This window comes from Telopea speciosissima, chromosome 4 (genome assembly GCF_018873765.1).
Source record: "Telopea speciosissima isolate NSW1024214 ecotype Mountain lineage chromosome 4, Tspe_v1, whole genome shotgun sequence".
NCBI classification, from domain to species: Eukaryota; Viridiplantae; Streptophyta; class Magnoliopsida; order Proteales; family Proteaceae; genus Telopea; species Telopea speciosissima.
The window spans coordinates 29,690,839-29,807,804 of record NC_057919.1 but is presented as its reverse complement, the minus strand read 5'-3'; the positions used below and the strand labels follow the sequence as shown (position 1 = coordinate 29,807,804).

General features: G+C 38.4%; 3 protein-coding genes, 1 long non-coding RNA gene and 2 pseudogenes across 7 annotated transcripts; 2 read left to right on the top strand and 4 right to left on the bottom strand.

Moving 5' to 3' along the window:
• Positions 1-6,708: 6,708 nt before the first annotated feature.
• Positions 6,709-7,419, bottom strand: LOC122659172. Its single transcript, XM_043854314.1, has one exon. The coding sequence runs from the start codon at positions 7,417-7,419 to the stop codon at positions 6,709-6,711; it is 711 nt and encodes a 236-aa protein (XP_043710249.1).
• Positions 7,420-19,253: 11,834 nt separating this feature from the next.
• On the top strand, positions 19,254-48,771 carry LOC122660596. Of its 4 annotated transcripts, none has more exons than XM_043855971.1 (8): positions 19,256-20,032; positions 20,158-20,234; positions 20,432-20,499; positions 20,578-20,718; positions 23,337-23,378; positions 43,812-43,948; positions 48,375-48,476; positions 48,572-48,771. In XM_043855971.1, the coding sequence occupies exons 2-8, from the start codon at positions 20,158-20,160 to the stop codon at positions 48,704-48,706; spliced, it is 702 nt and encodes a 233-aa protein (XP_043711906.1). In that variant the 5' UTR covers positions 19,256-20,032; the 3' UTR covers positions 48,707-48,771. The 4 variants fall into 4 exon arrangements, with proteins under 4 accessions (XP_043711909.1, XP_043711907.1, XP_043711906.1 ...); XM_043855970.1 differs by having other exon boundaries at positions 20,143-20,234; XM_043855974.1 differs by lacking the exon at positions 20,578-20,718 and having other exon boundaries at positions 19,254-20,032; positions 20,143-20,234; positions 23,334-23,378.
• Positions 46,431-46,856, bottom strand: LOC122660597 (annotated as a pseudogene).
• Positions 48,772-57,980: 9,209 nt separating the features above from the next.
• On the bottom strand, positions 57,981-59,098 carry LOC122660446 (U11/U12 small nuclear ribonucleoprotein 31 kDa protein). Its single transcript, XM_043855755.1, has 2 exons — positions 58,132-59,098; positions 57,981-58,054 (listed from the first exon to the last, which is right to left on the bottom strand). Exon 1 carries the CDS (start codon positions 58,957-58,959, stop codon positions 58,192-58,194), a length of 768 nt encoding a protein of 255 aa, XP_043711690.1. The 5' UTR covers positions 58,960-59,098; the 3' UTR covers positions 57,981-58,054; positions 58,132-58,191.
• A 1,824-nt stretch (positions 59,099-60,922) lies between these two features.
• LOC122660447 lies at positions 60,923-79,142 on the top strand. Its single transcript, XR_006332691.1, has 3 exons — positions 60,923-60,936; positions 68,251-68,253; positions 79,076-79,142. It is a non-coding gene; the product is annotated as an uncharacterized LOC122660447 (long non-coding RNA).
• A 35,394-nt stretch (positions 79,143-114,536) lies between these two features.
• On the bottom strand, positions 114,537-115,909 carry LOC122659171 (annotated as a pseudogene).
• Between the last annotated feature and the right edge of the window lie 1,057 nt (positions 115,910-116,966).

The following is a 116,966-nucleotide window of genomic DNA, read 5'->3' as shown; positions in this document are numbered from 1 at the left end:
AATCACCTGATATGGCCAATACTTCACGGTTTTGAAGGTGATCGATACCGATATTGTATCAGTGAAACAGTATGAACAACAGGTAAAATAGTTTAAAAAAAATCCTTTTTTTTTAAGGAAAATCAGGGTAAAGTTGTCTGATACGGTATCGGTATCATCCGGGTTTTGAAGGTAACCGATATTCGATCCGATATTGTGCACTAAAACCATGGCCAATACTGATACCGATACCGATTACTTAAATCCTGTTCCTCATAGGAGATGGCATCGTGAAGATGTTTTAGAAAAATACTAAGGCTTGTGAACCCAAAGACGGTGTGGTGACTATTCCAACCTAAGAGTGTCAATCGGTTCGGTTTCGGCTCGGGTTAAGAAATAAAATGTAGAAATCAAAACTGAACCAAGAATAGAAATACATTTTCAAATCCAAAATCGAATTGACGTGGTTCGGTTTGCTTCGCTTTTTATTCGGTTATGTATTAAACTTCTTAGTGGGTTTTAATTTGATGTCATATTCCATTTATGTCTTATTTTAAATGTATGGTTGGGTCAATTTTTTTGCATCCTCACCAATAAAAAAAAACTTTATTTGTTAGGATTATAGTTCATCAGACTTTTCTCATACACTAAAATGAAAAAGAATTTATCATCCAAAATTGATTAAAAATAAAAAAAGAATATAATTTTGTATAGTTCCTTGTTTAGTTGGAAAATAGGTAATTCGATTTGATTTAAAGATTTTAGGCATGAAACTAAAATCGAACCGAATCTAGAAAAGATTCAAACTTTGACAATCGAAAACAAACGATTAACTTCAGTTCGATTTTAAATATATGATTTGCGATTTTAAATTGACACCCTTGATTCAACCCAGTAGAGATATACTTTATCAATTTTTTAATGTTATTATCTTGGGTGGTGGAAGTTTTAAATCAGGTGGAGGGGATGTTTTCATGTTTGTCAGTTTTTGATTTATTAAAAAGTGGAAAACTGACCCTTGCACAGTTAGACTTTTTTTTTTTTTTATATTAAAGGCAACACAGTTAGACTATCTGTGTCATGGGTCCTCTTACACACTCTTTCCTCCCAGACCTTTACACCCTTAGGTGCATGGTACATTTGATAGTCTACATGCACTTGGGTAGTGTTTTAAAACAAAAGCACTTTAAGGTGCACCAAGCACCTTTTTGATGCACTTGTGGTGTATTAGACTTGAGGTGATAATTTTTCCCTCTCTCTCCTCTCTGACGTGTGGATCCCTTATTGGCGAGGTGATGGCATGTCATTTTCAAAATGCTGTAATGTGTGAAAGATTTCTTCAAATTAATTTTTTTTGGGTAGAATAATTTCTTCAAGCCTCATTTAAAGATTGTTGATAAATTCTCTCTTATTTCATTTTATTTTTTATTTTTTATGTTTTGGTTGGTCAGTTGGTGGAAAAACTTAAGATTGTACCCTTCTCTCATAGCTGTTTTAGACAATGTATTAAAAATTAATTTCAATTAAATGGGATTAGCTACAAGATGTTAACAACAAAAATAACTAAGTTTAAATTAAATCATAAGAGTCAAATCAATTAGAAAATTGCATTGATCTGCATTATATAACTAAGACCTACCCATGGCATCTAGTGAGGGTGGGACTTGATACAACGGTAAGGTTGCTCCATTACGATTTAGTGGTCGTGAATTCGAGTCAAGAAACAGTTTCTCTGCAAAACAGAGGTAAGGAACAATGTAGCAATTGTGTTTATCAAGGATTTAGGGATTGGAGCTCATGATTAGGTTTTTTGTAATTAGTATCGGCTAAGATCGGTCTCGACCGATACCGATCCGATACCAATTTGGATTGGTCTGTATCAGTCTGGATCTAACAGATTTACCCCCTATTTTTTTAAAAAAAAAATGAACCTTTTTTTATATTTATACCTTTGATACATATCAAGCCATTGATATGGGATCGATCATAAATCAATATCGGTCTCTATTCCTCAAATCATGCTCACGACTGGATAAGTCGTAATTGGTCCCAATTTTTTTTTATAGTAGGTTGGTCCCAATTTAACTCAACCGATAAAGCTGTTACTTGTCTATTTATGGAGAGGACGTGATATCAACTATACCAGTCCTGGTTGGGCCTAAACAAGAAACTAAAATAGTCCACTTTTGAAAGTATCACGTAACATGACTGAGTCTCTAATTCCAAATCTTTCTAAATTTAACTATTAAATTTTTGGCTTTATTTTGTAACCAAATCTCTTAGATTTGTTATTCATGTAACAAGGGTAGGTTATGTTTGGAAAAATAACAAAATAGTAAAAAGACCAATAAACAATAGCAATTGACCATTGAAGCATCAATTACGAGGGACAAATTAGACATTTCATCTTCTTCTACTAAAATCTCATAATAATGTTATAAATTGATATTTAAAATGGTAATTCTGTCAATGGTAATTTTGTCATTTCATCATATTCCCTGCCTTACCCATTCTCTCGTTTCTCAGGCGTTGTTTCTGCAAGCTATAACAGGGACCGAGCTCTCCTTGAAGTCACCCTCTCCGGTGCATAGATAGATTAGGAAGAAGCCTACTACTGTTCCATAACAGTAGGCCTGGAATGTAAGTCCATCAACAGTTTAAATAAAGTCTTTCACAGGGTTGGAAGCAGGTTAAATAACCAGAAATTTAACAATCACTAGAAATAACAAATAGGTTGTTAGGATGGAACTGATGTTCCAGCTGAAGGTTGGATACTGAGATATCAAAGGCAAGGTTCAATGAGGATATTATACTACAAAACCTGACTAGATCAAGAGTTACAGCCACTTGAAAATCTCTACAGAATTCTTCAATAACAGGGAACCGCAAGGATGAATATCTGATTGTCAAGTCTTCTTATGGAACTCGATGGCCAGATCTTCAAGGGTCTGAATAGCAAGTCCAACAATACTTCCAGGATTTCGAATTTTACTCAGTAACCGATTTTCCTCAGTACAATAAAATAGAAGATGAATAATAAAACATAAAATAGAGATGAAGGGGATAGATGGTTTGAGTCTCTCACTCGCACCTAGGCCTCTCACAGCAACCATGGCTAACAACTAAGTTTTTTTTTTTTTTTTTTTTTTAATTCATTAATTATCTTATTTCATACTGTCTTGTCTGAGGTGGCGTTTCGTGTGTTGAGGTTTGCCCCACCCGCTTTAGATCTCGGTAACAAGCTAGCAGAGAGAATGCGGAGCAAGGAGCCATAAAGAGAGTGGAGGATTTTAAGAGAGTAGATTTTGGAAGAAAACTGAAATGCAGAGCAGACCATTTGATCTACATACCTTGTGGAGGATGAGGGGTTTTATAGAGACTGGAGGATTTTAAGAGATTAGATAATAGGGTTCTAAGTATCTCCCTAAATTTTGAATTTAATACACTAGTCTTCTTTGCTCAGTGCGTTCTCACTTCTCAGAGACTTAGTTCCAAGTTTTCAATTCTCAAGGAAAGAGATGATTCGCCGGACAACTACCTAGAAGGCTTAGAATATTGCTGTGACGTTCTTTGTAGTATATGTAGTCACTTGGAGGGACCTTTAGCTTTGCCGGAAACAAGTGAGAGAGGTTGTGTTGTTCATGGGGTTTTTTTTTTGTTTTTTTGGGTACTCAGATTGTTCATGGTTGAAGACGAAAGATATTGGGTAGCATGGAAGATGAGATGGTGTCCGGTGGGTTGTGTTCAATTACGTTTTAACACTTCGTTAAAAAAATTTAGTTAAAGTTACTTGGCTGTGTTTATTTGTTTTTAAATTTTAGTAGTAAATGCGAATTTACTCAATTATCCTTATAAATATTTTTAATCATGTCCTCAATTGTAGTTTGAAGAGGGTAATGATGTTTTGTTATGTTTGGATAAATAACAGACCATTGTTACATTAATAATTCCCCATATAATTATTATATGTTTTTAAAATTTTAAATAGAATATATAATCATGTTAGTGATAATCACAAAACTTATCAATTTCCTATTTTTTTAAACCCACTTTACTTTTAATGTCACTTTCCTTACCCTTCTCTTCTCTTCGCTTCTTTTCCATTTACTTGCAACTTGATAGAGCCGATATGGATACCTCAAGGCTCAATCTATGGTTTAAATTAGATTGATGATTTAAATCCGTATTGAACATTATAAAAAACCCATAAAAAAATATTAGAGAAAATAATTTTGTCTGGAAGTGGGGTCTACGTCAGCACTCTCATGAGTCAATCTTTCTCTTTCCTATATAACAAGACACATCTGTCCCCTTATTTTGAGAAGAAAAGAGATAGACAAGAGCCACGTACACTCCCGAAAAAATATTTCACACAAATCTCTTAACATGAATTTTGAAAATAGATTATTGATCAACTTGCACAAATTTTGTTTTCTTAGGGTAGAAACCTGATTCGTCTCTCAAAGTATATAGACAAAGATAAACTAATGAGGGGACTTCAAAACGTCCAAGACTCCAAGATAGATCTCACAAAAGGGCGTCACCAGTCAACACTTGTTTGAAGGCTGAGATATATTATTCTTTATTCCTTACAGTGATGGCACCAATAGATCCATACTTGCACTTTTGGTTGAGTGGTTTTGGAGCCTCATGCGTGTAATGGTTTCAAGCATGACACGCTGTCTTTCCCAGCATTTTTTATATTCTCTGTTTTTAAAGTGATGGGGGTAGATATGGACCCAAACCGTACCCAGCCCACTTTACCCATTTTATTTATGCTTACCTTCTAACCTACCCACATTATGCAGTGTAACCGTCTTGCACCCAACAAAATTAATAACCAAAGACAAGAAGAGAGTAACCTGGTGGTTGCATCATGTGTGTATTTAATATTTATGGATGGGAGATTTGAGATTGCATTACCTACCAACAACCTCTTTTCTTTTTCTCCCCCCCCCCCCCTCCCATTTCATCCTTTCAAATGTGGTATACTGTCCAGTGCATCTTTAAAGTAGTCATTACACTTGGGAGGATTAAAATCCAATGCACAAGTGAGGTGCACTGTCTGATGAACATTTTAAAGGTGCATTGATCAGTGCATCACCTGTACCACACTTGAGAATCTAACAGTAAAAACATGGGCAATGGCGTCTTTTCATCTTCTCAAGTGTAGGATAGATTGTTGGATTCTCAACTATGGTACACTGGGCATTGCATCGCATTTGAGAGGATAAAAATCCCCCCACCTTTAACGCTCAATACCTATCAACCAATAACTTAACATGGATTGTTAAATTTTACTGCATTTTCAATCAAATTCCTAACTCTGTTTGTTTCGACGTAAAATTTTACTTGAAATTTTTTATTTCAAAAAATTTGACATGTAAAATTTTACGTGTTGAAAAGTATTCCAATGCCTTATCCAAAATATAAATATATTTATAATGTTTGTTTTTTTATGGAAAAAAACATTGGAAAATTTTTCAACATTTAAAATTTTACATTTATGAAGTAAAATTTACCATGGAAAATTTTCCGAGTAAAATTTTATGCCGAAACAAACGGAGCCTAAAGGAAAATAAAGGTTCGAATTGAAAAGTTAGATTACCCATCTGGACTTTGATGGTATCATACAAAGATTTATATACATTGGAGGTTTCAAAGTTTCCACTTGAGAAACTTGAATACCAAAGATGGGCTTGGGCTACTCCAAACCTGAACTGGATTTGCTCAAAGCCTGATTTGTTACATAAGTCCACGATTTATTACAGCACATACAAAGCTGCTAGCTCCAAATGGACCAAATCTTAAATCTAATACTCTTCAGGTTCCACAATTAAGCTCATGTGGAGCCACCAATGTGATCATTAATATAACAGTAATGCCACACTTACTACTCACAACAACTCAACAAAGACTTTTCCATTCTCAACTACTTCTTGTTGGCTTATAGTAATGGTATTAGTAGTAGTTGTGTATTTTTTCTTTTTGTAAACATGATAAATTGGTTTCTCATACACATTGCGTGTGGAGTTCTTGTATATTTATAAGTGGTATAAATTGGTTACAAATGGATAGAAAGAGTTACAAGAGATAAGATTTGAAGTGAGTTTTACACGAGATGAGATTGGAACTATTAGGATTGTTTCTTGACTGAGTCTTCTTGATTGAGTCTTTGGTTATCTCTTGGAGTTGCATTGAATCACTTGATGACTTAGCTTGATGACATGTTCTATCACAACTAGGGGTGTAAATGAATAGCCGAAATCCGTTTCCGTATCCGTGTCCGCATCCGTTTAGCACTATCCGAATCCGTCCGAAAGTTAAACAGATGCGGATACGGATAGACTATAGCTATCCTAAAAGCTATATTTACATGTAATAAAAGTCTAATCTTCTAATATCTTCACTGCCTACCCTCCTCACTTTGAACTCCTTTCTTTTCCTTTTCTCCTCCTTGGCTTTCCTTTGTGCTTCAGTCTTGGCTTGTATATTATCATAAGTGATGGTAGAAGAAGCTTGAGATCTGATCATTCTTTGAGAGGTATTGACATCACATTTGCTCCTACTTCCCTTCTTTCCCTATACAAGCATGCAATCAGTATTAGTATCATTGTAATTATCACAATAGCATAAAATAAGTATAAGTACTTAGGATAAAATCTTATGATTATACCTTTACTTCCTTCCCTTTAACTAGAGCTCTTTCGCATTTCCTTGAGTTATGGCCTACCTCCTACATCTGACACTTCCAAATCTTTTTCTAAACTCTCTAAATGCTCCTTCATCAGGTTCCTTCCTCCTATTGATATGTGGTATTCCTGGTAACCTCTTCAAGGGTGGAGGCTGAACAGTACCCAGGTGATGCTCAGCTTTTAACTGCTCCAAACCAGGTAATGGGTGGATTATATCCTTGTAAGCCTCCAAGTATCTTTTTACACTATAGTAATCATCACAATAGCTTTCCAATGTGTGCCTCTTGTAAAGAATACAACAGGTTGCATGCTTACAAGTTATTCCTGTACTTTCCCACACTCTACAACCACAAGTGTGGTTTTTCAAATTAACCTCATGACTGCCACCCCTATCTGAGACTTTATACTCATCTAATCCAGTAGGATGGAGAATACACCCTCTAAATTCTTCACTGAGCAAATTCAACTTTTTCTTGATTTTTAGTGTGACTATTCCCTTAAAGGTGCAATCCAATTCATACCTTTTATACATTGTTGACATCAATTGTTTCCTTATCTCATTAATTACAATCAGAATGGGCTTGTTCCTAACAGGGTTAATCCACTGGTTAAATGATTCACTCATATTATTTGTTATATGGTCACTCTTGCATCTGAAATCGAATGCATGTCTAGCCCACATGTTGGGAGGATTTTTACTCAACCAATCATATGCTTCTTTGTTCATGTCTTTAATGTCATTCATTACTTTCTCAAAAAAAAAAAATGAATTAGATGCATTAGATGCTGACCAAAAAAATCTTCTTATTAACACACCTGGAAACCTTTTGTTGAAGTTTTGATACAGATGCCTACTGCAACATCTATGGTGATGGCTTGCAAATGTCTCATTGATGGCCTCATGTAGCCCCTACACAACATAAACAAGCAAAAATTGAGTTAATAAAGTGTATTTGTTGTATAGTTTAATTTCTAAAATACAAAACAGAAGATGGGCAAAGAAAATACATACTTTTTGTTTATCAGACATAAATGAGATGGTCATATCATCCATATAAATGTATAGAGCGGCATATAAATTTGTTAAGAAAAACTATCAACTTCTCTACCTTCACTTTCAACCACATCATATGCAATGGGGAACAATCCTTTGTTTCCATCAACAGCTATAGCAGCTAGTAGAACCCCTCCATACACACCCTTGATATGGCAACCTTCAAGACCTATAAATGGTCCATAACCCATCACAAAATCATTTATGCAAGCTTTGAAACAAAGAAACACTCTCTTAAAAACTGGAGGCTCTATGAATACCTGCCTTGATGAAAATTGAGCCTAAAAAGACTACCTGGATTTCTGTCTCTCATCACTTCACCATAATGATTTAATTTGCCAAATGACTCTGCATGACTACCTTCATTGGCTAGACGAGCTTTCTTTTTTGCTCTGTACAATGAAACATAAGGGACTGTTACATTATACTTTTTCATAATATAAGTAGCCATTGCCTTGGTCTTCATTTCAGGATCCATCTTCAACTGATAGGTAAGTTCTTCAGTAATCCAACTAGATGTAATAGACTTATTTGTGTACTTTCTGGCACAACTATGCTCATTACAATATGACTTAATCATGTATGTGACTCCATCACTACTAGGTGAAGCATGCACTCTCCATGTACACCCCGGTGCCTTACACACAACAATAACTCTTGCCTTTTCATTCTTCATAAGCAGTCTCTCAAAACCTTGTTGAATAACATAACTGATAAATACATGCCTAAAATGATCAACATTATCAAAAAGCATCCCAGTCTCTAAACTTATTTTTTCATCATAAAATTTATCATTATCAAAGAAATGCCCATAATAGTCATCAGACTCATAACTAGATAATACATCATTATCATCACGTTTCTCAATGTTTTCCTTCTCAGACTTCTCCATTCCCACATCACCCCCAAGGTCATCACATGACATGTTTTCCTCATCAAGATCCACATCCGTATCACTCTCTTCCAAACTATTCTTATCATCAGTTGAGCATTTCCATTCATCATCCATATCACTGCCACTTGGTTCATGAATCACAACATGATTCTTATTAGTTGCCCTGGTCTCTGTATCAGTCTTACCACCCCCTGTGTTAGTGGCATAACTACTAGCTGCCTGGGTCCCTGGATCACTCATGTCACAGTCTCTATTAGTGGCTTTACTGCTAGATGCCTTGGTCCCTGTAATACTCTTATCACAATCTCTGTTAGTGACATCACTACTGGATGCCCTGAAAGTAGCACCACCCCTTCTGATTCGGTGCTTTATCCTACTACCAAATCTACACTGATTTTGTTGGATGCCACTACAAATCTATACTGATTTTGCTGAATGCCACTACCAAATCCATATTGATTTTGTGGAATGCCACTACCAACCCCACACTGACTTTGCTGGATGTCACCTTGTTATTTCCTTCCCATATTTGGTTGATTCTCTCGAATGACTAGTGCACCAGGGAAGCCATTGATTGTATAAGTGTAGGTCAATTGATCATCAACATTAAGATCATAAACATACAAACTAATGATATCCATTTTTTCATTCAATGTAAACAACTGATATGCATAAGCCTCATCAACCACTTCCAAATCCTGGTTGGTAGGGAGTATACACTTGATTTTGAATGTCACAGTATGACCTACCGGAACATGCCTAATGACTATATTGTATATGTCACATACCATGTCCCGGTAGCCATACTGGTCTGGGTCTACCAGGATAAGTGTCGAGGTATTCATGTCATAATGATAACAGATAGTTGCCCTAATCTCCATTGTTTCAGAAATTAAATGACCCTATAATGTTTTAATGCGTGGAAAAGAGTAAAAAAACAACTGAAATCAAATTCTTACAATTTATGGGGAAAAAAAAGAAAGAGAAAAAGCAAGATGGAACATGTACAATCTGTAGACCACAAGTATTCCTAGCTAGACATCATTCATGAATTCAATTGAGAATGGAGAAAGAGAACAGATATGCAAAGTTATCTAAGGAATAGTTTGGACTAATCATGCATTCCAGTTTGTTATTGATTTAATTTTACACTAGTTTACAATATTTTACAGCTAACTAATTGAATGAGAGTGGTAAATGACTTGAATAAACACCAACCACTTTGCCAACACCCAAGAGATCCTTGAAGGTATCAATAATCAGTCCAGTATTAGTCAAAATATTGAAACGAGTTATCTTTTATTGTGTCCTTACAGACCCATAAATCAATTGTTTGTGGTTAGTCAAAAGTCTAGAATCCCTTTTATTGAGGTTGTATATTAAGAGGGAATCTGGTTTTCTCCTTACCCTATCATCTACTTGTAAAGGAATACTGTTCCTTTGCCAAACATGCTAGTAACCAGCTCTAGTCATACCTTGTTCTTTTTAAAATGACATGTCATTTACTCATTGATTAATTGATGTCTGTGTACTACAGTGAGATTATTCAAAATCAAGAATTGGATCAGCAAGGGAAAGCCCAGTCACTCCATCGTGTGGGTGTGTCTGAGTGAGAAAATCTTATGGCCTTAAAAAGCCTCTCACCAGCCTTAGGTGATGGATTTTTAGAAGCCTACAGTAGTATTAGGTTAAGAAAATCATTCAAAAAAACATAACGGCTATAATGTCCAGAAGAATACAAGATCAAGCTTCAGTGTAACCTCAAAGGTTGCAAAGATTACAGTTTGAATTGAAAGTTCTTACCTAACCATGTGTAGCAGCAAGAGATTTTTTTACATTTGAAGTAGAGGATGCAGAAATTTCACTCTGAATTGAAACAACAAAATCTCCAAAAAATAGGGTTACTCGATGGGCTTTAAAAAATCCTATGAAACATCTAAAACAAAAATAGAGAAAACCTTACCTTCAACAACTTGGTGGTAGAAGAATAGCGCCGGAGTGTTCGACCGATACGAAGAAGAAGCTCTCTGGTTCCGCCGGAGTGTTCAACGAGAGGAAAAAGAGAATAACTGAACTTCTTGAAGTTCTCTAGTTCCGCCGAAGTGTTTGAACGAAAGAAATAAGATTCGAAATCTTTGATATCATCGAAGTGGTCGAACAAAATGAAGAATATCTTCGCTGGTTCCACCGGAGAGTTCGAATGAAAGGGAGACTTTCGCTAGAATGTTCGAACGAAATGAAGAAGAAGAAGAGATTTTAGGTTATTTTGTCAATTGTTATTAGGGGGTATTATTGGTATATCACAAGGGGTATTATTGGTATATCACAATAATAAGGGCATTTTGGGGTTTAAATGAAAATATTTTGGGTGATGTCATCACTTAACAACCCTTTTTAATAGAACGGGTACGGTTGATAGAATCTTGGGAATGCAGGGGAGGGGAGAGTCATTACTCAAAACCCAGGGGAGGGGTTTGCCATTAGAACATAATCGAGGGGAGGGGGGAGTAATTTACTCTTCTTTTTTTGTTTGGCCATACTCAAACTTATTACTAACTACGCCCACAAATTGTATTCTGTCTTAGTAAACTTGTCTTGTCTTATATTATGATATTTTAGCTTCTAATTTGCATTCTGATTCTTCTTTATCAGTTCTACATATGAGTTTGGTAATTTTCTTTTCAAGTGTTATAGCTGTCCTTATTTTTTGTGGTTGGTTGGTATTGTGGATGTTCATTTTCTCATATCTGATATATACGTTATGATTACTCATGAGATGCATGATGTGATTAGTATTTAATTATTATATTTATGTTTATTTCAGTTGGGAGACTTCCTTTTGATAAATTAGTATTCTAGATGCTATTATTGTATTTGTTGAATGATGTACATGTCGATTGCTTATTAAGATAATGCTTGTATTTTTGCTCCTGAGTTTTTAAATGGGGAGTGTGTTAAACATGTACCATATTGTAAATGTGTCCTTTTTTTACGGTGAATTTTTAAAAGTACTATTAAAGTCCAGACCCGTTTTATACCCATAAATATTCATACCCATTTTTTTTTTCCATAGCTGTATTTACTAACTATGACTAAGAGTCCCTTCTCCCCTGAATGGCCTATCTCTTTCTTCCCCAAGTGCATAGTTTTGGTGATACAAGTTTCTCTCTCGCTGGCGGTAGAACAAGTCAACCCCAGCCCTTAATCTTTCTCTCTCTCTTAGGCCCCATTTGTTTAGTGGTCATAGTTTGCAAGGGGTGGGAAAGTTGTGGTAAAATGCTAACATAGCATTGCAACAATCCCACTCCAGGCTATTTGCAAGGGGGTGGGAATGTTGAGATAATGGAGGAAACATAATCATTGCCATTGTCTGCTAACATGGTATTGTAAATCCCATAATTTTCCCCTCGTGGTTTTACAAAGTCCTACCTAAGGGTGTCAATTTGGGATCAGAATCGGGAACCGTCCTAGAATCGTCCCACTAAAACCCAGTACCGAACAGTTCCATTAATAAATGGGATGGTATTGGGATTTGGTTTTGGTACTGAATAATAAATGGGACAGGATTTCCAATGGTACCAGTACCGAAATACCGGTTAGGTCCCGGAACTATAAGTACCTTTTCAAAGGGTATATATCATGTTCTTGTGTTGAAGTTTATAGCTGTAGTTTAATGGACCTTTAGTTCTATTTCTATAAACTTGTTTTGTGATGGCACTAAAACCATATATGGGTTTGTTTATTTCGTCCTCATTAATTCTTTGACGTGGTTTTGAGAAGCTCACATATGATCTTAAGGAGTTTGAAGAAGTAAATCCTTGAAATTTATCTTGGTTTCGTATTCTAAGTTGCTTTCTAATAATAGAACAATCTCGAAACCATTAAAATTCTTTTCCCATTTTTTATCCGGCCTCGATCTGTTTAGGAACCGGTACCGTCTCATCCCGTTAATAATCAGGACTGAGACATAGGTTTGGTCCTATTTACCAAATGGGACGGTACTGGGATTCACACCTTTGGTATCGGTATTGGTACGGACCCGTCCCAAATACCGGGAATCATCCCAATTGATACCCTTAGTCCTACCAATTACGTGGATTTTGCAACTTTCCCATGGAATGCTACAGTAATTAATTACTTTTTCAAACACATGGGACCCACCCGACAGTAATCCCACAACTCTCTCAACCCATAAACCCCTCTAAACAAACGGGGCCTTAGGGGTTGGGTTACATGAGCCCACCTTCTAATGTAGTCCTAGGTTGGTAGGAGACCAATTAGGAGCCGGTACAACAAGATTTGATTTGAATTGATAGTCCGATTGGGGCATAATGTGGTTTTAGGTCAAAATTAAGGTTATGACTTGATCAATGTCATAGTAGCCAAGCCGTTGAGGCAGTTTTTTATAGGTTGGGCGGTTGACTGCTTTGGGTGCCTTGGGACGCCTCAGGTCTCTGGGTGTCGTTTATCATGTTTTTTTTTAAAAAAAAAAATTATTTCAATTTGATTCTATTTTTAATGTTTTTATTAGATGGTGTATATGGTTTCAATATATTTACCAAAAAAATATATATATATATATGGTTTCAATTTTATTTTTTTTGGGTAGAAATATGGTTTCAATACACTACACAATACACATGCATTTAATTATATCCTACATTTGTATTAAAAAATGATATCCTTTCTATCATTTGAATTGGATTGTATACTATATTAAGATATACCACAGACCACTGAATCATATCGTACAACATAGAATATCGAAGAGAAAGTCTTAAGTAAAGGTTTTAGAAAAGAAAAAAAAGAAAGTCGAAAGAGCTCTCTGCCGTATCTGGAAGAAAAAGTTGACGAAGCTCGCTGCTGCCGCTGTTTGCAGCAAATAGGTAAGTTCTTATATGTTTCTTGTTTTCTTTCTCCTCTTCTTCTTCTGGCTTCTTTTTTTCTTCTATTTCTTCCGTTCTCCTGCTTCTGTCTTCTTTTTGTTTGTCCTCCCTGAAACCCTCTTTCTGTCCTATTAAATTTTTTTTGGGCTTTTTCTTTCTTCTTTTTATTTGTTTCATTTTTTTTCCTTCTCCTCTACCTTCTATTGGTTGCTTTGACTGCTGCCGCTGTGGCTGCTAGTCCTCCCTTAAACCCTCCTTTTCCCTGCATTTTTTTTTTTAATTATTCTCATTCTTCCTGTTCCGTTGTCTGCTATTCCTCCCTAAAACCCTCTTTTTTCCCTGCATTTTTTTTTTCTTCTCATTCTTCTTCCCTTGTTTTCTCCTCCTCCTCTACCTTCTTCTATGGTTGTGGCAGTAGTGGTGGCTCACTGGCTGGCTTCTGCTAGTGTTGGCCGGTGGCTCTAGCTGTTACCACGACTGCTGCTACTACCGTAATTTCATGATTCAAAGTTCTATGATAGCTAAAAGTCTATGATTTAAAGTAAATTGTTAGTAAATTTGTATTAGTTATGCAATGCATCTGTTTGTATATGTTATGCAATTATGTGATTGTATGACTGTGATTCACTTATTTTGTAATTATGTGATTATGTGATTTTGCAATTCCTTGATTACGTAGTTCCATTGTGCAATATAACCCTGAACATCAACATCTAGGTTTAACCCACTCATACACGCCTAGGCCATGTAGGCGGGTGCCTTGTGATGCAAATTCATCACCCAAATGGGCTTATTTTATTAGGAATAAGTTTAGAGTTGGATTATATATATGTTGGGCATTTGATCCCATGGGTTTTCTATGTAATAGGCCACTTTAATAGGCCTAAAATATAGGTATATAGGTTGCATATGGGATTAGCCCTATACTTGATTTTATTTTCATGTTTTTAATGTTTTAAATTGAACCGGTCCAAAGCTGGTTTAAACCAATGGTTCAATTTAAGTGATTTTATTAGTTTTTTTTTTAGTTGTTTAGTTGGGCTGGATAAGAACTCTATTTTGAGTCTATTTCAGTTTCCTAGTCAATTTAAGTTAGCTAATAGGTTAAGGATTGAGTTAGGCTTTTCCTTTTTAGTGTTTAGGTCTATTTTTTAGTCTTCTATATAAGTTTGTAAGGGAGGGCAGCATTGGAAACGAATTTTGATTAATAAAAACTCAGTTTTATGCTTGCTGCCTTTGATGCTGTTGTTGCTCCTTGAGAGTGTTGCATCCTTATGGGTTTATCAAGGTGGAAAGGGTGGGTGGACTCCTACGACTCCTTACATCGTGAAGATCGAGAGGTTGTCTCACAATTGCTCAAGCTACTGTTGTTGGGGATCTCTTCAAACTAGTAAGCTATTTTAATTTCAATTATTCCCTTCTACTTCTCATCCTCTAACCTAAACCTACCTTCCCCATCGATCCAATTTAGATCATCAAACCAGCATCCTTATTCCCTCCATCAATCATCATCAAACTTCATCCACAGCCTTCATACTTTACTCGACAACAATCCTAATTTCAATTCTCCATTGCAACTTTATAATCCCTTAAACCCTAATTAAGCCGTACAACCCTAACTTCAACCTAGACTTAACCACCCATCAAAATCTGATCCTTTTATTTTCATCTCACTCCCCATAGTGTCATTGACACTTGACCAACTCACTTTTCCTAGATTCCATCTCTAAACCCTAGATTTTAAAAACATCCAATTTTTACAAGGCCTCTTACCTGAAACCCTAGATTTCAAACTTCATCCAAATCAAACCAAACTTACATTAATAGACTCCTAAAAACCTGCACATCATTACCAAATATAACCCTATCTCAAAACCCTAACCCTAACCCTAATTCTGCCCTAGTTTATCTATTCTGTCCCATTTGGCCAGCATAGTTAAAAACTCTGATTTACCTGGCTCCTAGTAGGTTTCCTACCTATCTAGGACTATATTACCTTGTCGACTAAGCGCTTAGGCAACCCTCCATTGCCTTGGATTGCCTTGACACCGTGACAACTATGGTCAGGGTTAGGGATTGAGGTGTTGGTTATGCTAGGCAGGTGTAGGGGAGTCTATCAGTGAAGGTCTTGAGATGTATTGATGGTTGGCAGTGAGTAAACTTGAATGGGCAGCAAGTTAGGGTTAGGGTTTCAGGTTTTGGAAAAGAGAAAAAGATGGATTTCTAGGGTTTGGCTGGACAGAAGTTAACCAAACTTGAATGATTTTCTTAGGAGGGTATGAGGGATAATCGGTTAGATTTGTAGACTATTTTGACAGTTGATTTGGGTTGGACAGAATTTAGGGATTTGAAAAAATGAAAGCAAAAAGGGGAAATGTTAGGGTTTAGTGGCTTAGAGGATTAGAAGAAGAAAGGTTAGGGTTGGGATGAATGTTATTGCAGAATTTCCTTGGCAGTAGCTTGTTTGATTGAGAAACTTGAATAAAAATTGAATCTTTAACTAGAACTTGAAGGAGATCTTCAAATAACTTGAAGGAGAGCTTCAAAAGAACCACCTGGGCTTCACACCGCAAGGTGTCAATTGGACCAAACACCAATCCCATCAACTAACCACCCAGGCTTCCCACTGCAAGGTGTCAATCGAATCAAACACCGATCCCACCAGCCTTGATCAAACACAAGACAAAAATCTTCAATGGAGAAGAAGAGCAGCAAAAGCTTTTCATTAATATCAAAATTCGAGTTTCATGTTTGTCCACCTTACAACCTTATATAAAAAGCTTAAAAATAGACTCCTGCACTAAAAAGGAAAGGCCTAACAATCCTTAACCTATTAGGTAACCTAAACTGACTAGGAAATTGAAATACTAAAGTAAATTAAGGGTGTCAATCGGTGCGGTTCTAGTTATTCGGTTCGGTTGCGGTGCGGTTTACATTTTGATAAGGTGAAATCAAAACCGAACCGGATAGGAATCAACTAAAATCATAATCGTTTTGCATATGGTCCGGTTTTACCGGTTTCTATTTGGTTTTCATTATCCGGTTCACAACCGGTTTACATGCGATTTGTGTAGTGTCATTTTGAGAACTAGCAATGAAGGCATCCTTAGTTTTCAAGGCCTTTATATTCTCGTGTTTCCCCATTCTCTCCCGGTCATCCTCACTCATCATATTTCCCATGCCTATGTGATAAAAAAAAAAATTTTCCATCCTTAACCGTCGTTCTATTCCTTTCCTATTCTTTGTTTTTCCATTTTTTTTCTTCTCCACTCTCACATGATAAACAAACTATTTATTTTATTAGAAAATAGGATTTAATTAATCCATTTTAACATCATACATCATTTTCAATTCATACTTGAACAAATATAATATATAGTTAACTCATTACATTTTACTTATTTTATGTTTCAAGAGTGATACAATAATGATGTTTATTAAATTAATTATTATGTTATTAATTAATCCAATTGATGCATGTGCTAGTATTCGAGTAAGAGGTACCAGTTTCTATTCGATTTCTTATTCGGTTTAGAACCGCGGTTTTGAGGTGCAAATCAAAACCGAACCGGGAAGAGAACCTATAAAATAAAAATCGGATCATTTTTCTACGGTGCGGTTCAGTTCGATCGTAAATGGTCGGTTCCGATTCCGATTTCGATATTCGATTCCAGTTTTATTTTGACACCCTTAAAGTAAATAGACTCAAAACATGGCTGGACTTATAGAGTCCTAATCCATATGAACTTACATAACACAATTAAATAGTCACGTGACCATTTAACCAAGTCACATGATCACATTATGTGATCACATGACCACTAACCAAATTAAAAGAATTAATCCCCTATGTAACCTTAGTACTCATATTTTAGGTCTTTAAAAGTGGTATATTACATAGAAAATCCATAGGATAAAAACCAAACATGTATATAACCCAACCCTAGACTTTCTTAATAAAATACCTTGAAACTTAAAGACTTTTAGACAATGATCATTATCCATTTTGTAATGGTTTTAATTTGGGTAAATTATAGATCAACCCCTAGTTTGCAATCGAAACTCAGATCACCTTTTGATTTAAAAAAAAACTCAAATGTCCCCCTCTATGGTAACGATGTTAGTCTGCTGTTAGTTATTGGTGTGAAATGACTATTTTACCCTTGTACTAAAATATTAGAATTAAATTTATAATATTACCCTTCCTTGATCTTCAACATTGGTCGAGGGTAGTTTAGGATTTAAATTTATTTAAGTGGCTGACATCATCACTTAACAACATAAAACTAACATCAGGGACTAATTTGTCATTTTGGGGTCTAAACTAGGGGGTGATTTGAGTTTTTTCAAAAACTAGGGGGTGATCTGAGTTTTGATTGAAAACTAGGGGGTAATCTGTAATTTATCCTTTTAATTTTTATATGAAGCATGAATTATCAGCATAGTTGTAATGGTTTTAATTCTTCCTTTATTCTGTCTCTTTACTTTTTATTTGTTGATGTACAAGTATTTCGTGTATTGCTGCTACATGGGATCATACAAAATTCTGAAATCCCTAAATGCTAAACGAAGTCTTAGAGTCTGCGACTGATGTGCAAACGAAGGCGGCAAAGCTTCTTCCTATTTCCTATCTTTCCGTCTCCGGCAAGGTAAGTAGTTTGTAGCCCCTACTCCATAGTCGTCTTCATCTTCAATCGTCTTCTTCTTCTTCTCTGTTTTTTTTCTTCTTTTTTTTTGCTATCGCCTGCTGCTGCTTCTCTTTTTTCTTTTTTGCTTGGATAGCTTCTCTGCTTCTTCTGCTTCTCCTTCTCTTTAACGCACTAACCTGCTGCTGCTTCTCTGGTTTTTTTTTTGCTTGAATGCTTGGTTAACTGCTCTTCTTCTCTGTAGTTTGTAACTCATGCTGCTGCTGCCTGCTACTTCTCTTTTTCTTTTTTGGTTGGATAGCTGCTCTGCTTCTTCTTCTCTTTAACTCACTAACCTGCTGCTGCTTCTCTGTTTTTTTTTGCTTGCATGCTTGATTTACTGCTGCCTGCTTCTTCTCTGTAACGCACTAAACTGCTGCTTCTTCTCTGTTCTTTTTTTTTTTTGCTTGGTTAATGACTTAATGCTGCCTGCTTCTTCTCTGTAACGGACTAAACTGCTGCTTCTTCTCTGTTTTTTTTTTTAAACTTCTTCTTCTTTGCTTGCTGCTGCTGCTGCTTCTTCTCCGTTTTATTTGTAATGGAATAATGGTGAATCAGTGAATGAATCACTGAATTATGATCACTAATGGGATTATACATCTACATCTGTAAATTTTTTTTTTTTGGGGGTAATGAAATTCTTTATAGTTTATTAGTTTATGTACATTATGATGTCTGATTATTCTGAATTTTTATGTATGATGGATTTTTCATTTTGATGACTTGAGGTGGCTTAAATTTAATTTTTAATGATATAAGTTATGATACTATGATGCATCATGCCATCAGGTATTAAGTGTTTGGGGGGGGGGGGGGGAGGGGGAAAACTAACACTAGACGGCCTTTACCGCTTAAGCTCCGCTTAGGCGGCCGCTTTACCGCCTAAGCGCTGAGACAGGCCTCCACCGCCTTGGACCGCCATGCCGCCGTGACAACTATGATTATCAGACCTGACATTGGTCAGGACTAAACACAATTGCTTGCCTAGTTGCTTGAATCAGTCATTACAATGTATTGAATTGACTTGTTTACGCCTCCATGTTTTTCACTAATTGCTTGAATCTTCTTTATATTTCTATTGGTTTTTGTTGTTCAATTTTTTATTTTTTTTATGGGAGAGTTGGTCCTAGCGATGAGAGAAGTATATTGGTTACCTTGTAAACTTGCGGGTGGTTTAACTTAGTTGACAATTTCACATGCAACACCATTTAATTTTCTTTGCATCTCTTTGCACCCCATTTTCAATCAAGCATTCTTGAGGAAGAGATCACTGATAAGTGACAAGTACATATTCCAAATTTCTGGTCCTGAATTTTTGAACATAAATTTACACACAAACATATCCCGTTCTGGCCTTATTACTGTTTATGGTTTTTTTAACCAATTTCTTACATTTTTCAAGCTGAGTTGGACACAAACTTATCTGGTAAAGTATTTTGCCTCTCCTGAACTTGCTAGCAATGACCTGGAGTTTAGCATGTTTCTCTGGATAATGGTCTTATGGAAAGTCAACCTGAGAACCCAACTTGGGTTAGGTTGGGCTTGGGCTACCCCAACCTTCCTCACCTGCCCAATGCCCTCTACAATGAAAAACTGAGCGCAACTCTCTCTCTCTCAGTCGAAGTTCCCTCTTTGTGCTGTAGTATCACTTTATCCCTTCCTTTTACAGCCTCTCTTTGTTTATATCTGTTTTGATTTGTACAGCGTGGTTGTTCTAATGCTTTAGTTGTTTCAGGCCATTAATCAAAGTGTTGATGATAGGGGTGAGCTTGATTGCAGCCAGAGGTCAGCTTGGAATCCATTCCAGTGAATACTAGTAATCATCGTCATCTGCATTGGTAAGTGAAAAACGAATTGTCTGTTTGAAATAATGGATAGTACTACATTAATCAATTTTGGAGTTCTTAATAACTTGGGAACCGATCAGATCCTGCACTTTTTTTTCCAGCTGTGGTAATCTCAGATGGATAATAAAGGGAAAAAAGTGTTATGGGAGTTGGAGGATAAAGCATCGTCCATTTTGTCAGAGTTTATGCTGCGGTATGTTGAATGTGCGTTGTTTAATTATTCAGATCAGTGTTTGCCTCAACTTGTAATTCTTGTTTCCTTGGAGGTTTTGAAAAAAAACTCCGTTACACATTCAATATCTTGCTGACATTGTCTAATCCAATCTCTAGAATTTGACACATTTTTCATGTGTATCATGATGCTCCAATAATGTTGTTCTTTGTGCACAGAGTCACAAAGTTTGAGGAGCTTGTATCAGTGGGAAGTAAGTTCCTTGTCGGGTTTCATGAAGCTGTAGGTGAGAACTTCATGTTATGGTTTGCACTTGCTATAGTGCGGTTATGAGGTCCATCATGTGTCCTTTTGTCTGGAACAGAGTTGCTTCACAGGCCTGCAGTACACAAGACATCTGAAGTGGCAGATGGTATCATAAAAGCTAATGAAACTCAGAGGGTGAAAGCATATGTCCAAGCGGGATGTGTAAATGGTCATGATGGTGTGCAAAACATAAGCAAGTGTAAGGATCTCAATCATTTTAAGATTTAATGATTTGCTGCTTAGAATTGAGGTATATCACACTACAGTGGGTTGGTGGGTGGTATTGATGGATTGGACTTAAACTAATCTTGAAGTAATTAAAATATTGATGATTTCAGTGCTTTTTCCTTAGCAAAATCACTGAAGTTTTGGAACTTAAAAACTGGTGAATTTAATTTAATATCATGTCATATCTATTAACAAATTTCACTTACTAAGTGTATTGTCAAGCTTGCGAGTATCATTATACGGTAGGTTGATTAGAAACTACATTAGCAGTGGTATTCATTACTAAATAACACAACAAAATTATGGTGGTTCATGTGCTTTTTTTTTGGCTTTCCCCTTCTCCCTGAATATTAGCTAGACTCTCTGCAAGTGTATTCTTTTTCCTTTTTTGTTTTTTTGGGAAATTATAAGGCGCCACCCCTTGCGCTATCTGGATAAATTAATGCAGCCTACTAAGAGAAAAAATTTCAATTTTGACCCAAAAACTAATGGGGTTAGCATTTTAACCGTTAATTAGTGATGTCAGCATGTTAGTATTTTTGTAAAGACATTTTTACCCTTCCCATTACAATAATTGAACCTATCTTCTTCTTCCTCAGTCGAACAAAGAAGAACACTTCCTATAAGATCACCAGCTATTTCAACGGGAACGAAGAGTTTCATGGCTCTTACGATTTCTGCTGCTTCAAAAATCAATTCATTATCGAGAAAGAAAGTGTTAACGGAGAGAAATGAAGTTGTGAGAACTTCATTTTCTGCTGGAAAATCTCCTTTCAAGGCTATTAATCCCTCTGATATAACCGAAGAGGTCAGTTTGAAGTCAGAAACGATTTTCGATTTTAAAGCTCCCACAGAAGGCCCCAAAAACTCAAATGCGACTTTGGTCTCTCCTGCTCCTGACGTTTTGAAGAGCGCTGCAAACCCTAAAGGCGATAGGTCTTCAATTGTAGGTGCCTTTGTCAATTCTGAGGTACCACAGAAACCCCTGACCTCTTATTAGTTATTACTTTCTCCAGAACCTAGAACTGCGGACTCCAGATGCAATAACGCGGATCTGGGGGCTGAGGTTAAGGGTTCTCTTTCACCATCCCCTGTTTTAGCTCCTTTGGAAGTTTATCCGTCTCTTCCTCCTTACGGCCCAAGAACTAACTACCTCTCCCCACGGCCTCAGTTCCTTCATTACAAACCCAATCCAAAAAATTGATGTCTAACTCAACAAAGAACAAGGGTTTGATACAGGAGAGGGAAAGCAACTTTTAGAACGCTTCTCCTTAGAGAGTAGTTCAGAAACTGAAAACATTGAAGAATCCCAATCTCTCTTAGCCCTCAAACCTCTGAAATTGTATCTGAGAAGAGAATAAGAACCGTTTTTCTGAGTCAGAACTGAACACAAATCAACACCATAACTATCCCTCTTCTTTTGATTCTTGTGGTTGCATGCTTATGCTTTCCAATAATTGATACTCCCATGAACTACCCCTCCCTGTTTAAAAGTCAGACCTTCTCTAGATTTGACTCCTCTGCGAAAATCACTGAACTGGCAAAAGCAAAGCTTGATGTGTTATCCTGTGATATAATGCTTTGGTCACTCAACTCTGTATCATATCTGTCCAAGCTGATATCCATTCCAAACTGAGTGGAACAAATTGGTCCTCTGGAATTCGTTAATTCCACATCTCCGCATGAGGAATATTTGGCTGACCTGTATGGAACAGTAGATTATGGTGACAATGAAACAGAAAAAAGGCAAGATGTTGAAACAATGGAGAATGTGGAAGAAGAAATTGCAGAGACACAAACTAATGTGGAGTTTAGAGAACAGTCGCAGCTAATTGTACGGGCTTCAGATATAAAGCCTGAAAATCCAGAAACACCAACCAATGCTGAGGTTGCAGAGAAATGTAGCAACACAGAGATTGAAGAACAATCACCTCTACTTCCACAGGTTTTGGATGTGGAATCTGAATGGGTAGTTTAGTCATTTTAATTGCACTCAGTTAACCCTCAGTTAACCCCTTTAGTTTTTGGGTCAAAATTGAAATTTTTTCTCTTAGTGGGGTTGCATTAATTTAATGCGATAGCGCAGGGGGTGGTGTTGATAATTTCCCTTTTTTTTTTTTAAGGTGGCTTTGGGGGATGGTGGGGGGGAGCAGGGGCTAGGAGCCTTGTGGAGAAGTGATGCTGTGGGAAAACTATCACCCACTCCCCCCACCCAATGCACTAGTTTATGCATGTGTACATGCATAAATGGCTATGAATGGGTATTTTCTAAGCTTTCTCTGTTTTTTATGATTTATTCGTTGCTTAATTGTATGTCAATTTCTAAAAATACTACATGGATTACAACAAAGTAGTTTCTTGTGTTGTTTCCCGTGAAGTTTGAATTTGATGTTACTCCCTGTCCCTCCACCCCTACTTTCATCATCATATTGATATCTCTGCAAATTTTTTTTTGGGGGGACTATTACCTCGTTGAAGGACTTCTGACCTTTCTGACCTGTTTTACTGTATGGACTGTTTTTTTAGGGGATAAATGGTGTTATTATTGCTTTTGTACTTATACATTTTCCTGGGACATGCATACAGAAGTACGTGATTGCCAACGAGGACTTCAAGATTATTTAGCTGAAGGTATTGTTGTTTACCATCTTCACTGTATTATGCTCCTTTCCTAGCAAGTACATATGGCATCATATTAAAGGCGGTATACCAAGCATTGGGGCAATCCGTAGCCAAGACATTGTCCTAGGAGATACAAGATGAGGAACCCTACTTTATTAAATTAAAATTAAATTGAATGATGAAAGAGTTGGAAAACAATCAGAATGTGTTGTAACATCTATTCAGATTTGAAATTGAAGAGGGAAAGAGTGAAGGTTTTAGGGTCTATCCTTTGTTTTAAAATACTTCAATCATGGGGTTTAGGTATCTATCTGTATTCAGCTATGCATACTGATATATATTCATTTTCAACTACCTATATGATTCTAGAATAAAAGTGATGCATACAGATTCTATGGCAAGCATTATGCTAGCCGCAAGAACCACAAAAGGGTTGGTCCATCTCACCAATTGGTGGACCAACCCAACCAGCCTAGCTGGGCCAGCCCACATGGTCTGGGAGTTTTGGGTCTCTAAAACCCAAATCATGGGGGGCGATTTTGTCCAATCTTCATGACTTCTCAGCTGCCCGGTGGAGACACTTAAAAGAGTGGGGACCACAAGCTCTATGGATCGACTGATGCTCTTGAAAACTCTAGAAGATTGAAGATTAAATTAGTTTCCTTTTTGGAATTGACCTAGTTTCTATTTTGCTGATTATTTGTTTCTAAAATTAGAGTTTCTATTTTAGAAGCCTAGCTGAGTTAGAATTTCTATTCTAGATACTTCTAACTCAAGTCTCAACTCTTATAAGAGACTTTCTATTTTATTTGCTTCTATTTTGGGCTCAACACTTGAGCCTATTTATTGTACTGCCCTAAGGGGCCTCCCCCATAATTTATTGATGAATGAAGACTTGCTTTGGGCAATTTATTGTCCTGGTGAGGGATCATTATCTGCTCTATTTCGCCAAGTTCCTCTAATAGGGGTGTGTGTGTGTGTGGAAATGACCATCCTAGCCGCTGCCCGAACATACTGCTGGGTGGGTTCCACCCCCTATTAGAGGGACTTGGGGAAATGGACCGGGCAGGAAATGGCTCAGATAATTTTCCCCTGGCGAGAGGATGAGAGGCTGAAAGAGCCGACCCCTATCCCCTACCTATCTATCCCTCCTATCTTTTCTTCAATCGATCTCCCTTCTCTCCCTCTTTCTATTTTGATTCCCTGCCTGCAACACTGCAACCGTGGCCCCTTTATTGAGTTCTTAGATCAGTCTGAAGACCATCTTCAACCCTAGTTGCTGCTGGAGATTACCTGCTGGTTGTGGAGACCCTGCAGACCTGCGGATAGGCTACTTTCAATTTTCTGAGCCTGCTTGTTTGTTCCAATTTATCTCAGCAACCTGAGGCCCTATTGTGCTAATATTTTGAGGTTCAGTTAACCTCCCTTAGGGCTTCATTCGATTGCTATATTGGCCCTGATTTGGCCTTGCTGTTCAAGCACTCAGAAGTCATCTATTTCCCCTGTTCTGTGCTATCGGCTGGACTATCTGAAGTCTTCTGCTGCTGCAACTTGAAGGAATCATAGCCTTGCAACTACTGGTCAGGATCAGCTAAGTTTTGGAGGGTTACTTCCTGTCAATGAGGCCTACTTTCGATCCAAGTTTGGAGCCATTCCTACTGCTGGTTTGCTAGTTACAGCTTACTTTCAAACTCGGTGACCAGCCTTCACCTCCTAATCTAACCATCAGAATTAGTTCCAATTTGGAGGGTTAGTCCACCTTGCCTAGACCTACACTTGACCTTAGTTTCAGGTTCATCAAAAGGCTGGACATTGGGATTCTGCTATTCCCTCAATTACTGGTGACTAAACCTAGAACTGCCCTGCGGCTAAGGATTTGATTGCTGCTCGTAGGGTTGCAACAGGGTCGGGTTGGGCCGGGCCTTTTAAAATCCCAGCCCAACCCAGAGTCCCCTTAGCTAGGCCCAGGCCCAATCCGGCCCTAACTCGTGGCCAGAAAAATCCAACTCTGACCCTTCCTCAAGGTCGGGCCGTGCCGGGCTGACCCTGATTGGCCCTCACCGTGGGGGGAAGGGAGATGCATGGGCTGGCCAGGTTGGAAAGAAGAAGGAGGAGAAGAAGAAGAACATGAAGAGGACAGGGTCCCTCAACCCTGACCCAGCCCGGCTTTGACTCAGGGCCGGAAATTCCCAACCCTGACCTGCCCTCAGGGCCAAGGTATCTCAACCCAGGCCCTGTTCGGGCTCAGGGCGGGGGCCAGGGCGAGATCGGACCGTCAGGGCCAAACTTACACCCCTAGCTGCTCAAGTTATATTTTATCATGGGTATCTTGGGGTTAGGTTACCTATAATCTAGCCTTACATTAAGAAGCCTAGTGTTCCTTTTGAACAATAACAACAACGCAGCCTTATCCCAACTAAATGGGGTCGGCTACATGGATCCTTGTCCTCTAATCAGCTCTATTCGAGGCCATGCTTGATCCAAGGCCTAGTGTTCCTTTAGAATATAACCAAATGTATTTGTTGTATCAATATGGATAGGTTGTAATGTGAATAAAATTTTGGGGATGGGGGTATTTTATCGTGGGAGTTCGCTGTATGAGTATTATACCGCTGTTGTTGTTGTTGATCTTATATTTGTATTCTCTATGCTATACTTCTTCAGTTTCTTTTAATAAATTTTTCTCATCCAAAAATTATTCATATGAATTCAACATGACTATGGCATCTAATTGAGGTTCTTGAGAACCATTTATTTGAGTCTTTCATACTCCCTTGCCTTCTCCTTTAATTCTATTCCTTTTGTATTATGTACTTAATAAGAAAATACATGGAGAAAACCAAGGTTCGAGAACTCGGGTCTCGGTGGCATCTCGGCTAGGCCGTAAACCGAGTCGAGCGAGATCTCGCCGAGATCTCGCGAGTTGGTGCAATTTTTTTTTGACTCGGACCCCAACTCGGTGGGTTGTACACATATTTTGGTCCGAAACTTGGTATCCAGCCTATTTCGGGCCATTTAAACACAATGGCATGCCCATTTGCAAAAAACAAGTCCAAATATGAGTTTCACTTTGGACCATAGGTTGGTAGGCGACGAGTCGTACTAAAAGTCTAAAACAACATAATCTATATATAATTTAGTAAAACATAGCAAATTAGCAATCAAAACATTCTAATTAGCACACATCAATCAAAACATTCAAATAAAATGTACATTACATCAATGTTCACTTAATTTGTTACATAAAATGAGATTGAACAAGAAATTCATCCCTATATCGATCCACATATAATTCCCATGTCATGGAATTGCTATAGTGTTCAAATAGTGTAAAGAGATAAATTATAATTCATAAATGTAATATCATGCCACCTACCAGGGTCGACTTTTGTCTACCCTCCACTATAGCCTAGTCGACCAAACTTGCCGAGGCCTCTCTAAGTATTTGATCTATTTTCAATATGAGGCATTAGTATTTCCTATTTAGTAATTACATTCATAAAACCAAAGTGCCAAAGTCCCATACTCTCACCTCATCGTTGCAAGCAACTTGTGTCTTTGGATGGGGCTCCAACTTCACAGTAACGCTTAGAACGCCTCTAACAATTCTATGTCTAGCCCAAGATCATGGGAGTAGTGATACTTTGGATTCAAATAGTATCTTTGGTAAAGTAAACACCACAAATATGATTTGTTAGTGACTTAATCGCTTTAATGCCTTTAGGGTTTTGAATATGTAAATGTAAAAAAGTTATAACATTTAAAGTATAAAGTATGTTGAACTCACCAAATTTATGCAATGGATGACTCAAGTGCTTCTCCCACCGCTCATTAATGATGTTAGTGTAGGACTTTGCACTTCGAGGTATAGCGCTCTAACCATTTCCTTCATTTTTGGATGGCAGCATAAATGTGGCCTAAAGTAGGCTTCTTCTCTGTATCAACCATCCTCGATCGCCACCACCGGCTCTAATATGCCAACCACTTTCCCCAAGTCCTTCCAAAATCCATCATTTGCAATGGTCTCGTTGTGCTACCTTTGCTTCTTCCGACTTAGAACCTTGCCAACCAAACCATTCATGACTTGCAAACATACACCTTAGACCTATCGTCTTACTCTAAGCTCTTGATGCAATGTAATTGGTGGCAAATCGAGTGACACCAGGCCTCACTAAATCTCCATTGCATTTCTCCCTCATCAAGGCTAAAGCATAAGAATGGTTGTACACAAAGTTGTCACTTGTCTTGCCCTATTTACCACACCCGCCACCAAAGTCTTTTTTCCCCATGTCCTTCAAGATTAAATCAATAGAATGGGCTGCACATGGGGTCCAAAAGAGCCGGATCCTCTTACTCTTCTTATTCATCAACTTCTCTCCAGCCTTTTTATAGTTGGAACCGTTATCCGTCACAATTTGGATAACGCTCCTTGGTCCTACCTCCTCCACCACTGCTTCAACTCCTTATACAAGTATGATGCATCCTTTATATGCTTTGATGCATCGATAGACTTCAAGAATATAGTCTTTCCATTGCAACTCACCATGAAATTTATGATGGACAGCCTAGTAGGTCCATCCAACCATCAGCCATAAGAGTAACCCCATATGTCTCCCACATTGGCTTCAAACCATCAATGTATTCTTTTAGCTCCTCTACCTCCCGAGGCAAATACACATTGTATAATTCAAATGGTGAAGGTCCCTTCCATCCTGCACTGCCCTCCTGCGACATCAAGGAATGCATCATAGTATGTTCCTTGTGCTACATTGGCTGGAATGCCATGGTAAAGCATGAATTTGTCAAGGCTTTTCGTGCTTTCTCTTGTTTACCACCAAATACTTGTGGGATGGTTGGCGTAGGCATCTTGTTGCCTAAAAGTGGTGGGATCCGCTCAAAAATGGGTTCTGACCTTGTACTCGTGGTCGGGTTTGGGGTCGTGGTATATTTCTTGTCCCAGGCTTCTTCTCCTCTCATCTTCTTGCATGGTGCAGCTGAGCCGAGATCCACCAGCTCCTCTTGCTTGCTCATATGCTCTTATATTATCAAAATGAAAACTTTGTCTACTCTCCCAAAGTCTGTGTAAATTCTCCATTCAGCCTTTGATTGAAACTCACCAAGTGGAGGCCCAATGTCGATTATCATCTTCGCCACAAACCTCTGCACCAGCCCTCTCTAGTATTGCCTCATTAAACTCTTGTTGCATTCTTTCCCTCTCGATTTTTTAATCTTCCTCCTTTCAAATGTTGTGTCATTGCCACTTTCACTTGGATAGGAACATTTGGGCATGATGAAACATCCTTGCACATGCATAAGTGTTGCTTTAACCGGTGGCTCCTCCGGATAGCAACTTCCCACAATAATTGCATTTGGACTTCTTTTTGTCTCGCGGACATGGGAACTCCATGTTGCCATGCTATATCGGACATTGAATACAAAATGTCTTATGTTTGACATACATAAAAAAGCATGTATTAATAACCATGGATCACTTAAAGTAAGGTATTCAAGACTTAAAGTATGCTATTCATAACTCTTAAACGTAATGTCAAGCTACTAGAACTATGAAATAACTATATCTTATTTATCCCCAACCCAAGTATTTATTTGTTAATTAAAAATAATATTTTGAATTTTTTTAAAACTATTTATACCTTAAAGTATAAGAAAAATATAATGTAATGATGAATTTGACACCATTTGAAGTTGAATATTATGTACATATGTTGTACATAATTTTCCATAACCAATAAGTATTTTTCCTTAATATTATATATATTTTTAATTTTTATAATATATTTATTAAATCTGAAAAATAAAATAATTTTTTTAATGGGTGAAAATAAAAAATTAATCCATGGGGCTGTAGAGCATCCCAAGTAGTTTAACATATATCAAAATCATTTTCAAACAATCACTATTCATCCTATTTTTTTCATTTTCTTTTTCAAATAAATCATTTATTTTTCCAGAAATTATAATAAATAATTTATTAACTGAAAAAAATCCGACTCCATGAAGTGATAGATCGGGCAAAGATGTTCAACATATATTAAAACCACATGAATCTAACAAGGATTACAAAATTTTTTTGGAAAAAATAGATTTGGGAAAGAAATAGAAAACACCTTTGAAATCTTGCAAATAGGTGATGATGCTCCAAATTGGCACTTGAATCTTCACTTTGGCACTTCAATCTAACTCCAAACGATGCATTCCATCCAACAATCGAAAGAAAGAAGAAGAAATTTGAAGGAGAGGTTTTCCCCTTGGTTTAGAGCCTAAGAACTTGTTCCTGCTCTCTTTATGTTGGAAATGGTTTTTGGGTGAAAATTGGGCTAAATACAACTAACTAGCATCTTTGGGCCCAGCCGAGATCTCGCGAGATCTCTGCGAGATATTGGTTTTTGTACTAAAAAAACCATGATTTTCACCTTCGAGATATCACCGAGATCTCGGCGAGATCTCGAGATCTCGGCGAGATCTCGGTCGAGAAATTGTAGTTTTGTACCGACTAGGAACTCGACTGGTTTTGCCCAAAACCGAGAAACTCGGCGAGATCTCGGCGAGATCTCGCAGTTCTCGAACCTTGGAGAAAACATGATTTGGCATTATGATGGTTGAAATTATCTTGTGCAAATAGATATATTAACATGATTGCTTGAAGTCTTATGATATCCTGTGACTGATCTGATTTGTTGATCAAAACTCTGATATGCTTTGGATGCTGGCCTTTTGCCTTTCCCTGACAAGGCAGAAGAATGTAGTTTGATGGTTGTGATCAACTAAACAGGTCAATTGTGGTCTAGATCTCTTATAATTTTAGGTTTTTTTTTTCCTTAAATGATTATAAGTTAATGTTTGGAGGGCGGGCCTTGGTGCAACAGTTAAGGTTGCTCCATTGTGACCAAGAGGTCACGAGTTTGAGTCTGGAAACAGCCTCTCTGCGGAAGCAGTGGCGGGAGCCTTGTGCACTGGGTACGCCCCTTTTTATTATAAGTTAATGTTTGGCAATCTTCTGCTCAATCACAGATAGAGGAAAGCTAAAGGGAGTGGCTTTGGTATTGTCTTCACATTTTCCCTTGCCCACTATCTTGTCCTTTTAGGTCCTCACATAAACATGTATCCCACCTGCAGTGGGCCTTATGGAATATGATTTTATGAAATATTATTAGGATAAGGGTAAAAAATACTGGAAGTTAATATGCTTATTATAGTCTATGAGCTGTGCATTTTATATAATGGATTTCTTATTGGTTTTCCTTGCAAAGCTTTTTATCTTATATTGACATTAGGTTTTCACACAACACTTCTATTATTTCTGGATTTGCGTTTGGATTTTTCCTCCATTCTTTGGTCTTGCTGCAATTGATCAATCCGTCAAGCCTTTTCCCAGCACCTTGGTATTTTGCTTCTTGGGAGATGTTGTACTCTATAGCATAGTTGTCAAGGCGTCTCCTAGGCATCCTGGCTCTTTATTGGGTTCAAGGCGGCAACACGCTTTGTTGACAATTCACGAGTTTACATTGATTGCTGTTTATTGTTTTGTTTTTCGATGACCATGTTTATATTATATCCTATAGAAGAGTTTTAGAGAAGAAGAGAAGAGAGTTTAGAGAATAGAATGACTTGTCGAGATTATAGAGGCCACCACTTTATTTATGAGATCTTTACAAATATGGAATGATTGATTCAATCCTTATCAAGCATAATTAACACAATTAACATGTGCAAAATGAACCTAGACACTACAATGTATCTAGTTACAGAGAATAACTAGAACCAAACCTACAAGTGAACCAAACCGGGTTATGAACCGGACCAATATTCAACACTCCCCTCAAGTTGATGCATGGATATCACGCATGCCCAACTTGGAAATGATATGATGGAAGGACTTACTAGATAGGCCCTTAGTAAAGACATCTGCCAGCTGGTTCTCTGTAGTAACGAAAGGAGTGTAGATCAGGCCACCTTCGATCTTCTCTTTGATGAAGTGTCGATCAATTTCAACATGCTTGGTCCTGTCATGTTGAATAGGGTTATGAGCTATACTGATTGTAGAAGATCCCCTTGTTAGATCGGGCCGCTTCGATTCCCAAGAAATATTTTAGGTGTCTTAAATCCTTAGTCTCAAACTCACTAACCAGCTGAGTTCTTAGGAGAGAGATTTGTGCCTCATCATCGCCGGTTATCACGATATCATCTACATAGACAATAAGGGTTGTAACCTTGCCTTCCTTATGTTTGACAAATAGGTTGTGATCTGCATTACTTTGTTTGGACCCAAACTTCAAACATGGCTCTCTGAAATCTGCAAAAACTAGGCATGAGGAGACTTTCAAGCCATAAAATGATTTCCAGAGTTTGCACACCTTGCCAGTAGTGGTAGATGATTCAAAGCCAAGAGGAATATCCACGTAGACCTCTTCCTCAAGGTCACCATTCAGAAAGGCGTTCTTTACATCTCACTATTGAAGGTTCCACCCAAGGTTGGCTGCACTTGATAATAGAGCTCGGATAGAATTCATCTCAACAACTGGGGCAAAGGTTTCTTGGTAGTCGATGCTATAGGTTTGAGTAAATCCTTTGGCAACCAGCCTTGTCTTATAGCGAGAAACGGTTCCATTTGCATTTTGTTTTACTGTGAACACCTACTTGCATTCTACTGGTTTCTTTCCTTTGGGATAAGGAACTAGTTCCCAAGTATCACTTTTCGTCAGGTCTTGCATTTCCTCTGCCATAGTAGTCTTACATTTAGGGTCAGTTATCGCTTCTTTCCAACCCTGTGGGATAGACACAGAAGATAAAGAGGACATTCACTGACAAAAAAAAGATAAAGAGGAAACAAAGGCACAATCGGTGGGAGACAAAGATTGATAGGAAACAAAGTTAGAAATGGGATGTTGGGTGCAAGATCTAGTTCCTTTCCTAATAGCAATGGGACGATCATCATGAGAGGAAGAGGAAGGAGCATTATTACCTTCTGTGTGCTCATGAGCTGGAGTTGGTTCAGGAGGCGCTGGTGGAAATGTTAAGGTAGGAGCTTTCTCTTGACGAAAAGAATAATTTATGAGCTCTTTCTCACCAGTCAAAAGTCCCTGAAGAGAAGTGGTATCAATAATAAAAGGACTTGGAAAACCTGTATTTTTTTTTGAAATAAAAAAGATGAATAGATAGGGCCATGATACATTCGGGAATATTGTAAAGGTAAATAGACTCTTTTCGTCCTGCCCGCATGAGGACCTATGTGAATGTTTTGGAATGGGGATGTTCGCTTTTTGTAACAAGTAGACCCATGATACAGACTAATAGATGTTCCTACTGTTACCCGTAAGTAAGATCTATTCATAGTTGGTCAGTCCCCCACGGCACGGCTTATCGCTTTTCATGAATGTGTTTGAAGACATTTCTTCCTCAAAATAATTCTCCCTCTGAAGAAATCACGGATAGAAGGGTTCATCCTCATGGAAAGTAACATCCATTGTGACAAACAGTTTTCGAGTGGGAGGGGGATAACATCGGTACCCCTTCTGTGATGTGGAGTACCCGAGAAAAATACACCGAAGGCGCGAGGATCCAGTTTGGGGAACGGTGAGGAAAGGAGTTGTGGACAATGCAAACACACCAAAAAGTTCTAGGAGGGAGATGAGAGGCAATAACAGAGTTGGGGAGTTTGTTGACTGGAGTTTTGAAGTCTAGAATAGCAGAGGGTACCTTGTTAATAAGGAAGGTAGTGGCAAGAACAACATCCCCCCAGTAAAATTTGGGAACAGTAGTGGTAAACATAAGAGACTTGACAACATTGAGGAGGTGTTGATTTTTCTTCTCAGGAATACCATTTTGTTCAGGAGAATGAACAGAGGAAGTCTGGGAAAGAATACCATGGTCATCAAGATACTTGAGAAAAGGACCATCGGGATATTCAGTTCCATTATCACTTCACAAAGCGCTCGAACCTGAGCACCAAACTGGGCCTGAACCATCTTATGGAATGATTGAAAAAAAAGAACAAGCTTCAGATTTAGTAGGAAGGAGATAAACCCAAGTTAGGCGAGTGTAGTTATCAATAAAAGGAATAAACCAATGGTACCCACCCCTAGCAATAACATGAGAAGGGTCCATAAATCAAGTGAATAATAGAAAATGGAACAGTACTTTTATTATCACTAGGGTAGTAAGAAGAACGTGTGCGTTTTGCAAGTTCACACACGTCACAAGAAAAGTGTCCTTGGGGACAATTTTTTATTGAATCGGGAAACAAGCGGTTTAAGATAGGAAAAGAGGGGTGTCCCAAACGACGGTGCCATTAATGGAGTTATTGAAGGTGACTATCAGCCCGAAGAGTATGAGCAAGAGACCGGAGGAGATATTGCAGAAGGTTCCGGATCCAGGTAGTAGACCCCATCTCACACCTTACCATATCCAATCGCTGCCCCTGTCATCAGATCCTGAAAGGCATAATGAGAGGCAAAGAAATGAACACAACAGTTAAGGTCAACAGTAAAGCGATAAACGGAAAGTAAATTAGCACAGTGGTTAGGAACATGAAGAACAGTCTAAAGAGAAATGGAGGGAGAGATGGTAGTATTGCCTTTACCAAAGATTGTTGAAAGAGACCCATCGGCTAGTCGGACTTTGTTCTTGTAGAACAAGGTGTATAGGTACTAAAAGTATCCGAGGAGCTGGTCATATGATTAGAAGCTCTAGAATCCAAAAGCCAGGAGGGACTGGGCAAAATGAGAAGTAGTGGAAGGTGTTGATGTTGCAGGAGTAGCAAAACCCATCTGAGCCAGCATATGTTGGAGAGCAGCAGAACCCATCTAAGCTAGCATACGTTGGAGAGCTACGATCGGTTCTGAAGAGAAGGATGCAGTGGGTGCCGTAGTAGGACTATCAACCGTATCAGTCACATGGGCCTGTGAGCGGGAACCACCCTGTTTCCCACCACGTCCTTTCCCTTTAGGACGGTCGTGAAGTTTCCAATAAGTATCTTTGGTGTGTCGAGGGCGACCACAACAGTCACACTTAACCGGTTCTTTACCATGAACAACCGGTTTAGTGGAGTCGACCTGAGGATTAGAGAGAAGGGCCGAGCGAGCAAGAGTAACAATAGGCATCATAAGGGATCGTCGACGTTCTTCGTGCTGAATCAAGTTTTATGCCTCAAGTAAAATGGGAAATTTATTACGGCTGAGAACTTGAACATGAATCTGATAATACTCTGGGTTCAACCTTGTAAGGAAATCATATACACGCTCCATCTCATGCTCAGTTTGAAAAATCTTGGCATCAGTGGGATCAACCATGGATACTGGGTGATAGAAGTCCAACTGTTGCCATAAGTTGTTCAAGGCAGAGTAGTAGGCAGGGAGTGATAACTCCTTTTGCATGGTTTCCCGAACTTGTCGGCGCAACTCATAAATTTGAGCATAATTGTTAGACTGCGCATATGTGTGCTTCACAGCCTCCCACAACTCCTTGGCTGAGTTCAACAGAACAAAACTAGGGCTGATGGTGGGTTCCATAAAATTCTGCAAAAAGGACATGACATGGGCGTCATTCACCGACCAAGTATTAGCAGCCACAATATCCGAGGGTTTGGGAGCGTTATCAGTCACAATTCCCAAGAGATCATGGGCACGTATGGTGAGCATACAAGTCCGAGACCAAGTCAGGTAGTTGGCCCCATTCAACTTAGTAGGTCCAAGTAGGTGAGTAGGGTTATGGCCATAGGTTCCAAGACGACCCACCACACTACCCTCAAATTCCCCCTGTAGATGCAGTTGTACTGTCTTCCATTTAGAGAGAAGAGATAATAACAGATGGGGCCAAACAGTACTCACAAACTAGTAGAGAGCGATCAACACATAGAAAGTAGCATAGAAGTACAATAATCAATCAACGAGTAGAGAAAAAGAACCTGACAAGAAGGAGATCCAACAGTAACTATAAGGGAGCCCCAGAGTCGGGGGTAGAGCAGGGAGCAAGAGGGCCCAGGTGTAGCGAGAGGAGGGGGCGGAAGCCCCTAGCAGGGCTTGACGGCGACGGAACAAGGGGTGGAGACCGTTGGCAGAACCTGGCGGTGTCGAAACAGGGGTAGAGACCCCTAGCAGCATCGGAGCGAAGGGGCAAAGGCCCTGGCGGGATCAGGTGAGGCTAGAACAGGGCGCGAAGTAATGTAGAAGGGGTTTAGCTAAGAACCACTCTACAGTAGTATTGACCAATATAGCCGTTCTCACTCTTGGAACGTGCTATATTGGTTCCTACCATGTATTGTGCATTCCATTTATATTCCCTACTATGTATTGTATTGATTTGTGTATATTTCCTACCTTGTATATCCACATGTGATATGGACTGTTTCCTATTATCACATGTGTGATCTTGACCTATTGGGGATTCTCTAATCCTCTATTTATACTCCTTGTAAACCAATTGATAAGATTGAGAATAATATCCTACTTACCTTGTCCAACATGGTATCAAGAGCCTAGTTGCTCAAACGAGCCTTCTTACCTATCTTCTTCTTTTTTTTTTTCCCAATCTCCATGGCTGGAGAAAACGATCAAGCAAACACCACTCCAACCGTGGACAGCAGCGCCCTCACCACTCTTCTCTCATCCGGATCCCCATCTCTGCATCATGCTCACCATTATCTCTCGGTGAAGCGTACCTCTAAAAACTATTTGTTTTGGCAAACCGAGATTGAACCTTTTCTCGATGGCTAGGGTCTGTTTGGTCATCTAGATGGTACTACACCTTGCCTAACCAATCCTACTTCTGCAACCACTTGGCGACGTCAGGACTCTTTGCTGCGTGGCCTACTCCTCTCTTCTCTCTCTGAGGAGGTTTTTCCATTAGTTCTTGGCAAACGAACAAGCCAGGAAATATGGGACACACTCCACACTGCCTTTTCATCACCTCCTGAGAGTCGCATCATGTCACTGACCATGGCTCTATAAGATCTGGAACAAAAACCAGATGAATCGGTCTCCCTTTTTCTTCAACGTGCAAAGACCATATCTGAAGAACTCAGTGCTGCTGGACACCCACTGCGCCAGAGCGCCTTCAATCTCCACATCTTCAGGGGATTGAAGTCTGATTTTAATGACATAGTTTCTACGCTCCTGACTCGCACTACTCCGCTGCCTTATGATGACTTGCATGCGATGCTCCTCAACCATGAATTTTTGCAAGGATCTAAGCTATTGAAACTTGCTCTGAATGATGGTGGTGCCTCCAGCACTCCTCCCTCTGCCAATCAAGTTCAAAAGACACAATCTCAGCCAGACAGCCGCCCTCCCTCTTCTGGCCGTGGAGGTGGCTCCTGGCGTGGTTGTGGTAGCCGTGGTAGGAGAGGTCGTGGCCGATCTCAAGGAACAAGGTTGTGGTGCCATTGGTGCAATAGGGACACCCATGACACCCTGCACTGCTACAGTAAACCGAAACCACTAGCCAAATTTTCCTTCCCATCTTGCCCACCTTCCCAGTTTCAATATCAACCACATACCACACCCGCAGCTCACTACACAAACTACCATGTCCAATCGGCCCCACCACTCCTCCCTACTCCTACCTACACACCCACCCAGCTGTTTCCATGGTACCCGGATACAGGTGCCACCCATCATGTGACACCCGATCTCCATGCCTTATCCTCCTATGACCCTTACACTGGTTCAGATTCTTTGCAGGTCGGCAATGGTAAGGGTATTCCAATTTCTAATATTGGTACAACGTCCATTCCTTCTACTTCGTCATCTCGTAATTTTATTTTGTCTGATGTTTTGCATGTCCCTTCCATCTCCAAACCTCTCCTTTCTGTCAATTGTTTTGCTACTGACAATGATGTCTTTTTTGCATTTCATCTGTCTTGTTTTTTTGTGAAGGATCAGAGAACCAAAACTACAATTCTGTCTGGTCCAAGTGATGGCGGTCTTTGCACCATTCCATCGTCCATGGGAACCTCTCCTTCGACTCACCTCACCTGTCTCACTTCTCTCGATGGCTGGCATTGCCGCCTTGGCCATCCTCATGCCCAGCTCGTTCGTCATGTCGTCAACCACAATAATTGACCTTTTTCTAAGTCTTCTTTAAATAATTTATGTACTGCCTGTCAGTTGGGTAAAGCTTGTCGCCAATCTTTAGGCGAAACTTTTCTATTTATATCCTTTGAATTAATTTTGTGATGTTGGGCTTTTCCTCCTCTGACACGCTTATATCCTTTTATGTTCTAATTAAAAATCTGAAGTTTTGGGATTTTTATTGCATTCCAAAAAATGGTTGAGAGGCAATTTGATAGAAAAATAAAATTTGTCCAAACCGATTGGGGTGGGGAATTTCGGACCTTACCAAAGTTTTTCATTGATGTTGGGATCCCCCACCATCTCTCTGCTCCCCACACCCATGAGCAGTGGAACGCCACCATCGGCATATTGTAGAAACAGGCCTATCCTTATTGGCCCACGCAGTAGTTCCTCCAACTTATTGGGTCTTTGCTTTTGAGACTGCGGTTTTTCTCATTAACCGCCTACCGTCACGGGTCTCTTCAGGGGTGTCTCCCTACCAACTTCTCTTCCATCGTGTTCCCAACTACTCATTCTTACGCGCCTTTGGATGTCTATGCTTCCCTCTTCTTCGTCCATACAATGCCCATAAAATGGATTACAGGTCCGCCCCATATGTATTTTTGGGTTACAGTCCGTCTCATCTAGCATATAGGTGCCTGGATCGGTCTAGTGGTCGCATCCAAATTTTTTGACATGTTTTATTCTTTGAAAATGTTTTTCCTTTTGCATCTCTCTCACCTGCAACACCGCCATCACCTCAGGTTCTATTACTTTGGGCCGCTGTACCCACAACCCTTGTGCCATTGCCGTACCCCACCATCCCACCTCTAACCGTGACCACACCAACACAAACCGCATTGCCTCACCAGCCTGCATCACCGTTCTCAACTCCACATGGGCATCCAAGCCCCGTGTCCAGCCCTCCATCCCCACCCCAATGTACTAGAACCGTTGTGGATCTCTACCAGGATCCACTGCCACCTACACATAACCCACTACCACCACCATCTCGTCATACAATGCGCTTACGTTCTCACAAGGCGGCGCTTCACTCCCTTCCTACCCCACCAACCCAACCCATTGAACCAACATGTTTTTCGCAGGCTGTCAAGGTACCCGAATGGCGCATTGCCATGGTTGAAGAATTTAATGCCCTCATTAGAAATGGCACATGGAGCTTAGTACCACCATCACCAAGTCAGAATTTGGTAGGCTACAAGTGGGTCTTCCGTATCAAACGGAAGGCTGATGGGTCAATTGAACGGTACAAGGTCCGTTTGGTGGCTAAAGGTTTTCATCAGCAACAGGGGGTGGACTATGGTGAAACCTTTAGCCCTGTGGTGAAGCAACCCACCATTCACACAGTGATCTCATTAGCAGTTTCTCTGGGATGGCCCATCAGGCAGCTTAATGTACAGAATGCTTTCCTTCACGGTGAGTTGGCTGAGGAGGTTTACATGGTCCAACCACCTGGTTTTGAAGACAAGTCACATCCGGCCCATGTGTGCAGGCTGCATCAGTCCCTTTGTGGCCTTAAACAGGCCCCTCGGGCCTGGTTCCAAAGACTGTCCAGGTTTCTTTTATCCACTGGTTTCACTGCATCTAAGACTGACACATCCTTGTTCATTTCCCGACAGGGCGGCTCGGTTCTTTATGTGTTGATATATGTTGATGATATCCTAGTTACAGGTGACTCACAGACCAATATCTCGGCCCTGCTGGCTAGCCTGGCCAAGGAATTTTCAATTAAAGATTTGGGATCGTTGCACTACTTTTTGGGCATTGAAGCCTCATACGGTCGTGGGGGGCTGGTTCTCTCTCAGCAGCGCTACATATCTGATCTCCTTGATTGTGCAGGCATGAAGGACTGCAAACCCATATCTACACCGATGTCCACTTCTTCTAAGCCATCGGATTCAGGGAGTGCATCTTATTCGGATCCTAGTCACTACAGATCTATAGTGGGTGCTCTTCAGTATGTCATCCTCACTCGGCCAGATGTGGCCTTTGCGGTGAACCGCGTCTACCAATTTATGCACTCTCCAAAGAATGATGACTGGAGCTTAGTCAAAAGGATTCTCAGATATCTTAAGGGCACTATGTCACATGGGCTTCTGTTTCAAAAGTCACCGTCGATGACTCTTCAGGCCTATACAGATGCGGACTGGGCAGGCAGTCCTACTGATCGGCGATCCACAGGTGCTTATGCTATATTTTTGGGACCCAATCTCATTTCATGGAACTCACGGAAACAGAAAACTGTATCCCGTTCATCCACTGAAGTCGAGTATAAAGCCCTTATTGATGCAGCGGCTGAGCTGATCTGGTTGTAGGCCCTATTCAAAGAACTTGGGATTCCACAGTCAACTGCACCAATTCTCTGGTGCGACAATATCGGGGCCACATATCTTTCGGAGAACCCAGTTTTCAACGCTCGCACCAAGCACGTGGAAATTGACTTCCATTTTGTTCGTGAACGGGTTGCGGCCAAGTCTTTGCAAGTTCAGCTCATATCGACCCATGACCAAATAGCGGACATTTTGACCAAGGCGCTGCCCACCACACGTTTTCAGTTTATGAGAGACAAGCTAAAGATCCGCCCCACCGGATCTTCATCTTGAGGGGGTGTATTGACCAATATAGCCGTTCTCACTCTTGGAACGTGCTATATTGGTTCCTGCCATGTATTGTGCATTGCATTTATATTCCCTACCATGTATTGTATTGATTTGTGTATATTTCCTACCTTGTATATCCACATGTGATATGGATTGTTTCCTATTATCACATGTGTGATCTTGACCTATTGGGGATTCTCTAATCCTCTATTTATACTCCTTGTAAACCAATTGATAAGATTGAGAATAATATCCTACTTACCTTGTCCAACAAGTAGGATCGATAAAAGTTGTAGCAGATCATCAATATTAGAAGCAAATCAGAATTAGTAGGTAAACACCAAAATAGAAGGTACCAAATACTAGGCAAACCAGCAGTGAGAATGGGCTCTAAGGCTGATCGAGTGGAGTAGGCAATGAGGAGAATCTTTGCTGAAAATTTCAGCCAATTCCAATGGCTAACTTGTGAGATATGAACAAGATCCCAAAATAGAAGGTTAGGGCAGATCTCCCAAACCAGAGGAATTTAGAACACCAAACTTTGGATCGAGTGTAGCCCTTGATTGTGTGATTCTGCTTTCCAAACCTCTGCTGAATATGAGTCTCCGTTGTAGAGATATTAGTACTTGAAATTTGCTAGAAATTCTGGGCAGAATTGGAATCGCAGGAGAGTCTCTGGCCTTCCTTGTGTTGAAACAATAGCAGAAGAACTTTAACTTAATAGATGGATTGAATAAAGTCTTCAAGAGGATCTCCAACAGTTGGAAACAATCGCAGGCACAACAACACAATTGGGAATCGATTGGGATAAGAAGAAAAGATAGGAGAAGAAAAGAAAAGGGGATAAGGAGATTCGGCTCTCTCAGCCCTAGGGGTTTTGGCTCTCACCAGCCAGGCTCCCTGCCCTTCATCCTCACAACAGGATTATCAAAACATGCACAAAGCCATCTAAGCAACTTCATTAATTCATAAAATCATGCAGTGCCTCTATGGGAAGGTTACAATATATGAAGGCCCAAGGATTGAGTTCCAAAATAGAAACTAAAAATTAGAAAGTCCCTTATAAAGCTGAGACTTGGGTTACAAGTAATGAAACTAAAATAGAAACTCTAAGTTGCAAGGTTCAAAATAGAAACTATAAAATAGAGACCAAGTCTAATTAAAAATAGAAACTTAAGCCTACTTTCTAAATTTGAAATAGAAACTAAACTAAACTTATAAATCCCCACGCATAAAGCACCATGCAATCTGATTTTGGACCCCACATAATCTTCTAATAATATTCTCACTAAGGTAAAACAAGGGGCTATGACATTGTTCACTTGAACAGTGGTTTGGCCTCTTTTTCTTCATATTTAGATCTACATCAACTCTGCCCCTCTAATGATCCAATACTTGTAATTATGCAACACTTAGCTCTATGGACCCTCCTTGGAAAACAATCTTTTTGTACCAAAACAATTTAATTTTAATATATTTTCTAGTTTCACCAAAAAAAAAAAAAAAAAAAACTCTGCCCCTCTTAGAAAAAAATTCAACCTCGAATTTTGAAAAATAGAAGAATCAACTTTGTGTGATGAAAATCCGTCTTCAAACCATAACAGTACTCGAGCAGCTTGTGGATGTTAGGAATGTAGTCTTCAGGGCATGGAACCTTCTCTTCAAAGAACTTTGTTGGCATGACGAAATTGACTTTGAAATGAACAGTCATGTCCATGGGGTCTTCTAAAATTGTGTCTTCCACATTCTCTGCTTTAAACTCTTCAATGTACGCCTCGACATTCGAAACATCAAGGACCGACTCTTCCATGACAGAAATTGCTGGAGTTTCAACATTAACTTCATAGATGTTATTGTTATTATCCTGGGTGTCTTCACACTCTTCTCCTTCAAGGGCAGCATTAACAGCCCAATCATCATCAAGCTGTGGTTCACACACCAACATCTCCGGAATGGATCCAATAGTTGTGATCATTGAGTCTGCCTTCTCTTGTTGCTCTTCCATCTTCAAAATTTCAATGACTTCCATGGTAGCATCTGTTGGAGGTGGAGGGTGATGAGAACCAAATGTGGTTTTAAATGTTTGCTCAAAAGAGGCCATTTGGTCCATTAGTTGCTTCACACTCTCTTCAAGTGTAAGCGGCTTTTGGGGGTAATCTTGTCGAAGGGAGAGCTTTCTTCGCATGTGTTCCGGAAGGTACTTGTTCTTTAACTCGTACTTCGTCTCTTACCAAGTCTTAGGTTCACGTCCCCTAGCTATGAGGCTCTCTTTGTGGAGTTTCCACCATTTTCTAGCATAACCAGTCAATTAGGAGTAAACAAACCTAAGCTGCCGCTCCTTTGTAGGGTTGTACCAGTCAAAATATTCCTCTAGAGAATCCAACCAATGAAAGAAGAAGACTAGACCCCTCTGTATAGAAAAGGAACGAACTTCTGACTTCATCTTCCTATTAACATCAACCCTAGGGGTGATAGGCTCTGGTACCAAATAATGTAAGACTAGAATACTAGTCCCAAATAAAACCCACAAATCCAAAATAGCAGCTAGGGCAGAAATTAGAAAGTTAAGGTTTCAAGTAATAAAACTAAAATAGAAACTCTTAGTTGCAAGGTTCAAAATAGAAACTAAGTCTAATTAAAATAGAAACTTAAGCCTACTTTGTAAATCTGAAATTAGAAACTAAACTAAACTTCTAAATCCCCATGCATAAAAGCACCATGCAATCTGATCTTGGGCCCCACAGAATCTTCTAATAATATTCTCACCAAGGCAAAATAGGGGCTGTGACACTGTTCATGTGAACAGTGACGTGAAACAACAGTGTTTTGGCCTCTTTATTCATGATTCGATCTACATCACGGAGGCCCTGGTGGGGGCTTGTGGAGCCAGAACAAGAGGGCGGAGGCCCTGGTGGGGTCAGACGGCGGAAAGCCCTAGTGGGGCCTGGCAGCGTCAAAACGAAGGGGCAGAGGCCCTTGGCAATACTGGCGGGATAGATTAGGGGGGCTGAGGGCCCTTCGTTTTATGGCCGGTAAGCCCTAATGGTGGTGGCGGCAGCGGCGGACTTGGTTATGATGGTGTTAATGGTCAGCGAAGAAGGCGGCATGACATTTAGGTAACTTTGCTCAGCCTTGGGAGGCTGAAGCCTTTGCTGTTGTGGGGCTGACCTTCGCAAGAGATCGAAAAAAAAAATCCCAAAAAGAATTGTTCTCTGATACAATGAAGAGTTTTAGAGAAGAAGAGAAGAAAGTTGGGAGAATAGAATAACTTGTCGAGATGACCACCTTATTTATAATATGAGATCATTACAAATATGGAACGATTGACTCGATCCTTATCTTACACAATTAACATGTGCAAAATGAACCTAGACACTACAATGTATCTAGTTACAGAGTTAAACTAGAACCAAACCTACAAGTGAACTGAACTGGTTATGAACCGGACCAATATTCAACACTATGCTTTGTTTGTTATGTTGGTTTTCTCATAATAGGTCGTTACTAGGAAATTATATCCTATTTCATTGATATGGCTTCTATATTGCATATAAGCATAATTATATAAAATTATCATTGCTATATTACATAAAGTCATATATGATATATTGCATGCCTAAGGCGCCTTGTCGCCTAGGTGCCCCTCCAATGACTTGGGACGCCTAGTCGCCGTGACAATTATAGCTTTTTGTTAGCATTTGTTTTGTTTGGACTTGAGATAATTGGTGTTAAATTGTTTTTCTGTGTGACAGCGAAAGGTCTGCTCAATGAACTTAATTGCTTCATAGATGATATAGTTATTGTATTGCGAACTTCAAATGAAATTGCATCAGACGTTTCGGGTCATTTTGGTGATGGGCTGGTACTTCAAGGCACATCTCTTGAAAAGGTTAGTGTTCTCATTCTTTGCTTACCAGTTCACTTACCTATATTTTCCTGTGCCTCTTGTCCTAATTTACCGCAAGAATTTATCATTTATTTGTTTGTAGACCTTTTCTGGGTATTTGAAACTTATCAAGGAAATGGTGCACCCACAGTAATAGAGCATCCTTTGCTTTGCTTGAGGCATGAGCGTTCAAGTGTGTACAGTTTAAAAAATATATTAACAATGACAAATGCAGACAACAAAATAAAGCTGCCTTTGTTTGTATGGTGCATACCATTTATTCCAGTTGGAAACTCATAGATTGGACAGAGAATCACTTGAGTACGTAATGTGAACTGATCATATCACCGTAGGCTGCTTATGTCCATTGAGAGAGAGAGAGATTTCTTGGGTGTTTGAAACATAGTAAGGAAAAGGTACACCCAAGGTAATAGATCCTCCTTCGTTTTGCTTGAGGGCTTGAGACATGAGCGTTCAAATGTGTACAATTTAAAAAATATATTAACAATGATGAAAGGGCAGTAAATGACCGCTTTTACACGGGACCCAGATCTGCCACGTGGCAGATTGGATGGGGCCCAAATTCTGACATCACCCCTAGGTCCTTTGCTCACATGTCAAGTTTCAGCCCAAACTGAGTTTGCTAAGTGACAAAATAGGTCTTCGAAAAATCCGGTACATTGGAGAGTGCAAAGTACTGGTCAATGTATGGTACACGTGCTTGGACTTACGTGGGATGCATGCCAATAAACGAGGTATATGGTTGAATTTGAGTCAGAAATTTGGCATGTGGCTTTGTGGCCTATCCAAACCGTCCCATCTATCCCAACAGTTCAAAATTTCCACATCATTCCACCACATGGCAGACTTGGGGGTCCCATGGAGAGAAGCGTCTCTAACAGTGTAAAGGCAAAAAATGGCATGATGAAATGCAAACACAAAAAGGCTGCTTTTTTTTTTTTTGTACATTTTTTTCTTGTGTATGCTAGTACCATTTTCACGTGGAAACTCATGGATTGGACAGAGAAAGGGAGCTGTCATTGTCATAGCATGTTTCACGTGAACAGATCATGTCTCCATTGGCTGCTTGCATCCACTGGGAAGGGGGGGGGGTGAGAGAAAGGGAAGGTGCACAATCTGAATTAAGAAGAAAAATGTACACAATCCATCTTCATTCTATTGTGCATTTTTTTCTCCCGCCTTTTTTTGGTGTGTGTGTGGGGGGGGGGGGGAATTGGAGGACATTCAAATTATTCTCTTCCGAATACTGTTCCTGTACTACTTAGAAATAGTCCAATTAGTTGGACGTAATCATCCAATCTATTGCACTACTTTTGACTTGCAGAATTCAGAGTTTAGGTGAATATCAAATGATGCAGAAGCATTGTTCATGCACATGGTCATTAGGTTATGATTCATCTGATTGGAATCATTTTTAAATTCAAAGATTTCATGGCTGGCATAGTTGTCAAGGCATTGCCTAGGCGGCAAATCACCCAGACCAATTTTAGTCCAAAAAAAAGGGTCAAAACAAGGAGGAAAGGGGGTTAAAATGGGAAATACAAAGGGAGAGAGGGAAAAAGGGGGAAATAAGAAAAAAATAAATGCCCTAAATCTGAAATTAGCATAAGGAATGGGGCATATTGTCCTGAAGTATGGCACTCAGCTAGGTTTCCCTGGACTTGCCTAGGTGTTGCGTAGGCACCTGGCTACCACCATGGCTTGCTTTGGTGGCATGGTGCCATTACAACTATGCTAGACTGAACTGTTAAGTGAGCTATGTGTTCTATGTTAGGATAGCCATTTCATGTATAAGAAAAACATAACAAGTTTCGTACAATTGGTGCAACCAAAAACATGGACTCTCTTTTCTCTAAATATACCTTCCCTCTCACCCCCCCCCCCCAACGCCCAAAACAAAACAAAAAAAAAAAAGGCTAAAAGTTTCATACACAGTCGTGTATAAGAGGAATCTTTTACACTGGATTTTAGTAACCGTCAGATCGAATTGTTTTAATCTGAACTGTCCAAGACAAGAATAAACTAATGATATATATTTCTCTTATATGGTTACTTTTCGGTTACTCTTTCAAATATGTCTCTACAAGACTTTATATTTATCAACAAATAAATAAAAAAAAGGAACAAGAACGATTAGAGAAAAAAGGGGAAACAATTTGATCTCTTTCTCTTCTCTTTCTCTTCTCCGTTCCTCTTCTCTTTCTCATCGATCTCTTTCTACTTCCTCCAACCCTGCTGTCACCATTACAGCAACTCTTCAAACTGTGATCTTCAGTCACCTCTGCAATTCCCTGTTCTTTGGTTTGAAGGTTTGAGGTTGTTACTAATGTTTCTAATTCACTGGTTGACTGGTTCTGCCAATGCCCTATTCCTGAGCTGTTTCATATCAACAATCTTTTTGCATTCGCTATCACTCGATTCAGATGAAGAACTAGAAGATGATTTTTTTTTTTCTTTTTCAAAAGCCATTATAAAATTGAACTAACCCTCTTGTTCAAAATATTCCGCAACAAAGAGACAAACAACAATCGCAACAAAATCTGGTTCAGGGACTCGTTAGAGTTCCCAATTAATTAACGAACGAATTACAATAAACAGTAACTTGCCATTCTCATGCAAGACCTACAACTCTAATTTGACCCAGAAAGGGGGCAGCTCGCAACCCCTTAAAACCCTAGCTTTGTGCGGCGCCAGTGCCTACGCTTTGCATTGTACCTGATGGTGTTATCGGTCCTCATGCGGATCCAATGAGGGATGGGCCTGTTCTGCCTCATCTTCTTCGCGAGCTTCTTCTTGATTTTTCAAGGTTTTATGCGACGGCATCTTGGCTTCTGATGCGAAGCTCGGGGACGAGGGTGAGGAAATCAGAACAGAAGCAAGAGAACCCTCTGAGGAACTAGAAGATGATTCATTGTCATCTCAATGAATCATCTCTGGCTTTCATTAATGTAGCTTTCAGTTTAGCTTTCTCTTCTTTCCACCTCTTTTTTAGTTCTTTTTATTGAAGCTCTTCAGAGGTTCTTAACATTCGTCAAGTCCTAGGAAAAAATTTTCTAGACTGTCTGAAAAGATACCTTCAAACACAGATGAATATTGACAATTTGACATGCTTTGAGTTGAATCTGCTATTTATCTCAACTTTTCGTAGGGATGCTTGTCTATTAGCCTACTTGTATGTCAATTGCAGAGGGGACAAATCTCAAATTAGTTGGGCCATGACTACTAGAGTACATTGTTGGATGCTTGTCTATTTGAAATCAAATAAGCAATAGAGACTGCTTGGTTTAAGAAATTGGCCCATTCTGTGCTTCTATTTTTTGTTAAAAATTTTATATGTACAAGCTTCCATGTTCCCATGTGCACTGCCCGTTAAAGCCTTATCTTCTCCATCCCTCGGCTTGGGCCAGGTGCCAAGACGACTTCAAAAAGCTCACAGCAAATCAGGCGGAGGAAAAATTTAGCAGCGGGAAGGCTCTGCCACCGGAGGTGAAAGATGCACTTGCTATTGGAATTTGGAACTGAAGTTGATTGAATCAGGAGTCGACCGCTGCTATTTCCGGAAGGGCTACTGCCATGAGATTTATGCGGGAAGCCATTGAATTGGGAATATGAGAATGTAACCAAAACGAACAAGAAGAAGAAGAGTTGCCGCGGCCGGGGAGCTTGGCTGACGGCATTATGTTGCTGCTGCTACGTTTTCAGTCTCTTGCGGTGGCGGAAGTGGTTTCCAGAAGGGTGAAGTGGAGAGAAGAAAACGAACCCAACATGCGTGAGCTCCGGAGCTGCGGAGCGAGGTCGCGACAGCTGAAAGAGTGAAATCCCTACTTTTTTCCCCCTCTCTCTCTCTCTTCCTCAGGAATGTTATCGTCTACTCGAAGCCTCAGTTTTTGCATTTTTGACGGAGCGAGAAAATTACGTCTTTCCCGGCAAGGCGATTTCAAAATTTAGACTTCAAAACTCCTTCAGACTTCAACGATTCTTTCCTATTATTTTTCGATGTGGGGATAATTTGCAGAAATCGCACAATGGGAAGACGAAAGGCCGAAGAGAAAGAGATCGAATTGTTTTCGTCCTTGTCACTTTTTTTTAATTTATTTGTTGATAAATACAAAGTCTTGTAGAGACGTATTTGAAAGGGTAACCAAAAGGTAACCGTATAGGAGAAGTATATATCATTAATTTATTCTTGAACGGTTCATATTAAAACAATTTGATCTGAGGGTTACTAAAATCCAGTGTAAAAGATTCCTCTTATACACGACCGTGCTTGAAAACTGCCCCCAAAAATGCAAATTATCTGATTTTCTCTCAGTTTTCTCTTCCTGTAACTGATGGGAAAACAAATAAACACAGCCTTTGTTTCTGGTTTAATATAACCCAATAAGTTCATTTTGCCCTATTTTTTCAGGAGGCTATGGAATTGCGAAGTATCCAAAAACCTGAAGTTTCAGATTGTGCTTCTATAATGGGGACTATTTGCAGTATGGTGAAACAAGATTATACAATGCAGGTAATTGTAGCCCCACCTCTGGATTGTCTCCACCCTTTCATTACATTGTTAACAAGAAGAAGAATTCCAGGCTGATAATCAATTTTCTGTTGCAGGAAAAGATCATTTGTTCTCTAAGTCTTAAGTCATCATCAGCAGAACTGCAGAGCTACTGCCTCATGTGGTCTTTGCGGCCTTTCATAAATGATGACATTATGCATCATGCATGGAAATTAATTCCACAGTTGTAAACCCTAGTCATGTCCAAATTGATCATTTAGCAAGTTGACAAATGAAAATCCACATTTTTTGACCTTGCATGCAATCCCAAGTCTTTGAACCAGATTTTTTTGTGCGTTAGTTTTGGATGGTACACATAAGTTCCTGTAATAGAGGGGGGGATGACCACCCTACCCCTACCCGAACATACTGTCCTGGATTGTCCTGGTAACATCCTCAAGTTCATGTAACTCAGAAACTATTTCGGTGGTCTAAATGTCACCACAATTGTCATTTCCTTCCACTGATTCTTCCTTGAAACTCACCCATATCATTGCAGTCGGAAGAGTATAACCACTATTAACATTCTTAATCGCTGAATGCTGTTATTAAATTTTTTCTTAATGGGAAAAGAAAATATATTAAACTGTATTGTTCAAGATCAGTATGTGCTCTTTGTTACTAGATACATAATTTGCCAAAACAGTTAAGAAGGTGAATAGCAAAACATTCGATGTATGAAGAACTGAATTTGAGGCCTTGTTGGCTTTGAGAAGTGAAAGAAGAGGCCAGTGTGGAACAGTAGCTTCTGGATTCTTTATCGTCTCCACAATGTTTTTGTTACCACACAACACTTCCTTGATTTTGTATCCCTCCTTTGTAGCATAATCCAGACCTTGATTAATGCCAAACAGTTCTTGTCTTCAAAAAATTGTTAGTACCCAAAAAATCTGCAACTAGTATTTAAACTCTCCTTGCAACAAAATAATAAATACCCACCAACCAGATCTGTTTATATTGGGGACGGCTGTTCCTGTGCATACAAGAATAGGATATGGAAATACCGGCAAGTCTAAATAAGATAAGAGAGGAATGTCACTAGCATAAGATGAGGAAAAATCACAACCGTTATGGGTGCCGGGGGGCAACTATAAAGATCACACAACCATTTATTAGTGATGTTCATAATCCACATTGATTATTATGTGCATGAGACGGTTGAAGATGTAAGTAAGATTTCGGAGTTATCAAAAGTGAAAACTGACTCAGTTTCTTCGATTACATTAATAGAATTTCCATAATATAAAGAAGAACGGTAGGAATCAGAAGGTGTAGTATAACCTATTCCTATTGCACATAGAAGAGAAGATTTAAACAAACAGCATGTAGCTATCGGAGGTACATATTTAGATTTAACTCATATATTATACAAAAATTATGAGAGAATAATAGATGACTCGGCTCAATCCTTAACTATAACTATAGTTGTCACTACCTATAGAACCACGTGGACCAAATTTTTTTTTTTTGGACTACATCGTCGGAACAATACAAGGAGATGTCCTACAATACCTTAGAAAATGGGAAGATTCCGAAATAGGAAACACTGAAAAACATCTTTACTTAGTAATGATTTAAGTTGTGAAAGAATGCTTCAACAATTAACTGATACTATAAAAAAAGAAATTTGTGGACAAACTTCACAATCTGCTTTTCTACATGATATAAATTACATACTCACAAAATTAAAACTGTGATATGAGTAAATTTGATTGCTTTGTAAAAATATTTCAATGGAATTATCATCTACTTGACTCAAAACAATCAAAATTTCGGCTTGAACAAATTTTTTATAAATTAATTCTTCCTTGGGACGAAATCTGTCATACAAATTATGCTAAGTAATGTACTGACACAATTAGTACAGACACTTTAGAAAATAGAATAAACTATGTCCATAGATAGCTACTCACACACTATTTAGAAGCTAAAGCAATCAAATAGGTCAAAACGACTATAGGATCATCCCTATGTAATAAACTTTTACAAAATGAATGGGAATTTGGCTGTAAACCTATGAGACAAAAAACGTCTCATAATAGACATAAAAAATACTCTAAAAAATCTAGATGGAAAAAGTATAATAATAATATACCTTTTTCCAAAAAACATAGGTTTGTTCGCAAAAAGCGACAATTTTAAAAATACAAAATCTACTAAACCAAGTTGTAAATGTTACATTTGTCAAGAAACAGGTCATTTCGTCAATACCTGTCCTAATTATAAAGGTGCTAGAAAGGTGATAAAATTTCTAGACGAAAACGATCTAGAAGTTTGTTTCGGTGAAAATATCACTGAAAAGGAAGATATATTATATATTATTTACAATGAAAGTGAAACAAATTCTAATTCAGACTCAAAACTTGTTTTTATGGTAAATACTTTAGTAACTGGCAATCAAGAACCTCTTGAAAAATTTGCTTCTGTCCTAGATCAGGAACAGGATATAGTACCTTTATCAAACCTTATCCATGAAGATTTAAATTTTGATATGTCTATTTTTAAAAAGCAAAAGGAGCTCAAAAAAGAAGATATATACAAATTTTGGTCAAAAAGATATATTGAACAAGCTCGTGGAAATACCACTACTCAAGCAACAGATAATGCTAGTATAGAAATCCCTATATTTAGTAAAGAAAAAATTCAGAGGTTTTGTGAAAAACATCCTCAACTACAATACAACCATATTGGGGTAATCCAGGTTGAAATAATTGCTCTGTTTAGACAAGGGATTGATTCTCCTATAATTGTTGTAGTTTTGGATAAGCGATTTATGGATAATCTCATTTCTACCATAATAGGAGGAATGGAATCAAATCTGGTTTCTGGAGTCTTTTGGTTTAAATTAAAATCAAATTATTTCATTTCTGTTACTGATCCTAACATACAGGATTCAGTTGTACTAAAAATCAAGACACAAGGAATTGGATTAAACTTAACCAGTCATAATTTAGCCATAAGCTGGAAATCCTAGCATGAGCTTACAAATGTTACTCAAACATCTATACATCCAATAGATAAAAAAATTGTAGAGATTTTCGAACCAAAACCGTTTGAAACAGAAATTCAACCTAGATTAGTTAATTGGACTGATCTCAGTATACCAAAACAGTGGTTAATAATTGAAATAACTCCAAGGAAATCCCTAGAATACCCTGCGATAGACATACAAGCTTCAGGTAATAGCTTATATTTTAATAGACGAGATAAAAGGCCAATAACAAAACAACTATCACTACCAAGACATATCGCACCAAAATTACCCCCAGAAGATTATGTAGGTTATAAGAATGTACAAATTCCTTTATGGCCTGCTGAATCAAGTAAGCAAAATTCTGAAAAATCAGAATTAGAACGGGAACAAATTAAGTCTTTAATTATGTTTCTTCAGATAATGATTGATAATGATGAAATAATTTTTTTATCCAACCAAGGAAAGAAAAAACATACTTATGTTACGACAAATTTTAATTTTCCGAAGTACAAACCATACAACATAGATGTACTTGTTGACACAGGAGCAACAACTAGTTGTTGTCGATGGAATGCTTTACCTATAGAGTATTGGGTCAAAATGCAACAACCCATCAATATTTTAGGTATTTCAGGCACTCCTATACAAGTTAATTATCGTGCCTGCAACATATCTATTATTCTTAATAAACAAGAATTTAAAATTCCAAAAATTCTTTGTTTTCCTTTTATGCACGAAGATTTTATATTAGGAAATAACTTTTTACAAATTTTTTTTCTTCTAACAATAGATGAGAAATCCGTATCTCTAACCATAAAAAGCACTACGGTTAATATACCTTTGCAATTTAATCATAAATATAGGTGTGAAATAGGATTTACTCCTATACCTAATGTTCATCAGATAAAGGAAAGCAACCATGGATACAATCTAGAAAACCTAAAGAGGGTCAATTATCGATGGTTCCATCCAATTTTACCAAAGGGATTGTAATCAATGATTCTGCTCCGCAAAATGTTTGAATAGGTAATCAACTTGTTAACACATTCGGGCAACAATCAAATTGCTCACACTCCCCTCTCTTAAATCCAGTTCACTCAAAACCCTTGGCCGAATTACTGGCACGAAATTCCCTATATTGAAGCCTTACAAATCCAAAATAACTTAAAGTCTTCAAAGATAGGGAGCTAAAACTCCAAACACACCTCCTTTCATTGAAATTCAACTAGTTTCAGACTTCTATAATCCAAATCTCCCTGGAGAAATCTACCAAGAAATCAATGGAGTTTGGAAAGCACATGTTACTGAATAGAAAAAATTGTTTCGAAAACATCTGGATCAATTTTTTACAAAATTGGCAGATCATTTCAAAAAAGATCTAGCTTTTCAAAACCTTATTTTCATAATTGTTAAACAAACAAATTGGGATGATGATTTTTCTTTTGAAGAAAGAAACAATTTTCTTGAGATTCTTGAATTTCTCGATGAAAGCATATTTTCAAAAAATCGTGAATTTTATCGAATTAAACGGATTTGTCTGAACGAAAAATGTAAGCAACTTTTTTCAAAAATATCGCATTATTGCGAACAAGAGTAATATTTTAAATATAAAAATATTTTTACACAATATTTTAAAAACATATTTGAAAATCAATTCAATCATCTATGTCTTATATTTTATATACAAGAAAATGAACCTTGGAATATTAATGCTATTAAATGGGGATTAGTCGGTAGAATTGTTATCCTTCCCAATTCACATCTTCTGCATGAATTTCCTATGATGATCAAAATCATGATCTACCATTGTACCAAAAACTGACGTATTCAGAATCATATTGTCATCGATATTTTTGGAACACTTGGATGGAGACAACGTGACAAGTTTTTTCAACCATATCAGTTTTGGATTTTTAGACGAGTCAATGAAAACGACTTTGTTGGTCCTCCCAAGATTGAAGACGACATAGCTCTACAATCAGCTAGACAACTGTGTCCTGAGTCGTTATACTGAGGATCACTCGTTGAGCTATACAAAGCTGCAAAAATTTGGTGCAATTCTACAACTAGAATCACTGATGGTAGACGAATTTTTTGTACAGATTTTGAAGTTGATTATATGTTTACTGAAGAACAAAAATAGCAAACTGATACTCTCATCACCAATTGGCTAAAACTTGATCAATTGGATGTACCATATGATCTGTTAATCGAGGCCGAAGACCTCGTGGAAGCTGATCGAATCCTTCTTGAAGAACAACAAGGGACTGATACATACTCCACCGACAACGAAGATAGTGTTACTCAGCATAATATTGATAATATGGCTGAAGGATGACAGGTGGGGATAAATAAAAACATATGTTTTTAAAAAAGAAAAGCATAGCTTTAATAAAGAAAAAATTTGGAAGCGACTGCAAAGATAGGATTCGATCTTCTCTTCCAGCACACGAAGCAGACAAATGACAATTGACACAACGGTCACTATTTACTTCACTTTTACTACAGTAGTAAAGTGACAAGGCATATTGCTATTCATCAAATAGTAATTCCGGATTTCAAACTCTTTCAAATTCATGGCCTATAAATAGAAGCTGAAACAAATTGAGAAGGCACTTGGCACTCGGCATTTGACAACTATTTTCTCTTTAGTTCTAGTTTTGCTCTACTTCTCTCTACTTCTCTACAACTATTTGCTCTGATACCAAACTAAAACAAGCAAAAGAAAGAAAGAAGTAGAGCAAATAGTTGTCAAATACCAAGTGCGAAGTGTCTTCTCAATCTGCTTCAACTTCTATTTATAGGCCACGGATTTGAAAGAGTTTGAAATCCAGAATTACTATTTGATGAATAGAAATATGCCTTGTTACTTTAATATTGTAGTAAAAGTGAAGTAAATAGTGACCTCTGTGTCGATGGTTATTTGTTTGCTTTGTGTGTTGGAGGATAAGATCGAATGTTATCTTTGCAGTCGCTTCCAGACTTTTTTTTTATTAAAGCTATATTTTTATTTTTTAAAGCAGATGTTTTTATTTGTCCCCACCTGTTATCCTTCAGCCATATTATCAATATTGTACTGAGTAACACTATCTCCGATGTTGGTGGAGTAAGTGTCAGTCCCTTGTTATTCTTTAAGAAAGAATTGATCAGCTTCCATGAGTTCTTCGGTCTCGATTAATAGCTCATATGGTACATCCAAATGATCAAGTTTTAGACAATTGATGATGAGAATATCAGTTTGCTATTTTTGTTCTTCAGTAAACATATAATCAACTTCAAAATCTGTACAAAAAATTCATCGACCATCAGTGATTCCAGTTGTAGAATTGCACCAAATTGTTGCCGTTTTGTATAGCTCAATGAGTGATCCTCGGTATAACGACTCAGGACACGGTTGTCTAGCTGATTGTAGAGCTATGTCGTCTTCAATCTTGGGAGGGCCAACAAAGTTGTTTTCACTGACTTGTTTAAAAATAAAAAACGGATATGATTAGAAAAACTTATCATGTTGTCTCCATCTAAGTATTCCAAAACTGTCGATGACAATATGATTCTGAATACGCCAGTTTTTTTGTACAATGGTAGATCATGGTTTTAATCATCATAGGAAATTCATACAGAAGATGTGAATTGGGAAGGATAACAATTCTCCCAACTAATCTCCATTCAATAGCATTAATTTTCCAATGTTCAATTTTTGTATATAAAATATAAGACGTAGTTGATTGAATTGATTTTCAAATATGTTTTTAAAATATTGTGTAAAAGCATTTTTATATTTAAAATATTGCTCTTGTTCACAATAATGAGATATTTTTGAACAAAGTTCTGACAGAAAAAGTTTCTTATACTTTTCGTATAGAAAAATCCATTTAATTTGATAAAATTTACGATTTTTTGAAAATGTGCTTTCATTGAGAAATTCGGAAATCTCAAGAAAATTGTTTATTTTTTCAAAAGAAAAATCATCCCAATTTGTTTGTTTAACAATTTTGAGAATAAGGTTTTGAAAAGCTAGATCTTTTTTGAAAAATGATCTACCAATTTTGTGGAAAGTTGCCTGAGATATTTTCGAAACAGTTTTTTCTATTCAGTAACATGTACTTTCCAAGTCTCATTGATTTCTTGGTAGATTTCTCTAGGAAGATTTGGATTATAGAAGTCTGAAATTGGCTGAATTTCAGTGAAAGGAGGTGTGTTTGGAGTTTTGGCTCCCTGTATTTGAAGACTTAAGTTGTTTTGGATTTGTAAGGCTTCAATATAGGGAATTTCGTGCCAGTAATTCGACCAAGGGTTTTGAGCGAACTGGATTTGAGAAAGGGGAGTGTGAGCAATTGATTGTTGCCTGAATGTATTAACAAGTTGACTACCTATTGAAACATTTTGCGGAGCAAAATCGTTGATTACAATCCCTTTGGTAGAATTGGGTGGAACCATCGGTAATTGACCCTTTTTAGATTTCCGAGGTTATATCTATGGTTGCTTTCCTTTATCTAGTGGTTGTCCTACCATGGCTGTTTTTAGCCTTTTTCTCTACTAAGATAATCAACAAGAACATTGTTAGTTCCCTTAATAAACTCTATCTCAAAAGTAAACTGACAGAGATAATTTTATAAATTTTCGAGCATTTTCTTCTTGTCTCAATTTGGCTTTGAGAAAATCTTTTACTGCTTGATTATCTGTTCTGATAAAAAATTTGTCTGATGCAAAATAGATTTTAAATCTATCTATGCCCTTTTTTTATGACAAGTAACTCTTTTTAAAAAATAATCCATTTTAATTCATTGGGTTTGAATTTCTTGAATTGTAACCATATACTTCTTGTTTTTCGAAGAGATCATCTTCTTTGATGTATCTCTGTTTCCAATAATCCATTATTTCTTTTAACGGATCAAATTCGGAGTTGTCAAAAGTGAAAATTGATTCAGTTTCTTCGATTACATTAATATAATTTTCTTAATATAAAGAAGAACGGTAAGAATCAGAAGGTATAGTATAACCTTCTAGAAAGACAGATAGTTGCTCTTTTAGGTCTATATCTACTATAGTACTGAGAGTTTTTACCTCAATGTCTAGTTTATCGATTTTCTTAAAACAAGTAGTAGTTATATCTATTAACATATTTATTGCATCACTAACAGAATGAATATTTTTGTTGTTTTTTGTTATATGGGCACAATGATCATATAAAGACCTATTGTTCCTCTTGAAGATGCTAAACAATCTACTAAATCCATTTAGTTTGTTATTCTTCAATAATAGAGTTGGTACTTAAGACCGTCTTTGATTATGAAGGAAAATTGTCCCGACTGCCAATCTATGGATTTACTTGGACATCAACTTCCCAAAAATATATGGGTTTAACTCAAAGTGCTCAGAAAAAACATACTATCCAGATAAGTAGATTGTGTAGTGTAGTAGAAATCAAGGATAATCTCAATTCGACCGAAGAGTTTCGATTCTTTGTTCAATGAGTGTTTTCCTTTCTTGCAACTGAGCTAACCGTTGATTAAAATAGAAGGAGGTGTAAGAGAACGAATTTGCAAATAACTTATCATATATTCAAGATGATGTATATCTTGTTCGACATCATATAGATCTTGTTCTACGTTAAGCAGAATAAAAGAAAGATAACGAATTGTACGAACTATACGTTGCATAAAGAAAAATACCTAAGATACTTCTTTGTTGAAGTTCTTTGGAAAAACTTACAAGCGTTCTCTAAAAAGATAGGTCAGACGACAGTGTAACACTGATCCTCTGAACTCTCTAGATAGATAAGCTATTATAAACTAGGAGCAGGAAATGTTTATCCTTGCTATTAAGTAGTTAAGAAGTTATTAGTAATTGGGATAGTTACGGTGGTGATGGGAGAAATTATTAGGTGTTGAGTAAATCATGGGTTTATGTTGTTGTTCGGTTAGATTGTACTACTTATTTAAAGAAATCCAACTTAATAGAAGATAGGGATTGAAACTTAAATTATTTCTTAAATTATCTTGAGAAGAGGACTGACGGCCTCCCAATTGTGCCAAGATGTCGTGATTTGTCTGTAAAGCCGAACTCCTATTTTCTCTCTCCTTCTCTCTCTTCTTTTTCTTATTTTATTTTTGTAGATTATCTTGCATGTATCAACATTGGATCTGGTTTAGCTGCCAGATGTAGGACCCTATTCCTATGGTGCTAGATAAAATAACAGGTTATAATGAAGACCGAAAAGAACCATTTAGCCATAGCCCTATATCTGAATTTGCTATGTACAAGGGATTCACACAGTTTGATGAGAGTGGGGTGGGAAAGATGTTCCGATCTCAGACCTAGCGGGCCTGCCGCCCAAAGGTGCTTAGTTTGTTACATGAAATGAGTTAGATCACATTAAATGGTGTAATTATTTTGTAACGGCTAGAATGAATGGATGATGGAAGGTCGATCGTAAATCAAACCATGCTTTGGTGCTTTATACCATACTACCCTACCATAAACTATTCTAAGTTGAAAGAATGAATGCTTCGAGAACTCAACCAGAAACCAATTTACATCCAAAGACGAAAAAAAAAAAAACACAAAGGATGCATTATCAAATTAAGATGGTCACTTACTCTTGAATTACTCAAATGAGAATTCACAAGGAAACAAAGAGAGAAATATGGTTCTTCTATTAACATCTTGTCAATATAAATTTACATAGAAACAGAAACCAAATTAGTCATCCTCATCACTCTCGTCACTAAAATAACTTGATTTCTTCTCCTTCTTCATCTTCTTCTCTACAATACCCTCAGTTTCTTTCATCATCCTCTCATTGGCCCCTCTAGTGTCAACCACAGATGCCCAATTATCATCCTCAAAGCCCTCTGCACCATCTGACTCATCACCACCATCATCATCATCATCATCACCGCCTGTTAGCCATAGCCTTGCTCCCTTCCCTGTCTGAGCTGTCCTTACCTTCTTTGGCACAGGCCTCTCCCGTGGTCCAAGCTGATTACGAGGACACTCATAAGACAAATGGCCACCCTCACCACACTCGTAGCACCTAGTTTTGTCCTTGTATACCCTTCTCCGTATGAACTCGGGGGCTCGGCCATTGTCAGTGGCGATTGAGACACTGATAGTTCTTTTGTTCAAGATCTTTCCATGCATCTCTTGAACAGCTTTGCGAGCATCATCTTGTGAGACAAAGAGGACAAAGGCAACACCACGACTTTGGCGGGTGACACGGTCTTTGAGGACAGTGACCTTTGCAACCTTGCCAAAGGTAGAAAAGATGGTGAAAAGATCGGAGTTAGTAAGGCTGTAGTCTAGATTGCTTACGTAAACCGTTGATTTTGATGGTGCTAGCCCGCCGCTGCCACCAGATTTCTTTGTGGTCTTGGAGGGGTGATGTTCTGCTCCTGAGGAAGAGGGAGTAGCAGAAGAGTAGCGGTAGTAAAACGTCTCATCTTCATCACTGTCACTATTATGTACCATCTCTCTTACGATTTGCTTTCCCTTCAACTGCAGTCCTCCATCACTTTCTTTCTGTCAAGTTAAGAAGTCATTGGAAGTTAAGCAACCACAAGGAAATGAGATCACAGTTTGTTCTCCATTGGACTTGAATGCACTAATTCCTAAATAAACATTAGAGTGGCTAGAATAATGAAAATAAACAAATCACACATCACTTTTGAAATGTCCAGTGTCCCAATTCCCAAAGATTAAATCCACAAAGAACCATCATATTATCTTGGGCACCATTTTACAAGTCTCATATAAAGATGATTGAGAACCATTAGCCAATAGGTCCCAGCACAAAGATTGCATGGGCCGGAAATTAACCTGATGGTGTGATCAAAGCACAGTACATTTTACAGTATTGTAAGATGGAAGAAAAGAGTTCAATAAATAAAAAATAAACTGTAGATCAGCTGTGGGGGGGGGGGGAATGGGGGATTGTTTGGTTATATCCATATAAAAGAAATGCCTGGTTATTACTGTTTTTTGGCCAAGGAATCTAGCGGCACCTGTCTAATGCGATGTGTAAAGATAAGGTGTAATTTAGTCATTTTTTGTTTATTCTTTTTTGTCTATATTGCTTTACTGTTTTTTTTTTTCTCTTCAGTATCAGGGTATTTTTGTACATATACTTTATACAATTACATATAAATAGATCTTCATTTAGATCAATGGGAAGAAGGAATTCACCCTTCAAAACCTTGTCTCATGATTTAGGTTTTCTGCAAGACGATTTTCAGCCAATTGACCTGATGGACCCTAGGACCTGTAAAGAGAAAGACGTCACAGACATGTATGCTCCAGTTCCAGTTTTCATAATGTCTTAAAGCAAGAGGAAAACAGAATAGATTGACTGCAATTTTAGTGAAAACAGCAAGAGAAAAAACATAAGAAGTCACCATTGATGACAATGAAATACCCTCAAACAACCATTTCTACAATATGGAAGGGAAACTCAAAGCAACCCATTAAAAAATGGGACAATTGTGTAGATCTACTAGACAGAAAAAAAAGATTTACAAAACGAGTGTACTTCCAATTTTATTTTACACCTACCAATTTTAATTTAGAAAACATTTACTAAATCCCCATGTTGCGTTAGGGGTGTCAATTGGTTCAGTTCCGGCACTAAGTTGTCAAGACCAGAACCGGACCAATAAACTTACCGGCTCCAAATCTGAGATCCAGGACCGTTAACTAATGGGTGGTCCAATTCCGGTTCCTAATTGACTCCAAACATTATTGAACCCAAAACAAGGTTGAGCGGAATTTGAAAAGGAAAATCAAAAGCTAGAGACCCAAGAGTCAGAAGAGAAGAATGGAAAACAATGAAGTACGCAAATTCAACAAAAGGGCTTGAATTAATCCAATACAAAAAGTACTTTGATAAAAAGATGACAGGATCTAGCAGAAGGGTTTGTTAAATTTGCAAGAATATGTAGAACATAAGTCTAAAACAGAACTAGGAACAGACATGAAACTAAGAGGGAGAGATGGCAAAGGATTGATAATTTTTGCATAAAACCAGAAGGTACTACCGACAAGGATTCAGCAAAAGGACTTGAAAGTTGAAAGAAACTACAAACACAGTCATGGATAATAATGTAAAAGAGTATGAAAATAAGGAGACCCAAGTCATAGAAACAAAACAATCAGAAAACTAAGATGTCTAAAGCAAAATTCTGCAGAAATGGAAAGAATCAAAGACAACTACAGGCTTTAACCACTATAAAATTCAAAAAATATAAAAAGAAAATGAAACTCAGTCTACAGAAAAATTCTGGAATAAATCCAAGGAATCAAAACCAAATACTGAGTAGTGAGTACCCAGTTGAAGGAAAATTATCAATCTCATTACCAACCACCAACGAAGTACTAATTATCAGCAGCAGAGAAACAGAGCATATGAATTTTAAGTATGAATAAAGATTTCTGACCTGTGAATGGATAGCTGTGCCTGATTTTTACTTAGTTGCAGTATTATAGTAACCGAAACAGTAGTAGAATAAGAAATAAAACAGAAAAGAAACTAGATAGTTTTGTTCAGATCAGTAGCAGGAAATGGAAGCCGAAAGCCAAGCATAAATAACAAAATAATGTGAGACCTAGAAGAGAGGGGAAAAAAAATTCAAAACAGAGAAGAATAAGGGAAATCGATGGGAAGTATAGAGGAGATCAGGGGAGGTAACTTCAGTTACAAATAACTGATCCTGTAGCGTTAGGACTCGTCGACCGTCGCTATGTGCTTCCAGCCTTCAACTCTTACCGAATGGCGGAATGGGTTTCTTTCTCCACAAGACCATAACCCTAGAAACTTGTCTTGAGTTGAACGGAATCACCTCTTGGTCTCCTCTATTCTTATTTCTCAAGGATTATTTATATGTACTAGGGTTTAAAGCATATAGGGATTTCAGATTCTCATTTGATTTACTTACATATTAACCGGTTCCAACAGTTCCGGTGCTACCTGGGTCCTTAATGGACTATCGGTTCTGGAACCGTTAGGAGAACTGAACCAGGATCGACCCGGATCACTAGTACACCAGTAGGACCAGCTCCGTCCCAATAAGCTATTGGATGGTCCGGTTCCGGTTCCTGTTAGTACGGATCGGTTCTGGTCCAAAATTGACACCCCTATGTTGCATACAACCCATTAAAAATAATTGAATAAATGACTTGAAATGCCCCTAACATTTTGTTATTGATTTCCATCAAAGGACAGTAACCGTACCTGCCACTGAAACCTGCAACCCCCTCACCCAGCCCAGCCCATCCCATCCCCTACTCTTTGCCGCACCCCTACCCCTGACCACCCTCCCTCTCCCTTACCCCTCCCTCCCCCAACTCCACCGGCCCTCCCGGCCCCCACCCAGCAGCGAACAGTGCAGATGCTTATTGACTCTTATCTCAAATTGCAGCTCCAGCTTTAAGATTATGTCCCACAGAGACAAAACTGCGGCCACCCAGAAGCCATACTAACTAGACTGCTCTAGAAAAATAACCCAAATAAAATTGATGTCTGATTTGATGTGTGTCGTGAGTGGAGAAGTTGAAAAGTAATACAGAAACTAACCTGATCAAGGTTTCTGAAGGGATCAAGACAATTGGTATTTGGAACAGGCAGTGATTAAGTGAAAAGATTGTTAAGCATTGCACCCTTGCCCAAACATCTCCATATAATTATACTGTCATGGCATTAGAAATAAGGGACAAACCCAACAATCTGAAAATGAATCCGCGGCTGCTACCTGCAACCCCTTACCCTGCCCCACCCCATTCCCTGTTTTTTGCCACACCCCCACCCTGACCATCCTCCCTCTTCCCTAGCCTTCCCTCCCCAACTCCACCTCCTATTCCACCATGCCTTCCCACCCCCTTTCTTCCCTGCAACCCTGCCCCCACCCAGACCTGTCCCCGCCACTGTTGCATGATTCTACGAAGAAGAGGGCGGTGATTCTACGAAGAACAAATGGGTGTAGGATGTTGGGCACATTTTAGGTTGTTCTTCTAGTTTTTTTTACTCTTGCCGTACAAAGTTGGGTGAAAGCACACAAATCAAAATCCTTATGAAAATTATTAAACCAAGCTGTGTACAGTCTGTATATGACCCTGATAAGACCTAAGATTCAGAATTAAGAATCAAGCAAGGGCACAGCCCAAGATGACACATCCGAAGCCATGTCACATCTCAGACAATTAGATGGTTCACGTTTGATTTAAGATTGGGATCAAATTGAATATGTTAAGCTTAATCTTAAACCAGAACCAAGCTAAACACTAATGCATGGATTTAAACTCCTTATTTCATAACTAGTCAAGTCTAAACTGTAATCCAAATAATTCACAACAGGTACTACTATGAGATAATAATGATTGCATCGATCTTTAAAGAGACGATTCAAAATGAATAGTCTCATTCCAATGGACAGCAAAGTTCAACAAGAACTAGATAATCCCTATGAATATCCCTGATGATTAAAAATAGGATAAAGAAACATGTTTCGTATGAACAAATAGCATGGATCACACCAAAAAAGAATTTATTCATATATGCCACAATACAGGAGTTATTGGTTCAGCATAGCACAGAAAAGAAACTTGCATAGTTGGTTCAGCACAGGAGTTATTCACATATACCACAGCATAGGAACACAGCAAATAAAGATTACACATCCGAATCAGAAATATATCAAAGACAGGATCCAGACAGGAGGAGAAGAGTATGAATCAGATCTCCTTATTCCATCATAGTAGAACAAAAATTAAATGAGAAGCTAAAAGAGAATAGGAGACTATCATAAAGGCTATTGCAGCAATGATTACAAGACAACTAATTTCAGATCTTCATTCTTGAACAAACAGAGCTTAAGCAAAATGAATTTGAAGTGATTCAGGTTCTTTCAGCTATTTTAATAGTTCATCAGCAAATAAAGGAAAGAAGCTTGTACAATGGACCATGGTTTGAAAACTCATCTCGACTAGGTCAAGATTCTCGAGATCTCAGCGAGATAGTGCATTCTTTTATTTGATTTCGAAATGATGTTTCGGTGAGCAGATGGCCATAGTTGGCTCGGAAACTTTAAGGGAACTTTGTTTTAGGCTTAAAAAACATATTTAAATCTTCAAATTGAAATTTTTTTTTTTGGGTGTTTTGGATTTGCACCCTTGGTTGGCAGTAAAGGCCGAACCCTTAATGTAATATTGCCTATTCTACACAATGTTTGAATGATATGAGACATAATTGGCAAGTAAAACAAGTAAATTATGCAATAATGGATGAAGACACATAATATTGAATAATTATTAAAGTAATAGTTAAAACACTTACAGTTTATACTACAAACCACAAGATACAGTGAAGTGTGCACAATGCATATTACATAGACAACCAACCCAAGTACAATGAATAATGCATAAGTCATAGACACCTTACTACCCTAGTCTTCCACATCTCAACTCCCAAGTCCCAACAATACAATATTATGAGTACTAAGGAGATCGAGATTCTCAAAATATTCGAGATTTCTCCGAGATTCTCGCAATATTCGAAACTTAGGTCGAGTTATTCGAAATTGTGCATAATTTGTGTCTCGTATGTCATCTCGTTTCGACAAGCTCAAGATTCTCGAGATATTCGAGATCTCGCCGAGGTTTTGAACTATGCAGTGGACTCTATAAAACCTTGATTCTCAAATAAAAATACACATCCGAATCAGAAATGTATTGAAGACAGAGATCAGACATGAGAAATAAAAATAAAATAAGAGATTGCATGAATCAATCTCCTCTATTCAATCACTCTAACAGAGATCAAAGATCGTGAAAAAAAAGCTTCATTCTATCATAAATAAAAGTAAAAGAGTATGATAAGAAACCATGAATTTTATCTAATTGGAAAATGAGAACGAACCATTGGAGACATGCACCATGAGTTAAAGCCAAGAAATGATAAGATCTAACAAGGAGTCACAAATTAGTCAAATCAGGAAACGAAACAGATAAAGGGATTTACCTTGCCGATGAATACCGATTGTGTTCTAAAAGGCCAATCAAATAAGCAATCAACACTGCTAGAAACTCTCCGCCCTGATGGTTTCAGCATGGGGTTCTTCTTTTCTTGCTGGGACATCATCAGTGTCGATCTCATCCAAGCCATCAAGAGCTTCTTCTTCAACCCTCGGCAGATCCAAAGCATCATACTTTTCTCTGTCTTATCCCCAAGAAATCGGGTGCCTCTTCCATGGCCCACTTCAGGCCCATTTCCCTTTGTAACATCCTGTACAAATTCATAGCCAAAAACCTTGCTAACCGCCTCTGACTTGTCATAGATTCCCTAGTTGGTGCAAACCAATCCGCCTTCATCTCTGGGCGCAGCATTTCTGATAACATCATTCTTTGCCAAGAAATTGTCCGTGGCTTCGACTGCAAATCCCATTCTCCGTCCACCCTCATGAAAATAGACATTCACAAAGCTTTTGACTCCATCCATTGGGACTTCATCTCCCAAGTCCACTCCTCAAAATGGCTTTCCCCTCCATATTTGTCAACTGGATCCATTCTTGTATCTCCTCCCCCCGCTTCTCTGTTCTTGTGAATGGTAGCCCGGCTGGATACTTCTCCTCTTCGGTCAGCATCTATCAAGGATGCTCTCTCTTCCCCTTCCTCTTTTGCCTCTCCCTGGAGATGCTCTCTTGTAGCCTCCAAACCAAAACTGACCTCCACCTCATCTCTCCCATCCCCAAGTGTAAGCCCATAAGCCTAGCTCACCTTGCTTTTGCTGATGACCTCATGATCTTCTCCAAGGCCGACCCGCTCTCCATAGAGTCTATTGTGTCCTCCATTCGCCTTTTCCAAAGCCTTTCCGGCCTCCGTATCAACCTCCTCAAATCCCACATCTTCCTTGCCGGGGTCCCTGAAACCACCAAAACCCTTCACTCCTCCATCACCGGTTTCTCCATTGGTTCCCCCCCTGTCCGCTACCTAGGCCTTCCCCTCATCCCAGCCAGACTTACCACTCATCATTGTTCCCCCATTTTAGACCTCCTCCGCAAGAGGCTGCAGCTATGGAAAGCCCAGCTTCTCTCATATGCTGGTAGATTGGAGCTCATCAGATCAGTGCTTCAATCTTGTTACATCTACTGGATGGTATCTTTGGCCTCCCCAAGGCTACTATCAAGGCGGCAGAATCCATCATGTGCTCCTTTCTTTGGAAAGGTGTAGACTCTGCTAGATTTCTTCACCCTAGGAGTTGGGCTTCGCTCTGGCTCCCTAAATCTGAAGGGGGCCTTGGTTTCAAAACGATAAAAGATATCAATCTTGCAGGTTTTCTCAAGCTTATTTGGAAACTCCTCACCAACAAAGGCAGCATTTGGTCCTCTTGGGTCTATGCTGGGCCTCTCAGGGGAGACTCCATTTGGTTAGTTAGTCTCGATTCTGATTCCTCTTGGGTATGGCGTAGAATTCTTCAAGTTCGACACATTGCTCTGGATGCTATCACCTGCAAGATTGCCGATGGCCTCTCTACCTCTCTTTGGTTTGACAAATGGCATCCCTCTGGGGTTCTCTCCTCCACTGTGAGCCCCCGCGATATATACTCCTCCTGGCTGGACAGACTCTCCTTGGTAGCTTCCATCATCTCCAGAGGCTCCTGATCCCCCCCCCCTCAAAGATCTTTGAACCTCCCTCCCCCCCATCCCCCCGACCCCCGTGGCCAAGGCAACACTGTCCTTTGGCTTCCCTCCCCTTCAAGCAGATTCAACTCTCTCTCAGCTTGGAACATGGTTAGACAAAGAGGGGCCCGCTGTCCTTGGTATAAAGTTGTTTGGTTCAAAGGACACATTCCTCGCCACAGTCTCACCTCTTGGCGCGCTCTCTCCAGCTGCCTCCGACTCAAGCCTTCTTCATCCACCGACACATTCAGGTCTCCCTCCGCTACTAACTTTGTTGGAATGGTTATGAGGACACAAATCACCTGCTTTCTCTTGCCCCTTGACCTCTTCCATTTGGAAGTGGGTCCTCAGTTATTGCAGGCCAGATAGAAGAAGTCCCCTTGATGATAAATTTATTTCACTGCAAGCGCACGGATCGTGTGTAGTTAACGGGTAGAACTCAGGGAGGGAGATCTATGCTATTTCCAATCCTAACGTAGGCAGAGTGCGCAACTTATAATGTCACTAAACTAAACGAATTAAATAAACGAAGGAATTACATAAACTAACGGAAAAATAAACCACAAGAATTAAATAAACTAACGAAATAATTAAACTAGAGAAGCAAATAAGCTAAAGATAGGGCGTATACCTGGAACGCTCAATCCCAATGAAGATCGCTCTCCATTCGAACTCCCCGCATCCAAGCTTAAAGGAATCGATTACAAAAGTGAACCAAAGGGATGGGGAATTAAAATTTAAATCCTAAACAACCCTTCTAAAAATAAAACAAAAAAAAAATCAATTACATAAGATGAAGTCCTAATACATGAGATCTAAAAATATAAAACTACTAACAAAGCCAAAAAGGGGAATTCGGGTATGGGGAATCGCTGTCCAAAGAAAAACTGATCCTAAGCTAATGGAACTAAAGAGATACTGCTGTGTTGCATTCAAGAAGAGAATAAAATAAAAGCAATTAGTGGAAGAAGAACTTAATTTCATTCAATTAGAACCAAAGATTGGAGACATGATGACCGACTTGGGGAAGGGAACTACTATGCATACTAAAACAGAAACTTACAGCCTAAAGAAAACGAATTGGGAAAATTGGTATTGCTGTCCTGTGATAAAAAAAATAAAAAATAAAACTAAATTAATACTTAGGAAAGGATGGTTGCTCTAAATCAAAATAAGAACTAAAATTGCAGGTCGGATTCAAAACGGGAACTAAAAAAAAATTGCAATCCTCAAAACAAAAGAAAACTGGGTTCTAAAAACTAAAACGAATCTGCTAGGTTCTAAAACAAAATCAAAATCAGGAATAGGGTTGGGGATTTGCTATTCTAATTCAAAAGAAAAAGTATTAATGTCTCAAACCTGAAATCAAAACAAAAGCTGAATTTAAAAACTGGGAAAGGGAAAAAATTCGGATACTGTCCTACAAGAGCAAAAATTCAAAACCTAAACTAAAACTAATGAACTCAGAAGAAGAAATGAGAAGAGAAGAAGGACTTACTTGCATTCAATTGAAATCAAAAAGAAAAAAAAACACAAAGCTGGAAAACAAGAGAGCCGAATGAAGAGAAGACTTCTACTATTCAAAACCTCCAAAACAATTGAATGAAAAACCAAAGAAAACGAAAATTGGGAGTGCCCAAGAGAGGCTATGGTCCCCCCTTTATATCATGACCGCCCTCTATTTACAATTTCTTCCAACTAAAACTGCCAAAAACATCCCTACCATTTAGAAACCTACTCTAATTAGAATATTACAAAAATAATAAAATCCCATCTTCCTTGTATATGAAGCTACCAAACCGGGACCACTCCTTTTAGAAGGGAAATCGTTGGAGAAGAGAGGTGTGTGAGTTGAGAAATTGTAGGAGTTTTTGTGCGCACAAGGCTGTAGGCCAATCCCATCCTCCTCCTAAAATCTCTCTTGTTTTGCTGGACTTCTAATCCCACGGCTTTCCTATTTCTCTCTCTTTGATTCGGTTGGGAGAGAGAGATATTGATCTTAAGACAAATTAGGAGAGTCCACTTTGGCTTACCAAATTCGGTAGAGATGAGAGAGAGAGTGAGATGTTGTTTTAGAGAAAATAGGAAAGAGGGAGAGAAAGTAGGAGAGCTTGTGAAAGGAATTAGAAGGGAGTTGGGATCTGAGAGGATCGTGTGGGGTTTGGCAAGAGAGAAGAGAGATAGAACCCGAGAGGAATTGGGAATTAGAGGGATATGAGAGAGAGAAACGTGTGAAAGAGTGAAATCAGATTTTAGGGATGGGGAGAGAAGGATCACGTGGAAAGATTTGGGAAAAACAAAATAGAAAAGTGGATGAAATCCTCTTTTTGAAAATATCTCTCCATCCTGGCCCCGGATGGACCCAATTCGAGAATTAAAGTTGCTCCAATTAATGTTCTGGACGATATGAGCCCAATATCAGATATCTTCTGAAAATTTCTCAATTTTCTGAATTACGATTATGCCCTTGGATCTTCAGTGAAACTTCTTCCCATCTCGCCCTTGATCACATGTGAGCATGGTTTGAGAACTCGCGAGATCTCGCCGAGTTTCTCGGTTTCGTGAGATCCTGAGGCGAGATGCCATACGCATTCTAAAATTACACTTTCTTGGCGAGATCTCGGTATTGTCTCGTTACACATTTTTTCCAGTTTTTTTTTTAGTTTTAAAAGTTCAATATCTCGCTGAGATCTCGAGGTATCGGGTTAGAACATGGTTTTTACCCATTTTAATTGCCCATTTGACCCATGTGCCCATTTTTATTAAAAGAGGGCAATGGACAGAACTCGGAAATGTCAATAGTTCTGTCCATAGCTCTAAACAAAAGGGAAAACACTCAAACAACTCTCCCCCTCAAATTTCTTCCTCTTTCTTTCAAATCTTGGGTGGATTGCATTGTTTGAAGTGAGATTCAAGTGCTAAAGTGAAGATTCAACTCCAACAGTTCAAGAATCATCACCTATTTGTAGGATTCCAAAGTAAAACTCATATTTGGACTTGTTTTCTGGCAAATCTGGGCATGTCATTGTGTTTAAATGGCCTGAAATAGGCTGGATACCAAGTTTCAGACCCAAAATATGTGTAAAACCTACCGAGTTGGGGGTCCAAGTACAAAAAAAAAAAAATGCAGCAACTCGCCGAGATCTCGACTCGGTTTTTGGCTTGGCCGAGATGCCATCGAGACCCGAGTCTTAGAACCTTGCATGTGAGTCGATCCATGGGTAGACTGGTGTCTAGATTGCATCAAATCTTTCCTTGGTTCTAGGCTCGGGCTTGCACTTCAACTCATTTTCTGGCCCAAAAAGAATAATCGGTTGCATGATGGCCTAAACGAATGTGTACTTTTAATGCATCACGTCCATCTTGCTCAAAATTCAGTCATCTTTACAGCCATGGAAAGAAATATAGTGACTTTACGTGTAGATTAGGAGATACAGCTCCCAATAGCCCAGAATAGCATAAAATGACATAAAACCTGGAAAATACAGAAAAATACCCGAGTAACTCTGTTCAATGTGGTAAAATGCATGCTCTATGCCCTAAGATTTCACACATAAATGTGCTCATCAGATTCCCCCACACTTGAATTTTACTTGTCCTCAAGTAAACAAAACAAAAACTATCCTAAAATGCAAAAATCCTAACTCACTTTTGTAGGAATCACGATTGCACTTAGCACGTGCAACAAGCCTTTAAACCCCTAGGTTACCCCTAGTGGACGAGTTTTGTCTCATGGGTGTTTGCAGTGAATGTACACCCAAAATTCAATAAGTCCAAAAATGTTGCAAATTCTAATTATGGCATAAGTAGGATAGTGCACACAATCTCTAAAAATGCTCAACTAAAGATCAAGAGCCAAAAATTCCTCCCCACTTGAATTTTATTACCCCACATCAATTCAAGCAACAAGCATGCATCAAGATTAAGGGATCTCTTCATATCTTCTGAACACTACTCACCTTCAGGTAAACTACTCATAGCATCGATAGAACTAAAGACTCAGGCTTTGAGCATTTTTTACCATACTTTTCTTTCAGGCATTAAGGCAATAACTTTTCTTTCTCTTCAAACAGTGAACTCTATTTCTACTCCACTACTGTTCCCTGAATGACATGGTGGAGCATACACCAGACACCCAGGCAAAATTCTAGTGTGGGGGAATCTGATGAGCACATTTATGTGTGAAATCTTAGGGCATAGAGCATGCATTTTACCACATTGAACCGAGTTACTCGGGTATTTTTCTGTATTTTCCAGGTTTTAGGTCATTTTATGCTATTCTGGGCTATCGGGAGCTGTATCTCCTAATCTACACGTAAAGTCACCATATTTCTTCCATGGCTGTAAAGAGGACTGAATTTTGAGGAAGATGGACGTGATGCATTAAAAGTACACATTCGTTTAGGCCATCATGCAAGCGATTGTTCTTTTTGGGCCAAAAAAGAATAATGGGCCAGAAAATGAGTTGAAGTGCAAGCCCGAGCCCAGAACCAAGGAAGGATTTGGTGCAATCTAGGCACTAGTCTACCCATGGATCGACTCACATGTGATCAAGGGCGAGATGGGAAGAAGTTTCACTGAAGATCCAAGGGCATAACCGTAATTTCAGAAAATTGGGAAATTTTCAGAAGATATCCGATATTGGGCTTATATCGTCCAGAACATTAATTGGAGCAACTTTAATTCTCGGATTGGGTCCATCCAGGGCCAGGATGGAGAGAGATTTTCAAAAAGAGAATTTCATCCACTTTTCTATTTTATTTTTTTTATTTTGTTTTTCCCAAATCTTTCCACGTGATCCTTCTCTCCCCATCCCTAAAATCTAATTTCACTCTTTCACACGTTTCTCTGTCTCATATCCTTCTAATTCCCAATTCCTCTCGGGTTCTATCTCTCTTCTCTCTCTCCAAACCCCACACGATCCTCTCAAATCCCTTCTAATTCCTTTCACGTGCTCTCCTACTTTCTCTCCCTCTTTCCTATTTTCTCTCAAACAACATCTCACTCTCTCTCTCATCTCCACCGAATTTGGTAAGCCAAAGTGGACTCTCCTAATTTGTCTCAAGATCAATATCTCTCTCTCCCAACTGAATCAAAGAGAGAAGAAATAGGGAAGCCGTGGGATTAGAAGTCACAGCAAAACAAGAGAGATTTTAGGAGGATGGGATCGGCCTGCAGCCTTGTGCGCACAAAAACTCCTACAATTTCTCAACAACTCACATACCTCTCTTCTCCAACGATTTCCCTTCTAAAAGGAGTGGTCCCGGTTTGGTAGCTTCATATACAAGGAAGATGGGATTTTATTATTTTTGTAATATTCTAATTAGAGTAGGTTTCTAAATGGTCGGGATGTTTTTGGCAGTTTTAATTGGAAGAAATTGTAAATAGAGGGCGGTCACGATATAAAGGGGGGACCCAAGCCTCTCTTGGGCACTCCCAATTTTCATTTTCTTTGGCTTTTCATTCAATTGTATTGGAGGTTTTGAATAGTAGAAGTCTTCTCTCCATTCGGCTCTCTTGTTTTCCAGCTATGTTTTTTTTTTTCTTTTTGATTTCAATTGAATGCAAGTAAGTCCTTCTCTTCTCATTTCTTCTTCTGAGTTCATTAGTTTTAGTTTAGGTTTTGAATTTTTGCTCTTGTAGGACAGCATCTGAATTTTTTCCCTTTCCCAGTTTTTAAATTCAGCTTTTGTTTTGATTTCAGGTTTGAGACATTAATACTTTTTCTTTTGAATTAGAATAGCAAATCCCCAACCCTATTCCTGATTTTGATTTTGTTTTAGAACCTAGCAGATTCGTTTTAGTTTTTAGAACCCAGTTTTCTTTTGTTTTGCTGTTTTGTTTTGAGGATTGCAATTTTTTTTTAGTTCCCGTTTTGAATCCGACCTCAATTTTAGTTCTTATTTTGATTTAGAGCAACCATCCTTTCCTAAGTATTAATTTAGTTTTTTTTTTGTTTTTTTTTATCACAGGACAGCAATACCAATTTTCCCAATTCGTTTTCTTTAGGCTGTAAGTTTCTGTTTTAGTATGCATAGTAGTTCCCTTCCCCAAGTCGGTCATCATGTCTCCAATCTTTGGTTCTAATTGAATGAAATTAAGTTCTTCTTCCACTAATTGCTTTTATTCTATTCTCTTCTTGAATGCAACACAGCAGTATCTCTTTGGTTCCATTAGCTTAGGATCAGTTTTTCTTTGGACAGCGATTCCCCATACCCGAATTCCCCTTTTTAGCTTTGTTAGTAGTTTTATATTTTTAGATCTCATGTATTAGGACTTCTCTTATGTAATTGATTTTTTTTTTTTTGGTCTTATTTTTAGAAGGGTTGTTTAGGATTTAAATTTTAATTCCCCATCCCTTTGGTTCACTTTTGTAATCGATTCCTTTAAGCTTGGATGCGGGGAGTTCGAATGGAGAGCGATCTTCATTGGGATTGAGCGTTCCAGGTATACGCCCTATCTTTAGCTTATTTGCTTCTCTAGTTTAATTATTTCGTTAGTTTATTTAATTCTTGTGGTTTATTTTTCCGTCAGGTTATTTAATTCGTTTAGTTTAGTGACATAAGTTGCGCACTTTGCCTACGTTAGGATTGGAAATAGCATAGATCTCCCTCCCTGAGTTCGACCCGTTAGCTACACACGATCCGTGCACTTGCGGTTAAATAAATTTATCATCACCCCTTCCCCTTCATAGGGAATGGGTCCGGATCGACATGACATTTGATGGGAAATCTATTTGTGATGTTATTGGCAAGTTGGCTTTTTGTCCCGCCATCCCTCATATTTGGATGGAACGCAACCTTAAAAGATGGACATCCAACTCCCACTCTCTCGATCAGATTTGGAATGCCATCTCCTTTGATGTTTCCTCTAAAATTAGCTCTCTTCCTATTGTTAATGTAAAGGACTCCCCAAGGAACAGGCTCATTGTTGTTTCCTGGGATCTACCTCTTACCATTTTGATGCCTAGTTAGCTCTAGGCTCTCTAGTTTGCCCTCGGGCCTGTATATCCCCCCTCTTTTCTTCGTAATATAATTTTTATTCATCCAAAACAAAAAAACACTGCTAGAAACTTGAGATGAAACAGATGATTCTAAATAGCCTCGATCAAATTGCTGAACCTTCAATCACCATAGCTACCATGATATTGAAAATGACCAATGCAATAGAAATCCTCAGATTACCTGCACCATCACTTGCAGAAGAACAGAGAACTTCGATAACCAGAAAGTTCAGAAGCCAAAAGAAAATCAGAGGAAACCAAAAGAAAAAACAATTTCAAAACCTAAATTCTCTCCATCTCTCCCTCCGATGAAATCTCTCTTTCTTTTTCTGAATTCTCTCCCTGAAACAAAGAAAACCCTGAAGAACCAGACTGAAACCCCAAAAACTTCTTGGAAATCCCCTATTCCCAAACCCAGAAAACGCCAAACCTCTTTCTCCTCTTTTGATTCTCTTCTATAGAAAATTCCCGCCAGCTTACTGTATGGTGTGCGCCGTTCTTGATCCTCTGAGGTGCCATGCGCCTCCATGTGCTCTCTCTAACTACTTGAAGAACTTTCTGTGGGGGGTTGAGGTGCAGCGATCATCGTGCTAGGGATTTCTCCGTTTCTCTTTTGCTTGTCCCCTCTTCTTCCTCCTCCCTCTCGTTTTGGACTTCCTTTGCTTTGCTTTTTTTTTTTCTCTTTGACCAAAGTACCCTCAAGTACGTTAAGCCCGATTTTTCTTCTCGCGGACAAGAATGCCCTCCCCTAGTAGGGAGACCGATTGCATCCCTTGGCTTTTTATTTGCAAGACCAAAATACCCTTTTATATAAATGGGCTTTGCTGCCCGCTCCCAAGTCCTGCTAAAATATAGAAAAGAGTCCAATTTATTTCTAATGACCTAAATACCTCTGCTAATGTGGCAAAATTATTTTGGTTTCGTAGACAAACCTTATGACTTAGGAATGACCTATGTGCCCTTTAAGGTGTTTAAATCAAATCCCATTCATCCCTGGTATGCCGGGACTGATGTGGAAGGACCAAATTAACCCTAGTCCCTAGTATCAGCTAAAAATGTGAGGGCTGTGTGAGAGGAAGGGTAGCAAAAATGGGGTATCTACACTTAGCCTTCGCATGAATGTAGGCCTGGACAGCTTGTGCCCATAGCAAGTAGTTGGAGATACCACTAAGCTTAATGGTCGTAATCTGAACTTGAACATGATCAGCAGAAGGCTTAGGATCAGCCATAGAAGCTGAAGCAAAATAAGACTTGAATGTGACAGTGGACGAAATATAGCAGTAGCTAAATAAGGCTGAATATTGTAGAAGGCAGCAACTGAAAAAAAAAAAACCTTCAATCGATAGCACTCAATTCCCTGATAGAAGGTGATAAAATTGCAGACACGAAGTAGCAGGGCTGATTGAGCTGAGAAGACAACCGAAGCCACTAACAGGAAGGGGGAAGGGATCCCCAAATATTGATGCAGACCAGATGGTTTAATTGGGAGAAATCCCAAAACTGAGAAGCCTGGAAACACCCTGAAACCTGGTAAAGACGATCAGTGAAGTAGAAACAATTCCACCGGTCTGATGGACCTGAAAATATGTTGAAGAAGCCCCTGTAGTAGATAAATAAAGAACCAAAAAAAAAAACCCATTGATCAGCAGGTTGAGATTACTAATGACGGATGGAGGTTGAGGCTCTGAAAGGGTTCGGTGCCTCACCCTTGTCTCCTTCACCAGAGACAGCAAATGATGGGAATCCTATTGATAAAGAAGAGGCATAAGCAGGCATCGCCTCTCGATCCAATCCGTCTTCCCTGGCCTCCCCAACACACTCTTGATACAAAATAAACCTCCCCCCATAGAGAAGAGATCTAGTCTCGGCCCCTCGATCACCCAGTTCGGCAGCGCCCCTGCCCTGGAGGGCCGCTTCCCTCTCCTATCCTGATCTCTATCATCACTTACGCAATTCCTGAAATGCCCTACCTCCTTCAACTCTCTTAAAGCATGAGAAGGCGAAGAGCATGGGTAGCTATGAGTTCATCACTTCTACAATAGCCTCCCCTGTTGCTAACTGTTGTAGCCTCCCTCCCCTCCATTCCCTGCATCATGTAGTGAGGGGTTCGCTTTCTAGTTCCCCAAGCTTTCCATCTGAAGTGCCTATATCCCCCCTCTACGGGCTCCTACAAGCTCTTCAGTTTCCGTGATTTAATTGTTCCTTTAACATCTGGTTGGTTGAATTCCTCGGAAACATTGGCATAAACGATTGAGGGATAAGTACCGCCTAGCAGGGATGGGTTGACACAGCCAAAGTCGATGAAGTTAAAAAAAACTTGAAAAACAGAGTATCACCCAGCAGGTAGGAAGGATAGAATATTAGAATCTTCCAGTAGGTAGATCAAAAATGCCTCGGATAGAGTAGAACAAATCCCCAAAATATGAGAGCAAGCCAACAAAAAAATAGGATATCAAATTATCAATCAATCTTCAGTCTTAAAAAAAAAATCGAACTTAGAACAGGGACAGCACCAAATTCTTCATAAAACCATGGTACAAAATTTCGCGAAATTTCGCGAAATTTCGGTAAATTTCGGTAATTTCGACACTACCGAGACGAGATGGGCTTCCGAAATGAAAAATTTTCAAATTTCGGAGATATTTTGGTATATTTCGGTATATCTCGGTATATCTCGGTATATTTCGGTATATCTCGGTATATTTCGTAGAAATACTGTGTATTGAGCAGTATATTTCGGTAAATTTCGTAGAAATACTTTGTGTGAGTATTGAACTATTGACTATTATGAAGTTTATGAGTTATGACTTATGCACTTATGACTTTATGAGTTTAAACTTTAAAGTTTAAACTAAAGGCTACATTTGACTTTATTTTTGTTTCATTACTTTGTTTAAATTTCTTATTATGTCTTTTAGTACTTAAACAATATGTATTTAACTATTTTATACAACAGGGTCCGACCGTATACAGTCAATCAAGGGTGCAAACCCAAAACACCACTTTGAGTTCATTTTTTTTGCAATATGAAGGTTTAAATGTGTTTATTTAGCTTAAATAAGGGTGTCCATGACGTATCAGGCCTAGATATGGCCAAATACCCACCGAGATGGACTCCCGAAATATTGCAGAAAAAATGCAATATTTCGACGAAATTTCGCCAAATTTCGGATATCTCGGTAGGCCCGAGATACCGATATATTGCGAGATATAGTACTATGCATAAAACTAGTAGAAGATAGAAGTAGATAGGCCAGATTTCCATAACCCAGCAAGCAGTACTTAGACGAGGCCCTAGTTGATATTTATTCCATAAAAGTAGGGCTGTAGTGATAGATTAGGTAGCATATCAGTTGCTACAACCGAGAAGGAGACTATACCTCGAAGAACCTTCAAACCAGCAGAAACCAGGAACTCAGTTACAGATTTAGATGTGCTCTGATACCATGTGACGAGTTGAATATCAAAAACCAGAAACCAACAAACAAGAAGAAGAGAGAAATAAGGGAGAGACTACCAAGAGAAGAAGTAGACTCGATGGATAGTCTCTCCCCCTCTCAGTAGATATATATATATATATATATATATATATATATTAGTGCACGAACTCATGTTTCATGGCAAATCTTTCACTTGGCTATTTTATCGTTCTTTTTAATATAAATAACCCATCTCATTCATCATCTTTTTTTTATTTCTTTTTTATTCTTCCCATATTTTTAGTACCCTTCTATTTATATATTTTTTAAACTAAAATATATTTCTCTGGTCACATAAAAATAGTGTATTCTTCCTATCTCACATGAGATTCTCTATTATTCTCAGTTATAAAAAATATAATATTCTTCTCTTCTAACACAAGATTCTCCCTCTTATTTTCTATTGCGGAAAATCTTTTTAATATCTCACACGACTCTCTTCCCCCGCCTCCCCAATTATTTACTCTTTTTCTCTTGCTCCCTTTCTAAATTCCCTCCCGTACCTCTCTTCCTCTCCCTCTGCCGATCATCATCACCACTGCCACGTTTCCATAGCTCTCTCTCTCTCCCCAATCTCTGCAGGATGGTATTATCTCTCTTCCCGACCATCTCTATGATCTCGATTGCAACCACTCGAGCGATATCTCCTGCAGAAAACTATCACCACCACCCCGGCTCCACTACTCTTTGATCTCTGTAGGTTGGGGTTATTGCAAAGGTTCTGTGAACGGCCTATCCCTTCTCTTTATTTGCTTATGTATTTAAATCACTTGGATACTCACATCCTATTTGTGACTCTTCGATGACGATCATCTTTCTGATTCACACTCACTCTTCGTTCTCCAAGGATTTCACAGCCACTGGCGCCGTGAGTGTCTGAATCCACAGTGTTCGAGTCCCAGCCTCCCACAGTGTTTGAGAGACTCTGAGTTCCACACCTGGCCGCTGTTTGACTACCTCTACCGCATCTGGTTTCCGGTTCAGGGCCCTCCGCCAAGGGACAGCAGCCTATTTCTGAATAACTTACTATTAGAGAACTGGAGTGGTTTTATATTTGTGAAGAATATCTTTTCTCTTTTTGAGTGTGTATTTTCCCCCATTATTTTTCTTGTGAATTTTGGGTTGAAGTCTTATTGTTGTAGCTAGATTTGGCAGCCCATTAAGGTATTTGTGTTTCTATGATTTGAGAGAAATAAGTCATCCAAAATGCATTTACATTGTATATATATGAATGAACCCATTTCTTATTTAGGTTTAGATGTTCTTATAATGTTTGTGAACTCAATAAATACAATGTATTCCCAATAACTTGTTGGATCATAACCAAGCCTATTCAATCAAGAATACTGATCTGTTGGGATGTAAGTCATGCCCCCGTTGATGGGCCAGGATTTCCCCTTTGATAGGATGGTGTCCTTTCTTCTAACACTGGTCTGTTTAGTTTCTGCTTCTAATCAATTGTTTCTGTTCTCAAATCTTATGGTCAGATCTTCCCATTTATTGTTTGTTCTGAGCTAAAACCTTATGCTACGTAGTTGTAACAACCCTGGCTGGTAGAGTTTTATTCAGTCAAGCACAATAACTCAACCCCCCTACCTCGAAGGGTGAGTCCATATATACCTTTCTCTCTCTTTTTTTTCCCTATTTTATTTGTCTTACAAATTATTAGTTATTACGAAGACATCTCCTGTTCTGTAGATAATGGTTGATGGCCAAGTTGTAAAGGATCTCAACATAATTCTCAGGCATTTGACTTTATCTCCTTTCTCCCCTGATCCTTTTTTCTCCTTAAAGATATATCAGTTGCTTTATCTTCAGTTGTTTACCTGGTTTTGCACTGCTTTGGTATCTATGCTGGTAAATTTAGGTTGAAATCAAGCGTACCATACCAAAGGGAACTATTGACTCTTAAGGATTTTTGGACGAAGAAGATCTTTGTGGGTTGAGTTCTTACAACTGTAATAGAAGGTGTTTTCCTATTTTTCTTGCCTCAGTTTCTTTATTATGTCATGGACAGTGATTTGAGATATGTGATTAAGTTACATGCTCTTGTTACCTTTCTTTGTGAATTTGTAATATCAGTTGCGGTCTGTGAAGAGCTTTTCACTTTACTTCGTGATTAGAGAAGCGGTTTTAACATTTTTTTATAATAATTTTTGGGAGAATTATTTGTAGTATGATCCCTAGCTATTTTTCTTTTGGTAGAATTTTGGAATGGTGCCTTCAAAGTAAACACTTCACTTGTGCATCAACTTGTTCCTTTTTTGTTTACAGGGATAAACACCTCTGCTCACACTAAGGAATGGTTTCAAACAAATGCTGTCCTTCGTGACAGCTAGGGAAATTTCTTATTTTTTGCAACATTTGCCATTATAATGATTAGTGTGAAGGTCCAGAATGATAGATGAGATTCATGGCACCATGGCCGATGGATTGTCGAGATTGTGGTGTGGGCCTTGCTCATCATCCTCATGTTTTTCCTTCTAAATGTCATCATCACAACTTATGTTCAGCTTCCTCTCTCTCACTTAATTCAAATTGGGCTTCAATAACTACTTTTCTTTCAAATCCAGGCTTTATTAAGTAAACATTTTCAACCCTTTATTTTTTTCCAGTTAGATGTTTGTCTTTGTAGGACTTTCTATTCATATCCATGTAGGGGAAGTAGTTAATGACAAAGGGAAGAAATGTCCTTTTGGCCCACAGGACATTCATGATACATCAAGAAGTTTAGGAGGCAAAAAGAAAATCTAACTAAGGTTACTAAGGTTAGTAATTCTTGATGCATAATTCTTCATGATACATCAAGAATTACTCTACCATTTCTATGCTCCATAACTAAGGTAACTAAATAGCTAAAGCTACCCACATTTAGAAGGTATACTCTCCAAAGAGTCTCTATGAGGGAAGCTATGGATAAAATTAAGTGAACCTTTTCAAACATATAATTTATTTAAATTTTTTGAAAACTAATCATGAGAAACGTGTTTGATCAAAGTTTATGACGAAGTATAGGTCCTCTCATTAGTGTGTAGATGTATAAGACCTTTTCAAACTCCCCATTGCCCCCTCTCTCTCTTTCTCTCTCTCTCTCTCTCTCACACACACACACACATTGACACCCACAGCTATTCTTGCTACTATATGCTTAGCAATTTATTCTCTGCCACCTAATAAATGGCTACGCGTGCACATTACTAGTGTGTGTGTGTGTGTGTGTGTATATATATATATATATATATATATATAAAGGAACAAAGATATTGCATCCTAACAGAAGTAGAAACTTCCTAAAACTAGTTACAAAGAATTAGTAACTAATAAAACAGAAACTAAAGGGAAAAAATAGACAGTTGCGCTAGAATAACCCTAAATCTAAAGAAAGAAATAAATATGTGTATATGACACATATGGATCATGTACCCCCTTGCAACATATAATGGTAGACAATAAGATACTTTAACACCCACAAAAGATTAATACTGATTATAAACCTGACCCAGAAACTTGAAAAGCCTTAGGACAATCATTTCAAGTAGAGTAACCATAGCAAGCCATTCGACACATGGAAAAAGTTGATGATTTGATGTATTGTTTAGATTCCAATTTCCAACCCTTAAAATTTTAAAAACAGCATATATTGCACTTGATTTCTCTTCCAATACAAGCCCTAATGAATTGCAACAATTTAATAAAAATGCAGGATGCAACAAATATATAGAAGTTTAAGAGTTCAAAATTCACCAGCCTAAGCACATAGATAAATAAATTAATACAACCAAAGAATTTGTACTAGCACGTGACGAAGTGTAGGAGGGTCAAGAAAAAATATGGGTAATATTTATAGATCCGGTCAATGAGGAAGCTTTAGTTATACCTCCATTTCCACAATATATCAAACAGTTCATGGATGGATTCAATATATTAAAATTATACACAAACACAGATCAATAGTTTTGTGCTGAAATACAAGTGAAATCCTTACAACCTGATAAAGAAAGGAATTGGAAAACCAGAAAGCAATCACGCAATGAATTTGAACTTCCTTACCTTTTTTTCTAAGATTTAGAATTTTATGTCTGCGAAGGGAAGACATGATTGTCTGGAGATGTGAAACCGCGCATGAACTCTCTCACTCTGTGAAAGCTTTTAACTGTGTCAGCTAGTAAGCACGAAAGAGACAACTTCGATCCTTAGCTTGCTTAGAAAATGGGTTTTGTCCAAGGGTGTAAATCGGTTTGTAAACGGTTCAGTTTTGGTTCGATTCAAGATGTTAGTGGTGTAAACCAAAACCAAACTGATTAATAGTCAATACTTAGTTTTCAAACCAAAACCAAACCGATTAACAACCAGTTAAACGGTTTCTTATTAGTTCTGGTTACTCGGTTTCTTATCGGTTCCGGTTAATCAGTGTCTCAGTGATCACATCGACATTTTAACAGAAAATAGTATATAAAAGACACAGGATGACACCTGCCAATGAAAATTATAGATGATTGTTTACAAATATATGATAATTTTAGAGTAGTGGCATAGAAGAAATTTCCAAAAGTTCAAAGGACACAAAAAAACCAGTAAGAAAGCTCTTGATACTCTTCGCACACACAGAACCATGAAACCATATTAGTAATCCTCTACTCATAATCAGTTTTAACAAACAAAATTGACACATGACTAATGCTGAACACCATCAGGGAGAAAAAAAAAATCACCTTGGGGAGATAGAAAGAGAGAACATAAGTCTCATTTTCAACATCACTTTTCACTTGGCAAGGGAAAGCTAAATCTGTTTTAAGTCATATTACAGAGTTACGAATCCAGGTAAACGACTACAAAGTCCCTTTCTCACCATTAAATATTTTTGTTCTGCTAATGCAGCCAAAAAAGGGAAATGAGTCAAATAATTCAATGCAAAAGTTTGAACTCAAATAAGTATTCTCTCCAAAAACTACCGCCCTTTCCCATTACATTTATATTCATGGGGAGGAGAGGTTAGTTCGCCTCCCTTTGTGTCTGGGTACAGGCGCCACGCTGCCAGGCAGGGTTTTTTTTCCCTTAAAAAATTCTAGGGCGAGGAACAGAGTCGACCAACCTCGCAATTTTTACTTGCCCTAGTTTTACTTGTTTTTTCAGCTCTGCCATTAACCCCTACATCTTCGTTTGTTTCCACACAGGTCCTTCAGAAGTTCAGATTGTAAACCGAAAGAAAGGGTATATTTTCTAACCTGGTTGAAATTTATATATCCTTCTACTTCTACCCACTCCCTCTTCTCCCATCCAACTCGTCCTCGATCAGAGAAAAAGAAACAGCTCTCTTCATGGGATCGATTACAGTAGCCAGCAGGCAAGGAGTGCGGACATGACTTGGTGGAAAGTGGAAAGAGGCAGGGAAAGGAAAATCGAAAACTCTAAACCCTAGTTCATGGTGAGAAACTGAAAATGTAGAGATGAGAGAAAACCTGTAACTAGAGAGCAGCAATCGATGGTGGCTCGTGAACAGAAACGGCAACAGCACCTTTCCCTCTAAGAGCTTCTCTCATCAGTTTTCGGTTCCAAAATGAAGGACGACGGATTGAAAACGTTGACCAGTCGAAGACTCGATTTTTAAAAGGGCAATCAGTGTCACTCTCCTAATTGATCAGAGAGGATTCCGATTCAAATCAACCTGAATCGATTCAGGGCAGGAATGAATCAGAAATCGGTCCATGTATTATAAAAGAAAATGGCAATTTTCACTTACCTCCCTGAGATATCACATAATTATAAAAACACCCATCAATTTTGAAAAATTATGCTTACACTCCTATTTTTGTAAAAAGTTAACAAATGCACCCACCCGTTAACTTGGGACTAATGATGTTAGAATTAAAAAGAGAATTGACCAAATTGCCCTCATCCAAACATAACCGAGTTAAGTGTAATCATTATAAAAAACAAAGAGTTAAACGTAATATAGTATCTATAGTAAATATAATATCAATGATAAAATCAGGGTCAAGTTGGGCCGATCCGAGCTTAACCCAAGGCCTCAACCCTAGCTCGGCCCAAACCTGACCTTGGGCCATTCAGAATAGACCCAGCTATCCCCAACACTCCACACTGGCAGAGACCCCGGATTTGGAATCATGGCTTGAATCCAGCCTACGAGCGAGAACTCATTCTGGTGGTACTCACATGATTTGCACCGCGATAGACGCTTTCCGTCGATAGAATCAGATGAGAGAGATCTTCTTCCGACTCCGATAAATCGATCAAGCAAGAGGCTACCCTCGACTCACCTCTCTCTCTATAAAAAAACCCCTCCCCAGAGTAGTTGTCAGAAGGGCAGGAGAGGTTCCCTGAATTGTCAAAAAGATCAAGGGAGGTCTAAGTAATTTGCTCTAAAAAAAACTTTAGAATAATTTTACTTGAGCTTAATTTGTAAATCAAGTTTGTGCTTTGAGTTATATATCTTCCTACTAAGAGGCATTGTTGCGTTTGAGTTTGGAAAACCTCATTCTATTTTATAAAGAGTTGTATTTGTGATAGATTGGAATCTCCAAAAGAGCAATCACTAGGAAATGATCATGTATATGTTTGAATGCTACCTTGAAAGCAATTCTAAAGGTTTGATTGCTACTGTTAAAGCAATCGTGAGATAGTGTAAATCCAAAAATGAGGTATTTAGAAGTGGATGTATGCAAGAGGTATTTACTCTGTCATCTTCTCATCTTACATCTATTTCTCTATATCTGTCATTCTCTATTATTTGTTTGATTACCTTATCCTTCAACAAAAAAAAAGAGTGGAACCCCCCCCCCCATCGTCATACTAAACCCAATTTACTCCCCTCTTGGGTTGCCAACCTTGATCCACAAAAATGAAGTGTCTACACCATGATAACCTTCCTTTAAGAGAATTTCGCATCAGACATATGGAATAGGTTTTTTTTTTTTTTTTGGTTTGGCAAATGACATATGGAATAGGTTATGTTTCATAAGCTTCCAGGGTTTGATTGAGATATGTAATGTATTATCTTTTTAGCTAAAAGATCATATGTATTAAGAAAAGAAGAAAAAAAGATGATACAAATAAACAACCTAGTTAAGACCAGACACAACAACAAGAAAACAAGTTAAACCTCTCCCACCTATGACATTGCCATCAACGAGAAGGAGAAACTACTAACAACGGAAAACTTGCATTGTGCACCAATCAATAAATCATCTTGAACTGAAGGAGGCAGAGCTACCATTGAGGATGAATCTAATAATCTAGTGGTTGACTTGGCATGGAAAACAACTACAGGGTTAGTTTCTCTAAAGCAGTGTGAAACCTTCCACTCAATTGAGGCAAGGTAGGATTGAAGGGCAAACCAACTTTGCCAAGCAAAACAAGGGACCTTTCCACAAGAAACTATAATTGAAACGGCAACTAAATCGCATTCAATCCAAAGTTTTCTAATGCTAAGGTCTCTAGCATATTCAACACCATAGATGAGCACCAAGAATTCTGCCTCAAGATTTATTTTCACACCTAGAGATTTCCTGAAGAGGAAAAGAACTCTAGCTCTGTCATTGCGAAAAATACCACCTTCCCCAGACCTTCCTAGATTCCCCAAAGAACACCCATCCACATTAAGTTTGCACCAATTTGAAGGAGGGCTTGCCCAAAAAATCTCCAGCATCCTTTGAGGGCCACGGGGCTGCAGTTGAATATCCATTCAATCCCCTTGATTGAACGAGGTCATCTAATGAAGCCACACAATGGGAGACAAGAAGGATAAAGCATTGAGCTCTTTCTAAACTAGAACCCAGATCTGAGAATGGCTTTAGGCTTCTTAGGTCTAAGTACCTACCAAGTTGGTTTTACCAAAAAAAACACCATAATGGGGTGTGGGGCCAAAAGCAAACATCATCCACGGGAGGGTTAGGAAGGGGCAAGAGCTAAGTTGATGCAAAACATGTAAGGGTATTTATGTAATATCTCTTCATATGTTCTAATATAATCCTACTTGTGTTTATGCCCAGGCTGTGAAGGGCAATCTAGTAATTAGTCCATCTGACCTAAACCCTAGTTTCCATATATATACTAGCTGGAGGCAGCAGTTTGGGTATTCCAAACTAGATACTCAGGGTGTAATGCTTTAAGCAACCTTGTGCTTAAACCCTAACCCTAACAATCTTAAAGCATTAGGATTTACGTTTCCCTGTGATCAAGATCGGCTTTGGATTTTTTGGATTCACAATTTGTTTTTGAGAGATTGGCCTTGGCGTTCGTCATTCACGATTCCGAGATCGGCTTCGTGTGTGTTGATCGATTTATGGTTCGTTGTTCCTCAATCACGGTTCTGCTCTTGAAGTTCGTTTTCAGTTTGTTTTTCCTTCATTGATTAAATAAAGGAAAGTGTGAAACAGAGTGCACGCAGTCCCTTGATTGATTAAACTAAGAAGAAAAAGAGCAGCTTTTGTCTTTTCTTGTGACAAAGCTTTAATCAAGCTTTGATTTGATCGAAAGGAAAACAAAAAGGAAGGTTTGCAGAACGCTATTTTCAAAGTTCTTCTTTATTTCCTTTGATTTGATTATTAAAAAAACAAGAAAAGAAAAGAAGAAGGCATTAACTTTGTCAAAAAGTACGTTTGCTTTTGGAATCTTTGCTTTTGATTCAATTCAAAAGCCAAAAGTGGTTTGGCATTGAATGTTCGTTGGCATTAAAATAAAAAAATAAAAAAATAAAAAAAAGAAGGAAGGACAAAGGTACAAAAGCAAATCGGTTTCTCAAAAGTATTTTCTAACAAAAGCTAAAGCATCTGACGGTTTGGTCTTCATTCAAGTTCGGGAGAAATTCAGAGATTCAGAATTTGAAGCCAATCACTCCTTCTGCTCTGCTGTTGGTTTCTCAGACGCACTCAAGTTCTAGAATTTGCTGAGTTCTCATTGGAGTGGGACTACTTTATTTAGTGACGCCATTGCACCGCTGTAATCTTTTCCTCCGCCATCTGAATCTAGGGTTTTCCATCTCAGGTGTGATTGTTCTTTGAAGTATTTATTTTTTATTTGAATTTTTACTTGGGCATATAAACAAATCACTTAACAATGGAGAAACGTGTTGTTCCAATTGAGAAGATCAAATTGAAAAGCTTTAGTGGCTCTGAGTTCAGTTCTTAGAAAAGGAGGACTCAGTTTGGACTGAAGTACCTTAATATTTTCTATACTATAGTAAATAAATTTTCTGATTGTACGGACCTAACTGAAGCCCAATGGATAAGTGATGAGGACTTTTGCAAAGACTACCTATTGAACTGTCTGTTAGATAGACTGGCAGAGACCTATAGTAAATATGAAACTGCAAAAGAGATTTGGGAAAACTTAGAAGCCCAATTCAAAAAGGAGGACCTATCAAAAAACTCACTTGGTTGACAAGTTTATGGACTTCAAGCTTCAAGAAGATAATGAGATATATCCACAAGTAACAGATTTTGAGAACTTGAGAACAAAATTGAACTAAGAAAACATCCCTATTGTTGATGCATTCTTAGTAGGTGCAATTATCTTTAAGTTACCCTCTACCTGGCATTCCTTTAAAATTGAGATGCATAGAAAGAAAACACAAGTGGGGCTGGATGATCTCAAACGGTTCATTAGAATCGAAGATGAGAACAGAGCCAGGAATAACTTGGAGATGGTGAAACAACAACAGGCATCTGCAAATTTGGTTTCACAACCCAAGAAATATCCTAGGCAGTCCAAGCCACTTAAGAAAGAACCCCAATAGTTGGAGGCCAAAAAGACTAATTTTAAAAAGAAGGACAAGTGCCGCAACTGTGGAAAGTGGGTTCACTATGCATCTGAGTGTAGGGGTCCTAAGAAAGGGAACACTGACACACTACAGAAGGAAGTTCACATATTGGTGGACAAGACTGGGCCTACTAACTTTGTTGCCATGGTTGGCAAGGGTAAGGGGTTGGCCAGTACATCTTCAGATTGATGGTTAGACTCTGGAGCGACTTGTCATGTTTGCAATAGCAAGGACCCGCTCACCGATGTTGTTCAAGTAGCGAGATCCATCGTTGCAAATGGAGACGTCGTGGAAGTGGCTCAACAAGGGACAGCGAACCTGGTTCTATCATCAGGTAAAATATTAACTTTGAAAAATGTTAAAATCTTTCCTGTTTTTGAAAAGAATTTAATTTTCATTCGAATTTTGCTTGATGCTGGCATGTCTATTACTTTTAGTAGTGGTAGAGTAACATTGTCTGCTAACTCTTTTTATTTTGGATGTGCTTATAATTTGAATGGTATGTTTAGGTTGAGTTTAGCTAATGAGACAATAAACTAGGTTAACCATAATTCACTTGATCCCAAAATACTTCATTGTAGGTTAGGACATGTGAACTATAGAAAAATGCTCAAACTAACTAAAACTCATAATTTACCATTAGACACTTTAATTAGATTTAACAGATGTGAAGTGTGTGCTCAAACCAAAATAACTAGAAAATCTTTCAGATCGATTTCTAGGAGCACTCAACTTCTTGAACTTATACATTTTGACATTTGTGACTTTAAAAGCTACACAACTAGAGGAGGTCGAAAGTATTTGATAACATTTATAGACGATTTTTCTAAATATTGTCATTTATACCTGTTAAAATCTAAAGATGAAGCATTTTAAAATTTTAAAATTTTCAAGAATAGGATAGAAAATTAGTTGAACTTGAAAATTAAAAGATTTAGAAGTGATAGGGGAGAAGAATACAAATTGACAGAGTTCAAGGAATTTTGTGCCTCTGCAGGCATAATCCTTGAAACTACTGCTCCTTACTCACCTCAATCAAATGGCATAGCTAAAAGAAAGAACAGGACGTTAACAGAGATGTTAAACTCCATATTATTGACAGCTGATATGCCCTCTTGCTATTGGGGAGAAGCAGTGTTGACTGCAAATCATATTCTAAATAGACTACCACATTCAAAATTGACTTCTACACCTTATGAACTATGGCATAATCATCTCTGTAGATATGACACTCTTAAGGTTTGGGGCTGTATAGCTTATGTTAGGATATAAGACCTTAGGAGACCTAAGGTGGAAACTAGAACAAACATTTGTGTATATCTAGGTTGTGCAGAAGACAGTGCTGCAGACCGATTTTTGGATCTATCAACCAATGTGGTGATAAAATCTAGGAATGCTATATTCTTTGAGGATAAATTTCTTAGAGATAAAAGCCTGACCTTGCCTGGTCTAACTGAAGTGGTTACAGAATCACCTTTGGAATCTGAACCAATTGTTTCTGACACTACTCCCACAATGCTCCTTGAATCAGAAACTATAAGAGTATCTACTAGTGATCGAGTACCCAAGAATTTTGGTGAGGATTTTGTGACCTACCATTTAGAGGCTGATTCATCCACCTATAAGGAAGCGATGATATCTAGGGACTCACTGTTATGAAAAGAAGTCATTAATGAGGAAATGAGCTCTTTAATGCAGAATGAGATCTGACACTTTGTTGATCTGCCTAGAGGGGCCAAGACAATAGGATGTAAGTGGGTACTGAAGAAGAAACTTAATCCGAATGGGTCTATAGCCAGGTATAAAGTACGATTAATAGCTAAGGGCTATAAACAGGTGAGAGGGATAGATTATTTTGACATCTACTCCCCGGTCTGTCATTTGGCAATAATAAGGATTCTTCTTACCATAGCATCTATTGAGCACTTGTTGTGCATCAAATGGATGTAAAAATGGCTTTCCTTAATGGAGACCTAACAGAAGAAATCTACATGAACCAACCTGAAGGGTTTGTCATGGAAGGTTCTGAAAAAAGAGTTTGTAAATTAAATAAATCTCTCTATGGTCTTAAACAAGCACTTAAATTGTGGCATGAGAAGTTTGATAAGACAGTAAAGAGCCTTGGTTTTCAAACCAGCAACTCGGATAAGTGCCTTTATTTTTTGTCTGAGTCAAAGAAGGTCGTGATTATTTGCTTGTATGTAGACGACATGTTGATTTTAGGTTCTGATCTCTCTGTAGTGAGTGACATTAAAGAAACCTTGTCCAAAGAATTCGACATGAAAGATCTTGGTGTGGTAGACACCATTCTTGGGATGAGAGTAAGCTTCAGTGAGCAAGGGATCACCCTTAGTCAGACTCATTATATTGAGAAGCTACTTTCTAGTTGGGGATACAGTGATTGTAAATCGATTGAGACACCCTATGATTATAACAAACGGTTGAAACCTAACACAAGTGATGCCATGAATCAGTTAGAATATTCTAAACTAATTGGTAGTCTCATGTATGCAATGAGTTGCACTAGGCCAGACATAGCCTTTACGGTAGGCATGTTGAGTCGTTTCACTAGTAATCCTGGAAAAGAGCATTGGGATGCCCTGACGAGGCTGATGAGATACCTTAAGGGTACTCTTGGTTATGCTCTATGTTATACTGGACATCCTCCAACTTAGGAAAGATATTCTGATGCATCTTGGTACTTAGATTTGAGAGATAGCAGATCCACCAGTGGTTATGTATTTACACTAGGAGGAGCAATTGTAGCATGGAAATCCAAGAGATAAACTAGTATTGCTCTGTCATCTATGGAATCGAAACTTTATGCTCTAGCTTCTGCGAAAGATGAAGCAAAGTGGATAAAGGATCTGATCATGGATATTCCATTGAGGAGTTTTAAGTTAAACTCTATATCTATATTCTGTGATAATCAAGCAACAAAGACGATTGTGAATAACTCACTCTTTAATGGTAAGAGGAGACACATCAGGTTGAAACAGGTCATGCTGAATTATAGAATAGGGTGACAAGGAATTATCATTTTGATTAATGTGAGATCGAAGGATAATACGACAAATGTCCTTACAAAGGGATTGAATAAAGATCGAACATTCAAAACTATAGGGGAGATGGGGTTAAAGACCATTTACTCAGATCTTAACCTAACCCAGTATTATTTTGAATTATTCGAATCTCATCTAGCCTTGGTAAGCATTCGGGACAGTTTACATGTTTCAGATAACTTAGTTAGGTTACTAAGTATAGGGGTTTGTGAAACCATTCCAAACGTGATGGTGTAGCAAATTTTCATGTGAAGTCTCCTTACTTTGTTATTCCACAAAGGAATATAGAAAATGTCTGATATGTTTCAACGATATTGTGCTAGTCTTTATGTCATTCCAAATTTGATAACATGTCTTTCATAGTATGGTGTACCATTCCAAATTTGATGATACAACATAAATCTATGACTGATATGACGAACACAGTAATCCAAATGAAAACATGGTATGATCCTTATAATAGAGACTATATAGGATCGAATTCTTATAAAGAATCTTGATGATGATGCTTATTGTTTTTTGATTTACCTTCAGCCATATATAAAATGTACTAAGTTCTTATTATTGAACTAGATACTATTGTGCAAATGATTGAATTCATAATATCTTATGAAATTCATATTTGATAAATTACAGAGAATGGCGAAGATGGAGGAGAACGGTTGAATCTGGATCTCGATGAGGATGACTTACTTGATGAGTAAAGTCACATGGATTGCAATGACTTTTCCTTTTTATTATTTCTTTTGGTTTAGCCACTTGCATGTGGAACTTTGGATTTTTTGTTGGATTTAGTTTTGATCTAAAACCCTAGTTTTATTTCTTGAAGTTTACTTATTACTTATTTGATTTATTGGATTATTGATATTCAATTTATATTGATTCAATTACTGATTGAACAATGGTTCCTATACATGTGTAATGGATATATGTAGAACATAGGAGGAGATTGTAAGGGTATTTATGTAATATCCCTTCATATGTTCTAATATAATCCTACTTATGTTTATGCCCAGGCTATGAGGGGCAATCTAGTAATTAGCCCAACTGACCTAAAACCTAGTTTCCCTATATATACTAGCTGGAGGCAGCAGTTTGGGTATTCCAAACTAGATACTCAGGGTGTAATGCTTTAAGCAACCTTGTGCTTAAACCCTAACCCTAACAAAACATTCCTTCAAAAAATCTGATTCCACCTGAGGAAAGCTCCACATCGAGTTGGATTTAAAATCCGATACTTGATTATCAAAACCATGGAAGAGAGATGGATTCAAGTCTGAAAGTTCCACAAGGGATGAAGACCCCAACCACCAAGATCAAAATTGAACATGTAAGCTCCCGTTTTCACACATGGCCAGATTGAAGAAGACTTATATGAACTCTTCAAAGAACCATCATGATTGACAAATCTATCCCGAAAGAACCTGCTCATCACCGACTGACCATGCTTAATCTGCTAAACTAATTTACAGATTAAGGCCTTATTAACATCGTGCAAGCGCCTAATGTCCAGCCCTCCCTCTTGCTTAGGAGTGCACACCTCTTCCCATTTGACAGTGTCTTTTTTAGTAGAATCCACATCCCCTAACCAAATGAAATTACGCATCCACCGCTCCATGGTTTTCACAAGAGAGGATGGCCACCAATAAACTGAAAAACTTGTGGACAGGAATACTTGAAATCATTGATTTGACTAACTCCACTCGGCTAGCTAGCCATAGACAATAGCTTTCCTTTCCATCCTATGAGGCGATTCTTGACATTTTCTAGCAGCAGGTTACGTTTCACACGACACTTGAAAATCTCAACGACCAAGTATTGAGTCAGGAGGAAGCATTCAGAATTTTCCTAGAAGACCTGAAATTCAATGTCTGTGACTAGGGGAAACACGCCCAAAGACCAACTTGCTTTTATCATTTTCTTGTAATCTTAAGAAAAAAATCTTATATATTTTCCTTTTATACTAATTTAGTCCACACAATAGATATGTCTTTTTTGGTGCATACTTTGTCTACTATTTTCTTAAAAGGAAAAAAAACTATTTTATGTTTTTGTATAGTTGAATCTATAATGAATGTCAATGGCACTTGAAAATGACTAACAAAACATTTTTCCAATCAAATAGGATAAGATTAAAGATTTGTAAACATATATATATATATATGGGAAAATGTTCTTTGTGGGGGGAGCATAGTCCAGGCCCAGAGACAGTGGGGGGCAAAATGACCGCCACACCCCTCAAAGAAGGGGGAAAGTCCACCTCCTGAGATGCCAACGCGTGTGCTTACATTGGTTGCCGCGCGTGCATGGCCCCACACTCCCCCGCAGAGAACGTTCTTAATAGGAAGGCGGATATATATTTGGTAGATAGTTGTAGTAGGTCTTTATAGTTTGAATGAAAACTGACTAACCCCCCCCCCCCCTTGCAGATTTTTTTGCAAAGTTAGCAGCACACTTGGAAGTTTCTTCTTCTATGGTGACCCTGCCCTTTTCTATGCATGGTGAACTATTGATTGATGCACAGAGACGTCCTAGATAGTATTTTATGATATTTCCCTTGTTTTGTTCTGTCTAGTGTTGCGAACCTTCCTCTCATGCTGATGGCAATGCCGTAGGTGGTTGGGGTTTGCTTGCCTTTTGTTGGTGTTTTTTCTAGCTTGGTCCAACTTGTATTTTTTCATTCTTTTATTCTTCCTTAATTCAAATGATCCTTAGCCAAAAAAATAAATAAAGAATTACTCTCAAATTAAGGGGACAAGGCCTAAACTTATGTCATTCTTTTTAAGAAGTAATTGAATGAAATTATTTTGTGGTCTTTGAAATACTAATTTATTTAAGTTTCTCACATTGTTGCTTTCTCTTTTTTAACTATTTGTGCAGGTGAAATGAAGGCCTCGGATATATATATATATATGGGAAGTAGTTTTTTGTGCGGGAGTGTGGCCCACGCCAACACTTCCTTGCGTCTATCTCTCTCCTCCTCAAAACATGGGCACAGAGGTGTCTTTTCAAATGGGGAGGAGGGAGATAGACTCATGGGAGTGCTGGCATAGGCCACACTCCCGAACAGAGAACTTTCTCACTATATATATATATATAAGAAGATGAATAAAGTTGCAATCAAACCTTTGTGCCTACAGGAAATGCAGCTTTCCACAAATTTTCCTACAAAACAGAAACCAACATTCGGATCACAGAAAGAGAAAACAAAGTATATGTCCAACTGACTTGATCATCATGCTAAGACCATAAAATTGAAAGGGAAAAAAAAAAAAAAAAAAAATCAAAGAGACCAATTGATGTCATATACTCATTGAATTTGAGACTAATTCAGTAATAGTAATATAAGAAGATGAATAAAGTTCCAGTCAAACCTTTGTGCCTACATGAAATGCAACTTTCCACAAATCTTCCTACAAAACAGAAACCAACATTCGAATCAAAGAAAGAGAAAACGAACTAAATGTCCAACTGACTTGATTACAACACAGATAACGTCTCGAGATTACATTCAATTTGCACCAACTCTAAAGAGTTTCTACCTCAACAAAACACTGGATGGTCAGTAGAATAAACACTCAATTGAACTTTAGAGATTTTGATTGATTAGTTCTATCTTCCCATACTTGGCCTAGCCTAAGGTATCCATGTGTACTCCTATCGTGGAAGGAAGGCTGCTCCGCTAAAGGTCTCACTCTCTGCTGTTCCAAAATTCCAAGGGGAGAGACCTGGCTAATAATGACAATCCTTTTTGACCCGAGACCAAGAGAGCAAAAACCCAATCAAAACCCTTTCTTCGTTCTTTCTCTCCTTTTCCTCAGCATTGGTGCTGGTTTGAGATTCCATGTATTCTATTGTCAAAGTATAGTCTGTGCGTCGAGCGTTCTTTTTTTTTTAATAAAAGAACAAATCAATCCTCGAAGATAAAAAGGTGGTCTTCAAAATATTATAGCCTAAAAAAAAATCCAATCACAAGTTCACAACACAACTCCTTACTTCGCCAAACATATATAGTATAACTTAAAACAGGGTCGGGTTGGGCCGGGCCGGGCTCAGCCCAAGGCCTCAACCCTGGTCCGATCCAACCCTGACTCAAGGCCAGATATTTCCAGCCCTAACCCACCCTTAGGGTCAAGGTATCTCAGCCCAGGCCCTGTTCGGGCTCAAGGCGGGCCAGGGTGGGTTCCGATCGACAGTGCCAAACTTGAACCCCAAGTTGTAGGTGGTTGACTAGTGACACTACTTGCTTGATGAGGAGCATTTAACTGAACTTCTTTATTACCGCTGGTCACTAGCATATAAGAACTCAAAATGGCCATTTGAGTAGTCATAACCGATGAAGGATTAGAAGTAGGAACTCCTACATTCATGTGGTGTGCTGCATGGATTGAGATAATGTCGGTTGGTGGATGTAAGGGTTAAGTGGGGCTGTAACTCATGGGCTGCCCTCATTAATTGATTAGGGACTCGAAATAGTCGGATGAGGTGGCTGTATTGTAACGCACCCTGCCCCTAGCAGCAAATCGCCACGTGGTTCACCGGAAAGTGGGGCGTCTTCTCCGACCACGGGAGACCCCATTAATCACCTTTGCTCCCGCATCTATTATTGTTGTTGTTGCTGGGATGAATGTGAAGGCGCTCCAAATTGCTTTTGATAGAAATTTGATTCTTCATATGCAAGGGATGGTGCATTCTCAATCAATCGGACGTTCGGGATCATCTCTCGTATCTACGCTCCATATATTCTAGCTAGTACGGAAGTAGTAACACCTTCTTGATACACTGCTACACAACGAGCCTCTTCATGACCAAGGAGGCCACAAATGTAATAGAAAACTGGTAATCATTCATACTTAATCAACAAGTCGCCACAAATACCTGAGGGTCTACTGAATTGGTAGATGGTTCTGAGTGGTTTGGTAATATCCAACAACACCCTGCATCTGAGGTAATGAATCCGACATCCAAATTGCATCGCCTTACTAGGTAGACCTATTATTAGAGCAAGGGTAAAAGTAAGTTTGAGAGATAGTAACTCACTAAGAATGCCAATGGATGGATCACTGGGATTTTGTGATGCGAAACCCTCGTCCACTTCCAATTCTCCTCCAACCATTAATACTCTTGCTGCTCCACCTCCACATCCGATCTTCTTAACGACCTCTTCATCAGAAACAACAAGAAAAGAAGAAACAAGATTTTTCCATTTCCCGTCATTCTTCCCTTCTTCTTGTGCTTTTCCATCGTCTTCTTCAACTTCTTGTTGCAGTTGTCCTGGTCCCTGCCGATGATGAAGCTGACGATCATAATCTTCTTGTTGCAGTTGTCATGGTTCTGTAGATTCTGACAAAATGTTGAATTCAACCACTTTCGGATCTTTCTCAACTTGAAACAGCTCTGGATTCGACATGTCCATCACTTTTGGATCTTTCTCAACTTGAAACAGCTCTGATTTCAACATACCCACTAAGAGTTTAGAAGGATAGAACCACCTTCAGATTTAGGGATCCTCCCGGCCATCACGGCGCAAGGAGTCGCAGGAGATCCACCTGCCCTTCTTCCACCTTGATATGCCTACAAGGATGCATACTTACAATGAGCAAAAGCAGCAGCAATGGCAGCCAACACAATTCTTGATTTTCTTAATTTCAACTGTGGGGGAGCCTCCCACGATATTGTATTATTATAATAACAGCCAATGGCCAATTTCTTAATTTAAATAAGGGAAAATTACATTGCCACCCCCTAAGGTTTGTATTAAATACAGAGCAACCCCCTATGTTTCTAAATTATACAGCCACACCCCCTGAGATTCCACTCCGTTAGTTAGGTGTTACAGTGTTGGTTAAGTTTTCCCTCAAATGACTAATATACCCCTTTCAGGGTGTGAGTTTACCATTTTATCCATTGGACATCACTTAATGAAGGTGTTTTCTCATATTTACCCCCATTTGTTTGAAACACTAAATTTTTTTCCAATTTTACACTTAAAATAAACTTAATGGGACCCACCCATCAATGTCCCTTCTCCTTCTTCTTCTTCCTCCTTTGCAACCCCACTGGCCCCAACATCTGCTGCAACCCAATCTCGCCGCTACCCCCTTCTGCAACCCAACCCCACCACGTCCCATCCTCTCGTCTCTGGTATGAAACTAAAACTAAGAAGAAAATAGAGAGAGAGTCTCTCATATTGACTTTACTCTTCTGCCATTGGTCTCTGGGTGGGAAAACTAAAAGGAGGAGAGGGATGATTAAAAAGTGCAAAGAAAGGAGGGAAGGAAGAGAAGGGTGTGAGGGGGTGTTGGTGGTTTGAATGATTGCTGCCTTCCACTCCCCCTTAAACGGAATGATTACTGAAGCAATCACCTTCGTAAATTCCTCTTTTCCGCTTCGCGTATCTCCTCTTTTTAGCTCTCAACTCCTACTTTCTTCATCTCTCTCTCTCTCTCTCTCTCTCTCTCTCTTTCTTGCTCTGCAAGTGTTGCTTAGGGGTTGGGTTGGGTTGCAGAAGGGGGTAGCGGCACTTGATCTATTCAACTTCTTTTCCATCCCGCACCAAAGAAATCACACATAAGCACTTGGTTTGTTAACTAAGCACAGGTACTCATAACACGGTCAACAGAATTAAAAAATGGTGGAAGATAAAAAGAAAAGGAAGAATGGAAGAGAGAGGTGAGCTATTAAGCTCCAGGGTGCGAATTAGTAAATGAAATGTCTTTTTCTCTCTCCCTTTCCCTATAGATTTTCTCTCATCCAATCTCTCTGGTTTTCTTGATTATTACTCCAAAATTTTATTTTTTTAAATTTCGTTCCCCTTCTTCTCCTTATCTTATCAATTCAATTCTCTCTTCTGTCGTTACTGAATTGGCAGTAATTTTTCTCCGATAAAGACGTCATCTGCAGCGGAAGGGGGGGAGATGGGAGGATGAGACGTGGTGGGGTTGGGTTGCAGCAAGTGTTGGGCTACTGGGGTTGCAGAGGAGGCAGAAGAAGAAGAAGAAGAAGAAGGAGGAGGGCCGGTGATGGGGTGGGTCCCATTAAATTTATTTTAAGTGTAAAATTGGGGAAAAAAATTTAATGTTTCAAACAAATGGGGTAAATATGGAAAAACACCTTCATTAAGTAATAAGGATGCCCTATGGGCAAAATGGTAAGTTCACCCCAAAAGGGGTATATTAGTCATTTGAGGGCAAACTTAACTAACACCGTAACATCAAACTAACGGAGTGAGAATTTAGGGGGTGTGGTTGTAAAATTTAAAAACACAGGGGGTCACTCTGTATTTACTACAAACCTCAGGGGGTGACAATATAATTTTCCCTTTAAATAAACACTCACTGACTAAATCGTGGAAGGGTGAAAATCTACTAAGACAACTTAAAATAAAAAGACTAAAAGGACCTATTTATCCCTATAACTTAAAATAACAGACTTAGTTAAATCACTTAAATTGAACCAAGGATTGAACCGGTTCAACTCAAGTTTACAAAGAAACTGAAATAAAAAACTAAGTACGAAAAATACTAAAATGCTACTCTAAGCTACGGCTCCAAAACTAAGCTCTAAATTCAGGGCTACTTCTTCTTCTTTTTCTTCCTTCGGGTGTGGGCACTTGGTGCTGCATCATGCTTTGTTCTAAATTTCATTAAATTTAACATTTACCCCCACTTAATTAACAATTCTGCACACGTTCATTAATGGTACACGCATAAACAAACACATTAACAGTTCATAGTGATAAATTATAAACAACTCTCAAGCTGTTTATGAATTTATGCTTATATTGAATTATTGATTTATTTTAATGAGAAGTAGTAGTCATAAATCATACTAATCACTTCTATTTATTTTTATGAGTCAAATACACATAAATTTAAACTATACCAAAGAGACAATTAAGTCACCTACTGAGAAAACTTGTCCTTACATGATGGAAGTGTTGATAGTGGGACTTCCTAGCTGAAAGTCAAGAATTCTCACTATGAATCGCTCCGTACGCAAAAACTGGGGAAACAAAATACCCCAACTATCAGTAGGGGATTTTGGAAGGAAAAATAAAATAAAACAAAAGTTGAGTAAATTACTTGGTCCTCAGTATAGATGTTTCCTGTGATTTCAACTAAAGTCTTTACCCTCAGGCTGGTGGTGACTTCTTGGTACTTGCTGCATCACCATCCACAAAAGATACCATCAGTACCTATTTAATGGTCAAAAAGAGAGAATTTAGAAGTTATTTCACTTACTTACTAGGTAATAAAAACAAACGTTAATGTGATAAGTAGTAGGAATTTGGTGTTGCTACGAACCAATGAATCCGACAAAAGTCTGTCAAGGTATGATATTGCGAGAAAAATGGTCTCACGTAGCAGCCTAAAATCATGTCCTATAACAAATACCAAGTGCATAAAATCTCGGCGTTCATCCGGCCCAATATCATAATTTAATGGCCAAAAAGAGAGTTTAGAAATTATTTCACTTACTTACCAAGCAAAAACAGACGTTAATGTGATAAGTAGTAGGAATTTGGTGTTGCTACGAATCGAGGAATCCGACAAAAGCCTGTCAAGGTATGATACTGTGAGAAAAATGGTCTCTCGTAGCAGCCTAAAATCATGTCCCATAACAAATACCAAGTGCACCAAATCTCGGCGTTCATCCACCCCGGCTCTGATATCACTTGTTAGGAACTTGAGTCTCATCCTCAAAAGCTTTCTAACAAGTGGTATCAGAGCCGGGGCATGGAAATTCCCGTTTAGCCAAGGATTCTCGGGTTTGATCTCAGGCTCCATGTCAGCTTCTGCGTGGAAGGGGAGATCGAGATCTCAGGCTCCACGTTTGCCTTCCGCGTGGAGGGGGAGATTGTTGGAATATCCATGCATAAGACAGAAAAATAGTCTCACATCGGATACGAATGGTGATGTGGGTAGGTTAATAGGTACTTGGGCACCATCTCCTTAAAAGCTAAGAGCTTAGAAAGATAGAACCACCATCAGATTTAGGGATCCTCCCAGCCATCACGGCACAAGGAGTCGCAGGAGATCCACCTGCCCTTCTTCCACCTTGATATGCCCACAAGGATGCATACTCACAATGAGCAAAAGCAACAGCAATGGCAGCCAACCCAATTCCCGATTTTCTTAAATTCAACTATGGGGGAGCCTCCCACGATATTGTATATTTATAATAACAGCCAATGGCTAATTCCTAATGTAAACAAAACACTCCCTCACTAAATCGTGGAGGGGTGAAAACCTACTAAGATAACTTAAAATAAAAAGACTAAAAGGACCTATTTGTCCCTACAACTTAAAATAACAGACTTAGTTAAATCACTTAAATTGAATCAAGGTTTGAACCGGATCAACTCAAGTTTACAAAGAAACTGAAATAAAAAACTGAGTATGAAAAATACTGAAATGCGACCCTAAGCTACGGCTCCCAAACTAAGCTCTAAATTCAGGACTACTTCTTCTTCTCTTTCTTCCTTTGGGTGTGGGCACTTGGTGCTGCATCAGGCTTTGTTATAATTTTCATTAAATTACCATTTACCCCCAGTTAATTAATAATTCTGCACACGTTCATTAATGGTACACACATAAACAAACACATTAACAGTTCATAGTGATAAATCATAAACAACTCTCTAGCTGTTTGTGAATTTATGCTTATATTGATTTATTTTAATGAGAAGTAATAGTCATAAATCATACTAAACACATCTATTTATTTTTATGAGTCAGATAAACATAAATTTAAACTATACCAAAAAGAGAATTAAATCTCCTACTGAGAAAACTTGTCCTTACATGATGAAAGTGTTGATAGTGGGACTTCCTAGCTGAAAGTCAAGAATTCTCACTATGAATCATTCCCTACACAAAAACTTGAAAAAAAAAAATACCCCAACTATCAGTAAGAGATTTTAGAAGGAAAAATAAAATAAAACAAAAGTTGAGTAAATTACTTGGTCCTTAGTATAGATGCTTCCTGTGATTTCAACTAAAGCCTTTACCCTCAGCCTGGTGTTGGCTTCTTGGTACTTGCTGTATCACCATCCATAAAAGATACCATCAGTAACTATTTAATGGCCAAAAAGAGAGAATTTAGAAGTTATTTCACTTACTTACCAGGTAATAAAAATAGACGTTAACGTGATAAGTAGTAGGAATTTGGTGTTGCTACGAAACAAGGAATCCGACAAAAGCCTGTCAAGGTATGATTCTGTGAGAAAAATGGTCTCACGTAGCAGCCTAAAATCATGTCCCATAACAAATACCAAGTGCACCAAATCTCACCATTCATCCGGCCCAATATCATAATTTAATGGCTAAGAAGAGAGAATTTAGAAGTTATTTCACTTACTTACTAAGCAATAAAAACAGACGTTAATGTGATAAGTAGGAGGAATTTGGTGCTGCTATGAACTGAGGAATCCGACAAAAGCCTGTCAAGGTATAATACGGCGAGAAAAATGGTCTCACGTAGTAGCCTAAAATCATGTCCTATAATAAATACCAAGTGCACCAAATCTCGGCGTTCATCCGGCTCGGCTCTGATACCACTTGTTAGGAACTTGGGTCTCATCCTTAAAAGCTTCCTAAAAGCGGTATCCGAGCTGGGGCATGGAAATTCTTGTTTGGCCGAAGATTCTTGGGTTTGATCTCAGGCTCCAAGTTAGCTTCTGCGTGGAGGGGATATCGGGATCTCAGGCACCATATTTGCCTTCCACGTGAAGGGGGAGATTGTTGGGATATCCACGCATTCACATCGAATTTGAATGGTGATGTAGGTGGGTTAATAGGTAGTTGGGCATTCTTTCCTTAAAAGCTAAGAACTTAGAAGGATAGAACCACCATCAGATTTAGGGATCCTCCCGGCCATCATGGTGTAAGGAGTCGCAGGAGATCTGCCTGCCCTTCTTCCACCTTGATATGCCCACAAGGATGCATACTCACAATGAGCAAAAGCAGCAGCAATGGCAGCCTACACAATTCTTGATTTTCTTAAATTCAACTGTGGGGGAACTTTCCACAATTCTCAATTTTTTACCGTTATCTATTTTTTTGACCGTCCGTTTGCAATTTTTTAAAACCCATACCGTCCATTTTTTGTTTTTTACCCTTCTCTATTTTTTTAACCGTTTTATTTGATCGTTCGTTTGTAATTTTTTTATCATTTAAAATCTATACCATAGGACTCCATTTTTGCTAACTATGGTTCTAAGCACTCAGAAGTCTCAAACTGTAAAAAATTTATAAAATTCTTAGTATAAAAATAAAATTTTCATGCAGAACCAAAAGTTGAATAAGAATTGGGTTGAGATCAATTCGGTTGGGTACAGATCCGGTATTATACCAAATTCCCGCTTTGATATTAGTTTAAAAATTGAGGTTTTCTTCGCTACCAGCTACTCACTTCTCCAAAACTATGAACGAAAATGGGAAGCGTAGGCATTCATACGCCATTTTCCTATCTCCACTCATGAAGAACCTAAACTTTCAGAACCTGCCGTTCGTTACCTCAAGGATATTCCAAATATAGAAGTTCCCGATGAGAATGCCGTTGAAGTTCCCCAAAGGCGATTGTTGTTAAAGTTCCCCCGAGGAGATTGCCGTTGAAGTTCCTTAACTTGAGGAAGAGAATGCCATTCCTCCTATTGGGGATTTATTTGAAGATCCAAATGACTTGCAGGTTGTTGTCACTTATGGAAAGGCGATATTCGATTACCTTGATCGGAGAGAGGTATGTATGGCAGATTAGATTTAGGGTTTTAGATATAATTGCTTTCTATCTATCTATCTATCTATAGATATATAACGATCAGTCAAATCTACGCAAATAGTCCTCCGGTGAGACTAGAGAGATTAGGCGGATAACTTGGTAATTTCACCGGTTGAAAGACTCTTACCTTTGAAACGGCCTTTACCTAATATTCTAAGCCTCCACCACCATAAAGGGTCTCCACCAACTATAGCTTTGAAATCTGTCGCTCTTGTGGAGCTGACCTGTGAAGATCACCGTCGGTATAGCCAGACCAGGTACGTAACCCCCCATCTCCTTTGATTCTCCCTGTTTGTAAAACCTCGACCCTCTTCTGCTTCTCCCTCTTATAGACCCTCGAGGATTTCCTTGCCCCATCTCTGATACCACTTTTTAGAAAGCCCGTTTAAAACTCCCATTTTTTACCATTTTAAACACGTTTTGTCGTATGTTTCCCAAACATACGGGAAAAAAGGGCAAACAAAGCATTTTCGTTTTAAACGCGTTTAAAACACGTTCCCCTTTTTTTTGGCATTTTTGAAGACCTTGGACTTAAGTGACCATATCTTTCTCTCCCGAACTCTAGTCAGGCTGATTCTTTCACCAACGTAAAGACGACTCGAAGGGCTACATTTTTCATGATATCACCTTCAACTCAAGGTCAATGCAAGGATACCAAAATTAGAAGCATGTATTTCAAATAAAAATTCCTCAATTTTATGAGAACAGTGCCAGTTTTTTTTATTTTATTTTTTTGAAATATAGACGTTTAAAACCCGTACCGTCCATTTTCCATTTTTTATCGTGCTTTGTCTTTTAACCATTTTATTTGACCGTCCGTTTGTAATTTTTTACTGTTTAAAACCCATACCGTCCATTTTTCGCTTTTTATTGTTCTCTGTTTTTTTTACCGTTTTATTTGACAGTCCGTTTGTAATTTTTTACATTTAAAACCCGTACCGTAGGACTCCGTTTTTTTGTCATTTTCGTTTTTACTAACTATGGTTCTAAGCACTCAAGAGTCTCAAACCGTCAAATATTTATAAAATTTTTAAGTATAAAAATAAAATTTTCATGCAAAATCAAAAGTTGAATAAGAATCGGGTTGAGATCGGTTCCGTTGGATACAGAGTTGGTTCCTGTTTCGATTCTGGGTCACACTACCCACGGGCTTATACCAAATTCCCACGTTGATATTAGTTTCAAAAATTGTGGTTTGCTTCACTTTTTTTTTTTTATTATCAGAATTGAGGTTTTCCTGACTACCAGCTCCAGCTACTCACTTCTCAAAAACCATGGACGAAAATGGGAACCGTAGGCATTCAGATGCCATTTTTCTATCTCCACTCATGAAGAACCTAAACTTTCAGAACCTGTCGTTTGTTACCTTAAGGATATTCCAGATATGGAAGTTCCCGAAGAGAATGTCATTGAAGTTCCGCCGAGGAAATTGCTGTTGCAGTTCCTCAACTCGAGGAAGAGAATGTTATTCCTCCTCTTGGGAATTTATTTGAAGATCCAAATGATTTGCAGGTTGCTGTCACTTATGGAAAGGCGATATTCAATTTCCTTGACCGGAGAGAGGTATGTATGGTAGATTAGATTTAGGGTTTTAGATATAATTGCTTTCTATCTATCTATTTGTAGATATATAACGATCAGGCGGATTTATGCAAATAGTCCTCTGGTGAGACCAGAGAGAGCAGGCGGATAACCTGGCAATTTCACCAGTTGAAAGACTTCGACCTCTGAAATGGCTTTTACCTCATATTGCAAGCCCCCACCACCGTAAAGGGTCTCCACCAACTATAGCTTTGAAATCTGTCGCTCTTGTGGAGCTGACCTGTGACGATCACCACCGATATATCCAGACCAGGTACATAACCCCCCCCCTCTCCTTTGATTCTCCCTCTTTGTAAACCCTCGACCCATCTTCTGCTTCTCCCTTTCCTTCGATTCTCCCTCTTATAGACCCCAGAGGATTTCCACGCCTTGGCTCTGATACCATTTGTTAGGAAGCACGTTTAAACAGAGTTTTAAACACGTTCCAGTTTTTTACTGACGTTTTACCGTATGTTTCCCAAACATACGGGAAAAAATGGCAAACGGCAAGCATTCCCGTTTTAAAGGCGTTTAAAACACGCTCTCCTTTTTTTGACGTTTTTTAAGACCTTGGACTTATGTGACCATATCTTTTTCTCCCGAACTCTAGTCAACTTGATTCTTTCACCAATGTAAAGATGACTGGAAGGGCTAAATTTTTCATCATATCAACTTCAACTCAAGGTTAATGCACGAATACCGAAATTAGAAGCATGTATTTTAAATAAAAATTCCTCAATTTCTATGAGAATAGTGTCATTTTTTTTGTTCTGTTTTTTTGAAATATAGACGTTTAAAACCCGTACCGTTCATTTTCCATTTTTTACCGTTCTTTGTTTTTTAACCGTTTTATTTGACCGTCCGTTTGCAAATTTTTACCGTTTAAAACCCATAACATCCATTTTCCATTTTTTATCGTTCTCTATTTTTTTTACCGTTTTATTTGACCGTCCGTTTGTAAATTTTTACCGTTTAAAACCCGTATAGTAGGACTCCATGTTTTTACCGTTCCCATGTTTGCTAACTATGGTTCTAAGCACTCAAGAGTCTCAAACCGTCAAATATTTATAAAATTCTTAAGTATAAAAATAAAATTTTCATGCAAAATCAAAAGTTGAATAAGAATCGGGTTGAGGTCGATTCGGTTGGGAATAGAATTGGTTCCTGTTTCGATTCCGAGTCATATTCATGGGCTTATACCAAATTCCCGCGCTGATTTTAGTTTCAAAATTTGAGGTTTTCTTCACTACCATGGACAAAAATGGGAAGCGCAGGCATTCAGATGCCATTTTCCTATCTCCACTCATGAAGAACCTAAACTTTCAGAACTTGTCGTTTGATACCTCGAGAATATTCCGGATATAGAAGTTATCGAAGAGAATGCCGTTGAAATTCCCCCGAAGAGATTGCTGTTAAAGTTCCCTCGAGGAGTTTGCCATTGAAGTTCCTCAACTCAAGGAAGAGAATGCCATTTCTCCTCTTGGGGATTTATTGGAAGATCCAAATGACTTGCAGGTTGTTGTTACTTATGGAAATGCGATATTCGATTACCTAGACCGAAGAGAGGTATGTATGGCAGATTAGATTTAGGGTTTTAGATATAATTGTTTTCTATCTATCTATCTGTAGATATATAACGATCAGTCAGATCTACGCAAATAGTCCTCCGGTGAGATCGGAGAGATTAGGCGGATAACCTAACAATTTCACCGGTTGAAAAACTCCCACCTTTAAAATGGCCTTTACCTCATATTCCAAGCCCCCACCACCGTAAAGGGTATCCACCAACTATAGATTTGAAATTTGTCGTTCTTGTGGAGCTGACCTGTGAAGATCACCGCCGATATATCCAGACCAAGTACGTAACCCCCTTCTCCTTTGATTCTCCCTCTTTGTAAACCCTCGATCCTCTTCTGCTTCTCCCTTTCCTCCGATTCTCCCTCTGATAGGCCCCCGAGGATTTCCATGCGACGACTCTGATACCACTTTTTAGGAAGCGCGTTTAAAACTTTATTTTAAGCGCGTTCCCATTTTTTACCATTTTAAACACGTTTTACCGGGGAAACATGCAGGAAAAAAGGGCAAATGGCAAGCATTCCCATTTTAAACGCGTTAAAACACACTCCCCTTTTTATGGCGTTTTTTAAGACCTTGGACTTAAGTGACCATATCTTTCTCTCCCGAACTCTAGTCAACCTGATTCTTTCACCAACGTAAAGATGACCCGAAGGGCTAAATTTTTCATGATATCACCATCAAATCAAAGTCAATGCACGGATACCGAAATTAGAAGCATTATTTCAAATAAAAGTTCCTCAATTTTTATGAGAATAGTGCCCCTTTTTTTTTGTTCTATTTTTTTGAAATATAGACGTTTAAAACCCGTACCGTCCATTTTCCATTTTTTACCGTTCTCTATTTTTTTATCGTTTTATTTAACCATTCGTTTACAATTTTTTACCGTTTAAAACCCATACCGTCCATTTTTCGTTCTTTACCGTTCTCTATTTTTTTGACCGTTTTATTTGATCGTCCGTTTGTAATTTTTTACCATTTAAAACCCAAACCATAGGACTCCATTTTTTGTCATTCCCGTTTTTGCTAACTAGGGTTCTAAGCACTCAAGAGTCTCAAACCGTCAAATATTTATAAAATTCTTAAGTATAAAAATAAAATTTTCATGCAGAACCAAAAGTTGAATAAGAAACGGGTTGAGATCGGTTCGGTTGGATCGGTTCCTGTTTTGATTTCAGGTCACACTACCCATGGGCTTATAGATTCCCCCACACTTGAATGTTACTTGTCCTCAAGTAAACAAAAACAAAAACTAATCTAACATGCAAAAATCCTAACTCCCTTTCGTAGGAATCACGGTTGCACTTAGCATGTGCAAAAAGCCTTTGAACCCCTGAGTTATCCCTAGTGGAAGAGTTTTGTCTTGTGGGTGTTTGCAGTGAATGTACACCCAAAATTCAAGAAGTTAAAAAAATGTTGCAAATTTTAATCATGGCATGAGTAGGATAGTGTACACAAGCTCTAAGAATGCTCAACTAAAGATTACAGAGCCAAAGATTCCCCCATACTTGAATTTTATCACCCCACATCAATTCAAGCAACAAACATGTATCAAGATTAAGGGATCTCCTCATATTTTCTGAACACTACTCAACTTTAGGTAAACCACTCATAGCATTGATGGAACCAAAGACTTAGGCTTTGAGCATTTTTGACCATACTTTCTTTTCAGGCATTAAGGCAGAAAACACTTTTCTTTTACAACAGTAAACTCTATTTCTACTCCACTACTGTTCTCTGAATGACATGGTGGAGGATACACCAGACACCCAAATACTTGGTAGCTTCGCTTTTTGCATATATCCATAAAGACATTGAGACATTGATGCAAGAGTTTTTTTCTTTGAGTTTCTTTCCAAGGAATTTCGAACAAGTCACCCTACTTCCTGAGGCAACAGTGCCCTGTCTAGTCCCAAGGAATTATACTTTCCTTTTTTGTTTCTTTTTTTGTTTTTTTTTTTTTTTTTTTTCCATTCACTCTCATGCCTTGCCACAAACAAATTGGTCTCAACTACTAGCCAAAAGATCAAAGGGTCTATAAAACACATAGAGGAATCTAGCCATCAAATGAAATAATGCTCATATTTTCCAACTCAATCCCTCTCACCGGATACAAACCAATTACCGTCCTTGAAAAGGGATTTCTTTATTATTTCGCATGCTAAGGCATCTAATTCCCTCTTTCTCTCACTTTACAGTCAAAGAGACTTATGCACAAAATCAAAACTACCGCCATAATCAAAATTCACCAATTAAGTCCAACACACTCCCACACTTAATTCATGCAGTGTTCTCAATGCATGCAGAAAATAAAGAATAAGGACAAAAGAAGAGATGAAAGGGGCTTACCAGATATAATCAACAAAGAGGATCATGAAGAGTCATAAGCTCTACAAAAGGTACTAGGAGCATCAATAGAAATCTCAATCCATGGCCGATAAATGTAAAAAGAGTTTCAGAACCAGAAAACACTCGACCATAAATTTTAGTAAAGTGAGAAATAACATGAAAGTTAAACACAAGTGAGAAATACCAAACAGAAAAATCTATCCACATGGGACAGTGGAAAATGAAGGCAGTGAAAAATAGTCCATGTAGACAAATCCTCCCATTCCCTCTCATGGTCAATGCAGAATGCATGTCATTATCGCAAAAACCAACCAAGAATGGATCGCAGTAAGCATAAAAAAGATCAGTAACCTCATCACGATAATCATAAAAAATGGAAGGTTTACTCAAATCAATCCTAACAATAAAACTATTCGCCTTTTGCATAACTTGGTTTGCCAAATAAGGATCACGATAATATGTTTGAAGAACATCATGACTAACATTGTCCTCCTCAATAAAATCATCAAACCTAAGAGGTTTGGACAAATCAACATACGAGACACTTGAATCCTCAAAATGACAATTATCTGGGTTTTTCAAAAAGAGGGGGAGATCGAATTTTCAGGGTTTCTATGATATCATAAAAATCTGATTCTAAATCAGTAGAAACACTAAGCTCACTAAGATCAAAAATTTCAGGCAAAAGTTGGACTTCCCCAAGTGGCTCATCAAACTTCGCTTCACCAACATCTTCAGGAAACTCAATCTCAACAAATAAATCATCTTGCTTGTTGGGGGTGACTCTCATTAACTTCAAACTGGGGTGGTAGACTTTCAACATCATTAAACTGGGGATGGGGCATTCATTCTGAACTGGAATCTTATAACATGGATTAGGTTCAGGCTGACTAGGTAATTTACTCGTTTCGTCCTCCTGCATTATGGTGATCAGTTGAGAGAGTTGCTTCTCCATGTTATTACTACTTTCTATGAAAAGGGCAAAGTTCTTCGCAAACTCACTCATTCCGACCTTCTCATTCATTTTTTGAAACTCAGGGGGTTGTTGATATGGTGCAAGGAGAGGCGGCTCATTAAGAGTCAATGGAGGGTTGGGCATTGCAAGACCAAACTAACCATGATATTGGACATTGGGTGGTCCAGCTTGATTATTCCATTGATCCCACGAGATATTAGGATGATCACTCCACCCCTGATTGTAAGTGCCAAAAGAATTATATTGAAATAGATGACTCACATTCTCATCACCATAGCTATCCCCATAAAGATTAGGGCATCCTTCCATAACATGGATAGTCTAGGGATGTGACCAATCAAAATTTCCTGAAAGCCCATAGTTGGGTTGGGGAACAAAATTGTACTGGGGTGGTGCAAAGTTGTTCTCTAACTCACTACTTTTGGCCGCCCTAACCTATTTAAACCTTTCCCCCAAAGTCATGGCTACTTTAGCATGGTTCCACCTTTTCCCCAAAGTCATAGGTGGAGGTGTATCTCCCATTATTCCAAACATGCATAACCTAATCACCTATCCAAAATTGAGGTCTCCTTAAGACATTTTTTTTTAATTTTAAGAAAAGGAAAAATTAAAATAAAAGGACTTGGAAAAAATCAACAAAAGCACTCACTTTGTTGCTTTCCTGTTATCAAAGTTGGTCATCTCCAAAGACAAGTCACATGCCAATCCACCCAACTAAGTCAAGATGCAGCGTCATAGGTGACTAAACCCTATGAGGGACACCAAAAGAGATAGGGTTTGGGCATATGAAGAACTTTAGATTGGGTGCACAGTCTTTGAAACAGAAGAGAAACAAGATGAGGTTTTCAAAAACTTCTTTTGTTTTTTTTTTCTAAAAAGAAGAGGAGAAAGAGAAGAAACTAAAGCACTTCGAATTACTTAAAAATCAGAAAAATAAAGTGGACAATAATCTCCCCGGCAATGGCGCCAAAAACTTTTGCAAGAAATAATAACCGCAAGCGTACGGATCAATCGTAGCTATAAGTCGAACTCAAGGAGATGTACGTCACTCTATCTTACTTACTTTAAAGCAATGCAAAGTGAACCAAATTAATTAAAGTGTGAAATTAAATTAATGATAATTAAATTAACGTATCCTAACTCACAAGTATCTAGCGAAATTACGTATTTAACGAATTAAATTGACGTCCTAACACATCCATCTAACCTATCAATACTAACGCGGATTGGAAGGAATAAATTACAGCCACACACCACAACCACATAAAAATAAAGGGAAAAATAAAGCAAAGAGATTAAAGAGATCAAACCCGAAGGTGCTTGAACCGGACTGAAATTGCTTGCTTCTTCTAATACACTTGAAATGACGCTACCAAATTCTCTTCTACCAAAGTTGAAAGTACATGAATTGCTTAGGCTTTGAATGAAAGTAGTTGATGAAACTTGAAAAACTTGAATAATCCTTGCATGACTTTCTCTTTTAAATCTTCAAGTCTTCTCACAAACTTAGGAACTTAGACTAGAAAGCTTTAAACTAAACTAGAATTAAGAGATTACAACCATATTAAAGACATTAATTGAAAGCATAAAATTATTACAACCATGGAATCAAACTAATAAAATCAAACTAGAACTAGAAAAGTAAAAAATTAGAAGGAGAAGAAGAAGAAAAATTCATAAAAAAACTAAACTAAAACTAGCCTAAAATTAAATTATTACAATCCCAAACCATGGGTATTTATAGGAGAAAGAGAAAAGAAGAGAGAAGAGGTAGGAAAAATATTTTCTTCTCCTTCCTTTACAAAAAGCTTGAATCCCTAGAAAAAAATAAAAAAAATAGAAAGTGGGAAAGATACAAAGCTTAGCTCCCTAAACCTGTTATATTCTAAAAAGTGGACTTTCTAATTTAATTCATGTGCTTCCTTATCTTTGCATGAGTCTTTTCCAAGTAATATGATTAAGGCATCTTCAATGTTTGACTTTTCAACCTTCCAAGGATAAGGGAATCTTCTCCAAAAGAAATCTATCTATAGTAAAATTCCTATAATACCCTTGAAAAATTGAAGGAGAGAGAGAGTGAGGATGATGACTAGGATTCCCTTCAAGAATTAATTAAATCCCCATTCTGTCCTTCAAAAAACGTGGAGCATGGGATGCTTATATAGGCCTCACTGTTTCATTCCTTGCAAAAAATCACCCAAAATACACCCAAATTTCGTCCAATTTGGAATTCGGGAGCCCCAAGATATCTCAAGTTGAAGTTGGACTGCTCCAGAGCCTTCCAAATAGAATCTTTCGGCTAACAGAAAAGATAACTTCTGATAATTGTAATACAGCCCCTCAAATCCAAACTTTCGCTTTACTTTGTCCCTGGCCAATTGTCAATAATTATAAACAAACCCCTATCATAAAAATTGAAAACAGTGGCATGCCATTTTCGCGTGTCGTTACGAAAACGGCCGTAACTTCTTCGTTTCAACTCGGAATCAAGTGTCGTTTGAACCATTGCGAAGCTGACTCGATGGGCTACGCATCCATACTATTAACGCCTCAAAATTATGCTATGGGGCCCACTATATTTTTTCAAATTTGACTAATTGACGTGATTCTTTCAGTGTTCAATCCACACTTGATTTTCTCGACTCCTGAGCGCTTTCGGCTACTGCCAACACCACTAAACAGTTTAAAAACGGCTCCTTAGCATCATTTGCTCCATTTTCACAAGAATTCACCTAAAACCTGACAACACAAACAAAAACCTCGAGTATCTCCGTTCCAAGTATAAAAATGCATGCTTTATGACCCTAAGATTTCACACATAATGTGCTCATCAGGCTTATACCAAATTCCCGCGTTGATATGAGTTTCAAAAATTGAGGGTTTCTTCACTTTTTTTTATCGGAATTGAGGTTTTCTTCACTACCAACTATTCACTTCTCCAAAACCATGGACGAAAAATGGGAAGTGCAAGTATTCAGATGCCTTTTTCCTATCTCCACTCATGAAGAACCTAAACTTTCAAAACCTGCCATTCATTACCTCGAGTATATTTTGGATATGGAAGTTCCCGAAGAGAATGCCATTGAAGTTTCCCCGAGGAGATTGCAGTTGAAGTTCCTCAACTCGAGGAAGAGAATGCCATTCCTCCTCTTGGGGATTTATTTGAAGATCCAAATGACTTGCAGGTTGCTTTCACTTATGGAAAGACGATATTCGATTACCCTGACCGGAGAGAGGTATGTATGGCAGATTAGATTTAGGGTTTTAGATATAATTGCTTTCTATCTATCTATCTGTAGATATATAACAATCAGTCAGATCTAAGCAAATAGTCCTCTGATGAGACTAGAGAGATCAGGCGGATAAGCTGGCAATTTCACCGGTTGAAAGACTCCCACCTATGAAACGGCCTTTACCTCATATTCCAAGCCCCCACCACCGTAAAGGGTTTCCACCAACCATAGCTTTGAAATTTGTCGCTCTTATGGAGCTGATCTGTGAAGATCACCGCCGATATATCCAGACTAGGTACAGAACCCCTCCTCTCCTTTGATTCGCCCTCTTTGTAAACCCTCTACCCTCTTCTGCTTCTTCCTTTCCTTCGATTCTCCCTCTTATAGACTCCCGAAGATTTCCATGCCCCAGCTCTGATACCATTTGTTAGGAAGCGCATTTAAAACGGAGTTTTAAACGCGTTCTCGTTTTTTACCATTTTAAACATGTTTTACCGTATATTTGGGAAAAAACAGCAAACGGCAAGCATTCCTGTTTTAAACACGTTTAAAACACATTCCCCTTTTTTTTTAATGTTTTTTAAGACCTTGGACTTAAGTGACTATATCTTTCTCTCCCGAACTCTAGTCAACCAGATTCTTTCACCAACGTAAAGATGACTCGAAGGGCTAAATTTTTCATGATATCACCTTCAACTCATGGTCAATGCACGGATACCGAAATTAGAAGCGTGTATTTCAAATAAAATTTCCTCAATTTCTATGAGAATAGTGCTATTTTTTTTTTATTATGTTTTTTTGAAATATAGACGTTTAAAACCCGTACCGTCCATTTTCCATTTTTTATCGTTCTCTGTTTTTTACAATCTTTGTTCTCGATCTCCACTGCAACGGCGCAAGATCCGATCACAAGGGATTGGACTTTCAATATTCTCCGACCGTCAATATCGTCTTATCGATCTTCTCTGTTGAACCGCAAAGAATGAGAATGGGGGAGATGAAGGAGACGATGGAGAGGGAAGGAGAAGGAAGGGTTTGGTATACCATCGATTCAAGTATTAAAGATTAAAAAAAATAAAAATTTAGATGTTAAAGGGTACCAACAATTTGATAAAAAATAAACAAGAAAGAGAAAAAGAGAGTGGAGGAATCGTGATATTTAGTGGTATTTAAATAAAAATGACGGATAAAATAGTCAAGTGAAAAAGTAGCCACGAAACATACATTCGTGCACTTATATAATAATATGATATATATATATACACACACATTAAAGACTTATTAAAAGTTTACCTTTTCCTTGTAGATGATTTTTTTTATAGAGAAAAAAGAGAAACATTAAATTAAAGCTAAGATATTATTTCAGTATCACTAGTTGATAATGCCCCTTTCAAGCTTGCTTGCTTTGATTGCAAGCTTGTCAAACAAAGAAACCACCCAAGAATCCCCATTATTACAAAAAGAAATTGTTTGTGAGTATGAGTTCAAAAGTTCAAAAATATAAAAAGAGTTCCACATAGTCTTTGATGACATAGGTTCCTTGATCATAGTCCGCAGCTCCTAAGAAGCATTCCAGATCTGGGGTTTTTTTTTTTTTTTTCATGAAAGAAAAAAAAAAAAAAATTCCCAAAAGTTAAGAAGAGTATAAGTTCGGCAATTGATCTAAAACATCATCTGAAATAGAGCATTTAGGAGAATAGTTAGCTATAGTATGGGGTAGGGTAGTGATAGTTCTGTCTACTTTGCTAATACAGACTAAAGTGAAACATTTAAGGAAAGAGCTGATATCAAAGATAATTCCAAATATCTCCCAAGGCTCAAGGTATGGCATGCTGCTATTGTTGGTAGTCCACCATATCTGTCTAAATTTCCACCCCTACTCCTTGTCTTCCCAAAGACACTGCACTAGTGACTCCTTGCAACATGCCTCTGGCTTCTGTTTCTTCTACTGTTCATGTATCAGCAAAATCTATATATGCAGAAATGATATGATTGTCAGCAAGAATGATGAATGCCCATGCTCCTTGTTTGGAATTGGGATCAAAACTGCTATCATATATGATAATTAGTGTTCCTGTAGATGGTAATTTGAGGTACAAGTCCAGTGTTGGAGCTATTTCAGATGTTCGGATCTTGTCATCCGTGTCAAATATTAAATTTAGATCGCATTCCCATCTTCGGATTTGGTTTAAGACCTTGATTGGATTGGGTTTGAGTTTTTGGAGTATGAGCTGATTTCAGGCTATCCAAATGAAATATGATGTGATACATACAATGCTCAAAATTTGTTTCTTCTCTCTCCCTTTCAAACTTGAATTAAAGAGAAGATTTTCAATCAAATCTGGAATGTGTTCAGCTTGTAGTGCTTCAAGTCGAATACCAAGGGATCCTCCCACTCAGATTCTTTTGGTAAGCTGACAAGAGGAAAAGGTGCCAATCTATCTCCAATTCACAGTTGCAGAAATGACATAAATTTCTTATTGCTATGAATTTATTGAGTCTTGATAAGGTTGGGAGACCCCCTTTGATGAGTTTCCGGATAAAAAAATTTAAATTTGGGGTGGATGTTCAATTTCCATAGAAATTTCCAGATCACAGTGTATTGGGTGGAGTTATGTTCGGTTAAAAAAGAAGCTGCAGTTTTGGTTGATAGGGAACCAAATTTTGAACATGGCGTAAATATGAAGTCCTCATGTTGTTGGGTTGAGAAGGGGGTTTTTAAGATTTGCTATGCAATGTTTGAGGGGAAAATGTCATTGATAAGGGCATGGTTCTAGGTTCTTCTCAAAAGGAGATCATTGACTACTCCATATAGAGGCTGTGGTTGAATAGAGAATGGGAGCATGAAATTTTCCAATTTAAGCATCCATGGGTATTTTCAGATATTGATATTATGCGCATTCCCAACTTTCCAACAGAGCATTCTTAAAAGGTCTGGAATGATATTTTTTATTCCATTCCAACTCTAAGTTCCATTCTTGAGTCTGATATCTTTTTCCAAGTGAATGTTGTTGGGAAGTATTCAGCTTTGACGATTCTTACCCCCAAATTATCTAGCTGAGTTAGAATTTTCCAACTCAGTTTCATCAGTAGAGCTTTATTATGAGTGGCATCCGATATCAAGTCCCTATTTGATTTTAGGGTTACAAAAGGAATTCCATGAGATGATATGAATCCCTTTTTCTCCTTCTTTCTTCCCTCTCCAAAAGGATGCATTTATGGAGTCCAATTTTGAGACAGATTGATTTTGGAAAGGGGAAACAGGACATGAGATAGGATGAATTTTGCATTCAAACTTCTTGACATAATAACAAAATCACCAGGTTATAGATGAACTGATTTAAAGGTTGTGATTAATGTACATACCGATGGACCTAGACATTGTCAAAAACACTGAACACACGGTATCCATTCTACTATATGACTTTACCCCCAACTGCTTCGATTCTTGCAAATTCATCTTCTCTATTCAGTTAGGAAAGAAATGGAGATCAATTTGTTAACGACATAACTTCCATTAGACCTAATATGATAGTGAAGAACTATAAACACAAGCCTTACTTTATGATCCACTGACAATGGCACAACCTCTTTTCCACGACAAAGGGCTGCTCTTGAATCCTCACAGTTTGCAACTATGATGTGGGATGAACAAATAACAACAACCACAACAGTAGAACCAACAGTTTCTGGGGCAACAGGTTCAGTACTCGCCTCAGAGGAATCATCCTGGACTTGAAAACCACCCTACTAACTCTTCCCCCAACCTCATCATCAACTTTTTAAAAGCAATTAGTAAAAGCTCTCTCCCAATGCATTTGCCAGTTATTCCTAATATTGGAATCACCTAAGCCTTCCTTTACTATTATTATCTCCTCAATTAAATCCATATGAATCCGATCACGGCAATAGTTAGCAACCTGAGCAACAAAACAAATCCACTAGGATAAAACCATTACATTTATGATTCAACAAAGATGGAGAAACAAAGGGCAAACAAATAACCTGCAATCCTCCATGGCCATCATAGACTCCAAAGAAATGAGTTATTGCGTGACGTAAAATTTGGTTCATGCTACCCAATACATGATCACCAACAAGCATTGAAATGAAAATCTTTAGAAACCGAGGTAGTACAACAACAACATCTTCCATCTCTGGTCACCTGCCATAGGTAGAAGTGAATCCCCACAATGATACATAATCCAATTCAAATATACTAAGAGTTCCTATTCCAACAGTTCCCCTCTCTTGAGGCATCTAAAGAACCACTAATCCTGCTTTTGGGTCGATCCATCTCCAACCTCTGTTTCTAGAGCTATTGGCATAACAAGAATATCACCAACAAACTCCTGATCAACATTTGGCTCCCCCCCAAATCATTAGCTTTCATGATAATTTGAATAGGGCCAACATCCATAGATCCTGGTGTGCTTAACTCACCTGCAGTCTCAAACGCTAAGAGTTCTTCACCATTGATGCTATTACAATCGCTAACTAGAGAGAGAGAACAAGAACTATTTAGTATCTGGTCACCCCGGTTATAGACAACAAATCATCTTCCTCACTGCTTTCATGTTCGATAGTCATCTTTACCAAAGGAACTTCATCTTCCTTTTTTATTTTTGTCTTTGGGCACTGACATAGTTGAAGAAGCACCGTCACTCCCTATACTATTGCCAACTCAACCTTCAACTATTGCAGAAACAGATTCAGTATGTACCTTTGTTCCAGGATCTGACAACAAGCTTGTCGTGTCCGTTATCAACTTGAGTCGTATGATTTCCATGTGGGTTGCTATCGCTGAGCAATCACAAATTGAATTACCTTATCTAAATAGCACTACAACCGTTGGAGACATCTCCTCCATTAATTGCCTTATCTGAATAATAGTAGTAGCAGTAACCTTTCAACCCCTCCAAAACCACATAACCTATCATTATTCAACTAATTCAGTTCCTTCCACACTATGGTATGATCTCAGAACGATGCATTCAAGTTTCAACAGATTTGAATCCATACCTAAGAAACTAAATGACCCATCAAATGTCTAAAGGAATTGATACAGAAAACACAAATAGCAACACCGCACGAAGCAAATTAAAAGGACCCTCTTAGTTTTTTAAGAACCCTCCCCCCTTTGGAACCTTCCCCCATCGACTACATAACAGAATTAAGAATAGATTTAATTAAGATGGTACGACCTGCTTGGGTAATTAGATTAACCTTCCAATCAGACTATTTTTTTATTTTGTAAACAATGTTTTTCAAACATTGAACTTTGGACTTGGGAGGGACTAGAGCGGTTCCCAGGTAAATAGACTCAGGTTTAATCTCTTTAATTCCTAGGTTTTTTTTAATTGATAGTTGGATATGGTCTGGTGTGTTACTACTGAAGAAGATGCTACTTTTCTCAAGGTTAATTTGTTGACCTCACAAATCCTCAAATAGGCCAATAAACTATTTTATTGTAGTAACATCTCCAATTGTAACTCGACGGAAAAGAAGGGTATCATCAACAAAAAAGGAGATGGGTGATTTCAAGTGCATTTCTTGCTACTTTGACTCCTTGGAAAAGATTTAGATCCTTGTAAGTTTGAAGAAGGCAGGAGAGGCATTCCATTACTGTTATGAAGGGGTAGAGGCTTAAGGGGCAACCTTGACGATGTCTCTAGTGGGTTCACAGAAATTAAAACCACTCCCTTGTAATTTTATTAAGAAGGAACAGACGAAAAGAATACAAATCATATCACACTAGTGGTCATCAAAACCTAGAAATTCAAATATGGCTCGAATAAAACCCCATTCAATTTTGTCATAGGCTTTAGACATATATAGTTTCAGGGCTAGAAAGCCTTGTTTCCCTTTTTTCTCTCTTTAGGAAATGAAAGATTTCTTGGGTGATAATAATGTTGTCAGAGATTTGTCTCCCCTTGACAAAGGCAGCTTGAACAGATGAGATAAATGAATTGAGAAAAAGTATTAGTCTATTGGCAA

Excerpts from the sequence above, each read along its gene's own strand:
- LOC122659172 (XM_043854314.1), bottom strand. The coding sequence starts at position 7,419 with ATGAATGACATTAAAGACATGAACAAAGAAGCATATGATTGGTTGAGT.
- LOC122660446 (XM_043855755.1), bottom strand. The coding sequence starts at position 58,959 with ATGGTACATAATAGTGACAGTGATGAAGATGAGACGTTTTACTACCGC.
- LOC122660596 (XM_043855971.1), top strand. The coding sequence starts at position 20,158 with ATGGATAATAAAGGGAAAAAAGTGTTATGGGAGTTGGAGGATAAAGCA. Across the intron at positions 20,500-20,577 it reads CGGGTTTCATGAAGCTGTAG|AGTTGCTTCACAGGCCTGCA; the intron begins GTGAGAACTTCA and ends TGTCTGGAACAG. Across the intron at positions 43,949-48,374 it reads AAGGCACATCTCTTGAAAAG|GAGGCTATGGAATTGCGAAG; the intron begins GTTAGTGTTCTC and ends CTATTTTTTCAG.